The 104337-nt window shown below is 35.7% G+C and overlaps 2 protein-coding genes, 1 long non-coding RNA gene and 1 pseudogene across 27 annotated transcripts; 2 read left to right on the top strand and 2 right to left on the bottom strand.

Moving 5' to 3' along the window:
• The first annotated feature begins 11986 nt into the window (after positions 1 to 11986).
• LOC18442443 (NAD(P)-linked oxidoreductase superfamily protein) lies at positions 11987 to 17661 on the top strand. 11 transcript variants are annotated; one of them, XR_016046965.1, is made up of 8 exons: positions 11987 to 12468; positions 13216 to 13444; positions 14155 to 14200; positions 14411 to 14454; positions 16155 to 16215; positions 16546 to 16577; positions 16662 to 16790; positions 17379 to 17661. XR_016046965.1 is itself a non-coding variant. In XM_088855017.1 (6 exons), the coding sequence occupies exons 1-6, from the start codon at positions 12299 to 12301 to the stop codon at positions 17511 to 17513; spliced, it is 753 nt and encodes a 250-aa protein (XP_088711143.1). In that variant the 5' UTR covers positions 11987 to 12298; the 3' UTR covers positions 17514 to 17661. The 11 variants fall into 11 exon arrangements, 3 of the variants coding, with proteins under 3 accessions (XP_088711143.1, XP_088711142.1, XP_006852721.1); XR_016046963.1 differs by having other exon boundaries at positions 14336 to 14454; XR_016046967.1 differs by lacking the exon at positions 16155 to 16215.
• An 18397-nt stretch (positions 17662 to 36058) lies between these two features.
• LOC148779229 (uncharacterized) lies at positions 36059 to 38459 on the bottom strand. Its single transcript, XR_016046959.1, has 2 exons — positions 37621 to 38459; positions 36059 to 36440 (listed from the first exon to the last, which is right to left on the bottom strand). It is a non-coding gene; the product is annotated as an uncharacterized LOC148779229 (long non-coding RNA).
• Positions 38460 to 43302: 4843 nt separating this feature from the next.
• On the bottom strand, positions 43303 to 77973 carry LOC18442442 (Ankyrin repeat family protein with DHHC zinc finger domain-containing protein). 15 transcript variants are annotated; one of them, XR_016046953.1, is made up of 13 exons: positions 77474 to 77973; positions 76517 to 76657; positions 74753 to 74865; positions 69211 to 69290; positions 68805 to 68968; positions 53532 to 53670; positions 53333 to 53432; positions 46538 to 46598; positions 45701 to 45810; positions 45478 to 45576; positions 45161 to 45239; positions 44899 to 45047; positions 43303 to 44084 (listed from the first exon to the last, which is right to left on the bottom strand). XR_016046953.1 is itself a non-coding variant. In XM_088855011.1 (13 exons), exons 4-13 carry the CDS (start codon positions 69242 to 69244, stop codon positions 43899 to 43901), a joined length of 1092 nt encoding a protein of 363 aa, XP_088711137.1. In that variant the 5' UTR covers positions 69245 to 69302; positions 74753 to 74865; positions 76517 to 76657; positions 77474 to 77973; the 3' UTR covers positions 43303 to 43898. The 15 variants fall into 15 exon arrangements, 7 of the variants coding, with proteins under 7 accessions (XP_088711137.1, XP_088711139.1, XP_088711136.1 ...); XR_016046951.1 differs by having other exon boundaries at positions 45161 to 45244; positions 45478 to 45579; positions 45733 to 45810; XR_016046952.1 differs by having other exon boundaries at positions 45161 to 45244; positions 45733 to 45810.
• A 17429-nt stretch (positions 77974 to 95402) lies between these two features.
• Positions 95403 to 97435, top strand: LOC18442441 (7-deoxyloganetin glucosyltransferase pseudogene; annotated as a pseudogene).
• Positions 97436 to 104337: the final 6902 nt, after the last annotated feature.

The raw sequence follows: 104337 nt of genomic DNA, 5'->3' as shown, positions 1-104337 counted from the left end.
TAGTTTAGGGTTCAAACCTAAGTCTATCAAGTCAATACCTAGGTCTTTCTAAGCCTAGTCTAGGTCCATGCCCGAGCTAGGTCCAAACCTTCCTATTTTAATACAAGTCTAGGAGTCATAACTCAGGGTCAAAGCAAAGCAAGGTCCAACCTTATGGCTGCAGCCCATTCTGAATCCCTGGAACCTAGTTAGTTTGAGAGGCACCGTCACAGTGCTCCCTCACAATTCTATAGCACTCGTGTTAGTGAGCCAAGTCTCAACGCATATGGAACTATACTTAGTAGTCAAAGCCACCCTCAGGACATTCATTAGAAAGGCACGAGCTAACAAGCTAGTAGGGTCCGTAACACTCTCAACAGTCAAGGAGTTAGGCCATGAGCAATTCTCCAAGAAATAGGGGTTACCCTTATATCCAGTCGACATATCAAAGGTAAGGCCCCGGTTCAGATCTCTGAGTTAGTCAATCCCACTCGCGTTAACCGCGATGTTCAATTAGCCGCCAAGCATTCCAGTCTTAGTAATCAACTAGTTAGGGGGCAAGTGCGTTCACATACAACTAGGGAAAGTCTACCCAAAGAATCCCAGCCTCAATAATTAGAATTTTGACTTAACTCAGTATCAAGACAATCCTATGTTGCATGCATTCTTTCAAGACCTGCTGAATCGAGGGTACACCATCCAGCGTTGTCAATCCAAGCAGGTTAGGTCAGAAGCTCAAGCTATAAACCATGCCTAACTTGTTGGCTCAAACCATGATAATCGTAGAGGTGCTAGCCTGCTAATCCAATCGACTCATGGCCATGGGTCTAACTCTAGTCATCACTCTAGTTCTGGATTACCTCGAGGAGAGACTCCATCTGACAATAGTTATGGCCTCTCTTCACTCTTTTAGTCTAGTGCTAGAGCAATAGAATATCATAACCCTAGGGTTAGATCATCCAGTCAAGGTCAAGGACAGGCGGACTTCACTACGCAAGGTCAGAGGTCTAGTCATCATAGCAGTTCGAGTCGTCCATCCCAATCAAGTGATTATTCTAACCTGCAGGCCTTCTTGCACAGGTAAGTAGTGCAAACTCCGAGTAATGGATCTGCTCTGGCCCAATTCAACTCGGGTGAGTCTATAGGCAGACAACACATTCCCCACGCTCAATCCTTGGGGCAACTCGCTACATCGGTCCAACAGCCAGTTTATACAAGCCATATACCACAAATCCAGGTTCAACAGACCATGCAGCCAAGCCAGGTCACTGGTATAACAATGGCTCAATTCACCCACATGAAACGCCTCCAAGACTCTTTAGAGGCAATATGAATATGAGATTTCTCAACTCTTAAGGCTTATGTATAAGAAACTCTATGACACCTATAAGATCTGCCAGTAGGGTTTGTGATGCCACAATTCATAAATAAATTTTATGGGAAAGAAGATCCTGAGGCACACATCAATGCCTACTTATTAAGGTCATGTTCTTGCATGGCTTATCAGAAGAGCCTCTAATGTGGCACCGGAGATTCATGAAGGATAACCCTCAAGCAACTCCTGACGAAATTTTCAGTAAATTTTCTTCCCACTATTGTGGGGCAGGGCCACGACCCATTTCCCTTGGTCAGTTAACATCCACCAAACAAAAGTTGGGCGAGTCTCCCATTGAATTTATTACAAGATTGCCCTCTCAAGAAAGAGAAGCGAACATGATCAAGAAAAGCACTTCTACAAACCATTCACAATAAATGACTAAAAGTTACTCTACCACATGGAGAATGTTGATTTCCACACCAAGGGAATTCACTCCCATTAATGAGCTTATGACCGATGTCATTAAGAATTTGCTTAAGGCAAGGCTCATAAAATTACATGCAGTAGCTGTGATTCCTCCCTTCCATGGGGGTGATACATCTCGATGTTGTAATTGGCATCAAAATTATGCTCATAACACTGAATAATGTCAGGCTTTCAAGCATAGAGTTCAGGACCTCATTGATAATGACATGATAAGTATCAGAAAGAAAGACACTGATGGTAAAGAAGAACCAGAAACTTTAGATATCTCCATAAACAATTCTAATGTCAACCTAATAAACTCAGAAGCATCATGAACTGCACCCAAGACAGAAAAACATCCACAATGGCCTTGAAGCATAAGAAGAAATCAACTAGAAAGTCTGGTAGATGAAAAAAAAATCAAGCATAAGCTCACAACGACTAAGGATCCTCAAGATCAAAGTAATGAAGATAATCATATCTTCAAGCCCATGACCCATGAAAAGACAAAAAAAGAGTCATCACATGTGAAATTCCACTCCAAGATACAGTCCCCCATCATCGAGAATCAAACTGGGGTAGATGATCCCTTCAATCCGTACTTTCAAATTAACACGATGAATGATTCACACATATATGACAATAAATCAAACTCACAAGAGCAAGATGAACTCGAGCATAAGCTTAACCAAGACTCTAAAGCTATGGATTCTCAAACTCATGGTGACAAGAAGAACCTTAATTTTGGGACAATAACTCAAGAAGAGGCAGATGAGGAAATTCTTCAAGGAGACTTATTGCCTCAAATATCAAAAGAATTTGGCCTTCTGGAAATTCTAAGAGGCCCACCTAGGCCGTCTTCACAAGACTTCCTCGAGGATCCACCCATCTGGGGACGAGGAATTAAAAGCTGATGACCAAATAGGGTCACCTCCTCAAGAGGAGATACTTCCCGAGCTTAACTGTGGCAAGAGCACAACTCCGATAACCCGGGCACCCCTACCCCCATATCAAGAAAGATCATCTCATCAAGAATAAGTTCCTAACAGAATAGAAAGCCCTGTAAGAGAAACCCCACCACACTACTCAATAGGGGCAGTCTCCTCTCATGAAGAGAGCACAACATGGGTAGTTAATGAGATTAAGCCCTTGTTTGAAGACTCCCAACGTGTCATAAGGTCATCCAATGTTAATTTAGTCACTATTCTTTTGCGAGAGTCTCACCCAAGCTCGAGTACTAAGGAGGAGCCTACTATGGAGTTAACCTCTGAATAGCAACACAAAATCTTCAATGAAAAAGATAATAAAAAAGGAGTTGGGTGATCACTCACCCTTTGCAAAAAACCAAATGGGGTATTCACGCTTCAAACTTCAAAATGCATTAACACCTAATGAGTAATACAAATTATCCCATTAACGAGGAGGAACTAATGAGCTTGTTCATCCACATAAAAGATTGAGGGATCAGGAAACTAAGAGTCATTCTTAGTCTCAAAATCAAGGTCTAAGCGGGGCAATTCAATTGATAAATCCAAAGGGAACTCGACGACCATTGTCAAATAAATATTAGATGTCAACCTGGGGCAAGGGAAATCAGAGGATGATTGATATTAAAACCTCATTGCCACCAAGATAAGGGAAAGGTGATCAAATTTTTACATAGTCTTAAAGCGAAATGCCAAAAAAGGAAGAAGAAAAAAACACCATTGACTCTTCTTCTTTCTCCTCATCCTCTTCCTTTATCATCGTTTTCTTCTTCAAAAAAAAAAAATTTCGATGAGTTGAAAATTCGAAAGGAACCCCATGCGTTGGAAAAAATGCAACCGAGTTGAACAACCGAAAGGGACCCCAAGGCAATAAAAAAAGAAGAAGAAGAAGAAATTTGTGGGGCTTAAATTCTGAAAGGAACCCCAAGCGTTGAAAAAAAAGCTACCGGACTGAACACCCGAAAGGGACCCTGGGAGCGATGAAAAAGAATAAGTTATCTCCTTTTCTTCTATTCTCTAAAGTCCTTTTTCTCTAAACATATTCTCTTCCTTCTTCTTGAGTTAGAATGTTGTCAAAAAACAATCAATGAGTGTTGGCCTGATGGAATATTGTTAAGGACCTCGATCATCTAGACTTCGAAAGGTACATGGTGGAGGAATAAAATCGGGAATCCAAATAGATTTTAAAACGCAGGGGCAGTATCTTGTATATGTTTTGCTCAAAAACTTCAGAGAACTCTCATTTGAAGTGAAACATAAGAGTTGAGGTTGGAAGATTAAGGAATACTTGATAATTCCTCGTCCCAAAGATCCTAGCAAGGATCCAACATGCTCATATAGGGTCCACCAAAGGGGTCACAAGTGGTTAAACTGTAAGACTCACATTTACAAATAAAAAAGAAGAAAGAATAAAAATACAAATTTCATTTCAAAACTTTTATTTTAAAAAACACTCAATGGTTGTATGAGTATAACGGATAGCTGCATAACGTTAAACTGCTTAGAGAGCTCTATGGTTGCAGGAGCTAAAACTGCGAACTAAAAATTTGTTTTTCAAAATATCTTTCTCATTTCAAAATTTTCATTATATGTCATGTGTTTTAAAAAAACTTTAATTTCCTTGTTAAAATCGTGACTTGTCCAAAGCTTCGGGTTCTATTTCAAAATTCCCCCCTTGTTTTCAAAATTTTTAAAAAGACTTTTAAAAACGATCAAGCTTTGACGCTCGTATATGATGATTACCACATTGCCGCCTCATCTCTCTCTTCAGAATTGACCGGGCAAACACTTCCCTAAAACACGTAAAACCTATAGAAGGTCTTAGGAAACCCTAAGGAAATCAAAGAAAATGTCAGGTTTAAGTATTTGAAATTGTGAAAACCCCTGAAGTTAAGTGGCATTGCTAGAAAATGAAACTCGAGTTTCATGCTTGTGTAACTCACCGATATCTCATGTCGAAAACCCTAGGATGAAAATGCCCTAGGTGGGTCTGTGAGCGGGGAGCTCAATGGCTTGGAGCTATAATTGGTGTACCCTCTGACCACAAAATGTCATAATGAAATTTAAAATGTATGCATTATCTTTGTCACTCACTTGCCCCTGGAAAGACAGAGAGTGCCAAAGAGTATCTACTTCTATGCCACTCATCTGTTTCTCGAAGGATAGGGGGTGCCAAAGAGGGGCAATTGTAAACTGTAGACACCTCATTTTTTAAAACTGACAAATTTTATGATTTTCCTAATCTTACCACACTATTTCAGTAGACCCCTCAACCATAGACCACTATAATCCATGGTCCTATCCTACAATCCATACCTAGCAAATCTTGTAGCTTCTAGTATTTATCCATTATACACCTAGCAAATCCCATAGTTTATAGTAGTTATCCAAAAACTTAGTTAATCTTGTAGTGTTTAGTAGGTTTCCATTTTATACCTAGCAAATCTTATAGGTTTTTTTAGTAGTTATCCATTCTACACAATCCTTTGGAATTTATGAAAAAACACTCTATCATACATCTTTTTAGAAAATCTTTTGCGTGGGACGTATAGGCTAGAAATAAAAGAAGGTGGGACGTGGGAGGCTATAGAGAGAAAAAGAGAGGGAGAGACAGAGAGAGAAAGATACAGAGAGCCCTGTTTACGATACAAATCAGAGAGATCTTGATAGGAAGATCCCTCAGATCCATACCACGTATTGATTTTAAAAAAGTGACAGAGTGTGGAGAAAATCAAATTCTGATTCTAGGCCAGATCTACTCAGAAATGAGTTCATTCGCTCTCAGATCAGCGGCAGAGCCAGCGTAGATCCGAAAACACAAAATATTAAATGAACTATGAAATAAAACCTATATCTAACAAAATAACTGCAAAATAAAGGAAAAAAGAATGAGAAAAATACCTTGCTAGGCCAGTTGGCCCGGCAAATCCGAGGCTTCGAGGCCTCGCCTTATTAGGACCGGCTGAGTTTATGTCGTTCGTCATCTGTTGTCTCTTTTCAGGTTTTGATCACACCTTGGCTTAGTTGGATTTGTTGATCTAAGGGTGACCTAAAGTTAGGGTTTTCCTAGGTCTAGGGTTTGCTAATCAGCTTTTTCTCTCTCTGGGCTCTCTCTATCTTATTCTCTCTCCGTCTCTTTTTTCTTCTCTCTCTAGCCTCTCACATTCAACCTTCTTTTATTTCTAGCCTACACGTCCCACACAAAAAAGATTTTCTAAAAAGAGGTACCGTAGATTTTTTTTTTTTTCATAAACTCCAAAATGTCATGTAGAATGAATAACTATTAAAACCTACAAGATTTGTTAGGTGTAAAATCGATAACTACTAAACATTACAAGATTGGCTAGGTGTAGAATGGATAACTACTAAAAACTATGAGATTTGTTAGGTGTAGAATGGATAACTACTAAAAACTACAAGATTTGCTAGATGTGGATCTTAGGGTGGGACCATGGATTATGGTGGTTTATGGTTTAGGGGCCTACTGAAATAGTGTGGTCCTATGGATTTTATAAAGTTAGGAAAATCATGGAATTTGCCAGTTCTAAAAAATGGGATGTCTATAAACCCAGAGATAGAAACAGCCGGTTAGCAAACCCTAGCTTTAAGCTACCCTTAGATCAAGAAATCCAACCAAGCCAAGGCTTGGTCATAACCTGAAGAGAGACAAAAGATGATGCAAGACATAAACTCAGCTGGTCTTGATACAAGCGAGACCTCGAAGCCTAGGGTTTGTCGGGCCAATTGGCCTGGTCAGGTATTTTTCTTATTCTTTTTTTCTTTATTTTTTGATTAATTTTTTAGATCTAGGATTTTATATTTATTTTATTCTTTCATGCTTTTGGATTGATGCTGGCTTTGCCACTGATCTGAGAGCTGATCTACTCATTTTTTAATAGATCTGGCCTCAAATTAGAATTTCATTTTCTCTACTCTCTATCACTCTTTTAAAAAAATCAGTTTGTGGTCTTCAGATCAGAGGATCTTCCTATGAAGATCTCTCCTATTTGCATTTGACACTTGCAAGTGAAATACATATAAAAGACTAAAAAAAAATTTAATCGGTATTGACTTGCCCGGTCGCCTAGCCTACCTTTCAAGCTCGAACTCGAGTTTGTTGAACTTAAATATTTTAGAAGTCTTATCAAAAGTTGATGATGCAGTCCCAACATTCTTCTTGGTACTTTGTCTTCAATAAACCAATTTGTACATTCTTCTCGGTACGTTGTTTTCAATAAACCAATTTGTCAAATACTTTATATGCAACTTGAAGTAGAACACTAGGATCTTAAGCATAATCTTAATTTATCCTTCAAACTCATTGGGTTGGATTTCAAATATTGCATCACACATATCTTTTTCTTCATAATTGATTTTCAAATTTTTTTGTACATTTGGGTTATTAACATCGTCTTTTGTGTTGAGATCTACCTGTTCATATTTTTGTTCCTACTGCTACAATCTACTAAAAAGATATTGTAAACTTTATTATATTATTTTGCCAATATGTTTTATCAGATCTTCTTTGAGTCTTTCAAAATTTTCATCTAATCACTCAAATATTTGATCTACGCACTCCATAACTATATCAATATAGATCTTAAGGCTTTGATACTAAATAATGCAAGAAAAAAATAATAAACTAAAAAAAAAAAGGTTTGAGAGATTATACCTTGTCTGCAAGGGAGTCCTCCCCAAAAACTTTTCACTTAATCATTAATGACTCTTAACAAAGAATGGACATCTTCCCTTAAAATATAAACTAATAATAATAATAATAAATAATAATAATAAAGTAAAAATACAAAACTAAACTTTATTTCTCCTTTTTCTCTTAAAAACAAATATAACATATCCCAACTAACCCAACTATGCGAATCCTAACCATATCCATCTTTTTTTTAAAAAATAAACTTCTAATTCTGCTCCATAAATCTCTACAACTAAAAATGAGAAGAATAATCCTAAAAGACCTAAAAATTCAAATAACATATTTTCTAAGTCCTAGAAAAATATAAAAATTAAAATTTAACTTTTTATTTGCATCACAAAGGCTATTCTGATGCTCTAAATTTAGTTGTCTTTATGCATATGTACAGATAAAATAATATTCAATCTTCTGTTTTCTATATATGAATAACATATTTTCCTTGATAAATTAAATGCACATTGATTATAATTAGTAAGTGGCAAATATTATTGGGAAATTATCAAATATATCCCCTATAGTTGTCTATATTTCAAACTTATCTTTATTTTTCGTTTAATACATCTAAATCCGTTTCTAACTGTCTTTTTTTTTTGTAAAATACATTTTTACCCCGTAATATCTCTATTAAAACTGGCGGTTGCAGTTAGGAGTAATTATAATTTTTTTAAAAAAATTATGCACTACATATATCTAGAAAAAACATCTTAGTATTGAAAGATGCATTCCAATGTTATGATAGTCTAAATATCGATAATATAGAAAGAGATATAGCTATCGTTATTATTTCAACTTAAATTTGGTTACCCTAATCCCGCGTCTTCATTTAGTAGATCTCACAATTGAATGTGACATATCCCACCATTCACTGTGTTTTAATACATGTATACTATAATAAATAAATAAATATCAAAACCTTTTATTAAAAAAGTTAAATAAAAAAGTTAGAAAAGTTGTTTCTTATAAGTAATGCTTTTATAACGTTATTTTTCAAAAAGACTGTTTATCTGAAAAACTAATTTTAAAATGTATAATTTTAATCTATAGCTTAACTAAATTTATTAATTTGATAATTAGTATTTACGAAATGTTCTATCTTTTTCATATCTATACAACTTGAGGCTGAGCTGATTAATTGGAGGATTTTCAAGGTCAAAACAACCTTTTCACGTGGGTCCTTCAAGTGCGGCTTCTATGTTGATGCTTTGTATAAATTTTTTCCAAGATGTATATTTTCATAATTACAGATGTTTGCATAAGATTGCAACTTAAAACGATCAAAGTAAGGTGCACCTCCAAAGTTTGTCATAAGATGCAATTTTAGTGTTGAAAAGTTTTTAGGATGTCATGAGAATTTATTTTTACCTTTAATTATAACAATTTACGCTCAAAAAATGGTTTAAATCAAGCATATATATAAATGCATGAAAATTTTGAAAATGGACTGTCCAAATAATGCATTTCAAGATGTATTAATTTTTTTTAGACTCGAAATCTCAAAATTTTTTTTATACCCATATATCTCGATATTTAGATGATCAATTAGATGCTTTTCCAATAACAAGACAAATTTGCAAGGAGTTTTAAGGTGCCCCTCAATTTTATGGTGTCAACCTTCTATAACCTTTTGGACATGGTTTCTATGCGGCCAGGCCACATATTGTAGAAATGTTGGGTTGGCAATATATATATTTTACATATAATTTGATCTTAATTTTTTGAGAATATATAATATTTAACAGGGAGATCATAAATACGAAAAAAAAATAAAATTTGAAAACTAAAAATAATAATTATATAAAAAAACATTTGGACCATGTTTTTAGATGGATCTCCTATTTGCATCAATCTTTAACATGGATGATTTATAAATCTGGACCACATATTGTAGAAATGTGGTCCACCCCGCATGAAACAATTTTCATGAACTTTTTCCTTACGAGTTGCTATTTGTGTGCTTTTTTTTTAGTGCCAAACCATACACCACACAGATGCAGAGTCTTTATTGGGAACCATGTTAAACTAATCGTCAATGTCCATCACATAAACAAATGGTGATGCTCCAATGACCAATGGGGCAAGACATGGCAGATACACCACTGGTGTTTAGTTTGCCGTCCAATATTTGGCATTTAGACATTTTGGATAAAGAAAAGGTTTCTATACCTTCTCTATGGCATGGAAGATATATAATGTGGCACTTAGATATTTTTGATAAGAGAAAGGGTTCCCCTATTTATTGTATAGAAGATATATATTAAGCTATTGACCATTTGATATAGATCCGACGTCTCATAATATTTTATTTTTATTATTTTCTACAAATTATATAAATATGAAATTTATTATGTATTATTATCTCAATAGGGGTATATAAAAAAAATATTACATTTTTTTGGATAAAATATAATGACCAAAATACCTTTTAAACTTTCAAAAGTATTTTGGTTGTTTTATTTTATTAAAGTAATGATACTATGAGACTCTTCCACACCCATGTGAGTAGGACCCCAAAGGATCATCATTAAATTTTGACAAATATTTTTAGAAAAGTTATTAATAAACTCATTCATCCAAATACTACATTCATGTGATAAATTTTCTAAAGATATATATCAAAATTTAATGGTGATCCTTTGGGGTCCTGCTCACATGGGTGTGAGAAGGTCTCATAGTGTCATTGTTCATTCTAAACATTATATATGAACAGGACCTCAAAGAATCACCATTATATTGTAACACGGATCACTAGAAAAATTATCACATGGGTGTGGGACTTGAGTGAATGGATTCATTGATAACCTTTTTAAAACTCAGAATCAAAATTTAATTGTGATCCATCGAGGTTTTGCTTGAGCAATGGTTTAAAAAGAGGATCGGTGACCTAGATTGGGCACCTCAAAAATTGATCCGGATCGAGAATCGGTTGGATTAATGCTTCAAAAAAAATCTGAAAAAATTACTAAAATTCATTATAAATGTTGTTTTTTAGGAAGCCAATAAGAAATGAGGGTACTACATTATTAACTTTCATTTTTTTCATCAATTTGTGAATATTGAGATGCTCTTTCATTGTATAAACTTAAGTATTAAATTTGCATCACATAAAAGAAAAATTATAGAAATATCATGGATAAAATATATAATTATACATGAACTATAATAAAGAGTAGACTAAATAAATGAAAAAATGGCCATTAAAATCTCATTTTGGCGAAAAACCCTAATCCGCTAAAAAAACCCAAATTATTACAGCCAAACTAACTATAATTCAAAATTATTACAACTTAACTAATTATAATATTATATATTGAAATTATAATTATTACTTTACATTTTATAATTATTTTATTAGACAAATAATAACAAATTAAAAATATTTTATAATATTATCTAATTTAAAATATATTATTGACAATTATAAAAAAAATAGTACATTATATGATTTATAATGTAAAAATTAATAAATAAAATAAAAGATTTAGTTATCAATGTAAAAATTAATAAAATGCATACAGATTTTGGAAATAACACTTCAATTTTTAAAAAGTTTAATTTTTTAGGTTTCTATAATAAATTTAGTGAAAAAGATTGTTAGTAGAAAGATGGAGATTTCAAATAGAATAAATTTTTTATTTTTTTATGCCTTTCATATTATTTATAAAAATAATTATACCACTACATACAACAAAAATTAACTACTATATAAAAAATTAACTTTTTTTTTCATTTTTTTATGCCTTTTATATTATTTACAAAAATGTTTATACCACTATATACAACAAAAACTACTATACAACAAAAACTACTATACAACATATATACAACGTTCAAGGGGATTCGACTTTGGGACATCAAAGCCAAAATCAAAAGCCATAACCATCACACCTTCTCGCCGAATATGATTATTAATTGTTGATTAATAGAATATATTTACATTCTTTTTTTATTTTATGATGTTTGAGAATTATCCCACATCGAATGATGGGTGTTCAACTTTGCTATATAAATACCTATGTAATGTAAAATAATATATATGCACGGTAACATTGGGGCAACTTCACACGTGGTGGCGAGTCCAACCTGACTCGGCCTATCCGATTCTCTCTAAACATGGGCGGTTCCCATTTTATCAATGAACAGGCTTGTTTTGTGGCGATTCTGAATCCGGCTCAACTCGGCATTTTTTTAAACACTGTGCTCGAGTGTGGGACGCTGTGCTCGAGTGTGGGAGGGGGTCTTATAATATCATTGTTCAGTTTTTATATATTGTTTTGTTCAGTTTTTAGATATTGTTTTTTAATTGTGAGTTTAAGAGAGAAGTGAAGGACCAAAAATTGGCGTAAAAATTATTTTATTAAATTGTTTTTTTTAAAAGTAGCGTATAGACGTGGCATTGTAATTGAGCCATCTCAACCGTCCATTCTGAATGGACGGATGGATAGGGAGAAGTACAGTTGGATAATCCAGCACCCTCTCTCTGTTGCCCCAATCTCTCTCCACTATCTCCTAAACAGTTTGTGGCTTCTCTCTCTGACAATCCAGCGCCAGTCTCTCTCTCTATTTTTTTTTTTTTTTGTCTTCTTGGCGGTTACCATGGCTGCTGAATTGTTTGAGTTCCTGAGCTTCTTCTGAAATTAGGGTTTTCTGAAACTAGGGTTTTCTGAAACTAGGGTTTTCTGGCTCCGGAGGAAGAGAACACGAGCACTTGCAGAATACAGCTCTTCCTCACCAGTCTCTCTCTAGATGTACGCGTCCGTGGAGATACTCAAGTGGGAGCGCTGAAAGTCCAGAGAGAGAGGGGGGCGACTGCTTCAAAGTTCAAATCCTTCTTGAGTATCAATGGCGGTTCTTGAGTTGAGAGAGCTAGGCCACACAGGGCTCAAGGTCAGCTGCGTGGGCTTCGGTGCTTCTCCTCTTGGCAACGTCTTTGGCCATGTCGCAGAATCAGACGCTATTGCTTCCGTTTACGAAGCTTTTCATCTCGGCATCAACTTCTTTGACACCTCCCCGTAACATCTCTCTCTGCGTGTTTCTTTCCCTCATTCATTCAAAACCCAATTGTGATTTTTAATAAGTCCATAACCAGGGTCTAGTTTTACTTTTTCTCTCTCTGCACCGAAATTCAACTGATTTCACGTCTCTCTGCGTGTCTCTTTGCCTCTTTCATTCAAAACCCAATTGTGATTTTTAATTAAGCTCATATGTTTAGTTTTACTTTTTCTCTCTCTGCACCGAAATTCAACTGATTTTGTTTTATCAATTATTTCTGATGTCCCTCTTCAAATGCCATGTACAGACCCTGATTCTTCTTTTTCTCTCTCTAACACCAAAACCCGACTGAAAGTTTTGATTAATTTTCTCAAATATCTAACTCTAATTCCATATCCAATCTCTTCTTCTTCTCCTTCTTCTTTATCTCTCTACGCCAAAACACATCTGACATTTTTTTTTGTTTATATCGTTTCTATTAATATCTTCCCTCTCCATAACTCATGAGCAGTCCCTGCTTCTTTTTTCACTCCGTACACCAAAATTCAGCTATAATACGTGATCAGTTCTCTCTGTCATCCCTCTCCAAATCCCCCTATCTGATCTCTGCTACTTCGTGTCCTCTCTCTATTCCAAACCCAACTGAGATTTTCTTTATTAATTCACGATAACACCCTTCTCCCAATCCCATACCCAATCTTGATTGTTAACTCTATGAGAAAACCTAATTAATATTTTTTGTTTTTCAATTCATTGTTTGTTCATAGGTTTTATGGTGCTACCCTATCAGAGAGTGTTCTTGGTAAGGCATTGCAGTCTCTGAATGTGCCAAGGGATCAATTCATAGTCTCCACTAAATGTGGACGTTATCTGGAAGGTTTTGATTTCAGTGCAGAGAGAGTGACAAGAAGTATCGATGAGAGTCTTGCCCGGCTAAAGCTTGACTATGTAGATATTCTTCATTGCCATGATATTGAATTTGGATCACTTGACCAGGTAACTAACTTCGTCCTCCTTCGTACATCTTTGTGTTCTTCAATGCATTCTACTTTTGCGATAGGTAGTCTATGAGTTGTGAGAACTTTTCTTTTCATGTTCCTTCTTCTTTCTTATGAATATATTGCTTCCACTGTTCAAGTGAACTGCTTTTTGGTATTGTTTAGATTTTGAGCCCAATTCCTTTGAATTATTTACTTTTCCTCTTCCTTCTTTCTTTATTTCTTTTTGTTTTGATGAAATTATCTTTACCCTGATCAAGTGCGCTTCCTTTTTCTCTTGGTTTCTTCTTAAAATTTTGAACCCACTTCATTTCCACTTTCCATAATCAGGTTAACTCATGCATGAGAAATGTTTAAAAAGTTTTTTTTAATCAATTTTTAAATGTTTAAAAAGTTTTGCCCTTTTCAGCAAATAGCAACAATCATAAATGATCGTTTAAATGTTTACTTTTTCAAATTGTTTGGAGCAATATGTGGTATAAAATTTCATTCGTTTTGTTGTTTCTGGTTAGCCAAATCAATGCTTTCTGACTTTTGTGAAATTATAGAATTGCGAGTTGCTTCTTTTAATAGTTTAGTTTTGCTTGTTGAATGCAATAGCTTTGCTTTCTTCACCACACTATAGTTGGCTGTTTATGTTGAACTGATTATTGTCATTATTAAGGATACACTCGTGATTAAGAAATGGGGGTTGGGGGGTCCCTGCAGGTAGTCAATGAGACAATTCCCGCACTTCAAAAGCTTAAAGAAGCTGGTAAGGTCCGATTCATTGGTATCACTGGCCTCCCTTTGTCGATATTTACTTATGTGCTCGATCGAGTAGCTCCTGGTTCAGTAGATGTGATACTATCATATTGTCATTATTGCATTAATGACTCGTCCCTAGAAGACCTCATTCCTTACTTGAAGAGTAAAGGTGTTGGTATAATTAATGCTTCTCCATTTGCGATGGGGCTTCTTACAGAGGGGGGACCACCTGAATGGCATCCTGCATCTCTCGAACTTAAGGTAGCATGCGCCTCATAACCATGGTGTTTTAATTTCTACATGTCTCTTATTTTCCTTAACCAAACATGTGGCTATAGTACTTTGAGTGCTTCGTTAGTGCTTAAAATTTTAGTTAGTCATTCTTTTCATTCATTCCTCACATCGATAAATGTCTTTGTTCTTACAAGTGTCCAAACTCATGGAACTTTAGTCGATTGTTCTCATGGACTATATATACAGGCTATTGTGTAGAACATATCCCCATGAAATTGCATGTCTTCATTGGTAATGGTTCAATCAGATTTAAGTGCGTATCTGAATTTGATAGTGCTCAAAAGCCTTGAAAGAGTCTAATTTACCAATAGTTTTTAAAGTCTTAAAGGAGAAGTCATGGCTGTATGTGATGATCCCTTATGTGGCTGCTGCATTCTCACGCAGATGGCTTGTCATTTAAGTCCCCTCTAACACAGATGGCTCATACTTTTTCTTGGATGTTTGTGTAAGATGCTTTTTGTTGATGAGTTTTATTTTCAAATTGTAAGTCGTAGCTGGATACGTGCCTACTACTTAAGGTGTTAAATTCAGATTGAGGATCAGTAGGTATGGAAGACGGTATTCCGGGAATTCCTAAGACTGTGTTCTAATTTAAAGCTTATATCAAATTCATGAATGAACGAAAGCATATGGCATTGCCAAGTGCCAGCTATGTGGTGCTTAGTTAGTGGAAAATCAGCATTTTTTTCTCTAAAAATCAATTGATGATCATGGAGATTGACATGACTGGTAACTAAACAGAAGAGATTGACTTCAGTGAAAAGACTCAAAACTTTCTATTTCTACCAATAAAATTGGAAACTAATTTGTATGGATGTTTAAGACATACATATTTTTTCTAAATTATATATATAGATGTTTTAGCTCAAAGGAAATTAACATGGAAAACAATGAACAATTGAAGTGAATAAATAAGACCATGCCTAAGCAAGCAAGTGGGTGACTACAGTGTTGAAATTGAATCTGCTAATGGTGGAGCACATGCCATTGATCTATCTGGTTCTTTCATTGTACTGAAGTGATGTGATGTGATTCTTGTTCAATTAGAAAGCACAAGCACGAGTTGTTTTTTCATAATTTCGATGAGATTCTTGTTCAACTGGAAGGCATGAGTACGAGTTGTTTTCATAATTTTGATGATAAAAATATATATATCATGAGATCATTTCTAGATATACCATTAGGGTAAATGCCCGCCATTGTGAATTACATGATTACATAGATAGAAGAGAAAGGATGATGTCACACAAATTGATACTTTGAATTCTTGGCATAGTGAACTAGTTTTAAACTGTAGAATAAGCCATCATTTCTCTGACCCTGTAATATTGATTGATTTTCTTAACCTTACGCTGCAACTATTAGAAGTGGAAGGTGCAAAGCTGTTTTCCATGTGGAGCAAGTTCTTCTCATGTCAAGTTCATGTCGAACTGTATTGAAGTTGCCCATACAAGACGCGCTTAGTTAATAAATGCAAACTTAAAAGACATATTTGGTCTATGAATCATGCACTTGAGCTCTATTTATTGAGGAGCTGGGAAAGAAGCTCTAAAATGATGCAATATGGCTATACTTAACCACTGTGTATCAAAGTAGTAGGCAGCGTATCTATACGATTTACATCTTTCTTCAATCGCAAAATGTACTAACCCATAATTATATATCAGGAAAAGCATTGGTTGACTCTTGCTACATAGTGAGCTGGCTTAATATAAGATACATTACGGGGTATGATTTCGATTTCAAGATTTTTTTTTTCTCAGTGATATTTATGATATCTAAATGAAAATGCAAGAAAAGGTTTCTTGAAGTTCACTTCTCAAGAAAACAAAAAGGTTGCTTTACGTTCATTTCGATAAGTTCATGGGTTTCATCTTTCATATGTGTGTGTGTGGGCGTGCGTGTGCGTGTGTGTGTGGATAGGCATGGAGCATTGGTTACTCATCCTTGAAAACATTATATGAGTTTCACAATATAAATTTTTAAATGAGGATAGTTATCAAATTTTTTTTTTTTTAAATGAGGATTATCAATGACCAACTTCACTCAACTGTGCAGTTTTAGAGCTTATATCATCTGAGGGCTACAACGTAATTGCCTCTTTCCTTAATTTCCAGTTTCTTTATTCTTCACTATTCTTTTCCTTATCAGTTTATTTCTTCTTTCTTTTACAGTCTGTATGCAAGGCTGCAGCGGTTCATTGCAAAGAGAAAGGAAAGAACATTTCAAAGTTAGCCCTGCAGTACAGCTTGAGGAACAAAGAAATATCATGTGTGCTTGTTGGCATGAACTCTGTAGGACAGGTTGCTACTCTCTCCACTAAGTAATAATTGAAAATGCATGGGAATCTAGCTTTTTGTTCTATTAGAAGATGAAAAAAGAAAATCCGTTTTATTTTCTGATTCAGCATGTTTTCTGTCTAAATATTTAGATAAGTACAATGTCTTTGATACAAACACTAGCATGTTTTCTGCAACATAAGGTTTCTAAGGTCATCCTTATCCGGTGAGGTTTCGATATTTCTATGTTTTGTTTCTTACCGTGCTGCGAGTGACATCTTGTATTTTCTAATATGGAAAGGAATTGTTCTTTTCTTGGAAAGCTTGACGATTAAGGCCTTTTATCAGAGTTTCTTGTGCACTTTTGGGGTGTATGGGAATGTTCTTTGATGAAAGAAGCTCAAATCATTTTTTTAGCCATTGAGCCCAACATTGGGCCTTTCTAAATTAGCAAGTCTGCATGCATGCAAAATCACATTGGTTCCTTTATCAGTGTCAATCTACATTTTAATCTCTGAGTTTGCTTTGGTGTAGAAATATCTCATCAGTAATTATTTCCTTGTCTCTAACTCAGCTTATCAAGTACATATTGAAGTCTTGGCAATTTTGTAGGTTAAAGAGAATGTGTCTTCTGCCTTGGAAATTTCAAGTGCGGAGAAATCGGTGGATGACCTGTTGCAGGAGGTGGATGCCATATTGGGTCCAGTGAAGAACCGGTCCTGGCCTAGTGGCATTCCACAAAATTAGCAGCCTCACTGTATGAACACACATATCCCTTTTAGGGCATAAGGGATCTTAAGATGCTCATATTTCAAAAAGTTCATGTTTTGAAATGTTTTCGTTTCATGCCTCCATTTTTTCATTACTGGTTCAATTTATGCATCTATTTTTAGTCCTTGGTACTTTATTTCCCCAGTGCTAATTTATTCCACACATACACACACATCAACCTAATTGCAATAATTGGAGATTGTCCCTATTGTACATCACATATTGCATTGGATATGGGGTTTGAACCTATGCATCTCAGGTGAGCCCCTCCACAACTGGATTTCACCTTGCGTTGGATTTTTTTTTTGTATTGCATGCATATATTGTTTGGGGCCATGAATTTTTATTTGATAATTGCAGTATTTCTCTGCCAAAGGTATTTTGTCATTATAATTAACTTTTAGGATCTTAGTTTTGGGAAAAGTTATATTGTGGTTTCTGCAATTAGGTAGGCAATTCATGCTTCATAGCCCACAATGATTCCAGCAGCGATTGTTCAAGAAAAGCTCACCTGCTATAGAAAAATGTATGTACACACACACACACACACACACATATATATATATATATATATATATATATATATATATATATATATATATATATATATATATATATATATGGAAAATGATCCTATGAGCCAGTGTGCTCACAAGAAAAATGTGCCCAACGGCTTAGATTGAATCTGGGCTGATCTGACGATCACGGATGTCCAGTAATGTTTGAATTTTAAGTTTTTTTCTACAAATCCAAATCACTTGAAATTTTAGATGTGTGTTCTTCTCATCAAGTCGTACCTAATAAACATAGAAAAAAATATTCCGCAAAACCGAATTGACCAAAATACCTACAAAACTTTATGGGGGCATTTTGGTTAATTTTTTCATATAAAATAGTTTTTTTATATTTTTCGAAGATTTACTTATTTTTGAAGAACACAGTTAAAATTTCAAGTGATTTGGATTTGTAGAAAAAAAAATAAAATTCAATCACTATCGAGTATACGTGATCGTCAGATCGGTCCAGATTCAATTTGGGCCGTTGGAGTCATTTTTACTTGTGAGCCCACTGGCTCACAGGATCATTTCTCTCTCTCTCTCTCTCTCTATATATATATAAATTCAACCTCGGCATCTACTAATCACTGTGATAGTAGACCCTCAAAGAAGATTTCTTCTCTTGTAAATCGTGTATTACTATATTGTTCACCGAAGCACATGGAGCATTAATCTTAAGCTCAGGTATTTGGAATTGGTTTAAGTATATTTCTAAGCAGATACATAGTGCATCAATATTTGATCTATGTAGTCCTTATTGTGGTCCAAGAAACATTGATCATTTGATGCCAATTGGACCTTGGGGTTGGAGACAAGTATTCGAGGATTTGCCACAATATACTTCACTACATTGCTATATAGTTGTGATTCTTATGAGCTGTTTTTCGTAGCTTCACCAAACCGATATAGGCTTCAAAAATTCATCTCTCTTTGATTTGAGTAAAATTAAGTGGTGTATTAATGGCCTTGAGCTTCCCTTTAGTGTGAGTAAGCCCTTGAGTTTAGAGCCATCCCTTGCATGATATGAGTATGCTTGTGTGATATTGATTATAAGTATGCTTTAGCATGTATTAGTATGCATGAGAATGAGAGAGAGAATCACTTATAAGGCCTCAAAATGCCAAGTGGGCGAATGTTGGATTTATGGCTTTTCAAGGCCTTAAAGTTAAGATTCTCTCGCTCTGTGGGAGTGAGAGAGGATGATTTTGGATGCTTTGTGCATTGGGGCCCAGAATCATATATCTCGAGTACAAGAGGCAACGAGTGATTTCGATGAGAGAGAGATCTCTTGCAGAGCTGTGGGGGTCACCTTCGAGTCATAGCTATGGTTATGAGTGTGCCTCATGGCTGGTGTGTTTGGCTAGGGCTAGAAAAACCAAAAAGAGGGAATAGAACCCGAGTACCCTTTGAGTAACAACTATGTATAGGATAGTCATGATTCACGGGAGATGAGTCCATACCTTTACATGAGACTATATTGTAGAATGTGTCGTCAAAGTTGCACGAGAAGCCATTCTTTTAATGTATGAGTTTACTAAGAAGAGCTAGTGCACATGTGTTTTGAGAAGATTTTTGTATGTGAGCACTTTTATATCCCACAAAGGTGTACATGTAATCCACTGAGAACCGGGTGACGAAAGCTTGATTGGAATTACTTTGACGAGGTTGAATTATGCCCTCTTGTGGAGCATAGGTTTATTAGGTCATTCCGAGATAAGTGGACTGTTGTTTCAAACTAACGCAGTAGAGTACTCCGATACTTAGATTTAAGCCTAAAGATCTCATTTACTATTTGTCTCATTTTGTTTTGATGAGAAAATGTGTATTTATGGTGGATAATCATTTGGAAAGTTTTTGAGAATTTTTTAGAATTTTTCAAAAATTGTTTTGGAGCAAAAAAAAATGTTATTTTCAAAATTGCTTGGGGTTAATTCTACCACGGGGCAGTTAGTGGGGGTGTCCACGTGGCACCCAAGTAGTGGCTGTGGCATCCTAGGGGGCCACCTTGTTGCTGGCGTCATCATCACGTCAAATACAAGGGGCCATGTCTTCTTGTGGAATTATGTGTTTTGTTCAGTTTTTAATAAAAGTTTATTTTATGGCCTAAGTCATATTATTTTGTCATGTGGAAATTTGGCACACATTAGTATTGGATAACATGTACCTAGGGTTGAGGCTAAGTATAATATTTTGGATGAAAACCTAATCCATGAGAGAAAATGAAAAATGTGGCTTTTTGTAAGACATTGTCCCATTGGCTAAACTCATATGAAGTTATGGAATGACACATTATGATTGATCAATATATGGGATATTATCTTAGTTGCATGCCCTTACCTTTATGATGTTTTATTATTTTCATCAAGTTTTATGGTCAATTATAGAATGCTTAAAGGGCATATGTGGAAACTTTATATGGGACGAGGACAATTTGGGAAAATAGTTTAATCTAGGTTTTAATGGAGTGATAATGATGTACAAATCACATCCATTGATCGTGATGGCTAAACATGGATATGTGGCGAGGATCAAGCCTTCTCATGTGGCATAGATGAAAAGTATCTAGGGCTAGGATTGACTTACTCATGATGTCATACCACTTCAAATCTATAAATATCCATGCTCACCTTCCATTCAAAACACACGAGCATTATGAGAAAGAGAGAGAGAAGAGGCAGAGACATTGCCATGCCCCTTGAGTGCTTATTTTGGTTCTTAAGCCCTCTTGCTCCTTGTGTTGGTGAAGCTCCCTTGATCATGATGATCATTTACACATAGCTCCAAGGTGTCTAGCTCTTGTCTTCTAAGGTAATCACCTCATCCATTCCTTGTGTTGGTGAAGCTCCCTTGATCATGATGATCATTTACACATAGCTCCCAGGTGTCTAACTCTTGTCTTCTAAGGTAATCACCTCATCCATTTCCTTTCTTTTCTAAGCTTTATCCTTCTTATTCCGCTGCTGTAATTCATCATTTGCAACAACATTTTGATTCTTTGCTCTTGAGCTTAGGTGATCCCTCATAGTCCTTTTATGCTATGCAGATATACTTTTGAAGTGATATAGACGGTAGGATGCTATTGTATACAATACTTGACTTGTGAATTGTGAATGTAGTTTAAAAGTTTATAACCAATACATGCACATGCAAGTGCAAATACACTTTCACAACTGTTAGACACAAAATCCAACTAACTTTTGAATCTAATATAACTTGAAAAACTCAAATTACAACTCAATAGAGTCCTCAGCACAATATCTAATAGTTGGAACATAAAGCTCAAACAATGTCACTTTATGCAAGCATACTTACATAGACTGCACATGTAACTTTGCTATCATCAAATACACATTATTGACAACACAAATTCAAAGCTCAATGACTCACAACTGTTATGAACTCAAAACCGTAGTAAATAGGGTTTCAAAAGGAAAAAAAGAAGTTAACAATTGAACCCTTAATGCTTGGATCACAAATCAGATCTTTTAAAGACTTATTGTTGTCTTGTAGATGAAAGCACAAATGACATAAACTCAAGGGCACACTCACTCACACCAATAGAAAACTTGAAATCATTAATTCTCAACTTTGTATTGTTCAAAATGAGAGAGAGAGAGATGTAATTTTGAAGCCCAAAACGGTTTGATGAAGCCTAGAAAATCATCTCATAAGAAACAAAAAGGTAGATATTGTCTAGTGATAGAAGGTGCTGATTACACAATATATACTACAAAGTATACATGCATGGTATGAGGAGTATAATGGGTCACGAGAGCTTAATGAAATAGGATTAGAATGTTGCGGTAAATGATGAATTACAACAAGAAAATAAAAAGGATAAAGCTTGGAAAATGAAAGAGAGTTGATGGGGTGATTACCTTGAAGGGGTAGAACTAGACACCATAAGATTTGACATGTACCATCATCATTACAAGGAGCTTCACTAGAAAAAGGGAAAGAGGCTCAAGGACGACAATTCTCTCTTTACAATAGCTTATAAATGTGTAGAGAATGGGGTGAGCGAGGCTATTTATAGCCTTGAGGTGGTGAGACATTTTTAAGTGAGCCAATACTAGCCCTTGATACTTTTCATCTATCGCGCATTAAAGCCACACCTAAATTCCCTCGTATATATTCATTTTGAATTCTATCTTGTTTTGCCACTTGTCTTTCTCAACATCCTCATCTTAGCTACGCGCAACATATGAATATGTTGTTTCTTAATCGCTCAACATTCTGTCCCATAAAGCATGATTGACTTTACAATCATCCTATAGAGCTCTTTCAATCTCAATGGTATGCGGTGATTACCATAAACCATAGAGACTGAATGGAAAGTTCTATAGGACAACTGTAAGATCAATCATGCTTTATGAGACAAAATGTTTGAGTGGTTAAGAAACAACATATTCATGGGATGAGCGTAGCTGAGATGAAGATGTTGAGATAAATAAGTGGCAAGACAAGATAAAATTTGAAATGAATATATACGAGTGAATTTAGGTGTGACTTAAATAAGCAACAAGATAAGGGAAAGTAGAGCTAGGTGGGTTGGCCATGTACAACGTATACCTAATACAATACTGGTTAGGAGGTGCGAATTTGTTCAAGTGGAAGGCTCTAAAAGAGCAAGGGGAAGGCTTAAAAGAATATGGAAAGAAATAGTGAGAAAATATATGGTGACTTTTGGTCTTACTGAACGTATGACCTTTGACAGAGAAGAATGGAAGAATATGATCCATTCTTCTCTATCAAGAGTCATACCTTCAGTAAGAGCAAAAGTCACCATATATTTTCTCACTACTTTCTGAACTCAAATCATTGGGATAAAGTTTGGATGATGACAATGATGTTTTTCCTTAATCTACCAAGATAGAGACCGGTTATTCATGTTTTATGGAAAAACTAATCAACACAGATTTGATAACTTTGTGTATGGAAAAGTGAATGGCAACACCATTTTCTTAATCTCATGTGGAGACTTGTTAGGCATGGGCTCTAGAGACCGGTTATTCATGTTTTATGGAAAAACTAATCAACACAGATTTGATAACTTCGTGTATGGAAAAGTGAATGGCAACACCATTTTCTTAATCTCATGTGGAGACTTGTTAGGCATGGGCTCTGGATCATTCAACGACGATGATGCATTTTCCTCGAAATTATCACTACATGAGCAATAAGCATAATATCTTTAGATTTAGGGTTTGGAGCTAGAGAAAGAAGAGAGAGGATGCTATGTGATACACTTTTCAATGTCCTTCAAAATTGCAGTAATAATTTTTTTTTGATAAACCTATTGCATGTAAATAGATACTTGTTGGAAAGAATCAAGGCGCATTAGTACTCGATTGCCATTGATAGTCTAAAAGAAATAAAAAAGTCTCCAAGCACTATCAACCACAAACCAAAAAGAATTACGATATAGGGAAAATTTGGTATAAAATTTTAATTCTTTATATTATTTCATGGTAGACCATCTTTCCTTTTTTCTTTCAAATAGTATAAAGAAATTTCATCTCTTATCTCATATGTTATTGATTTTTGATCATAAAAATTAGCCCTAACAAATCTTTTATATCATTTTATCCCAAAAACGTTTTTAACATTTTTTTTTCTTTTTTACCTATTAAAAAAGTTTTTGGGTTGAAATGGTATAAAAAAATTTATTGGGTTAATTTTTATTATCAAAAGTCAATAAAAGAGGGAGATAAGAGATGAGGGGTATGGTAAAATCTTTAAAAGTTTTCTTATGCCGCTTGAAAAAAAAAACGGAAGGTGGGTCTACTATAAAAAAATATGAGGAATTAGGGTTCTATACAAAATTTTCCCTATAATATAATCATTCGCTTGAAAGCACAATTAATAACCAAAGGTCCTGATCTTTTTAAGTTCGCTAAATATTGTCCAACATTTGCGTTTATACAGAATTATTAGATGTTTTTGAAAAAAATAAGCATGAAAATGAAAAAGACGAGTACAAGGGGACTTGGATTGCTGGATGCGTATAAGGAGAGGTGTCGAGGTCAAGGAGTCGAGGAAAGACAGATTATGCACAGAGGAAAAACAAAATGTCTCAGCTGCCCCAAGTTAACAGGATTGGATTGTTGTAATAGCAGGGTTCTTAATTTATTGGTACACGTTCTTGCGATGCTTGTGAGCAAGTCCCTTGTGGTGCAGGGACGTAGATGTTGCTTAAAGTTTAATACAAGGTTCTTGTCCATGTGCTTCATCAGTATGTTCTCTTCACTGTCATATTCACTTTCATCCTTTAAGCTGCAGCATAGGCTTTCTATCCGGACTTGCATTAGCTTCTCAGCTTTACCTCCATGTCCCATTAATGTTTTGTTGAATAGGCGCTGATGTTATCACAGATTGAGGAGATCTTTTTGGGTTTTGCTCTTATCAGGAAGAAGTGAAATCAGAAGTAAAGAGAACATAGTTGTCTCACAACTATTCAAATCTTATCTGTTCAATGGAACGATCTGCACATTCAACATCATTCAATTGTTGTCGATTTTCAAAATGTGGAGGAATAACATTTTAAGTCCGTAATTAACAAAGGAGAGAGATTAGAAAATTGATTTTTTTTTCTTACATCAACATCCTGTAAGATTTCTGAAGTTCATTTCCAACAAGGAAAGAAACAAAGGTAGAATTTATAAACTTAATAATATAAGAAAAAGTATCCAATGAGACCATTTACCTTTGGTACAAGGTGGTCACAATTAATCGTAACCATTGGATGTGAAATTGGATGGATGTATTTATTCTATTGACCAAGCTCAAGCTCAAACTCTAAATTTTATTTTTCGAATATTTTTTTTTCGAACTTTGTAACATACCTAAGCTATTAGATTTCATATCGGATGGTTATGAGTACTTTTAACCTACTTGTATTAAAGGTAAATGGTCCTATTGTATACAATCCCATAATATAAGCCAATGTCTTTTTTAAGAAAATGTTCAGAAAAAGAACTCGACTCGATCATTCAGCTGGAACACATAATGCCATAAAGCTAGCAAATGGAAAGCCAAGATTAGTGTTGTTGATAATGCTAACAGCTATCGAGGCATATGGTCAAGACCAGTAGTTTAAAAAACGGATCGGTGCCTCGAATCGGGCATTTTAAAAACCCATTTGGATCGGTGAATCGGTGTTTCAGATCGGGAATCAACCGAATCAATCGGATTCAATAATAAAAAAAGTAAAAAATATTAAAAATTATTATAAATGTTGTTTTTTAGGAATCCAATAAAAAATAAGGGCACTACATTTTTAATTTTCATTTTTTTCATCAATATGCGAATATTGAGATATTCTTTTCCTATATGAAGATTTTCATCAACAATTAGGAAAATTAATAAAGAAATTATACGAAGATTGCAATCATATTTTAATAAAATTAAGAAAATAAATAAAGAAATTCATATTTACAATGTGAGATAATTGATAAAGCAACTTGAAATAAATTCTAAAGTAGTATGAGCTATTGTTATTTTTCTCTCTTCAAATATCCCATAAACTAGTAATTTTTTTTAATGTTCAATAAACCAATATTAGTATTATTTTTAGCTTGTTTTTAATATCCTATGAGATAATACAACAATTTCATATAATTAAGTTAAATTTTGTAAATTATTATATGTAATTTTATTTTTGTAATTATATATAATTAAAGATTAATTATATGTACTTTATGTTTATATATTATAAAAATAAATAAATATAATTAATTTTAAAAAGGATTAAATCGTAAAAATAAATAAATAAAATTAATCTTAAAAAGAATTACAGACCATTTCATTTTATAGATGTCATTGTATAAGATCTATTTATAGAGTCCATCCATCCATACTTAATAGTATTCATCAGTGGGAATCGCCCGATTCTAGAGAAGAACCGGCGATTCTTTACAGTCCGGTTGATGCCATTCGTCCGGTTTGACGTCATGACTCGCCCCATTATGTGTACGTGCATAACGTCATGAGTCACAAGGGGCATTTTTGTAAATTTTCGAGTTACAATGGGTATCCATTGTAAAAAATACGTGCTTCATCACAAACCCACACTGCTATGTGCGTTTCGCGCGCGACTAGCTTTGGTAGCAGAAGACTATTTATCCTTATCAAATTTGTTCTGTGGGTTTAATGTGGGACACTTGCGTCAAAATAATAGTTCAGAAAGAAATATGATATAATCATTGAGTGACTTCTTTGTATCACAACTTAACATTTGACGTGGTGGTTAGAGTGTTGTTTTGTGTGCTGGACTTCGCGGGATCAATTTCAATTCTTGCCTAGGTGCCATTATTTGTTCACAAACATTAATTTTTTCCTTTTTATAAAATAATTTTTCTTTACAAAAAAAATAAAAGTTTCTTATAAAAAAATATATTTTTTGTTTAAAAAAACTACAAATTTCTTGTCAAAAAAAAAAAGGTAATACAACAAAAAAAAAAATTCTTGTCAAAACATAAAAGCTTATTGTAAAACAAATATAAGGCTCTTGTAAAAAAAAAAAAGAAGGTAATATAACAAAATTTCCTTTTTTTTGTCAAAAATAAAAGTTAATTGTAAAAAAATATAAGGTTCTTGTAAAAAAAAGAAAAAAAAGGTTCTTGTTAAAAAAAAAAGAAGAAGTAATACGACAAGCATATCTTGTAAAAAAATAAATAAAAAGTTATTGTTATAAGAAATAGAAGGTTTTTGTAAAAAAAAAAAGATCAAAAGTAATGCAACAAGTATTTATTGTAAAAAAATAAGAGGTTGGATTTGTTATTATTTGTATAATAAAATAATTATAAAATGTAAACCAACAAGTTCAATTTCAGTATATAATGTTCTCCACCAATTCGAGATTTTGGTAGCCATTTTTTATCGATTAAAGCCATTCTTTATTATAGTTCATCTATGATTATATGTTTTATCTATGATAATTCTATGATTTTTCTTTTGTGTGATGTAAATTTAATAGTCAAAATAAGTTCATACAGAGAAAAAATATCTCAATATTTACATATTGATGAAAAAATAAAAATTAATAATGTAGTATCTCAATTTCTTATTGGATTCCTAAAAAATAATATTTATAATAAATTTTAATAATTTTTTTAGATTTTTTTAAAGCTTAATCTAACCGATTCGGCTGATTTTCGATCCAAATCGCTGATTCATCGATCCAAATGAGTTTTTTGGATACTCGATCTGAACCACCGATCCATTTTTTAAACCACTGGTATTAATCTATATGCTTATTCAATACCATCCTTTTTTAGGGTGGGCTATGAAAATTATCCCACATGTAAAAGATGTGGGATGAAAAAGGCACATAAAATGTGGTGCAACATCACCATTGCCAATGAGATGTTCGGGGATGAGGCCAACATGTGAGGGCTTCTTCCATGCAAGCAAAAAGTGGTGGGAATATCTGAGGGTTTTTTAATAAAAAATTGGTGGATGCGCCGTGACTTCATTTGATGTCAGATTTGATGTTTGGGAATGAGGCCAACAAGGTCGTGGGAATATCTAAGAGTTTTTTTAATAAAAAATTGGTGGATGTGCCGTAACATCATTTGAGATTTTATTGGATTGCTGATTTTTCATACATTGACCAAGACAAAACATATTTTAGCATGTAACATTTAATCTCCCAAGCAATTGATTATCACAATCCACCAATGATTTTTTATTGGATCGTCGATTTTTCAAACACTGGTCAAGACAAAACACATTTAACATGCAACATTTAATCTCCTAAGCAATTAAGTATCACTATCTATCAATGATTTTTTATTGGCTCGTCGATTTTTCAAACACTGGTCAAAACACATTTAACATGTAACTTTTAACCTCCCAAGCAATTGATTATCACAATCCACCAATTATAATCACCGGTTTTTCAAACACTAGTCAAGATTAAACATATTTAGCATGTAACATTTAATCTCCCAAGCAATTGAGTATCACAATCCACCAATGATAACCTCGAAGGTGGACCATCTAATAACATAAACTTGGCATGAAATTAAATAAAATAAAATATGCTCAATTGAACCTCTGTGACTCGAAGAACCAAGAATCAATTGAACCTCTGTGACTAGAAGAACCAATAATCAATTTAAGTAATTGATTATCACAATCCACCAATGATAACCTCCAAGGTGGACCACCTAATAACATAAAGTTGGCATGAAATTAAATAGAATAAAATATGCTCAATTGAACCTCAGTGACCCGAAGAACCAAGAATCAATTGAACCTGTGACTCGAAGAACGAAGAACCAAGAATCAATTTAAGTAATTGATTATCACAATCCACCAATGATAACTTCGAAGATGGACCATCTAATAACATAAAGTTGGCATGAGATTAAATAAAATAAAGTATGCTCAATTGAACCTCTGTGACTCGTTGAACCACGAATCAATTGAACTTCTGTGACTCGAAGAACCAAGAATCAATTTAAGTAATTCTCCAATTATATATGTACCACAATATCTGAACTAAAATAACATCCAAAAAATTACAAAAACCAAATCAAGAATGAACATAAAAAATATCAGCAGATAATAGAAAAAATATCATCGTATCAACTCTTGCGTTACTTTAGCCTGAAAAATGGAGCTCCAATTTAACAGAACAAAAATAGAACAATGTTACAGATGTTCATCAAAAGAAAAAAGGATATAGATGTCCATTAAAAAGCAATGTTTTTTAAAATGAATCGGTAACTCGAATAGGTCGCATCCATACCCTGTCGGATCGGGGGAATCTGTGGATCAGATCGGAAGAATTGATGGAATCGATAATTTATGTCTCAAATTTTTTAAATAATAATTCAAGAAAAAACTGTTAATCCTTTCTTTTTTTTTTCTCTCTAGACTCGGTGAAGAATTGGCTAAGAATCGTCGGAAACGGTAATTCCGTGAAAAAATTAGCGAGTCTACTGTTATCAATCGATCGAGTCCTGGTTTTTTACCAGATCCAAGACAGTCATGACGATTCCGGATCCGAATCACTCAATTTTGGATCAGGTCACCAATTTTTAAATCACTTATTAAAAGAAAAGAGAGAGAAAACAAGTGCATGCAATGCAATGAAAAATTATTGGTAAAAAATAAGGGAAAATAACTACTTATCCCATGATGTAAAATATAACCAAAATATCCAGAGAGAGAGAAAGAGAGAGAGAGATGGAGAGATGAAGAATCACTTAAACCTTAGTTCAATGACTTAAAGATTAAAATCCCTCCAATCAATATAACAAAATCAATTCAGGCCCTCATCATCATCTATCATCATAGCCTTTCAAAAAAAGAAATACTGTAAGAGCCTGTTTGGTACACGGATTTTAAAGCATAGATTCTTAATATATTGGATATTGTCAAAATCCATCGTTTGAATTGTTTAATACCTGAGATACTTAAAATCAGAAAATCAAAATCAAGAAAATAAGACCTATTTTGCATGATTTCATTTCCACACCAAAACTTATCTTCTCTTTTTGCATTTTCTCTTTTTGCATTTTCAAGGTCTATGTATTTCACTAACCGGGTAGCTGCATCTCTGCACCTTTGCTTATCTTCCTCACTAACATCTTCCAATTGTCTAATACTCAGTATGTTTTCTGCCGTTTTTGCAGATTCTTTTTGGAGAGCACAGGCAAGTATCATAAAAAGTTTGGGGCACATCCTAGTCTGTAGGTCTGCCATGGATGAGGGGTCAAATATTCTTCCATATTTCCACATCTTTCTTGCATGTCCGGCTTGTGGATCCTTCATATACTTGATAACCTTAATCAAGGCTTGAATTTGTCTGTCATATCGATCTGTCCGAATGGCTGTCAGCAATATCTCAGTTAACAATTGAGTGACCTACAAAGCCTGCAGAAGATAGGCAGTATATGCATTCGAGTATGTGACAGATGGAGATCATACAGAAACTTTTTCAAGTTTTCTGCCGCGTTATCTCCATTGCTACAATACAGAATTCGATATAGTGTTGCTTTGAAGAGATCACTAAGAGAAAATTGCCTCTGTATGGTTGTCATTACATCATCGTTTGGGGTTATTCCGGATACTGTGCACCTTTTGGTGTAGAAGTTAGAATATCCATCTTTAATATGGTTCCATGCCTTTCCATAATTCTCAGGAGACCTTGTGAACAGACGCAAAACTGAGGCTGCAATAAATGCGTAAGCCTTGGCATTCTCAGTTAGTGAAGCAGACTAGGAAACCTCTGGTGTTACTCCTGTTCATGTGATGGTTTCATCATCAAGATCTGAATACTCTTGATCCAAAAGAGTCTCTATTGGACAATCATCAGGGAACACATATGGTGTACTTTCCATTCCTGGTTCTCTCAGCTGATATGCTAATACAAATATTGCTCCAATGCTTTCTTGGGAGACTTCTGATCCTAATCGATGTAAAAATGACTTCGCGAGTTGACAGTATCCTCTTCATTGAGACGTCCTAATAAGGGTTTGAAAACTCGGCGAGTCGAACCGGATTTGCCCGGTTCAACTCGAGAATAGGCAGACCTCATGCCGGTTCCACTACAATACAGGGCGTTTCCCAATAGTGAATCACCGAGTCATTGTTGAGACTCGTCCAAGAATACGGGCTGTACAGTGTTCTTCATGATTTTCATGGTTTTTTGTCATTTTCTTATCATTTTTCATCTTTTTCAGCTCTATAATCGAATCTTGCAAGCTTTATTTTAAATTTTTCAGTCAATAAAAGGTAGTAAGAATCACCGATTTTGATCAAAAAAATTTGGATATGTGAAGAAACCAAAAAAAGTTCTAGGGTTTCACCATTTCTTTGATTTCAAGCAAAAGAGGGCATCATTTTTTGTAAAATCTAAGGGTAATTAATCGTAAGAGTGTTGTTCAGACGTTTTTGTTCATAATTTGTGAGTGTTTTGGACGAATACATATCTAATTTGAATTTGAATTTGAAGCCATGGGTGCACGAAAAACAAGTAGGAACTGCGTTTTTTTTTTTTTTTTCCGCCATTCTATTAAATTCACTCGATATTTTACAAATAATATGTTAAATTTATAGGTTTTTGATTCGTTATAGTGTTGTTTATCATCACATGTATTCAATTTGACTTTATTTATTCAATTTGAGTTTGATTTTTGAGAAAAAAAGACTGATGTCTGTGAAGAAAAAATGGACTGCGTTTTTTTTATTTTTTTCCGCCATTCTATCAATTTTACTCAATATTTTATAAATAATGTGTTAAATTTATAGGATTTTGATTCGTTATAACGTTGTTTATCATCACATATATTTAATTTGATCTGATTTATTCAATTTGAGCTTGATTTTTGAGATTGAATGACTGATGTTTGTGAAGAACTGTGTTTTTTTTTTCTTCTCAATTCAATCGATTTTATTTAATATTTTGATAATAATGTGTTAATATTATAGGGCTTCGATTTCTTATAGTGTTGTTTATCAAAACATGTATTCAATTTGATGTAATTTATTCGATTTGAGGCGGATTTTTGAGTTGGAATGACTGATGTTAGGTGGGTCTGTGAAGAACTGTGTTTTTTTCTTTTTTTTTAATTCATGACCAATTTTTTTGAAAAATCTTGATTTTTCGAAAAATTGTGACTAATTTTTTATTATCATGAAGAATTAAACAATATTTTTAAATTTTATTGTTAAATTTTTAGTTCAAAAAATTGCATGTTAGATTATTTATGCAAAAAAATACATGTTCTTATATTTTTAATGCAAAACTGTATTTTTTAATTTGTCGTTAATGCAAAAAAATACATTAACAAACACATGCTGTTAAATTGTATTATATTTTTAATATAGTTTTGCATTAAAAATGTATTTTTAATATTTTAAATTTTTAATGCAAAAAATACATGTTGTTAAACTGTATTATCATGAGAAATTAAAGTGAATATCCTTGTAAAAAATCGTAGCATTTATGATAATTATATTATCTTGTATTTTTCAATTTTATTATTAAAATTTTAATGCAAAAAATATATGTTCTTGATAATTGACTTGTAGCCATGTTTGGAACTTGTATTTTTTAGTATCTTGCATATTTGTAATTGAGATGTACGACTATTTGTGATCATTTCAATTGAGTTGGGAATATGCCCACTATATCATTGTAAATTTTATTTGTGGCATTGTGAACGACTATATCATTATAAATGTGTTTTGAGTCAAATATAAGTGTAGTGGCATTATGGAAGACTATATTATTGTAATTTTTTTCTTGATTCTAAGTGTGGCTTATACAGACTTTTTTTATCTATAATGTTGCATAAATATTTTTTTTTCTCAGTAGGAACTAATTCATGTTTGTCGAAATGAAGATTTGTGACAAGTCCATATGTATTGGCATTGTGAATTACTATACCATTGTAAATATTTTTTTTTATTGATACTATATCAATGTACATTTTTTGTTCTATATGTAATGCCTGATATAGGCTATTTTTATCTATAATATTGCATAAATAAATTATTTTTCCCAGTAGGAACTAAAATATTTTTGTCAAAAGAAATATTTTGCATTAACAACAAATATAACTTCATGAACTACCCCTACATATTATCACTACACATGATGATTATTTTTCATGTTGAACTATCAGGTTAATTTTTAACCTTTTACATATTAAAACAGTTGAACCATGACAAGATCTGCGGAAGACCCTGTATGGGAACATGGGGTCAGACTTGATCCCAACAAAAAAACAAAATTATTTGTATTTACTGCCAAAGAGTGATAAGTAGTGAGGTACATAGGTTCAAGCAACACTCGGCAGGGGTTAAAGGAGATGTTTCTGCGTGCAATAGTATCCCTAATAATGTAAAAAAGCAGATGACGACATTTCTCAAGGCTACCAAAGGTAAAAAAATTGTAAAGCAGAGGATGGATGATGAGATAGCTAGTATATATACGCCATCAAGTGGGAATGATCCAGAAGAATAATATAATAATGACTTGGAGATGGCCACAAGAATGAGTTTACAAGAAACATACCAGAGGGAACGCGAGTTTAGAATGCCTGGTGGTTATGACATGGGCATGTATGATGGGCCTAGCTCAGACATGCATGACGGTCCAGCTCGAGTATGTATGGTGGGCCCATCTCAAATATGTATGGAGGGGTTCGTGGCAATATGTATCAAGAGGAATCCGATGTTGAAGAAATTATTTCTAGTTTATCGAGGAGTGCCAATATTGCAGGTCATGGTCGTATAGACCCATTTCTCTCAAAACCTAAGTTAGAACATATGACTTTCAAATGCATGGTGAACGGTACGAAAAACATGTTGGGCAAATATGTTGGTAAATAGTTATACGATAAAGGGATCCCCTTTGATGCAACCAATAGCCGATATTTTCCACTTATGGTCAACGCAATCCAGAGAGCCGGGCCAGGGGTAAAACCCCCAACGACATATGAGCTCAGTGGGCCAATATTGGATGAAGAGGTGGAGGAAGTTAGAAAGTGGATTGAAGAATATAAACAGAGTTGGCCAAGAACAGTTATTATTCTCATGAGTGATGATTGGTTGAATAAAGTTAGCAAAAAAGAGTTTTTAAACTTCTTGGCCTATTCTCCAAAAGGTACAATTTTTTTGTCTAGCAAAGACGTATCAAGGACGAAGAAGGATGCAAACTTCTACGTACGACAATATGATCAGATAGTGGAGGAGGTGGGAGATAAGCATGTAATCTAGTTTATTACGGACAATGCGCATACATGTGTTTCTACGGGCAGCAAGTTAATGGATAAAAGAAAGCATCTAGTATGAATCCCGTGTGCTACACACAGCATTGATCTTATGTTAGAGGAGATCGGTGTGATCAAAATTGTGAAGGAGACTCTGCAGGAAGCGAGGTTGGTGTCAAGATTTATATATAACCATTCTAAAATTTTATTTTTGTTCAGAGAACAGTCTAAGAAAAAAGGGATATTCAGGCCTGCCATAACCCACTTTGGGACAGATTACGTGGCTGTGGACTCCATTTGGGAATCTGAAGGTGTAATAAAGATATTGTTTACCAGTGAAGAGTGGTTAAATGACCGCCTCTCGAAGTCCAGTTTCGGGCTAAAAGTGGACGACATAGTCTCAAATAGGAGGTTATGGTCTCGATGTTCCAGTATCGTAGAGGTTACTGCCCTTTGGTCATGGTGTTAAGAATGGTGGATGTTGACAAGAAAGCTACCATGGGCATCTTTTATGAAAGTATCGAGAGGACCAAATCAGCTATTGGGGAGAAGTGTAGCTTTGCTAGTAAAATAATCGAGATTATAGAAAGGTGGAACACAAAATTTGGGAGTCTAACTCATTATGCAGGTAAATATATATTTATACCATTAGAATATTTCATTCTAAATTATTTTCTATAAAATATTAAATTACATTTCTCTATCTATATATTTTCTAGACTACTTCAATCCAAAATTTTTCTATTTGATATCTGAACATCCCCACAAGATTATGGTAGGGGTCAGATGCATTATTGCCAGGTTGGAAAGAAGCCATCAAAACCAGATAGCAACAATACAATAGGTATTATTTCATATTTGGGTAAGAACTTGATTGAGTTGTTATATTTATGAGGAATAATGCACTAAAACAAAATATTTTGTTTTAGCTTGCTATGTATAAGGACGCTATTGGATCCTTCAGAACTAGACTTGCCAAGAATTCTCGAATTAAGATGGATCCAGGTTATCCCCTAACTAATATTTTGTTTATTCATATATTTAATCTTATTAATTGTTCTTGCCTTTACAATGCTTTTTACATTTTAATCCAGCTGAATAGTGGGAGATATATGGTAGTGATGCACCTCACATAAAGAAGATAGCAATCAAGGTGCTCTCGCAGACATGTTTTGCTACTGGTTGCGAGTGAAACTTGAGTACGTTCCAATGGTTGCACACTACTAGAAGGAATTGACTCGCTTTGGAGAAGCTTCATAAACTAGTCTACGTTCATTACAACTTAAACCTCCGAGAGCGACAAATAAGAGGGAAGCTTGAAGACTATAGGCTGATAGACTTGGACATAATATTTTGTCACAGATACAGTAGAACAATAGGTAGTAGAAGAAGATGAGTCAGTGTAGCATAAGAGAGCGTTCCTTGAGGTTATCGGTGAGAAAGATCTTGAAGAAGGTGATGAGCAGCATGAAAGAGGAAGCATCTCGCCAACATATCCACAATTCGTCGGAGATGCCAGTGATATTACACCTAATGAGGGAGAGTGGGAAGGGGGTCTAAGGGAAAATGAGAGAGATGATGATTCTACGGCCACCCAATCCCAGCCAAATTATTCACATATTGAGTCTCAACAACAAGAAGGTAGGGATGAGCATGATAGTGTAGGTAAGCATGAAGGATGAACAAGCTTCAGAGATTTTGGATTAAGACCACAACAAAACACTAACACTCAAGGATTTGAGTATAGTTAGGTGCCTACTAATTTGGATGATTCGTTTTAGAACGAGTCAATGAATTGTCACACGAATTCAATCAATGGCACCAACGTGACCAAGATGAAGAACGACATCGTCTATCATTTTATCTTTAGATCGTATGTTACAAATTGTATGCTTTATTGTAGTCCATGTAAGATGATATACTTAATCCATGATAATTCTATGTTTATCCTTTTGTGTGATTTAAATAAATGTTAAATAGTAGTTCATGCAGGGAAAAAACATACCAATCTTCGCATATTCACGCAAAGAAATGAAAATTCTTAATGGAGTACCCTCATTTCTTATTGAATTACTAAAAAACAACATTTATAATGAATTTTAATAATTTTTTCGGATTTTTTTATAGTTTAATCTGATCGATTCAGTCGATTCCTGATTCGGATCGTCGATTCACAGATTCGGATGGGTTTTTGATATGCCCGATCTGGGTCACTGATCTGCTTTTTAAACCATTGGTCCTAACCACTCATCGTCCATAAAATCTTTAGTTGGTCCATCTTGGTTTACATTTGGTAGATTGGAAACATCTTCTTGTATAGGCGGAAGTTGAAGTTCCTCTCATAAAAAAGTATGTCTTTTTGATACATCATCTTTGCTTGTGACAGGGGAAGTGTATTCTCTGGGAATAATTCCGACATATTGTTCCGTTGGTTGTGAAGCTGCAGGGGTCTGTGCCATCGCACGATTCCGAAGAGTTTGTTGAACACGTTTGATTCTTTCTTGAAGTTCTGAAGCGTTCATATTGCTAGTTAAGATTGCTCTTCTCAACCTCTACAGTATGCTCACTACCCTTTTAGAGACTTGGGCTTGCTGCGGTAAGAGCCTGTTTGATAACTGGAAGCAAGTTCATGAATTGTAAATTGAAAGTTTTTCGTGAACCGTAAATTAAAAGTTATTTAAGAAATTCTGGGTTTCTGTGTTTGATACTCATTGGTAAGTTAAGTTCTTGGTTTCTATATTTGATAAATGATAACCTTTGATACTCATTGGTAAGTTAAAAAGTTTTTGGTTTCTATATTTGATAAATGATAACCTCTTGGAACGTTAAATAATAGACAAGATGTAAAATGTAAAAATTGAGACTAGATATTGTTTATTTTTTATTAATTTTTTTAAATTTTATATTTTAGGATAAAATATCAATTGAAATTAAAGCACATTGGATTGAGAGAAGCACGTTGGATTGAGAGAGAGAAAAACTCTTCCATGAATAATTCTTTACCGCAAATGTGAAACTGAAATTGAATCGACTTTTTTCAAAATTAAATAAAAATGCAATGAACAAGACCATGCCAAGAGAAGCATGCAAACCACGCTTTGGATTGAGAGAGAGAGAGTGAATAACTCTTCCATGAATAACTCTTTACCGAAAATGTGAAACTGAAATTGAATTTATTTTTTTTCAAAATTAAATAAAAATGCAATGAACAAGACCATGTCAAGAGAAGCATGCAAACCACGCTCTACAAGAAGTATAAGTTTGTAAGAAAACAGAGATAATCCATTTTCCATATAAGTCACAGCCTAGCGAATTCTTCCATGAATCAATAACTGTTTACCTCAATATAAGACTGAATCAATAGCTGCTCCCATGAACCAAATATAATACCGAACCAAATAGATTTTTGGCAAACCAATAAACAAAAACAAAAGAATGTGACAAACAAAAAGAAAAGAATGAGACATGCTATTTCAATATATAAGCATGCAAACCGTGCTGTAAGAGCTTAATCTACAAATTTAAGAGTGGCAAATCCAAAGGGTTGATGTTTCGTTTTGAGAAAATCTTTTAAGAAAATGAGAAAACAATGTTAAACAAGCAAATTCTCAAAATTTAACCATGCACTGCCAAATAATGGAAAAAATTATCATGGGGCAAAAGGATATCCAATTCAGTTCTCAAACAAAGATTGCAGGAGCAATCCAATTTAGGGTAAAAGTAGACCAAGTGAGAAGAAAGAAAAAAGAAAAGAAAAGAGAAGAAGAAAAAGAACAAGAAAAAGAAAGGATTCACCTTGGAGACAGTTGATGGGTGAAGAGAGAGAAACGGCATGTTGGTGGTGGGGCTGCCAATTCTGTGGCATCGGAGAAGAGAGAGAAGAAGATGCATCCCCTGGAACAATACTCTTCTTTTCTTCTTCTTCACCAACACCACCACATTCCATTAAACCCAACTAAATTACCCCCAAAAAATGAGACATACAATGCCCTAAATCAATCAGCCTTTATTTTAAATCAATTCAGAAGAATTACAGAACCGATCCCTTGAATTGAAAACGGTGAATGCATAATCCGCGTTTTTGAGCATCCACATTTTCTATAGGAAAGGGTAAAAGCCCTTAGAGAGAGAGGGGGGCGGGGCGTTACACAGGGAAAAGGGGCACATTTTCTATAGGAAAGGGTAAAAGCCCTTAGAGAGAGAGAGGGGGGCGTTACACAGGGAAAAGGAGGGGCACATTTTCTATAGGAAAGGGTAAAAGCCCTTAGAGAGAGAGGGGGGCGTTACACAGAGAAAAGGGGCAGATGAGATCGAGGTTCAGACCTCGTTCGCCGCAGCTGCTGAAATAAACTGGTGACAAATAAACGAGATGAGCAAACCCTAGGGAGCAGAGAAGGGTCTGGCTGAGCGGCGTGGTGCGGCTCAGCGGCCGGCGAAGAACAGAAGAAGAGGCACAATTTTTATCGGGGGGTGAAGTTTTATAAAATCTTCCCATTTAAAGTTCCGACGGTTTGGTCGCAACTTTTTTAACCCACAAAGAGGGGAAGATGATTAGTAAACTGAAGTTCCCTACTTGAACCCTCTGTTTTTTGTTTTTAAACCCGCAAAGAGGGGAAGATGATCTCAACATCCCTACTTAATCCCTCTCCTCCTTTTTTTTTATTTTTATTTTATTTCTACTTATTATTATTATTTTTTTATCTGACACAGAACATGAACATATTAGGTAAGTTCCACGTTTCTGAAGGCCTTTCTTTTATCAAACACGCAAAAGTACCTTAGGGTTGTTAATTTTTTTTTCTATTAAAAAAAACTATTACAAATTTTAAGTTTTAGGGAGAAAAAGCATATTAAAATTTTAGTGAGAGGAAATATCTTAAAATTTTAAAAAGAGAGTATCAATTTTTTTAGAGAGATGAATATCTAAATTTTAGAGTGAAAAACTCTCACAGATGTTAACTTTTAAAGAGAGAAAGTATGTTAAAATTTTTAGAAAGAGAGAGTACCAAAAATTTTTAGAGAAAGAAACTATTTCAACAAAATTTTAGAGAGAGAAACTATATCAAATTTTAAGTTTTAGAAAGAAACCTATCATATTTTAGAGAGAGAAAGTATATGCAAAATTTTAAAGAGAGTAACTATTTCAAAATTTTTAAAGAGAGAAACAATCTTATATTTTAATTTTTAGATAGAGAAACTATATCAAATTTTAGAAAGAGTACCTAAAAAATTTTAGAATAGAAACTATCGCAAAAAATTTTAGAGTGAGAAACTATATCAACTATTAAGTTTTAGAGAGAAAAAATCTTGTTAAAATTGTAGAGAGAGAAAATATTATTAAAATTGTAGAGAGAGAAAGTATTTTTAAACTTTTAGAGAAAAACTATTATAAATTTTAGAAAGATAAACTGCCAAAATTTTTTTAGAGAGAGAAATATCTCATTTTTTAGAGAGAGAAAAATCTCGAATTTTGAATTTTAAAAAGAGAAAATATATTAAAATTTTAGAGAGAGAAACTACTTAAAGATTTTTAGAGAGAGAAACTATCTCAAAATTTTTAGAGAAAGAAACTATCACAAAATTTATGTTTTAGAGAGAAAAAGTATATTAAAATTTTCGAGAGATAAACTATATGAAATTTTAAAGGGAAAAGTTCATATAGAGCCGAGGCTCTAAACAATCAAATTTGAGCCTACCTCAAAAATTTCATTGGAAGAGGTTGTTTTGATGCCCAGATATCTTCAAATCGATCATCTTGACATCAAGATGCATGGACATGAGAAAAAAATAGATTTTTAAGTTCTGAAAATAGTATATTTTGTAACGTATTTTTGGGTCGTCAATCTTTAAGATTTTAAAGTTTTTATAGATCTGTCGATCTATACTATTTTTAAAGTTTTAAATTTTATAAATAAATATAAAAATATATTTTAAGGCTATTACAAAGATTTCTAATGTTGAAACCACATTCCTCGACATTATTTGAAGGTAGGCTCTAATTTGATTGTTTAGAGCCTAGGCTTTATACAAACTGCACCCAACTTTAAATAGAGAAAGCCTATGAAATTTTTAGAGAGAGAAACTATCGTAAAATTTAAGTTTTAGAGAGAGAAAGTATCTCAAATTTTAAACTTTGGATAGAGAAAGTATATCAAAGTTTAGAGAGACACTATATCAAATTTTAAAGAGAGAAACTATTTCAAAATTTTAGAGAGAGAAACTATCTCAATCTTGAAGTTTTAGAGCGAGAAAGCATCTTAAAATTCAAGAGAGTAACTATATCAAATTCTAGAGAGCGAGCACATAAAAATTTTTAGAGAGAGAAACTATCGCAAAATTTTTAGAGAAAAATTATCTCAAATTTTAGCTTTTAGAAAGAGAAAATATCTTAAAATTTGAGAGAGAAATTATATCTTATTTTAGAGAGCGAAACTACTTAAAAATGTTTAGAGAGAGAAACTATCTCAAAATCATTAAAGAGGGGAACTATCTCAAGTTTTAAATTTGAGAGAGAGAGAGTATCTTAAAATTTTATAAAGAGAAACTATATTAAAATTCAGAGAGAGTTAAAGCACCTAAAATTTTTAGAGAGAGAAATTATCTCCAAATTTTTAGATAGACATTTTTAAATTTTAAATTTTGGATAGAAAGTATATTAAATTGTAGAGAGACAAACCATATCAAATTTTAGAGAGACAAACTATATCAAATTTTAGAGAGAGAAACTATCTCAAAATTTTTATAGATACACTCCCAAATTTTGAGTTTTAGAGAAGGAAAGTATATAAAAATTTAGAGAGAGAAATTGTATCAAGTTTTGTTACCAAACAATGGCATATAAGTGATTGCAAGGAATCCATCAATTTTGTATAGTGTATCCAAACAAGAGATTTGAAGAATCCATGACAAAAATCCTTAATATTGAAAATCCGTAGATTTTTTTGGATTTCAAATATTTAAGATTCCTAATTCCTCCTATCCAAACAGGCCAAGGGCCTGGTTTCTATAAAGTTGCAACCTTAAACAATCCAATTAAAGCGCACCTTCAAATTATATCATAACATGTAATTTTGGTGAAAAAACTTATTAGGGTTATATCAAAATCTATTTATATATATAATTATAAAATTTTGAACTCCAAAAATAGTTAAAATCAAGTAGATCTACAAACATATGAAAATCTTGAAAATGGATGGTCTAGATAATGTATTGCAAGATGCGCTATTCTTCCATATTTATACATCTTAATGTCGAGATGACCAATTAGAAGTTTTTTCAAAATTAAAACTAACATTTTCTGATAAATTTTTGATGTGCATCTGTACTTTGCAACGTTATATAAATCATTCCCCTTTCCCAAAATATAAAGCCTATTATAACTTCGTTGTATCTTTTATTTACGAAATGACATCCTTGACACTACTCAAAAAATGCCATTTTTATTTACTCTACCCTTTACCATGGTCAGCGTTTAAAAACCCGACTTGGATAGCTAAATCAGGTACTTCCCCACTTGAGCAACATACAAGGAAAAGCAACAATATATAGAAAAATATAATCACAGACTGGGAATTAAGGATTGGATTTCATCTGTTAGGAAGCACAAATATATAGAATATTTTAGGGAGAAAAATAATAGAAAAAGAGGGCAAAAAAATAAACAATGAATCTTAGATATTTTTGGTTTTGATTTAGAAAGATTTGTTGGGACTTTTGCTGATCAATGCGATGGAAATATTAGAGGGAAATTTTAATGACTTCAGTGAAACAATGAAAGAGAAATCAAGCCATGAAGGTTAGAGCTTTTATTTGAATATTGTCCTTGAACAAGCTTTTGGCAACAGATGTTTTAAGGAAGAGAGGTAAAATCCTGTCTAATGTATGTTAACAAAGATGAAGAACAGCTAATCATCTATTCTTGCAGTGAGATTATGTAATATAAATATGGCGATGTGTTGTTGATTTGTTAGGCATGCAAACTACTGTTCCGGTGCGGGCTGGGGATGTGTTCTCTTAGTGGAAAATAGCTTGGTCATGATGAAAAAGTTTGGCTAATACAGAAAACATACGAGGGTAGGTTTTGTTGGATTTGTGGAAGGAGAGAAATAGAAGATGTTTTGAAAGTGCAAATAAAGAGAAAGATGATCTATGTGAGAAAATACGAGTTACATTTGCGGAGTGCTATCAATAAGTAAAGAGTGGCACGAAGTGATCTAAGATATATAATATTAATGAGTTAATCAAGGAAAGATCTATGGGCAAGAGAAATTTTTGGTGTAAGGGAGACTCCTTTAGAAGGGTGGATAAAATTAAATTTTGATGTAAATACTCATAGTAATCTAGAGCAGGTTGGGATTGGAGGGGTTATTAGAGACCATAATGGGGCTATTCTTACGGAATATTAAGGACCGGTATGGATTGCAATGGCAAATGAGTCGGAATTAAGGTCTGCTTTTCAAGGAGTTAGCATGGCTAAAGAGTTTAATATGAAAAAGATTGTGGAAGGTGGCTCTTTGAAGATGCGTTTCATGTACGAAGTGTTTGGGAGTGGGAGGGAGTCTCCTAAAAATAATGGAAGAGCGCGCTTCCATCATTTTTTTTATGGAAGGCAATCTTCCAAAGACGTCCCTATTTTGACGTTTAAAAAGTGGCACATGGAAGTTTGGCTTTCCCCTCTACAATGTAAATTTTAAATATGGAAGGAGTTTTTGGGATGTTCAACTCCCAACTTCCAAAAACTTCCCAAAATCAAACATGCCCTGAATGTTACAAGTCATTACGTTTGCTTTTGAAGGAGTTGAAGAATGCATAGAGAGAAAAATTCCATCGCTAATGTTAGCGCTAGTATGCCAAACAATTTTTAAGAGAATAAATGTATCGAAGTTGCAGAATCTATAATTAGGAAGTGATTGTTTTTGTATGATTGTCCTAATGACTATTTCTTTAACAACTGTGATATGTAATTTCTTTGAATAAAAAAATTTGTTAGCTTCCATGGGAAAAGCTAAAAAGAGATCAAATATTCTTGAATTCGTATTCAAAAAAATCCTGAAATTTGGATTCTTTATCTCTTCTATTTCTGTTATTCGTCTCACAAATTATTATAGGGTTATGCTAGAGAACTCCAATGCTAACATATTGAATTAAAATTTGAGTTGTACTGGAAAAAATGGAGAGGGAGAGATTGCAAGAAAAGCGGATAGGATTTTGCGACTTATTGCAAGAAAATAGATGCGCATTTTTGTGGCTAAAAATGACGTTTTAATGAATTTTTTTCACCCAAATGCAACTCTTGATCAAAATAATGATTTTTGGGGCCAAGGGTTTAGTTAGTGTCAAAATCCATAAAAATTAGGTTTAGAAATGGATTATTATTTGAAAAAATAACAAAAAAATGCTAAGAAAACCTTCTGTTTTTTCATGCCAAAAAGAGTACATTGCAAGAACCAGCCAGCACCTCCAGGTCAAAGTCTCAGGTGATTCCAAGAACTCCCACCATTTCTTGAATTCTGGTCATTACATGATAATTGCGGACCCTGCCAATATGGTTGGTCATAATGATTTAAAACCCATTTCTTAATACAAACCACCAAGCAGATGTAAAAAACACAAATCTTATTGTCTTAAATGCGACAGTGACATTGCCTCAACCCTGTCCCTAGAGGGTTCACCACGAGAAGGTAAGAGAACTGCCTTGGCTTGTTGCATTATACACAGAAAAAGCTCAGAGAACTTCATAGCTTGCCGAACAAGAGAGAGAGAGAGAGGGAGAGAGAGAGCCTTATGCATCGATTCCGTTTCAATTTCCTCTAACAGGAAGCTTCCATAAGTGAGAGCATCAACCCCACGATATATACTATGAAGTATCATAGCAGTAGAAAGTCAATTCCTCCCAAATCATCTTTCTTTCCAGCAACCTCTATGGCTTCTTGGCCTGACGATGCAGCTTTCCAAAATCATGAATCCCTAGGTGAGAATTATCGAGCTTCAAGTGCCTTTATTGATGCTTCATTCTTTATCTAAATGCACCGTGGTGAAATCCAAATACATCAGTAGCCCCGATAAAGCAAGTACTATCTTGTAGCCTCTTGCAAGGATGGCCAGGTAACTTCATCATCATTATATCCATGGATAAGGAAGTCAGTGCAATTCTTCCAACATCCATGATTGTACGGGTTTCTGAAGCGACCATCTGGTCCTCTAAGATACGCATAACGACTAGCATTTGCCAATTCATTTGTTGTGATATTGCGTGCGATCTACATGCATGAAACCATAGTTAAGTGGAGATCAAGGAAAGAGCATTTGCAAATAATGCCAATATTTGAAGGCAAGAGAATCCAGGTTGCTCCCGAGATGAGAATAAAGATCAAGATCAATTGAATGACAAAGGAATGAAGAAATGGTTGTCATACATGGGACAAGAAATACATCTATTGCTTAGAGAGTGACACAATAACATGCAAATAGTTTGACAGTTCCCAATTTCAAAAAAAGTAAAAAAGAGCTAATAATTTATCATGCATCTTGAAGCTACGAAACAATAAAAAGTGCTGGAGCATGAAGAAAGAAGTCACAAATATACCAGTCAGGATAGAAGCATGCTACTTAAGCTATATCTAAGAAACACCATACATGTGATATTCAATATTAACCCAAAAATGTCAGAAACTGTATTACAAGATCAAGACTTGAAAATCCAGACGTGGCATGGTTTTGGAAATCCTTTTAGCCTTTGGAGAGACACCAAGATACGCATCCAAGATAAGGAGCATTGGAGAGACCATGCGACTGCAGCAAACTGGGTATTTCCTCATTTTGTGTTAAAAGCCTAAATAATTTGTCATTTAAAAGACACACCAGCTCAAACCCTTCAATTGATATAGGCATCATTTTGTAGCAAGAGTAAGATATGCCATGAAGGGAGAAATAGTATTCATGATAGAAGAATTTCGTTACATATTCAGTACCAACATCCAAGAAGTACAATTAAAACTCATCTCTAGGGTTTTTCTACTCTCATGCTCACTAATGTGACAAATACTACCACCACCATAGTGGGTGTTACAGTACCTGTGAAGCCTGTGCTATGGTCATAGTTGTAGCACCCAACAACACAAGAATGTCCATGGCCAGAAATGCTGCAGCACCTGGATGTCGAGCCACAATGCTATGGGCTTGTGCACCACCAGACGAAGGCAATGGTAAATTACTCCATAGCCCTATTACATTGCACAATGAATTCATCTATCAGCCCGTAAATATATAAAACTGATACCAGATGTGATTTATAGTTCCCTGGATTGTCAACTGTAAGGTAGTTTGGTGGACATACTCTGGAGTGTAATAACAGCTGCAATAGATGATGTTAAAGTTCCCAGACAAACAAACACAAAGAAATCCCACCTATTTCTCTGCACTTAAGTCAACAGCATGTGAATATCAGATGTTAGAGAAAGACACAGCCACAGGTCAAGATAAATATACTATAATCCATTACTAGAAGATATGGTAAGTTCACATCATATGATTTCTATCATAATTATGAGAAAGCACAATCATATTTCATAATTATGAGAAGACACAATCATGTATGTACACATTTTACAAAAGATCGAATTTCAAGGCGATTCTTAAGACCCAAATGCTCACCTTCCCAACACAATTAGATATCCACGGGCAATGATGGTCAAATTGTTCAACACACCGGTTGCAAGTCGAGCAATGTTTGGAGCGGACGGGCCTTATTATCTGCTAAAAGAACTACAGACTAAATCCTACCAAGAATCTTGCTATAATCGTACTCAAAGCAATATAATTCTGTTGACATAAAGAGAGAGGGTGGGTACAAGCTTAGATTTTAATAGAGCATCACCAAAATGGTTATATCAAGCAAGCGTATATTACTTTGCAGGTTGGGCAAAGTTGAGACCAGTTTCCTTCCCAGATCGTGGAGTTGTGAAAATTCAGGTCTAACAAGGGTGCCTGTTACAAAAAAAATCCTAGATTGTGTAACTACATAAGAAAATAACAAACACTACTGCAGGAATTTCCAAGCAAAAAACACAAGAAATAAATAGGTTAATGTTCAAATACTAGGGGCTGTCACTTGATGTGATGGTAAAAGGCTCGGGTAGCCAGCGCAAGAGCGCGAGTTCGAGTCCTGAGAGCGGCCACTTTGTGCATATACCAAAGGTTGGGACCGTTTCTAGCTTACCCCTCCCGGGACCCTGCTTAGGTGGGACCAGCACCAGGTTACGGCCCTAATGTTCAAATACTAATGGACTAGTAACAGGGAGAAAGAGAATCCAACAAATGGTCAGAGTCAAGGAAAAAACATGACAACTTCCCAAGTTCCAATCAAATGAAATAGAAACCTTATCGCAGCATACCAATAGAAATGTCGTATCAGAAGAATGGGAACACCATGGGAACTGAGAAAGAGTCAATAGTTGAAATGATTGATACTTTGCATGTTTCAATCATGTTGAAATAAAGTTAAATAGTTAAAAAAGTCTCAATTACCAAGGAAGAAAGACCTCTATACTGTGAAAAATATTTAGGAATTTGATATGGCTCAACAAAAAAGCTGGTTGGTTGGTAGAGACATTAAAACACATATCATTATTCAATTAAAAAAAGGAACTCCACAGAAAATAAAAAATGATTAAAAAACTTCATACAAAGCATTAAAATTACAATAATCACTTACATCTTCATGCTTGCCATTTGTAGAATGTGCTGAACTCATTCTTGTGTAACCTGGATCCTTCCTGCAAAAGAATATCAAGAGCAGTACGGAGCCATCTTTATAAATAGTTGGATACATAGAACCATAGAGGTAAGAATAGGAGGTGATCTTCAAGTACGCAAAGCAAGAAGCTGCGGTTGTAGCAAAAAATTCCTTTATCTTCGACAAAAAAATTACCAAAATTTAATAATTATAGGGAAAAACAAAATGAATACAAACAGATGGTAAAGCTCAGAACCAGTAGACTCAAGATGAAATTTCTTTAAACTCACTGCAAAGAAACAACTGTTCACATTGCTGGATTATACCTTTGCAGATGAAAACAAGTATCGACCATCCCAGAAAATTACCCAGGTTAAACGTAAATGCGGTTAAGCATAACCTGAATTTTTTTCTTCTCTTTTGATAAATCTCAAACAAGAGGACTTGTGTAGAAGAAACTAAAGAAACATATTGGACGTTTTTTTTTTTCTTTCGGGGTTAGGTATGCGGTGGTGGCTACACCTTGGACGCTGCAGCCCATAAACACTCTAATCAATGAGTGGCCACTGTGTGCTTCATAACACAGAAAATAACAATTCACTCTAAAATTGTTTTTAATATTTACCATTTAGAGGAAGAAGGATAAAAATATGCACAATTTCCATACATAGTCAATGAAGAATTCTGAAAGATATGGAAGACACTACTTAAGAGTACCATAGCTAATATCAACATAGGGGAAAGTGTACATAGGATTGATTACGTGCGATCCCAACTGAATATTAGTGTTCCCTTGATAACTTAAACTAGTAAAATCAATCAATCGAGATCCCCCTAGAACTTCAATGCACTCAGTGAACGATATGAGCAGCTAAACTCAAATTGCAATTAAAAAATAGAACTCCTTTGTTTAAAGATCACCAAGGGAATAGGTGAAATTTGTTTCAGTTCTATGAATGCAATACACTAAGCCTGTTGCATACATTTCTTGGTTCAATTCAAAGGACAAACTACAGCCACTAATTACCCTTTTTTTAGGGGTCAGCGGCATGCAATTGGTAAGGAGAGAAAGTCCTAAATGGAAAATTACCTTGATTGTCAAACCTTATCTCTCTGTCTACATTTTTCTTTTTTTGGGGTAGTGCAATGGTAGGAATTGAACTTAAGATGTAGCATTGCTTGACAAATCTCTCTTTATCAACATCTTTTCAATAAATATCACATCATGCTCCAAATGCTCACATGTCTCTCTTTATCTCACTCTACCCATCCCAATCTCTTTAATACTCCCAAGTTATATGTTTTTGTCTTTCTCCAATATCTCTCTCTCTCTATGTCGCTATCAATGGAACTAAACCTTTTTCTTTTATAAAATCGATCCATCTCTAATATATAATAGAAATGATAAAAACTTATAAGAATATAAAAATGCTAAGATAATAGTATGGCTGAACTTAAGGCATGTAATTATCTATGCAATAAACTGGAAACAAGGGAAGGTGACAAAGATGTTTTCAAATTAACAAAAATGAAAGAGAGGAAGTGTAGGGACTTAGACCGTATTAAATGCATTAAGAATGAGGATCAAAGAGTCTTGGTGAAGGATGGCGAGGTCAATGGAAGGTGGAGAGTTTATTTTCAAAAATTGTTAAATGACACATATTGGGAACACATCGGTAGGATGAACCATAGTTGTTGGAGATGGAAGAGGGATCGATTCGAGATTTGCCGAACCGCCCTATAGTGGAAGCTCCTAGGGGTTAGGATCGGTGTCTGTACAATGAACAAGACAAGGAACGAGATCCTTAGGTTTATGGGAGCGAGATCCCCATGTCAATGGGTTCAACGTTTTGACTTGTAGGAATCTAAGCTTCACTATACATAAAAATGAGTTTGTCAAGTAGAGCTAGTACGAGTTCCCTTGGTTAAAGAATCAAAGTTTAAGTATGTCATATAATGGGGTTCCTTTTGTTCTAATATCGAGATTCTTAACTATGTTTGGCATATGTTTTAAGTCCGAAGTATCACTCTTGGGAATGGTTAACTATGACAACTCCTGGTAGGGAGAAGAGGCTAAAGCCGCACCACAATAAACAAGTTTCAGTGTCTTATCTTGCTGCGCTTGAGAGGTTGTACCCAGACGAGAGTGAGAGGGTGATGCATTTGTAAGTAATAATGGAGTCTTTTTACTCCCGGAATCCATTTCCGACAAAGGAACAATATCAGCTGTTTTGTGGTGGGCTCTATATAGTGGTGGGGTTCTTGAATTATATTTACTAGTTGTTAAGGTGTTGTCTCAGAGTGTCAACTTGTCATGTGCTGAGAGGTGCTTGAGTATGTATAGTTATATTCATAGTGTTAAGCGGAACAAGTTAAATTCTCAACACTCCGAGTCATTTGTTTATGTTCACTATAATGACAGATTGTTAAGTAGATTGCGATCAAACTATGTATAGAAGTACAAAGAATGGGATTTTCATCCACCTCCAGAATGATGTTGGGGCATTAGAAGCATTAGGAGACCGCCTTGATGTTGATGATGAGGCTCATCAGAGTGCTCCATTACCAAGGCCTGTCCCTCCCACTACATCTTCAGGCCATGGCACAAGTTTGGCATGCACCATTCTCTTGGAGTCCCCAACAACCCAGAATCCTACCACTCAAAGGTCATCTTCTTTGAATGTAGTCTCCTTTGCTTTCATTGTTTCTCAAATGCTAGCTCTTTGAAGGGGCAAGAGGACAAGATGAACTATTCTCTCTCTCACACACACAGATGTAAAAGAAGCTTTTTAAAGCTTGAAATGAAAGCATATATTCTCATCTCACAACTAAGAAGATTCATCATTGTGATTTAAGAATAAAAAACAATAGGACATCATAAATATAAGATTTTAAATAAAATATATAATCTCACAACTAAGAGGGATGGTTTACACAACAGGACTTAATAAAACAATGGGTCACTCTAGACTATGCATAGTTCAAATTAAAAATCTAAAATAATGGAACTTTGTGCTATGTGAAAAAGGGACTGGATTTTACCATCATGGAACTTATGATTCCTAAATAATTTCGTTAATGAAAGTAGATCCTACAAACATGGAACCCAAGATTTTAATGTACAAAACCTTGGACCATGGTTGATGGGAGCAGGGATCTATTTCGAAATGGAACTAGATTTCATTGATGGATGGAACATGGTCCCCTTTTTATGGGAGCGATATCCCAAAATCGAGAAACCGGGGTCCCTACAAGATCCCTTGCAGGAACCATGGGATCGAGGTTTCGGAGTGGGATCATCACCCTACCCACAAGGTTCCCTTAACTATGAGATGAACCTTTGGCATAAATGTGGGCGGAGGTGATAGATACATTCGCATGATTAGGACATTTGAAGTGAAAGAAGCTTTGAGGATGAAGATATGAAAGGCTTTAGGATCAGATGGTGTCCCGATATAGGTCTGGAAGTGCATGGGGACGTTGGCATATGCTAGCTACCAAGTTGTTCAACAAGGTGTTGAGAACAAAGAAAATGCCAGACAAATGGAAGAAAAACATTGCATTATCTATTACAAGAATAAAGGAGACATACAGAATTGTGTGAACTATCGAAGAATCAACTATGAAGTTGTGGGAGAGAGTGATTGATCAAACGACTAAGGCATAAAACAAGTGTCTCAGAAAATAAATTTGGTTTTATACCAGGAAGGTCAACAATTGAGGCATCAACAAAAGTTAGAACTTTGAAGGGAAGCTCTAGAATTTAAGCGTCATAAAATTAGTCCGACCAAGGGTCTACATAATGCAAGTTTAATAATAATTGCAGTAGAGACGAGGAAGTAGTTAATATTGGCAGTCAAGAAATATCAAAATGAGCGCATTTTCGATATCTTGGGTCAATAATCCAAGGAAATGAAGAAATTGATGAAGATGTCGCACATATAATTAGAGCTGAGTGGGTAAAGTAGAGATGTGCACCAGAAGTTTTATGTGATCGCCGCATGCCAATGAAGCTAAAAGGGAAATTCTATAGGATAGCTATGAGACCAACTTTGCTTTATGGGACAGAATGTTGGGCAGCCAAGAAACAACATGCCTATGGGATGAGTGTAGCTGAGATAAGGATGTGGAGATGGATGAGCGGCAAGACAAGGGATAGACTTCGAAATAAATACATTCAGGTAAACTTAGGTGTGACCTCAATAGGCAATAAGATGAGAGAAAGTATACTTAGGAGGGATGGCCATGTCCGGTGCAGACCCAATACTAGGAAGTGCAATAGTTCAAGTGGAAGACTATGGTTGGAAGTAGTGAGAAAAGATATGGGGACTTAGCCTCACTCAGGGTATAGCCCTTGATAGAACAAATGACAGACCAACATTCGTGTAGCCGACCCAAAATAGTTAAGAAAAGGATTTCATGATGATGATGATGAGGTCAACAATTGAGGCCATTTTCTTATTTAAGCAACTAATTGAGAAGTTTAGGAAGAAGGGAAAAGACTTCCACATGGTCTTTATTGATTTAGAGAGAGCTTATAGGGTACCTAAGATTAAATTTGGTGGGTGATGGAAAAGAAAGGAGTCTTCAGATGCTATATTGATATGGCGAGAGATGTATATGAGGGAGAGTAACTAGTGTACAAACAACTAGTGGAGAGACAAGTACGTTTTCAGTGACAATAGGCCTATATAAAGGGTCAACATTGAGCCCATATTTCTTTATTTTAGTTATGGATGAGTTAACTGGGCATCTACAAGATGAGGTACCGTTGTGTATTGATCGTGGATGACAGTTTTAATTGATGAGATTAGAAGCGGCATCAATGCAAAGTTAGATGCTCTAGAATATAAAGGTTTTAAAATTAGTCGGACTAAGACAAAATATATGGAATGCAAGTTTCGTAATAATAAAAGTAGAAACAAGGAAGTAGTACGATTAATAGTGAATAATTGCCTAAAAGAGAGTATTTTCGATATCTTGGGTCAATAATCCAAGAAAATGGAGAGATTGAGGAAGATGTCGCACATAGAATAAGAGCTGGGTGGACGAAGTGGAGATGTGCAATAGGAGTATTATGTGATTGCTGCATACCAATGAAGTTGAAGGCGAAGTTATATAGTACAACTGTGAGACCAGCTTTGCTTTATGGGACAGAATGTTAGGCGATCAAGAAACAACATATACCCATTGGAAAAGTGTAGCAGAGATGAGAATGTTGAGATGGATGAGTGACAAGACAACAAAGGATAGAATTCAAAAATAATATATTCGAGGGAACTAAGGGGTGGCCCCAATAAGTGACAAGATGAAGGAAAATAGACATAGGTGAGCTGGCCATGTGTAGCACAGACCCAATACAGCACTGATTAGGAGGTACGATTTGGTTCAAGTGGAAGATTCTAAAAAGGCAAGGGGACGGCCCAAAACGACATGGATGGAAGTAGTGAGAAAAAATATGGGGACTTATAGTCTTACTGCCCTTGTTAGAACAGAATGGAATAACATGATTCATGTAGCCGACCCCAAATAATTGAGATATGGTTTAGATGATGATGATGATGATCCATTATTGGTATAAATCTCTCTTTCTCACCAGTCACATGGAATTGCTGGACTACTCTGTAAGTGTGAAAGCAACATGTGTGCCTTAGCACGTGTTTCGTTAAAGATAACTCTTACCACCAAATTTGTGAGTTACTGTACATATGTTATTAATTTATTTCTTTGGATATCCTTAAATTTAGATGTATCTTTCACGATTGTGATCAGGTCTCAATCTCCCTTTCATAAAATTAATCTTTCTTTGCAATGTTAGAGAAGGTGCTAGGTGGCACCCACACCCCAAATGCGCACACACACATTGAGGTACATTTATGCATAGGGATGCATAATCTATACACATATATGTATCCCATACATAAATACATACATGTGCACTCAAAACGTACATATACGCATATATGTGTACAATCCTATGCATATATATGTATTGCAAACATACTTATATATGTGTATGTGTGAGCAAGTGTGCTTAAGTGCATGTGTGCCCAAAATACATATATACACATGATTGAATTGAACTTTAAAATTTTGCAAAGGAAACTTCCAAAGTTGGAAAATACCTATCCCAAAAAAAAAGGATTCGAGAAGATCTATTAAAGTTCTTCAATTTTTTTTATCTAAAAAATCATCGATATTGATTCTTTTCGTTCTCTTCTCTCAAAAAATCGGGTTACAAAGCATTAGGGAGATTAAAAAACACCACCTTCCCCACCCCCAAATGTTTTTTAACCTCCTAAAAGGAGGGGATGACTTTTTTTTTATCATGGCCCATGGGAAATTTGCACCCTCAGGCCATGGCAAACAAAGCAGGGACCCTGGCTCAGGCACAAGGTGCCGCCTTGGGGGGCATCTTGTCCTAGGCTAGGTGCCTTGGCTTCCATCCCACCTATGATCCACCACGAGGTGCTGCCTAGTCACCTGAGACAGCTGGTTTCTGTGTTTCAGAAGATTCATGATTTTGCGCAAAGGCTAGCATAAAAAAGTAATGCGAACACTAGGAAAAGAAAAAGATAACTACAGTTCCGGGCTTCTCATTAGTATATAATAGAAAATATAAAAAAAACCACCACAAAGACATCTAACTTGAAATAAATAACATCAAACATTCAAGTTGCTGTCAACAAATAGATAGATAACAAGGTATTTAGGACAAACGTGCTGCATCTATAGAACATTAAAAGTGAACCAATTGCAATAGAAAGGACTTACGTGCTGCATCTATAGAACATTAAAAGTGCACCAATTGCAATAGAAACAGCAGTCCACCCCCATAATCCAACAGAAGCAGTTACCTTTGTAAAAGTAGGTGCTGGGAAAAGATGATATAGGAGTTAGAAATATTGAATTTGTAACCATTACAGATATATTAGATGACAAACAAGATATTTCCACAAACAGATCTACCTACATGCAAGGACTGAAGTGATGAATAGGATCGTAAGGAAGATTATTACAAACAGAAGGATGGGAGCATAACCAATCCCCGCTATCTTCCCAAGGCAGAATTTGTTTTCCCAACTATTGTTGTGCATCTTCTGTACATTTGACTGAGAAAACCATATGCAATGCACTGAGGTTAGTAAAAACTGCACTTAGATGGCATCATATCATTGCATCCAATCTTATTGTTTCTTACATACCAAGTACAGCTGAAACAGTCCAGATCCTTACAGTAAATAACAGATAGCATGCTAATATTTATAATACAATGTTGCCACAATTTGCAGCATAATGAAGAAAACCTTTGCAATAACTCAGCAATAATTTTCTAAAGGGCAGTTTCTCAAATAAGGATGTGACATGGATTAGTTAAACAGAAATACAGAAAACATGACAAACAACATTTTAATTATTAATGAAAGTAGAGCTGATCACTTTGGAAATCAGTGTTCAATAACTTGGCTCCGGCCATGGATTCGGCCACTGTCCGAGCCAAGTTACTCAGCCAAGTATTGCACATCATAAAAAAAAGTAAAAACCAAGAACAAAAACAAAATGAAAGCAAACAAATTGAAAAAATGGGGAAATAGGTCGGGGGTCAAAGATAGCACCTGGGAAGAGAGATAGGGGGAGGGGGAGGGGGAGGGCGAAGGGGAGGAGGAGGGTGATTGAAAAAGATGGGGGAGGAAATCTGTCCCACCATGCTTTTATAGGGAGAAAGAAAGAGGAAAAAGGGGGGCCGATTTTCACATCCTTTTGTGTGTGTGTGTGAGAGAGAGAGAGCGAGAGAGAGAGAAAGAGAGAGAGTGTGTGTGAGAGAGAGAAGTGTGTGTGCGTGTGCGTGTGCGTGTGCGTGTATGTGTGTGTGTGTGCATGTGTGTGTGTGTGTGTGTGTGTGTGAGAGAGAGAGAGAGAGAGAGAGAGAGAGAGAGAGAGACTTGCACAGTTTTGAGGGATCCTCCCATTTTTGGAGAAGATTTGATGAAGGGAAGTGCAATGTGGGATGGTTGGTTGATTCAAGAGATGAAGGTGTTCACATTTGCTCATAGGTCGCAGCTGAATTCTCCATTTTTGTCTTCAGGGAAGAAAAGGGAGGAAAACATTTTGGTAATTTGATACGAGGGTTTAGGGGACTTCACATAGAGCTATGGGGCCGATGATTATGATTTTAGGTGGACCTCAATGTTTAGAGAGGGGATAGAGAGTGAAGGGAGAAGAGGATCTGCCCCCCTTTCAAAGAAAGAGAGATGAAAAAAGAGAAGTGAATCTGTCCACCTTTTAGAGAGAGAGAGATGAAAAAGGGGAGTGATCTACACCCCCCTCTATATATATTGGGGGATTGGGGTGGGGTGGGGTGGGGTGGGGTGGGGGGGGGGGGGGTTTGCATGAAACCAAGTGGATACATGGAAACTTGTCTAGGCCACTGCTTGAGGCAGAGTAACTTGGCTGAGACCGAGTGGACTTGGATGAATTATTGAACACTATCTGAAATGCCTTGGCTGAGACAGAGTGGACTTGGATGAATTATTGAACACTATCTGAAATGCATGTCATTGCACAATCTTAAAAACATAAAGATTAAAAGGTCCTTGGTACTGGAGGAATAATTGGTGCAGGTTAAAACACTGATTTCAAAATTGAGGCGGTGGCTTGGAATCAACCAAGGATTGGGCCTTCCAATTGGTACTCGAGGATCAATTGGTGCAGGTTTTTTTTTTTTTTTTTTGGAAGCATCAATTGGTGCAGGTTAAGAAAGTGGTTGCAAAATTGTGGAGAAGGCAAAGTTAACACATTAAAAAAAAAAAAAATATTTGTAGAGAAGGTTCGGAATCAACCAAGGATTTCTTAAATAGTGGTTATGAAAGCTCATACGGGTTGGGCGTTTTAACCCTACCCCAAATTGGCCAAGGGCTTCCAACACTATATGGAAGCTACTTAAGCAAGCAGTATTAAAAGAATTGCTTGTTTGATAAACCCACTGAATTACGTATAGAATTACCAGGCCCTTAGCTTCCTGCTTGTATCTATTTTCTAGTGTCGCTTCTTCCCTTTGCCATTCCCTTTCTCAACTACGACATTGAGGCTGTGTAAACAATGTTCGAAAATTTGGCAGCTCAATTGCCTAGGCGAAAAAAATTTCAAAACGCCCTAGGCGCAGTTTGGGCAGGTGCATTAGGCGTTTTTGCTTCTGGGCGCCCGCCTAGGAAGTTTGGGCGACGCCTAGACGCTATTGTCTGGGCACACGCCTAGGCGGCACCCCGCGACAACTTGCGGGCGACGGAAAAAACCCTCGGATGAGGGAAAATTTTTCCCCCCTAAAAAGGGAGGAAAAGGGTGCTAAACGCCCAATAGAAAATCCGTGGCCTTTAGGATGAGAAAAACCCCTCAAGAACTACTATTTTGTGATTTATCGAAAGATGGATAAACTTTCTTTATTTTTTCAATTTCTTCCCAAAACGAAGGCAATAGTTCTTGGGTGGAATTGAAGCTTCTAATAGTTGATTTTAAGAACTTTTGACGACCCAATAAATGAGGTTTGCACCGACTTTGATTTGATTTTGATATTTTTAAAGTACTATCATATTTGAAAGATGGTTTTAATTTTATTATGCTACAACATATTATGTTATGAATCATGAGTTTTTTCTTTTACTTTTTTATTTTATTTTACGGTATATTTACATGTTTGTAGTTAAAAGATTGATTTTTTTCTCACTTGGACGATGAAATTGAGCATATATCGTATTCTTTTACGAGTAATTGATTCGTTTTTTGTACAATGGGTCTTATTTTGATATTTTGTTTTTTTTTTGTTTTTAGTCTATTTGATAAATAATTGATTATGTGATATCTTAATGGGTAAGTCTTATGTGAAAGTGAAACTAAAGTCTTAAAATGTCATATATATTCAGTTATTCATTTAAAAACTCCCTTGTTTTTTATGTTTGGGGTAGGGGTGGTTTTTTATTTTGGTGAAGGCACCCTGTCCTTGGGCGCCCACCTAGGCAACCACGGACCCAAATCGCCTACACGCCCGAATCCATTTTTTGAACAATGTGTGTAAGAAAAGCATCAATAGGTTTCATATGAGGCCTCTTAAACCCAAAAACCTGTTGGGTATAAGGCCTTTCAAGGACTGAATACCAATAGTCTCTCTTATTCAGTGGGAGTGATTGAGAGATAGAATCTGGGTGCTTTACGAAACGGAGCCCAGATTCTTATACCCCGAGTACTTGAGGTTATGAGAGCTTTACGTTTAAGAAAGTAATTTCTCAAGGAAGTATGAGGGTCACCTCCTAGTCAGGATCTTATTCATATTAGCCTCATGATTGTTGTGATTAGTTAGGGTTTTGAGTATCCAATCGAGTACAATAGAATCCGAGTATTTTTATGAGTAATGACCTTATGTGGGAGGTCATGACTTATGGAACATACGTCCGTATCCTGACACCGGACAATTCCATGACATGTGCACTAACGTTCGCATGAGAAACCACTCTTCTAAATCCATTATCCAATTTTGGAAGAGCCAGTGCACATGAGCTTTGAGAGGACCCCTGTACTTGTGTTGGAATATGTCCCACAGAGGTGCACCTGTAATCCTTTGAGAGCCAAATGATGGGAAGCTCTGGCTCAATGACTTTGATGTGACCAATTATGTATCCTTGCCATAGACTGTGGAGCATAAGTCCATTGGGTTAGCTTAAGACACCGGCAGAACATCATTTGGGACTAGCCCAATGGAGTACTCAGATACTTAGAATCCATGCTATGAGATCTCACTTACCCTTTGTCCAATTAATTATGATGAAAAATGATGAATAAATGTTCATAAATATTTATTATTAATTTTGGAGAATTTTTTGAAATTTTTTTGATAGACAAAACTGTATTTTTAATATTTGTTTAGACTTAATTCCATTTGAGGACTGCCACGTAGCACACCCGAGTGGCCATAGGGTGGTCACTTGGCACCCCTGGCCCCACCATAAGATCAATGCCAAGCTAGGCACTAATCCCAAGGTGGGGGACGTAGATGGCATATATTATTTTGTTATATTGTTATATATTATTATTTGACTTGTTATATTATGTTATAACTTAAGGTACATTTTTGTCATATGTTTATTTGATTCATACAAGTGCTTTTGTTGGCATGTTTGAGGTTCATTTTAATTTAATTTAAATATTGAATCCAAAGTAAATTGATATTTGAATTTGAATTTCAAAAAATATCTTCACACTTGTGAAGGAAACATTAAGCTCATTGTGGTTGGTTTGAATTATTAGATATATAAGGTAATTGGCTTTCATAAAGGTGTCCTTTTCTACGTGTGAGTTTTACCATTTACTTTATTGCCCATGGCCCTTGATTGATCTTTACACTATTTGATTATTTAAAACTAATAGATTTTGTATAAGGGCAAGTTGGATTCACTTGGAATAAAAGTATGAACCTAAGGACAAAAGGGTAAAGTGGCCTTACTTAGGGTTTAATGTGAATGATACGGGTGCTAAATCCCATCCCTTCATCCTAGTGGTTAGATGGGGATGGGTGGCTAGGGTATATTGGCCTCTCATGTGCCTTTGGATAGGTACATCAAGGGTGTTGATGATATCCAATCTCACACTATGTATATATACTTCTTTAAGTCCCAAACCCTACCCACTTAGAAAATTGGATCTTGCTTGAATTGAGTAGAGAGAGAAAGAGAGAGAGCAAACCTTGAGACCTCCACATGCCACCCATTTGCCTTTGACGATCTTTGAAGCTTAATGGTGATCCTTCACTCCATAAGATTAAGCTTATCTCATACCATGATTAAGGTATTATCTTTCTAAGTTGTTTTATGTCAAAGATCATTTTATTATTGATCAAAGGTTCCTGGAAATTTCAGTTACAGTTATGGTTTAGCTTCCTTTTTTTTTTGAGATAAAAGTTAACAATTTTTATTTTTTTATTCTCTTTTTGTTCTATAGGACTTGAGCTTGGGAGATCAACATCGTGAATTTCATCGCCGGACGTGCTGGCCAGTTATGTTTTAGCTTCCTTAGACCTCCATTTTGATATTATCTTCATGTCATTCTTACATAGTGTGATCCCTCGCTTATGTGTTTTATGCATTGATAAACCTTTGATCATGCATAGTTTCCTTTGATCTACCTTGTATGAATTCTCTTGAGTATTTCTAAGTCTTGTTATTCAAATTCCGAAGATATTTAGATCCTTGGTCTTTTAGAGTGGGAACTTTTGCATGAAAAGTAGTTGTGGTGGACCGGTAAACCATCACAAGTAGTTTTGCTCTATCTTGCTCCATATTGATCCGATTTGCTCCATTCTTCTTGCAAACCTTTTTAAATCGATTTTGTGGACTCTAAGAAGTGATTTTAAAAGTATAAAAGCTTCCCAATTGGATTAAACACCCTTGAGTTTATAAACCACTCTTGTACTATTCATTGAGACAAAATTACCACCCTAAAAGGCTCAAATTTATTGCCCGGGAACAAAGGGTTCGAACCATGGCTTTCCACATGTTTGTATGTATGTTTATTTATTGTATTTACAGTTATTAAATGATTCATGGTTGAAAAAATTGTGTATGTTAAGTGAAAAATAGAATTGTACTTTAATCTTGTGGTATGAGCTTTAATGCTATGTTTTATTGTTTATGTGAATTGAAATCTCATTGAATTATTATAATCAAGTGTATGATGTATCTGAGACATTGTGATATATGATGATGATGAAGAATGAAGATGGATTTATCATGTAATTTTCATATAATGAAGAATTTTAAATGCAAGTCATGTAATATGTCATCTAGATGTATATTATGAGTATTTGAACATTGTATTGAGTTTAATTGTATCTTTGAGTATGGGATTTGTAAGGGACCTACTAGGGTTGAATTTTTATTATTCAAATGTATATAAAACCAAGCTTGTAGGATGGATTATGGTTTTGTATTGAGATATTCATGTATTTAAACCTTTGAGTTTTAATACAATGAATTTTTTTTTAAAGATTGTGTACCCCTAAAGGCACTTCGGGTCATTTTGACCCAAGGAATTTTATAAAAGAATATTAGGTGTATTCCCCCAACTAAAAAAAGAAATCAAATTTAAGCACCAAATTGATTGTTTTTTATATTTCTGTGAATGGAAAAAAGAATCTGAGGCTTGAGGAAGCATCCAAAAGCATAGCCTTCATGGTTGGAGTTTTCTTTTAGGGTGCTAGTGAAGGTATTTGAAGACTTCTGCAGTGATTTCTAGCTCGAAATATATCAAAAACACCAAAGAACAAATTATGAAGAAAGAAAGATCTCCTCTCTCTTCTTTTGTATTTCAATTTTCATCTTGTCTTGAGTATTCCATCCTAATGTATTGGACATTTGGGCTATTGGCTTTATACTTCTCTTTTGTATTTCATCTTGAAAAGGGGTTGTCACTTGGTGTGATGGTAAAAGGCTCGTGTAGCCAGTGAGCATGGGTTTGAGGCCTGAGAGCGGCCACTTTGTGCATAAAAAGTCAAAGGTTAGGACCGTCTCAAGCTCACCCCTCCCGAGACCCTGCATAGCCAGAACCAGCACCGGTTCACAGCCCTAGGGCCCCTTTTGTTTTTCATCTTGTCTAGTTGTGATCATGCTCATGTGTGGGTAACTGGGTGTGGAATATGCCATGGTTTGGATTGGATAGTTGGAGGTTAATACACCTTGGACTTGTTTATGTTTTTTACTTTTTTCACTAAATTTTCAATGATTTGAAGCCTTAAACGCGTTTCAATATTCATGCATATATTTGCGCAGAAAAAGTTAGAAAAAATATGTGCAAAAATACAAAAAATTTACAATAATATATGCATATATGTTGTTCAAAAGAACACATATATGCAAATTTTCACCTTAGGGGGCCTGAGGTTCTAGGTGCTCGCTTAGTGCCTGCGCACTAGGCGCCAGGCCTGCCGCCTAGCGTTTCATTAAATATTGTCAAAGCTTGGGAACGTTTTTGCATGGGTAACATCGCCACTACTAGTAGACCCCGCCCAATGCCTAGGTGCCTAAAGGGCCCTCAGCATCCCTGTAATGGGGCGGCACCTAGGCGGGAGCATAAATGCATGGGGCCTCTAGATGGCCAACCTAGGTCCCGCCTAGGGCTTTGGCCTCCCAGCGGCCTAGCCAAATTTTTGAACATGAGCACCAGTGATCCCTACTAGTTTGTTGAGCCAAGTGGGTCAAGAGTATGTCTTTCATGTTACTTGTAATACAGGGAACTGAATTAGTGCACTGAAGAAGCAAATGAAGTCGAGAAAGCATTTGGTATGGATCCCCTGTGCAACCCACTGCACTGCCCTTATATTAAAGACATTGGCGAAAGACAACATAGACAAGGGGAAGGCAATCACGAAGTTTATATACAACCGCTACCAAAATCCTTCTATTGATGAGGCAACATACTGAAGAAAGGGACCTGATTGGGCCTGGCATCACACGCTTTTCAACCTCTTCTTGTCTAATCAGGGCTCAATAAGATGGTTACCTCAGATGAATGGGTGAATTCCCTATCTCAAAGAGCAGACTGCAAGGTAAATTGAAGGCATAATTGGTAGCAGGAGATTCTAGGATAGGAAGGAACACATAGTGACAACCATAGCTTCTTCAGTGGCAGTTTTGAAGATTACAAATTTAATACTTACTCCACTATGGGGTTTATGTACAAAGGCATTAATTGAACAAAGCACACCATCAGAGCCTTGTGTTCACTCTTTAACACAGAGGTGGGGATAGTCGATCACAGATGGAACGGCTTGTTGGTCGGATGAAATCACTTAGCAAGTAAATACTTTAAGCATTTAATGTATTAAACACTTAAATGTATTGACAAGGTCCTATGATTGGCGATTGTACACATAATTAACCATAAGCTATTATTTTAATGCACGTGTTGTCTAGGTTTCTTCTTCAATGTGCCGGCACAAATACTTCACCCCAAGGTCATGGAGGTGGTGAATATTGCATAGAGAAATTTGACAGAACTACAACTGGAAAAAGATAGATTAGAGCTCCAAAGGAGGTAAGAAATATTTTTTAGTTAAGATATTTCCTTAACTTATTGCATTTGTAAGTAATGTAAGTCACATTCCCAAAAAGGTTTAAGACTTTAAACCAGCAAACCATGTCATTTTCCTCATCTTAGATCCTTTGTATTTCTTTGTATGCACATTTATAATGGTATCAGAGCCTTGTACCATGTTAAATTGAGATTACATCAAGTAAAGTTTGTTATATTGGCTGGGTTAATCTAGAGCTCATATTGTGATTAGTATGCTTTGCGTCTGACTAGCTGGCCTAGGATCTCTCGCATCAGAAAACGAAGTATGAACTAAATGTTGATTTCTAGCGTTGATGTTATTCCACTATCAATACTTTCTTAGGGTTAACATAACAGGAACTCTGTTGAAGGCAAGAAGGCCGTGAAAGGAATTCACACCTTAGGGTTAACATAACAGGAACTCTGTTGAAGGCAAGAAGGCCGTGGAAGGAGTTCATACCTTGTTAACAAAAAAGAAAGTTGGCCTTACCTTTATTTCAAAATTTACAGTCAATATAATAAATTATTTTGAAACCAGATTTAAAATGGCAGAGGAGACTGTTTCAGAAATTTCTTTAGATAGTACCCCTTCTACTAGTACAAATTTCCGTCCTATGTTTTCAAAACAAGACCACCTTTTTGAAATAACCTATACCCCAGAAAAGTTTTCTAAAACCAATTCTCAGTTAATTAATCCTTATCATGTTTATGATAAATCTAGCTTAAATTGGACCAAAAGAATCAAAAAGCTGTATGGAAAAAAGAACCTTGAAGCTATTAAAGAATATGTTCAAGCCTCTTCTTTTGACCAACATCAAATACCTGCTACCCAAGCTGAACAATACATTACCATTGCCTTACCCAGTAACCTATTTCCCCAATAGCTTAAAGATGGTTATACTCATATTCATTTTGGAGCCATAAAGTTAGCCTTGACATTTCATGAAAGAAAGGTATGGAAGCTGTTTCCCGAATTGCTTTGTTAGATTCCAAGTTTTTAGAATACTAGCATGCATGTATTGGAACTGTGCAAACAACATTGAATGCAGGAACTATTTTCGTTACCATTTTCCCAAATTTTAATATCCCAATTAAAGACCCTCACTTGAGTTCAGCCTTTAAAGTCCAGTTACAAATCACAGGAACCAAACAGATTGAAACAGCCATTGTAGCTACGCTCCATTATCAAATGGTGTATAGATTACAGAACCATACTTTTGATATAGTTACCCCTTTACCCCCTAAACAAGAAAATACAGCCTTGTTTATCAAAGTTGATAATAATTCCCAACCTGTCTATCATTATATTCCTAGACAAATCTCTCGAGAAAAGTCGCTTGAATTGATTCCATCTACATGGATGACAAATTATGAAACTTTTCAAAATCAAAGTCAACTAGTAATGCAATCTGATTCCAGAATAACAAGAATGCCTGATGGAACCGTACAGATAAGTTTTCAAACCTCAAGAGTCATTGAGAACCAGATTAGAGAAATATTTCCTACTCAATTCCAAGGATTGCTTGAAAAAGTCCCAATAGTTGCTTTTGACAAAACAGGAAAACCAATTTATGAACAAAAAACTGCTGATAGACATAATTGGTTTGACTCCTGTAATTGCTCTTCTTGTCTTGAAGATGATTTAGATGATTTTCCAAAGAAAAAAAATAAGAAAAAATCATCACAACAAAAACTTCAACAGAGATATATAGATGGTGATCCTTCTGTTGGATTACTTGGAGAAAGTTCAGGAAAATGGGATTATTATGTGACTTATGGTTGTTCAAAATCCAAACACACTGTTTCAGAAATCGTCCCTACAGGATGGGATGATAAAAAAGACCCAGAAAGAAATTACATCCCAGAATACTTAGCCTTTGATCCTCAAAGTTCAAGTTATGCCTCAAATTTTCCTCCATTACATGATTATGAAAATCTTCAAGAAAATTGAAAACATGTATGGAAGATTAAGAATCCCAATACTAGAGATGTTACTGGAGTACAAAAGTCCATTTCTCTAGCCGAAGCCAGCTTGAATTGGCAAGCTGAAAATGCTAAATCTCAAAATTTAGCGTTACTTCGGATAGAAGAAAGACAAAATGTTATGTCTTCTCAGTTACAGGGATTATCTGGCATAATTGTTCAATTAAAAGAGAAAATTCAATTGTTGCATGAAGAATTGATGCAAATTTGTATACTGTGAAAGATATTCATGAACAGTCTTATTTGTTGAGCCAGAAAGGAAAAGAAAAAGCTTTTTTGGAAAAACAGTTGCAAAGCCTTGAAAGAGATCTTTGGATGAAATCCCAATACCCTCAGCAGCAATACCAGTCCCAATTCCAACCCTTGTTAGCAAATCCATATACCCAAACTTACCCTACTTTAAGAAGTCCTGATCCCTTTCCACCCACAAGAACCCTTTACCCGCCTACTGGTTTAATTCCTCCCAGACATTTTGGTTTTAGGGCATTAAGTTCTTTTGAAGAAGAAAGACGTTTTCCTAAAAAAATGTTCTTTCCTCAATTAAGAAAAAAACCAAATGTATCAATACCCAGTTCATCCCAAAATCCAGTTCCCAAACCCCCAACTACTTCCCCACCAATAACAGTTCAACCTCCTACTGATCCCCAATTACCAAAATATGAAACCCAAATGTTTGAAAAATCTGATACTGAATCAGATGTTGTAGCCTCTTCTGTTCCTACCCAAATACATATCCCCTCTAAACCCTTGAATAATATGAGTTCATGTCTCAAAAATTGGACAAAACAGCCTGAAGTTAATCTTCAATCTGAAACTCAATCTTCAGATGCTATGTCTGATTCATCTGAAACATTTATTGAAGATATTTCTTCTTCTTCCATAGATTCAGAACCTCTAATATGATGATGAACCCCCCAGAACCTCCTCATGAACCTGACCCAGTTATGGAAGAAGATCTCAGACCTCCTGACCATCAAGAAGCCCAAACTATCCCTACCTATGGTGATTCATCTAAAGGCTTTACAATTGATGACATTCCACCATCACGATGGAATGACAGATTCAGAGAGATTCAAGGATGGATGCATTTAGAAATGCTTAATCCAACAAATACAATAGCCAGTACAATTTTTAAAGTTATTGTTAGGCTAAGAGGACGCCTTTTTTATTGGTATATAAGTCTTGGAGAATACAGGCAAACACAGTTAAAGAATAGTTAGTCCATTGTTGAATTTCTTAATTATTTAGTCTCTGAATTCTTAGGCCCGGTGAAACATGAACAAATTGCGGCAAGAGAAGAATTTTTTCAGCTCAAATGTTGTTCTTTCAAGAGACAAGATCTTGCAAAACATTATTCAGAGATGAATAAAAGATATCATAAGATAGGAGGAATTGATGATATAAATTTAAAACAATTTTATCTTGAATCCATACCCTCCTACTCTTGGCAAAGAAGCCACAAAAACAATGGAAAACCAAGGACTTACTATTCAAAATACCAGTTTTGGTGAATTATATCAATTTGTCCTCCATGCTTTGGAAAGACTGTGCAATCAAGTCGAATTTGTGAAACAAATGGAAAAAAATAAGTATTTATTGGGAAAATCTTGTGATAAACCATATCTCAAGATTAAATGTGATTCAGAAAAACAGTGTGCGTGTCCAACTACTTCGAAAGGCAAAAAAAGGTTTGAACAAAAAAGAAGAAAAAAGAAATTCAAAAGGTTCAAATATCTTAGAAGGTCAAGATTTCGAGGTTCCAGGCACAAGAAAGGAGATAGATGTTATGTCTGTGGAAAGAAAGGGCATTTTCCAAAAGACGGCCCTAATCAGAAAAAGAAAAAAAAGATAATGCACTTATTGTCACAGGTTTTAGATAAAGAAATTGATGATGATTTAGAATCTGTGTTTTCTCTTGATGATGATCAGTGTCCAGATACATTGTTATCTATTGCATATTCTGAAGACAATAAGGTAAATGAGATAAGCAACACACAGGTCTCAGAGATATTGTCCCCACAGGAAGATATCGCAGACATAAACAGTTTACCCTTCCAGCCTACCCCAATTGCCCTGGTCCAAATATTACAAGAATACTATTCCAAACCTTTGACCATACCAGCATTTTTTGATACAGGAGCATCAGCTAGCATCTTAAAACCTGATTTACTACCAAAACAGTTTTGGGAAACATGTAACCAAACTTTTCGAGCTGCTAATGGAGAGAAAGTTATCATAAACCAGATTAGCAAACCCATCTTGATAAAACTTTTTCTAAAACTAGTCATCCAACATAAACTCTTAAGATCCTATTTACCCAATAAAGACCTTTTACTTGGATTTGACGTCTTGCATCAAGTAAAACTCCAGTGGACTTCCAAAGGATTACATTATAAGAACCTAACCTTACCCTGGATAGCCTGTATAGATCAATCCCACTCTCTGGAAACCATTCGACAAAAAATTGTGTCAGACTGCTGTGCCAATTCCCACTCAGAGTTTCTCAAAAAATGTACCAACCCACTTTGGAGAAACCAGAATTTTTATGTTAAATTACCTTCTAAGAAAAATGAGGATATAAATCCCACAAAGGCTTCGCACAGAGGTTCAAATCCAGATCTTTTGGAACAAGCTAAGCTAGGAATACAAGATTTGATAAAGGAACAGTTAATTGAGCCAACCAATTCTCCTTGGGCTTGTGAAGCTTTTTATGTAAATAAAAGAGCAGAACAAATTCAAGGAAAACTTAGGTTAGAAATCAATTACCAGCACCTGAATACTTTCCTTGCAGATGATAAATTCCCTTTGCCAAATCAAATTGCACTATTTTCTCAAATCTCTCACACAAACATATTTTCCAAATTTGGTTTAAAATCAGATGTACAAGGGAAATTTGCAACTAACCTTGCTAGGAAATCTCGCAATCAGCTAGATTCTAGTTAACTCTCAAGTCCTTTGATTATGAATTATTTCTTATTTTTTTAATTTTAGTGCCACTGGGGACCTTTCTTATGAGTTCTTTCACCTTCTTATGAGTTTTAATGCCATGGGAATTAAATGATACTAAAGCATCCTACGTACAAAGTAAAGTGACCAAGGTGTTGAGTAAAATCCATTATTCCATTCTGCTTTATGGTGTGAGCCAAACTGGAGTACATTCTAATTGATGGCATACCCCAAGGAGGAATAAGTTGACTACTACCAAGCTTCAAAAGCTGGTCTAAATCAAATATAATTTGAAACTTCAAAAGTGGCAGTTGAGAAGAGAAGTTGTGGAATATAACCCAATCAACTTGGATCGTATATTTATGAAGGGTCAAACCAAGGAGTGGTTGATAGAAGTGAGGAGCCACTCCGTAATAAGAGAGCATTAGAAAAAGAGATGGGCCCCATGAGCAATGAGGAAGAAGAACAAGGTGAGAAACATCAGGTAGATGGAGGAGGTGAACAAGTAGAGGGAGGACTGCAATTTGAGGAGCTGGTGGGAGATCTAGTATCCTGACAATTTTTTACAACCTATGGCCATATCATAAATTTTGTAATCAAATTTGTACATAAAGCCCACAAACATTTCTGGGCCTTCATAATTTACAAAAAATTCCCAAGTTCACACCATTGACACAGAGTTGTTTAACAAAAGAAAAAAAGGAAAAAGAAAACCAATAGTAGCATGTAACAAGCTTTAAAAAACGTTGGGTGGCCCCTAGGCGCCAAGGGGGTGGCACCCAACACCTAAGCGGCTGCCCAGAACCTCAGGTGCACAAAGGTGTGAGATATACACATATACGCATATATGTGCTGTCCAAACGCACATATATAGCTATATATGTGTTACAATGTATATTTATGCATTGATATGTATTCTAACTTTTTTATACAAATATATGTTGAAACATGTTCAAATCACCGAAAATTTTGCTTCCTTAAATAGCTAAAATAGCGAAAAGAAAAACACAAGCACATAGTGTACTAGTGATCATACACCACCTATAGTCCGTACTTCATACAATCATACTCATAAACTCGAGGTCTCCAATAAGACCAAATGACCAATATAAAATGAAGTTCTACAAAACATGCAACACAAATGACAAAAAAGAGGTGATATTTAATTATTCAATGTTTTGGATATTTTTTATAAGCACCGCTTCGATCCTAATGAAGCCATTCTTCAATGTTTACGTCATCTAACATGCTCAAAATCACCCCAAAATCTTCTAAGAACCTCATTTGAACCCTAAAATTGATTGGAATAAGATATGGTAAGGTTTCAGATGAATCTATTAACAAAAATTTCTCATTTAAAAAAAACCGCAAAATCGATCAATTTTGAGTGTTTCTAGGAAATAGGAAGAGTTTATTTTTATAATTAGTTTTTTAACTTTCTGGGTTATAATACCCATAGTTATGGGGTGCGGGTGCATTCCCAAGAGCTGGAGCTAGATCGGGTCCACAGAACCGTAGATTGCTGGAAGTTCCTTGTGATTAGGATCATCATCCATAAGATCCTATATCAAGGGAGCACGATCCTTGTCACATGGGAGCGCAATTCCATGACAACAGGATCACAAAAGTAAATTTTAAGGGATTGTGAGTCATGCATGGGTTCGCAGTACCATTGGGTACAAAACTAAATCAGTACGTATGACTTATTGCCAAATAGAGAAAAACATATCATAAACTCAAGAACCGCGGTTCAAATCAGCTTGGAACAAGGATCACAATATAGGGATCCACGTTCCATCCAAGATCCTAAGCTGGAATCATGGTATTGAGGTTCCGGAGTGGGTTGGTGACCTTTCCTACAAGGTTCCAGCAACTATATGAGAACAACCCTTTTCAAGGCTCAGAATGACCCAAAATGGCCCCCAAGAAAAAAGCATCTTTCTGCCATTTTTAAGTAAGTTCTTGAGAGCCCGCCCATGACTTGGAGCTGGGCGTCTGCCTGGGCATGCCCCACAAACTTCCGCCCACGCCTAGGCCATGTGGCCTATGACTTCTTGGGTGCCAGGCGGCCAACCTAGGTGCTGGGTGGGCTGTTTTTTGAAACAGTGGCACATACCAAATGTTTCAAACATATTCATCATGATAGACTCTACACACATTTGTGCTAGTTAGGAACTTAGAAAACAAAATAACAATTTATAAGTATCAACTTTAAATTACGTACAAGGGAAACAGCAACATGCCGATGACCTTTATCAGAAGCCAGTTGTGTGGGGGTCAACCCAGCTTTGTCTTTCAACAGAAGTTCATGCTTTGTGCCTGCATGTGCGAGAACTGTACATGCCTCTACATGGCCTCTTATTGCAGCCCAGTGCAAAGGTGTACACCCTGAAATATAGAAACCATAAATGATTAAATTCCAATATATGGTGTCTTGTCATAAAGGGACCAACCAATTTATTAGAACTTAATTAGGAACCTCCAGATGCTATCTGTGGTACCTTTCCAAGTATCTGTTCAGCAGTGTCAAGCCAGATATTTCAAAATGAAACTATAACTGCACAACTAATTACAGCACGGTAATAGAAAGTTTTGTAGGGGTGAATAGTGAAAATGCCTGATGGCTTCACCTTCCTTATCTTGTCTTCCTTGGGAAGCATCCATAAACAGAAGTAACCTGATGGTATCTGCAAAGCCCTTATATGCAGCCCTGATTAAAAATCTGTAGAAGTTCAGCGACGGTAATGGAACCTAAGTGAATATACATCAATATATCATTTACAATGGCAGACTTTCCCAATGCAAATGTCAAAAATCTCATCAAGCCAATCATATAGCAAGGGGACGTATATGATTGGTTGAACAACAAAAGCAGCACAATTCATCATCTCATTCAAAGCAAGGATAAATGGAGTTCCAATGGAATATGTGGTGATTAGAACAGCAAAATGTTGTCCAGCTACAATGCGTATACAGTTCCTTTCACTTTGTTCATAAATTAAAAAACATATACCGCAGATTGAAGGATGAAACTGAAGAAATGACAATACGTCCCACATTGAGCATGTTTTATGTGAGAAACCACTAACCAATCAAGTAAAATGTGAAAAATTATGTACAATGTTGCTAATAGAAACATTTTTGCACCACAGTTTTGATAGAATATTTGAAGTATGTCTTTTCTGCTTGGATTCAGGGTTCCTAGGAATCTATCTTAGCCAGGAAATAAATAGGGTCCATATAACTTAAATCACCAATTGTGGGCCTTCTGGAATTGGGTTATGGATTGTTATAACCTATATATTGCAGCAAAGTTTAAGATGTATAAAGGCTGGGCACAAGGTTTCAGAAAACGCTAGGCAGCCCCTAGGCAGCCGGCCCAGCGCCCTGTTGTACAAATTCTTTAAAAATATATATATGTGTTGTCCAAACGCACATATATACATATATGTCTCAATTTTGTAATTTATTGTATCTGAAAATATTGTAACATACTTTTTATATACAAACATATGACATATCGCGCGTTGAGAATAGACTTGTTCAAAATTTCAAAACTCAAACCATACAAAATTTATAAAAGTTTAGAAGTCTAATAGGCTATGTATTAGTAATAGTCTCCAACTCTCCCTATTCCATAATAACATGGACTCCAACTCTCCAAGTCTTCAACATAAAATAATTTCAATGAGAACAGAAAAGTTTAGGAAGCTACTTCAAACCACAAAAAATACTTTTGATTCTAGGAAATAGGTATAACTAAGAGATTAATGGCTTATGGAAGTGCTCTTTTAACTTTGGGGTTGAAAATAACCCCAATAACCTATTTAACCTTTTTTGGGAGTCAAAATTACCCCTTTTGCACTTTTGGGCATCTTTCGAAATCGAATAAAGGCCCACGTGCCTCGGTGCCCGCCTAGGTACAACCGCCTAAATGGGGCACCAGGTCTAGGTGTGCGGTTAGAGGTGTCTTGGGCGCCTAGGCGCCAGGGGACGGATTTTTAGAACATTGGCAGGGCATTTTCTTCATGAAGGTTTCCTAGATTTCAGAAAGCGAAGGATTTTAAGTGAAATCAGGAGTATTGTAGGTGCTTCCTCTAGAGGGAACTTCAATATGGGAAGGAAAATCAGAAGGGGCACAAAACAAAAGTTCAGAAACGGAACAGTTGGCTTGGGGACCTTTCCAAAATCACATTAAGAAAAGCATAATTAATACCCAATTAAGTTTCTGAAAGACTTCAATCTTCATTTATTCCTAAACTTCACAAAGCACTACAACATTTTCCCCTTGACCTCTACCTTTAAAAGCCTCCAACCCAACAGAATGCAAATCGTCCACAAGCTACTTCAAAATAACTTTTTAAGATGATCTGTGAAGATCCAACATCGTTATTTCATGATGATAGTTACTGTTCTTGAGAATTCGTCAATCTGCCAGGCTTTCAAATGAAGGATGCAATGAGATGTTTTCAAGAGGTTTCAAGGAAGAATGCAAATTGAGGAAAGCAAAGAATACCAATGTTGCAGTGATATACAGTATAAAGTGGTGCCAGGGCAGCTAAGAAAAGAATGGAAAATACTTATTAGGGACTTCCTATATGGGTGTTCCCAGAGAGCTAAGTGACCCAATTCCAAATAACACTAAAGTAGGCTCTCAAGGTGGAAAGGAAAAGTGAAGTATTTTGGGTGGGGAGAATCACCATACTCAAGGCCTATCTTATCTGATGCATAGTAAGTCTTTCTATAAATGCATGCTTGGGAGTTCAGGACATTTGGGAACTGCAGCAGCACGGCATTGGAGTGGCAAGCATCATGATGAAGGAATCCACCCACTAAACTAAAAAGAGGCCTATATAGCAAAGAATCTGATTTGGGTATTAGGTAATCAAAAAGGGTTAGGCATTGATAGTAAAATGGTTCAGGAGGTCAGTGAAAGCCTGAAGGGCATGCAAATTTGCTAAGTACGTGGAAAATGTAATTGACATCGACAAGTAGCCAACTTGAACATGGAGAGATATTGGGTATAGAGAGGGAGATTAGATTGATACACTATGGTAGTACGAATTGCAAAGATGTGTCATTCTAGAAGGACAAAGGGGTTGTAAAAATTGGAACTCGAGTAATCAACCTCCTAGCTTGGTTGTTAAGGCATGTGAGTCTCATCAAAAGTCCAAAGATTGAATCCTAGCTCACCTTTACAATAAAAGGCAGCAACACTCCATTGAAAGCAATGTCCCCTAGAGTTGCAAATGTGGCTAAGGATAAGAATAGAAAGGTCAAAGATTAATTTGAGGAAGGGTGAATGGGTAGGTAATATTTGGGCCATGGTTTTAAGAAGAGCCCCAAGAAATGCTCTCAGCTGGGCCCAACCGATCTTGGAATCCAATTTTCAGAAGGGTTCTTACTGACCTAGAAATTGAAAATTTTGCCACCTTAGCGACAAAACTCTAAGCTTGTTTCTTACGCCACTCCAGTCATGATCGTTTTATTTGGTCTCCGTCACCAACAGAGACCCTCTCAGTTTCCTCATTCTTTCGTAGTTTATCTCTTCCTCCAACCTTCCCTTTAGCTCCTGCTATTGTGGCTGCTCAGGCCTGGGCATCCTTTGCACCCCCCCCCCCCCCCCCGCCCCAAAAAAAAAATCAAGATCTTCTCCCAGAGAGTACTCACAGATTGCAAAGAAGAGGAATCTGATTCCTAACCGATGTGTCATGTGGTTTGAAGCATACGAGACTAACGACCACCTCCTACTGCACTGCCCTTTTGCTTTCAATATCTGGGGGGCAATTCTCAAACTATTCAAGGTGCAGTGGGTGTTACCAGAAGCGGTGACAACGATTCTTTCTTCCATTCAACCGTATTCTTGGCACAAGGCAAAAATCATTCTTTGGAAATCAACGGTCGCTGCTGCCATATGGGCTCTTTGGATCAAGTGCAACAATAGAATTTTCTGGGGGGGGGGGGTGGATTTTTACTGTGGCACAAAGTTTTTAACAAGCTCAAGTCCATGGTTATCTTTTAGGCGACCAACCACCAATGTTTCAAAGGAGTCTCCGCTTCGGCTTTCAGCCAAGATTGTGGTACTATTCTTCAATTCCATTGCTCGCGTCTACCGAGGGCCTCACGATGGAAACCTTCAGCCCTGAGCCAGTTTAAGCTTAATTTCGACGGCTGTTCCCTTGGTAATCCCGGCCCGTCAGGTAAAGGAGCCATCCTCAGAGACCATCTCGGTACTACTGTGGCAACTGTCTCCAAACATATCGGCCATAACAACTCCATGGAGGCTGAAGTATTAGCACTCTTGGAAGGCCTTACACTCATCCAACCCCTCCAACTGTATTCACTTGTAGTGGAGGGAGACTCCAAGAATACCATCTCTTGGGCTCAGAGTCTTTCTTCCTCCCCTCTTCCTTGGTCCTTGACACACTTGTTTGACAAGATTGACAACCTTTGCAGGAAAATGTCCGTCGTGTGGATGCATACGTGGAGGGAAGAAAACCAGGAAGCTGATTTCCTAGCAAAAGAAGCAGCAGAGATGGCTAGCAACCAGAAGATTTTTGGTTTTTTGGGATTTTTGGATTCATTTTGTGGATCAACCTGTTTTCCTAGGTTGTTGTGCCTCATTGTAACCTCCTAAAAGAAGATTTTGATTCTGCTTTTCTGATTTGTCTCTCCCTTGAGCATCCTCTCTTGTGGATCGCCAAGGTCTCTTGTACTATTCTTTCTTATATATTAAAGGTTAAACATTATAAAAAAAAAAAAGAAGAGCTCCTGAAAGAGGAAAAATTCACAGCTGGAATTCTGGATATTATTCAAGGGGAGATGATACGAATGAAGTGAGACAAGATTGCGCGATGGTCGAATACTTCCAAGTGTTCTATATTTGATAGCTTCATGTGTTATCTGTGCAATAAATATATGTGGTGTTATGTGGAAACGCGAGGTGAGGACTGTTCTTTTTTAACCATCAGATTGCAACGGTAGAAAAGTCAACATCGATAGTCTTCAACAGAAGGGATGTCTTTGACAAATACATGTTTTCTGTGTAGGGAAGCCAGGGGCATAGATTGATTACGTTAGTTGTGAGTTAGAGGCAGAGTATGACAAAGTATTGTTAAATTGGTTCCCACGTATTTGTTGTGCCAGATGCAGGAATGGAGCAGTACAAGATGGTACCAAAACAGAACCATCCGTTTGGGGAATGCTAACAAAACAGAACCACCCATTTGGGGAACATTTAGTCTAGCAAGTACATGGAGAGTAAGGAAGGAGAGGAAGGAAAACAGTTTCAATAGCTGTCAAATTTAAAGCAAAGAGATGTGGTAAATGGGACAGACCATAAGAATGTAATGGAATATGTCAAGAAAGGAAACAATGTATGTTGATACTTGGAAATAATTTGATTTTCAGCCTGCAATTAGAACTCAATTGAGTGAAAACCAAAAGGTAGGTCCTTAAAGCTTAATTTCGATGGATGCTCCATAGGGAATCTACCTCATACATGGTTGTTCAATTGATTTAAATGAGAATAGATAGGTTCTAAGATGCTTTAAGAGCCAAAGGAAAATTGAAGTTCCCAATAGGGCCAAAAAACAAGTATTGTAGATGCCTTGATGAGGTTGTTAGGCAACACATGGATGGGGGACATTATTGTGATGTATCTTCTGTTCATGATATTCTTAATTTTATCCAGTCTTCTGTGAGGGAGAAGGATATAATGCAACTATTGGGGAAAGAGAACTTCATGTTACATAGTTTCCTAAGGGTTATTTACAGCCATTAGAGTATTCATGCACTTTTTGTGTTTACCTTCATTTGTAGAGTCACTAACTAAAATAGGAAAAACAAAATATATTTTTGGACAAGTCATCATCACCATCGAAGCTTTATCCCAATGATTTGGGGTCGGCTACATGAATCTTGTTCCTCTATTCTTCTTTATCAAGGGCCACACCCTCAGTAAGACCAAAAGTCACCACATCTTTTTTTCACTACTTCTATCTATATCCTTTTGGGCCTTCCACTTGAACCAAATTGCACAGCAATAAAAAAAAATAAAAGTTACACTGGACTTCAAAACTAATATATGCTGCAAGATGATACAGGACATGCTTGTCACATCAAAACAATTGTAGCTTTGCTTGATTCAAAACATTATATCCATAGACGTACCAATGCAGTGGGCTCCTCCCATCATTATCAGGTTTGTCAAATTCTGCATTGTATTTTGTGACGATGTGATGCAAGAAAGCTGTTTGTCCATATTGAGCAGCAACGTGAACAGCCTGAGGCAAAGGGATGAAGGCATCAGACAACTTTCTTGAGAAGTTCACCAGGTTAACATACATGTGCTAAAAATACAATCACCAAATCCTATGCCAACATGAAGCAATATAAGTTGCAGAAAGAGAAGCATGCTTCATATTCTCTGAAAAAGAAAATGTCAAAACAAAATGTCATATAACATAACCACCCGTCTAAGCATCAAATTATCATCACCAAAATTGCTAGAATAAAGGAAAGTCCAAAATGAAAGGAAAGGTTCCTATCCCAACTATTGCATCGAGCAAGTTGCAGATCAAGAAGGTAAAACTAAGGTCCTAAAACTAGATCAACCTAACATGGAACAGAAAATTTGAAGCCCAAAGTTGGGAGGCTTGCTATACAGTAACAGCAGACGCATTAAACAAAATTATTGAACTAAAAATGTTTTTTCCTACCCAATCATGCTTGAAAGTGCCTATAGTTAGTCAAACGATCTAATAATCCAATGATCAGTTACCAAGTAACTTGGATTGGCATCTTATATACCAAGAGTTCCTATGATACTTTTACCAGTATTGCCAGGCCAGGAATATATGGGTGGAGAGAAGTTTTTATGAAGCAAGTAATTGAGGTCAGTTCTCAAATTCTAGGCAAAATATAGGATGTTGTAGAATGTTTCTGTGCATAACAAAATCTGCAAGTTTCCATCAAAAACAATAAAAGATGAACAAGCAGAAAAAGTTATGCAAACACCGAAAAAGTGTTGCCTGATCCATGGACGGTTGAGACACAAATACAGGAAAGATACAAGTAGAATAGTATAGTAGCATACAGAGATGAATATATTTGTTAGCATTTAAGTTATTTTAAAAATACAATAAAGAACATTGTAAGCCTCAATGTCAGTGTTATATGTGGGATCTACAGCAAAATTAGCTCAAAAGAACTGAGGGTTATGGCATACTTTTTCACCTGACAAACTAATGTTTTGTTTCAAGTAAGAGAAAATAACTGGCTCCAAAAGATTCTGCCCCAGAAAATGTGAAAAGCCAATTGTAGAAAAACAAAATAAGAAAGAGAAAAAAATTGGGAGAAAATTCACACAGCATAAGTGATTGCAGACAAAGAATGCTTCAATTAGGCACATTGGCTGAACTAGCTAGTTTGCCTGAACGCCAAACCAAATTGGAATTGACTTGTTTTAGTGGAATTATGTGTAAGCAAAGCATACACACAATTTAAAACATATTTAAAGCATAAATGAGCTTACACATTTTAAACTATATAGAGTATTCAGAACCTATTAAGGACACCTTCTCGTGTGTCATATACATCCCACCCTTTTTCTTCTTGTTAAATCTTAATGATCTATATCCCTTTTCTATGGACAGTTAAGATAATCTATATAAGGACAAACACCAAATCTTCAATCACCCTCCTGAAATTGAGTAGTCATTCATTTAGACATAAAGGCCAAAGGCAATACTCTACCTTTCTTAAACTATCAAACTACAACAGTATTCAACTTCCCACGTGCTTAAAAGGTTTTTTACAGTAACAACAGTCAAAGCCATAAAAGTAAATAAAGAAAACAAAAGGAATCAAACCCATTCCAAAATTCCATCCAAAGGTTTCAACAATCAATTTCAGCTTAGTCAACTCATTACTCACACGATATCCATTGGCATCAGCAGCCTCAACGCGTGCCCCATGTTGCAAGAGTATATCAGCTACTTCGGTAAAACCTCGAACTGCAGCCCAGTGCAGTGCTGTTTGTTGAGTATTATCAAATGCATTAACATCAGCTCCATGCTTCAAGAACATAATAAGACAAATGAGATATCAAAATGAATCCAACATAATACAATCCATAAAAACATGGTTAATGAGAAAGCAAGAGTAAACATAATTGTATAATCGTAATGGTCGAGATAAGCAGGGGAATATGAATATTATGTTTGATAATAGAAAATTTATGACGTTGCTTGGAAGCATGCAAAGATCAACAAATTTTACGCAATGAAGTAACAAAAATTCATAATGTATCTGAAATGAAGAAATGGATTTGTGATAGAGAAACAAGGTACGCCAAAAGGTATTTCAATTTCTCCAAAACTGGAATGTTCAAATGTCATTCCAAGAAACCAGTAACACTTGAACAAGGCTGTATGTTTCCGTTTTTTTTGTTTTTTTGTTTTTTTAAGCAAAACATGAATTTACTGCATTTTCCCCAAAAATTAAAGAATATAACTTCGAAAATCAAGCACTCAAGAAACCGTTCTCTCTCCCTATCACTCAAAGAGATATAATCCCCAAAAAATTCTTCAGAAATTATCAAAAAAACTAAGTAATTAGACATCTCTCCCTCTCTCTCTCTCTCTCTCTCTCTCTCTCTCTCTCTCTCTCTCTCTCTCTCTCTCTCTCAAAGAAGAAAAAGCAAAGAAAAATTTAAAAATCAAGCACTCAAGAAACATTTTCTCTCCCTATCACTCATACAGATATAATCCCCAAACAATTTTTCAGAAATTATAAAAAAAATTCAATTAATTAGACATCTCTCTCTCTCTCGCTCTCTCTCTAAAAGAAGAAAAAGCAAGGCAAAACGCAGTTGATCACCAATGGCCATACCTCAATGATGTATTGTGCAATCTCTCTATATCCATTGAAAGAAGCCCATTGAAGGGGATAGTAGCCATCACCACCAGGTTTTGAAACACTGCGACCTTCTTTCTCAACAAAATGTCGAAGCTTTAAGAGGTGACCATATGCTGAAGCAGAATACACGTCTGCAATGGCTAAATCCATTCCATTGACGCCGTTACTATTCATCGAAGTGCTTGAATTCTGAGTTTCTGAGACAACTTCAATCTCCGAGGAAGCCATGCCCTCTCAGCTATTTCAAAGACTGTAAAATTGGAGAGTTAAGGGAAGTTCAAGGGAATTTCACGGAAGTTGATTGTTCCAGGGTTTCTTCATAACCAGGGTATTAAATTTCTAGGGCTTGGAAGAGAGAGAGGGCTTAGGCAATCACAGGCAATATAAAAGGAAAGAGAATTGCAGAGAGGACTTCTTTCGTCTTCTTCTTCACGAGCATTTTCATGTAGCAGGGCATTTTCGTTATTTTCCTTATTCAAAGTCCAAACCCATTAGGAAAAAAGATAGAGAAATTTACGTACGGACCGTTCTTTTTATTATTATTATTATTATTATTATATTATTATTTTTTATTATACAGATATAACGGTATGGCTCGCAAATATGCGATATTACCGAAAGGACATATCTATAATTTTTTTATTTTTTTTGTTTAAATTTGCTTTAGTACGATGTTTCAAACATTGGATCGGATTGTTTTGGCATATTTAAAAAATAGAACAAAATACAGTCCAATGGTCCAACCAACCATTGGACCGCATTGTTCAATAAAAAAATAAAATATTACATGAAAGGATGTATCTACAATTTTTTAAAATTTTTTCTCAAGTTTGCTCCCATATGTTTAAAATATCCAATTGCTTTGGTCTACCTTAAAAAATTGAATAGAAAACAGTCTAATGATTGGAACATCGAACCACATTGTTTAGTAAAAAAAATGGAATAAAAAGCAATTCGATGATTAGAATATCAGACCGCATTGTTTAGTAAAAAAATTAAACAAAAGCTAGGGAATTAAGAAGGTAGTCTCTCTGCCATTGCTAGAAAAACTGAGCGATCTAACCACTAACCGCCCCGTTAGATGGGAACCAGCTAGTGGCCAGAGTTTGGGGCGATTTTGGTGATCGATCGGTATTTCAGAAAAAAAAATGTATATAAAATCCCAAAAAATAAAGAATTTGGTTTGTAATGCATTTTTAATATTCTTTACATTATGGTAAAGATTAACAATCGTTTTAGCCATTAATACTCACATTAATTCAATTATTGATTTGTTAAAATCTATTTTTTTATTAATTTTCATTAATCATTTTTTATTTGTCTTTTATATTTTAGTAGATTTTTTTGTTTTTTTTTAATTTTTTCAATATTTTTTTTACTGCACAATACTTGTCTAGTTAGAATGGTTGAATCGACCGATTTATTGAACAAAGACAAATGTTTATTTTTAAATTTTATATCAATCTAGTACCTCTAGAATTGTTAGTTGAAAGTTAAAACAATGCCTTATAGTACCCCTTGAATTGATTGTTGAAAGTTAAAACCAATGGTTTAAAAACCGTATCGGCGACCCGGATCGGGCTTTTCAAAAACCGATCCGGATCGGCGAATCGGCGATCCGGATCGGTGAATCGACGATCCGGATCAGAATCGGGTGAATCGGTCAGAATAAAGCTTCAAAAAAATCCGAAAAAATTATTAAAATTCATTATAAATATTGGTTTTTAGGAATTCAATAAAAAATGAGGGTACTCCATTAAGAATTTTCATGTTTTTGAATGAATATGCGAATATTGATATGTTCTTTCCCTACATGAACTGCCATTCAGCATTTAATTTACAGTATTTCGTGCTCATCCCTACACTGTTGCTGTTGGGACTCGATATGTGAATTATATGGCTGGGATAGTGTGGCCTCAAAATCATCATCTCTCTCGTTTTCTCTTTGAATAATATGGATTAAAAAAAAAAAAAAACAAATTTTCAAAAAAATCGATCATGGATTAAAAAAAAAATCACAAATTTTCAAAAAATTCTATCATGGATTACAAAAAAAAATTCGATCATGGATTAAACAAAAAAAATCACAAATTTTCAAAAAATTCAATCATGGATTACATAAAATTCGATCATGGATTACATAAAATTCGATCATGGATTACATAAAATTCGATCATGGATTACAAAAAAAAACAAACAAAAAAAACAAAAAATTCAATCGTGCATTACAAAAAAAGAAAAAAATAGTTCGATCATGGATTACAAAAAATTCAATCATCGATTACAAAAAACTCTATCATGGGTTACAAAAAAAGCAAAAAACAAAAAATTCAATCATGGATTTAAAAAAAACAAACAAACATTTCGATCATGGATTACAAAAAAAAAACAAACATTTCGATCATATATTACAAAACATTCGATCATGGATTACAAAAAATTCTATCATGGGTTACAAAAAAAAAAAAAAAAACAAAAAAATCAATCATGGATTACAAGAAAAGAAAACAAACATTTCGATCATGGATTACAAAAAATTCTATTATGGGTTACAAAAAACCAAAAAATTCGATCATGGATTACAAAAAAATCTATCATGGATTACCAAAAAAAAAAAAAAAATCCGTACGGAATCGCCGATTCACTGTTCGGACTCGCCGATTCTGTACAGTGAATCGGCGATTCACTGTACAGAATCGTCCGGTTCTCTCTAGAACCGGACGATTTCCGATTTTTGGGCGATCCGGTTCCTTTTTCACTATTCCCGAGTCGAACCGGGCGAGTCCGGTTCGACTCGGCGTTTTTTAAAACGCTGGTTAAAACAATGCCTCAAGCCTCTGTTTTGGTTTTGAAATCCTCGACGTGGTCGAAAAGACCAAATGATGCAAATACAGTCTGTAGACATAAAACTTTTTTATTCCAGGTTTGTAGTGTTGACTCTAGACCTATATTAAGTGGCCTCAGTCAAATAATCAAACTAGCCCCCCATGTTCTACATTCTATGTTTCATTTTTTTAATAAAATATCTTATGGGTTTGGAGTTAGGAAGAAGTAGGGGCATTTTGGTGATCATGCCTCACTTGTATTATGAGTAAAATCATTAAAATGCCCTTGCTTATTTAGAAGTCTAAACCTGAATCAAACTAGCCCCCCATGTTCTACATTCTATGTTTCATTTTTTTAATAAAATATCTTATGGGTTTGGAGTTAGGAAGAAGTAGGGGCATTTTGGTGATCATGCCTCACTTGTATTATGAGTAAAATCATTAAAATGCCCTTGCTTATTTAGAAGTCTAAACCTGAACATGAGCATTTTTAACAAAGTATTTTTTAAATGTTAGGTCATGACGCAAAATCACCCCCACAATAGAAATTGTTCTCTTTATCAAAAGTATTTTAGTCAACATGAAATCTACTGTAGTAGGGGCTTTTATAAGCCATTTTGTAGAGAAAGGGGTTCTTGGGGATTCTTGAGAGCAAGAATCCTCCTGAGACTATGAAAAATGATAATTGAGAAGAATCGGATAAGATGCCACTATTCATATGTATTTAGTGGATGGAATACTATTTATTATAGTTGGAGAAAAGATAGTAGTAAGTTTATGGACAAAGTTTGAAGTCACAAATCAAAATTTTCTTGAAGAGAAAATTATATTATTTCAGGATGAGATATTATAACAGTGTCAAGACACTTAAAACAAGTTCAATAACATAATTTGTTAACTCAAGAGTAATGGGGTGAAGACAAGCTAAACATGGACTCCTTTGATCACCAAAACTCAAATCCTAGGTGAACCTTTTTTTATAACCTAGTTTGAGAGATAACAACTCTCCATAGCCTAAACCCTTAGCCTTTTTTTACAATGTGGGAGAGAGAGAGCCAAAGAGATGGAGAGAGTGGGACGTGCCCCTTAGGCGTTCTTGAGGGAGAGAGAGTTTCCAAGATGAGAGAGAAAGAGAGATTTTTTAAAGTGGGGTGTGACCCCTAGTTGGGTAAGAGAGAGAGAGAGATGGAAAGTTTAAGGTGTACAAATTTTGGGAATGGTACTTTTCTTTTTATAGTGCTTAAATGGTTTTAGGGTTTCTTTAGGGTTTTCCATGGCTTGCCTCTTCATGTGAGATTGAATATGCACTATTGATCTTGGGTGACTTGTGGGGTGAGACAGATGAGCAGTCAATTTCATAGATAGTTTATCAATGTCATATGAAAGGTGCTAGAACCATTATCCCCTACTTCCTAAACCATTTTCCCATCAATTAATTCAAATAAAAAATTAATATATGATAATATTATTTTTTCTTATTTTATGCTTAAACCTTCTCATAAAAACCAAAATTTATTTCAAAATTTCCGCAAGGCTTCAGCTTTCTAAAATATTACTTCTTTTCCCTCAAGCTTTGAACACCACAAAATAGAAAGCCACTTGGGTGGGGCGTGCCACCTTTTTGGTACATAATGGGCCCACCTAATTTGCTATGGTGGGCACATAAGTCCTATTTGGCCTCCCATGAAATATTTAAAATAATATTATTTTTCAAAATTCATAAAATTATATTTGAATATTTAAATTAATATAAAATCAATATATCTGTTTTTATAAATCCAAATTTGACAAATAAAATATCTAGAAATTTAAAAAAATTCAAATAACAATTCTAAAAATCATATATTATTAAAATAAACAAAATTAAATACTTTGATGGGAAAATGATCCATATGGTCTAGGAATAAATGTGTACTGGGGCACTCCACCTTCAACTGTGGACTATGGACCACACATGCCTTTTCAAACCTATCCAACATTGCCCATGACCCACAATCCATGCAGGGGATCATTAGTGAGTCACCAAAATTCTAGCCAATGTGCAAGGAGTCGCAGTCACAGTCTATGGATTTCAGGTTCCCCATGAAACCACTGTCACCTTGACCTGATGCAATTCGTTGCTCAATGGTGCGCATGGGTTATCTCTCACACATGCACACGCTTTACCCTAAAAAGTGGTTTGCTTTCTCAAAAACCACTATCAATGTATATGTCGTGTGATGATACGCTGAAGCTTTGGCCCCATCTCTGAAGGCCTCCATACACAAGAGTCACATAGTTCATTGTCTCACTCTTTTGGGCATACTCCGATCTCATCAAGGGATGACCTATCTCATTTATTAGATTGTTGTTCTATACCAAAGTAATATGGGTTTTTTCCAACCAGTAAGCATAGTCTGGTATCAACAAACATTGTTTGCTTAGTATGGTCCACACGAGACCACACTCCTATTGAGTTCATGTTCTACTATAAAATTCATTTACAATCACTCATAATGCTTTTAATGGCCACACACACCCAATAAAACCCTCGCCTACAAAATAAAAAGTAGAACATAGATAAGAATAAATAAAGGAGTGCACTAGATCTACCAAGAAAAGATTGTACATATGATCGACAAGGAGTGCTTTTCCTTTTTATTCGACACAAAAAGTCGGACCAACATGTCACTTGAATATTGTCCTCATGTTGAGGAGAGTCTGGAATCCCTCTGAGGGCCTCAATATGCCCATCTTCAATGTCCTCCAGTATGCACCCAATTTGTTACTAGAACAAATCCTAGATCACACATGAGCCTCCGCCAGATCACAATGCATAACATGATCCATAGGACCACCATAGGATAACCCAATGTGACAAAAAAATTAAATAGCCGTGCTCTCAAGATTGCTGCCCATTTTCAAACCTCATCAAGCTACTAAAAACCTGGTCAAAACCGATGGAGTTAGGCCTTTCAAGGCATTGACTCCGCCCTTTCACGATTGTTCATGATCATTGGAGTGAACTAAAACGTTGCACTTATCGGATTTTGGCGAGTTGGGCTATAGAAAGGCGAAATACCTTGAGTAATGAGACAAGACTAGAGATCCTTATTCACAACTGAGAGGCTTGAGGGTCTCCTCTAGTCAAGTCCGGTATTAGAACACATCATGAGTGTGTGAGTCACGGCATGAGAATCTGATTTGATAGAGCAAATGTGTGAGATTAAGCCCTATATAAGTAGACTAGACTTTGAGAGTGGTCGACCCTGAATTTTCGTGATCACGCGCGAGAAACCCTTTTTCTTAAAACCATGGTGCCCTTCTTCTGGTTTTTAGAGAGAGGAAGAGAAAATGATGTGTGTGTGTCGTGCCCCCCTTTTGGGCTCATGCATGCGTGTATGTGAGGATGACTCCAATGCCCATTAGGATAAGGGTCGGAAGGTGTGGTGTATATTAAGAAAGGAGCACGAGGTAAGGCTTACCACGCTTGATGGGGATTAAGATGCACCCAGGCACTTAGCCCTCTTAGATTAGTTAGAAAGTCCCCCAGCCTCTGAGGCTCGAAATCCCTTACCACCAATGTACAACGTTTACACCCAGCTAATAAAATGGCTCGAAATCTCATCCCTTTTGCTCGCCTTTCTTGATAGGGATTTAAAGGGTGGGGGATTGATGGTTTTAAGAGGCGGAGGTAGAAGAAGGGGAAGATAAAGTATAGAAAGAGAAGAAGAAATAGAAGAGAGAGAAGATCACCCAAAAATTGGGCAGCCTTCTGGCATCATCTCCCCAAGAAGGTATTTATCGGGAGATAGGAAATGTATTAGGCTTGAAGCCTCGATACCCGGGGGATTCACAAGAAACTATATTAGAAGGATAAATCCAACCAGGATGAAACTCGGAAGAGCCTCCTAAAGAACAATAGAAAAATAAGTAGATAAGAGAATGAGAATGAAGATAAATAAGATGAGATGAAAGAGAAGAAAAGTAAAGAAGAAGAAAAAGGGAAGATAACATCTCCCACCTTAGATTGACCTTCCTTCGAATGCCCCTTGGTTAGAGGACTTACAACTGAGAAGCATTTTAGGAGAGAGAGGGGATGAGATGAAAGAGAGGAAGTGTAAAGAGAGAAAGGGAAGAGAATCTCTTTCACCTCAGACTTGTATGCCCTTTGGTTAGAGGACTTACAACTGAGAAGCATTTCAGAAGAGAGCGAGAGAGGACAAGATGAAGGAGAGGAGAGAAAGAGCGTAGAAGAAGTGGAAGATAAGAGAGAAAGGAAAGTGGGGCATACGAGAGTGAGAGAGGAAGAGAGAAGAGAGAGGGAGTGACAAGAGAACGAGAAGGGGGAAGAGAAGAGAGAAGGGGGACGAAGAGAGAAGGGAGAAGAGAAGGAAGGAAAGGCAGAGAAGAGAAGATGTGAGAGTGAGAAGAAAATAGGGGAAAAGAGAAGAGAGGAGAGAGAAGAGGAAAAAAAGAGAGGAGAGAAGAGAGGGGCAGTGGCTAGGCTGCTAGCCTATGGGGAGAGAAAGAGAATGAGAGAAAGAGGGAGAGAAGAGAGAAAAGAAAGGGGAGAAGAGAGTGGGGCAGCGGCTAGGCTGCTAGCTCGATGGGGGGTAGGAGAGAGAGAGGGGGAGAGAAGAGAGAAAAGAGAGGAAAGAAAGTGGGGCAGCGGCTTGGCCACTGGCTCAATGGAAAAAGAGAGAGAGAGGAAGAAAGGGAAGAAGAAGAAGAGGGGAAGAGAAGAAGAAGTAGAAGAAGATAAGAGAAGAAGAAGAAGAATATTAATAAGAAGAAAATAAGAGAGAGAAGAGAAAAGTGGATTGGGGACCTAGCTGGGTGAGGTGGTACTCGAACCCTCCGTCTAGGAGTGCTCCTCGAGTCCTTAAAGATGCTCGAGAGAAGTCTAGGACTTTTGGACAAGAGGCTAGGGTGTATGGCTAGACTAGGCTAGATTTAATGGGCTAAGGAGCATGGTTGGTTTGAGTTGGGTGGACTAGAGTAGTCAAAGGTCTATGGTTTGGTGTAGACTGCGGTTTAGAGAAAGGTAAGCGGTAGAGAGCATGATGGATGGATTAAGTACAGTGTATGGACTAGGCTAAAGTATGGTATAGGGAGAATGGAGTATAGGTGGTATGGGCTATGGGTAGTATGGATTAAGGGTGGTATGGACTATGGATAGTGTGGACTATGGATTAGGGTTGGATGGTATGAGTAGTGTGGTCCAAGGCTTGGGTAGCATGGTGCAAGGGTAGTCTCTCAATTGTAAAATATTTCTTTCTTCTCTCTCTTCTCTTAGCTAATACAAAGCACTCTCTTAATAAAATTTCACCTTAGGTTACAAATGAGTGATAAAAACTTATATATGATCTCCCTCAAATATGGGTGAATGATTAAAAAACCAAAAAATTGATCATAATTATATTTTTCTTGAATTGAAAGTGAATTTCGTTTTTGGGGCAAAATGACCATTTTGCCCCTCCTAATTTTCTTCGAAATGACAAAATCATCCCCAAAAAGGGGCCTCTTGTATTGCTTGAAGTTTGGGGCTATTGCGGGTACTATCCAGCGAGCTTTTAGATGATCAATCGTCGAAAAAATGATTGTCATGTCGAGGGGATTGTTTTGATGTTCATTATTGAGTTTGAGTTTGAGTTGGAGTTTTGAGGTTGATCTCAAAATCCGTCCAAACCCATAAACTTGTAACTTTAAATCTTCGATCTTAACACATTTCTTCTTATTTTTAGTTATTTTCTCTATCACAAATCGAAGGGAAAGCTTTTGCTGTTATTTTTCAATAAAACTCCATCGATTTGGATACCAAATGATCACTTTCCAAATTGGGGAGTTGGACGAAAAATGGGATTTCGACCACCGAAAAATATTCCTTCTTTGGAGCCTTAATAGAGTACTATTCCGGTCTCCATTTTGAGCACATGAGTACTCAAAACGAAGGTCTCTGAGCTGCGGTCGCAACGGACCTGGCCTTGAGGTTGTGGGATTTGGGAATATCAATAAGTGAGCATTAGAGTAAGGAGATGTATGGCTGGAATTTCCTGCGTTTTCATAGTCTCTAGGATTTCTCCCTGTCCGTGAGGTCCCATAGTGCATGACACCCACCGAATCATAAAACTTGTGAGGTGAACAACCATTTTTAGAAAAATCAGGCTATTTAACTGCTAACCGCCTGGTTAGATCGGAACCGATAAGTGGTCGATTCCGGTTTTGGGCGGTTTTAGCGATCGACTGGTATTTTTAAAAAACAAATTAAAAAAAATGTATATAAATATCAAAAATAAATAATGTGATTTGCAATGTATTTTTAATATTATTTATATTATGGTAAAGATTAAAAAAAAAATTGTCATTAATGCTCACTTTAATTCAAAAATCAATTCATTAAAATCTATTTTTTCCATTAATTTTCAACTTCATTTGAACGTGTTTTGTTTTAATAATTCTTTATATGCATTTCATATTTTAGTAGATTTTTTTTTTTTTTTTTTTCAATAGTTTTTTACTGTTCAGGACTTGCTCGGCTAGAACGGTTGAATCCGCTGGTTTACCAGTTAGGCCAGTTAAACTGCTTCCTAGCCCATGTCTGATTAATCGTTCCGGTTTGATTTTGCAAACATTGTAAACAACATACCTGAATTTGGGATCTATCCACTTTAAGTCGACGGAGATTCAAGCTTCCAAAGTTTTGCGTTTTTGCAAAAACACAGTTACTATAAAATAGTAACTGGTTCAAATGGATAAAATAAATGGTAAAAATCTTATTATTTTTGGGAAGTATGACGTAGGAAGGTCAGATGGAGTTGAAATTCGACGTGGTGACTGTTCTCGGCCTCCCGAATCTATTGGCAGTGGTCCCATGATCATTGGAATTCTTTAAAGTATGGTTCCATATATGGTGTACTATAACACGCTAGAAACTTGCTACTTTTAGTAGGTATGACTTAGGAAGGTTGGATTGGGCTGAAACTTGGTACAACGATTGTTCTCAATCTCCTGAATCCATTGGCAGTGGTCCCATAGTCGTTGGAGGTCTCTAAGGTAGAGTACCAGCTATAGAGCACCATAGCATGACAGGAACTTGGGCAGAAAGTCGATTGTGTGCCTGTTTCTTCCATTTGCATCCGAATTGACCGAAACTCCGAAGGGGCACTTGGATCATCATGGGAGACTCATGTGCTCAATTTGAAGGTGAAATAGAATTGCTATCAATGCTCTAAAAAATAAAGCTTATTTGATTAGGGCTTCCATAGTCCTTAGGCATTTTTGGTACTTGAGGGTCTAGGTCATCACCGGCTTCTCTATTATTCACGCCGGGGATATAAGCATGTAAAAAATACTCTACAATAGAGAGGACATAAGCCTAAATCCCTGACAATTTAGTTTATTCATAACATGTGCATAGGACAGTTGCAAAATGGACGCCGCTCTAATAATACTGATCCACTTAATCAGAGCTATGCACAAGCACTAGAAATAGGACCCTTGCATCCACAAGAATGCAAGTCCTTGATGGTGCACCTATAATCCACTAAACATCTAGAAATCAATGCTATCTATTGGACTCTCTTTGATAAACCAAGTATATGCCCCTTGCTTGAGACAATGGGACATGCAATTGTTCGGTTAACTTGAGAAATTGGTAAAAGGTCTCGAAGCTAGCCTAGTGTACTACCATACAACCATATCTCCCAAAGAATCCAACTCCTATTTGGATTTTTTATTGGATGCCAAACTGATTTAATTTGTTAGATAATGATTAAAAATGATTTAACGTGATTTTTGAAAATTTTTAGGAAAATATTATTTTCAGTAAAAATTTATTTAGAAATTTGTTTGCACTTAATTTCACTTAAAGACATCCCACACATTAGGAGTATGGCATACAAAAGGCCAATGTGTATCTCCATGCTACATGTAGGCCCCATAGGTCAACTCTTTTCACTGATAGCAAGAAGTAAAGGCTTGACTGGACGAAACAAAGAAATAACCCCTCACGTGCGAAATTATAGAAGATCTCCTTTATCAGCGGGCATGGGGAACCAATTTGTCACTCAAGTAGCCCGCTATTAACTTCACTTGATAGTGTAGTGTTCGCCTTGGGTAGGAGATCTTTTAAAGTTTCTATCAATGAAAAAATTGGACTCTACTAATAGAGTTGAGAATGGATCGGATCGAGTCCGGATCCACTGGGATCCGAATTCACATCCGAAAAGTATACATGGGATTCAGATCTAGATCTGGACCCTATAGGATCCAGAATATTCAAATTTAGATTCGATCCGAAAAGTATATATGGGATTTGGATCCAGATCCAGACCCTATCAGCGAAGTGCTACAGTGTTTCGCCCGCGTGATATATATATATATATATATATGGAAAAAGTTTATATAGAGCCAAGGCTCTAAACAATCAAATTAGAACCCACCTCAACAATTTCATTAGAAGAGGTTGTTTTGATGCCTAATTATCCTCAAATTGATCACGTCGCCATCAAGATGTATGTACATGATAAGAAAATGGATTTCAAGTTTTCAAAATGGTGTATTTTATAATATACTTTTGGACTGTCAATTTTTTAAGATTTTCAAGTTTCATAGATCTGCTGCTCTACACTATTTTTAAGCTTTAAACATTCTAAATAAAGATGAAAATCTATTTTAAGGCTATCACAAAGATTTCCAATATTGAAACCACATTTATCGATACTATTGAAGGTATGCCCTAATTTGATTGTTTAGAGCTTAGGCTCTATACAAACCGCACTATATATATATAAAGGAAAAGTATATAATAAGACCATTTACTTTTGGTACAAGGTGGTCACAATTAATCTTGACCATTAGATGTGAGATTGGATGGGTACATTTATTCATTGACCATGCACAAACTTCAAAAGAAATTTTGTGACACAACTAAGCTATCATATTTCACATTAGATGGTTATAAATAATTGTGATCTCCTTGTATCAAGGTGTATATATATATAACCTTAAAAACGCCTATATGCGAAATGCTACAATGTTTCGCCACTGCCACGGACTTGCCATGTCTGTGGCGGTTCCGCGTGATTTTTTTACACTCACTGCCCTAGTTTGCAGGTTAGAGAGAGTCTGTGGGAGGGTGAGTGGTAGAGTAGGAAAGAGTAAGACAAACTTTGTGGGAATCCTAAAAAAAATAGACGAATGCTCGTAGGATAGTATTATTTTGTGGGAAATTTAACGCAAAAATTTTCAAATATTCAATGACCAAAATATAATTTCGGATTTTAAAGAACCCAAAACTATAAATTCAAATTTTCAAAATCCAAAAATTTAATATTTTTTGTTATTAAAATACCGAAAATCTAATTAATTCGGTTATTCAAAATGCAATAATTTGAACTATTAGGTTATTGAAAAACTGAAAACGGCAGTTTCATTTTTTTTTTTAAATTGTTACGAAGGGGAAAAAATAGGTATACATGTAATAACATGAACTTCACGGTATTTGCATAATAATGCTAAAATAACATATATATACATAATTTCCTAAAAAAAAAGAGGCATAAAGCCCCCAACTACAAAAAAACAACAAAAAAAGAGAGTGAGAAACAAATAACTCAAAGAAAATATCTCAACATGGGTATCTTGACGTCCAACGAGTTTGTGTGCGTGAGAGAGAGATGACATTGCTTACCCATACTCAACAAAGCCAAATGATGTTAATGCTGATGGAATTGTTGGAAACCGAGGCTATCTCGATTACCCCTCATTGCGGTGAACCCTTCCCCCCCCCCTGCCCCCACAACAAATCTAAAACCTTGAAATGAAGTTGCCAATCACCAACAAATTGATTCCAAGAAATCCAACACTCAATAATCGAATATATAATGCAGTAAATTTGGTAAAAATGTAATGAAATCAAGATAAAGTAAAATAGGAACTCCAATGGTATAACCATACACCACAAACCATAATCAAAGCACCATAAACTCGCAATATACGTGGTTTACTCAAAATCGGGTTACATCCACAGGTAACCGGCAAAGAAATGATTCACTATCAATGAAAGAATTATAACTTTGTGGGTTTTGTAGACATTATCTCGTACAATGATAAAGAAATCTCAAATTGATATTTCCTACCACAATAACATCATCAATCGACCATCGACCAATACCTTTGCGGTGACAAAATATCGATGAAATCCTGCCCAATAGAAGGCCACTATGAAGTTAGGGTTTGCCAAAACCCCCAACTCCGTTCTTCCTCAAATCTCCTCATTTTTCTCTTCACAAAGAGCTCCCTCACAAAAACTTGTATTTTTCTCCCTATACAACAACTCTATGAGCATTCATAAAAGTCATATTTTTTGCGATCAAAATATCCCTTGGTATTGAAAGAAATGCCATAGGTCAATGGGAGGTGACTTTTGCATCATCTTCTCAACAAAAACCTCAGGAGCACGGCTTTAAAAAATGGATTGGAGACCCAAATTGCCCATTCAAAAATTTGGTCGCATTCGACAGATCGGCAGCATGCCAAAGTGAACCGACTAATAAGAAATTTTATTTAAAAAAAAAAAGAGAACAAAAACTTCAAAAATTTAAAAATAAAAGGTAGGAAGTGACCAAAGTGAACCGACTAATAAGAAATTTTATTTAAAAAAAAAAAGAGAACAAAAACTTCAAAAATTTAAAAATAAAAGGTAGGAAGTGACGAATTCTATCAGATAATTCGTCAGTTCCCAATATTCTCTAGAAACCAAATCAGCCCCTCTAATTCCCAATCCGAATCACCATTGTTTTAAGGATAGGGTTTCTATAAGGCTGTAGCCCTATTTATTGAAGCTGGGCGGCAACCATCCGCACTGTCTATGTATTTGGACAGTATAGATCTTCCACATTCCCTGATTTGGGAAACAAGGGCTTCTAGTTGCCTCACATTCGTTATAGTAAAAAACATTCATTTCTTTTAATGAAGTAGGGTTGCAACATCTTCTAGGTTAATTTATTTGAACGGTGACGACTATTCTTGCATTGTGCAATCGGAAAACCGGAGCTCTAAGTTTCTTGGTTATCTCTCTCTCGCGCTCCTTCCTTGGCAAAGCTATGCTTTTCACTCCGGTGATCATTGAAAACCAATTTTATCTCTCTACCCAAAGTATCTTCGTTTTCCCACCCTCCAAAAGAAACGCATTGGCCATTCATTCTCTTTCTAACAAAAACCCACGCCGCTCATAATTGAAAACTAACTACTTCCTCTCTCTCCATCCACGACAGCGCCCATACGTTTTTTCTCTTGATGATTAAAAACCAGTTAACAGGTTTCCGCGTAGCGGATCTGCTCCATTAGGGGATCTGCTTTATTTGTCAGTATAGACCAGTTAACACTTTCCTTTTCTCTTGATCATTAACAAAAATAGATTTCATTAATAGCTTCTTTTTTGGGCAAATTATAAAAGACCTCGAGACCACACTTTTTATACAATTTACCTTCAACTTAATTTTTTTTTTTCACTTTTTTCTCCAAAACAAATACCCCAAGAAAAAAAAATTATTTTTAAACGGAAATACTATTTTTGTACCCAAAAATCATTTTGGCCAGACCTTAACTTTTGGACCCTGAGCCCACCATTGCATTGTTAGACCGCCATTTACAGAAATTTAAGTACCGGATCACCATTTACAAAAACTTAAGTGCCGGACCACCCTAAGACAACTATCCGACTGAAAATAAGTACTGCCAAACTGCTCTTTACATAGTGTCGGAGCCTTTAATCTAGTAACACAGCCAGACCGCCCATTGCAGACTGCCAAATTGCCAAACAATCTAGTAACACAGCCAGACCGTCCTTTACAGACTGCCAAACCACCCTTTACATAGTGCTAGAGCTCTGGAATCGAGTAACAGACATATGAATCTAGTAAGAGCCAGACCGCCCTTTGCCGCTGTCGGACCATAAGCATCTACTGTGAGACCACTCTTTGCAGCTGCACCACAAACATCTACTGCCGAAGTGCCCGTTGTAACTGCCAGACTACCCTTTGTAACTACCAGACTACCCTTTACAAGAGTGATCCAGACTGTATTTACATAGTTCTCCAGGCCTATTTTGGTGGGATAGAGGAGAGAGGCATGGGTAAGGTAAAAATAAGGGAGGGTAATTTAGGTATTTTTTTATTTGGTTGGGGTATTTACATAGAAAGTGTATTTTCGAGAAAAAAAGTTAAGTTGGGTATAAGTTACATAAAAAGTGTAATCGTAGGATTTTTTGTTTTTTTTTTTGTAATTTTCCCTCTTTTTTTATGTAGCAAAGTTGGCTGGTTTTAATCTCACTGCCCAAAGTCTGTCTTCATTTTGGCCTCTCTCTGCTAACAAGGTAACTTGTCTGATAGCACAAAATATGCCCCTTCCAAAATTTTGCCACTCTTTTCAGTTGTTGTTCAGATTTAGATCCAAAAGCATGGATTAAATATCATGTACTTTATTGTTTTGCTCTGGCCCTTCAATAAATTATAGAGACGTTGCTAAAAAAGCTAAAATTTGGGATCGTATGCATATATAGCCTAGGTGAAAAAAAGTCAAAAAGATTTGAGAGAGGGGCAAGCCCAATTATGGCAGAAATAACAATAATAATAATAAACTGCTGAAAAAGTTAAAAAGATTTGAGATCATATGCATATGTAGAAGAGAGAGAGGAAAGAGAGGGGTTGAAATAGTGAAGAGATTTGGTGAGAGAAAGAGGCAGAAAATTTATGAAGTTTTAAAGGGACATGGTTTCTATGTGGCCATCCTGCATATTGTAGAAAGGCTGGCTTGGTAATAAATATATTTTGATCATATTTTTTAGAGAATATATAATCTTTAAATTAAGATCATGAATATGAAAAAAGAAAAAATAAATGAAAACTAAAAATCATAATTATTATTAAGAAAATATTTGGACCATTAGTTGCACTTGTTTTTAGATGGACCACTTATTTTTAGATGCTCAGGGCTCCTCACCATTCATCTATTTTTACCCTAATCTCCTCTTTCTTCTCTTCACAAGGGACTCCCTCACCAAAACTCATGTTTCTCTTTCTACACAACGACTATGGGCCTCCATAAAAGTCATATTTGTTGCGAGAAAAACAACCCTGGGCATTGAGTAAAATGGCATAGGTCAGTGGGAGGTGACTTTTGCATTACCTTCCCGAGCAAGGTTTTAAAAAATGGATTGGCAACCCAAATTCCCCATTTCGAAAATTGGTCTCATTCGGCGGCTCGGTGGCACGGCCGAGTGAACTGCCGAATAAGAAATCTAAAGAAAGCAAAAAAGAATAGGGAACAAAAACTTCAAAAAAATAAAAAATAAAAAATAGGGCTTATTCTCTAATAGAAGTGGCCAGTTCTGTCAGATAATTCATCAATTCACTATTTTTTTAAAACCTTAGACTTAAGAGTGTGGAACTCAATGGTACACTTTTTTTTAAAAAAAAAAGAATCACATGACCTTTATTATACAATCAAATTAGAACTTACCTCAAAAAATTTAGTAGAAGAGGTTGTTTTGATGCTCAAATATCCTCAAATTGACCATCTCAACATCAAGATGCATAAACATGAGAAAGAAATAGATTTCAAGTTTTTGGAATAGTATATTTTGTAATATATTGTGGATCGTCAGTTTTCAAGATTTTCAAGTTTTCATTGGTCTGTCGATCTACATTAGTTTTGAAGCTTTAAACTTTATAAATAAAGATAAAAATATATTTTAAGACTATCACAAAGATTTCCAATATTGAAACCACAATTCTTGATACTATTTGAAAGTAGGTTCTAATTTGATTGTTTAGAGCCTAGGCTCTATACAATATTTGCATTGTTTACTTTTTATTGAGTGAACAGGATTGCTCACTTTCAAGTATTCATAAATCCATTAGGGCTCATTTGGCTCCATGTATTAACAAAGCTAGATTTTGAATCAAGACCTTGTTATGTTAAAATTTGGTTACCTTAAAACCTAGTTACTCAAGCAAGACTTGTTTAGATGGCTTTGAATAGAACCAAATCTCATGTTGGGATCATCTTTTTTGTATAACATGATTTTTGCTATTGTAGATAAAGAATACATTAAACTTGGAGTTTTGAGATAGTTTCTCTCTCTAAATTTTTTGAGATAGTTTCTCTCTCTATAAAAAATAAAATTTGATATAGTTTCTCTGTCCAAAAAATTTGAGATAGTTTATCTCTCTAAAAATTTGAAATTTTAGATAGTTGACAATTTCTCTTTCCAAAAAGTTTGAGGTAGTTTCTATCTCTAAAAACTTTGAGGTAGTTTCTCTCTTTAAAATTTAATATAGTTTCTCTCACTAAAATTTAATACACTTTCTCTCTCTAAAACTTAAAATTTGAAATAGTTTTCCTCTCTAATTTTTTTTAAATAATTTCTCTCTCTAAAATTTGATATAGCTTCACTCTCTAAAATTTTAAGATACTTTCTCTACCTAAAACTTAAAATTCGATATAGTTTCTCTCTCTAAAAAGTTTCAAGTAGTTTCTCGATCTAAAATTGGATATAGTTCCTCTCTCTAAAATTTTAAGATACTTTCTCTCTCAAGAAAATTTCAGGTAATTTATCTTTCAAAAATTTGATATAGTTTCTTTCTATAAAGTTTAAAGATACTTTCCTCTCTCTAAAACATGAAATTTGATATAGTTCATCTCTTTTAAATTTTTGAGATAATTTCTTTATCTAAAATTTCTGAGATAGTTTCTCTCTCTAAAAAATTGCCAAATATGTTTTTATGCAAGATATCCAAGGTATATAAAACATGATTTTGGATACCCGAAGTTGCCAAATACGTTTTTATGCAAGATACCCAGAGTATGTAAAACATGAATTTGGGTACCCTAGGATCCATTAGACCTGGAACATTTTGGGAGCTTCATATTTAATATTCAGTAGGTAAAAATAGATTTCAAGCCCTAAGCCTTATGCTGGCCACGTTTATTTATTTAATGGGCAACTCATGAATCATGTGCTCCTCCACACTTATAAATCCCCCTCACTAGGCAAAGGGTGTGAGCCATGTATTAAGCAGTAGATGAGAGATATGGGTGACCAACTTGAGGTGAAGCCTCATGCAGTGTGCATTCCTTACCCTGCACAAGGGCACATCAGCCCCATGAAGCAACTGGCTAACGTTCTCCACTCCAAAGGTTTCCACGTAACTTATGTGAACACAGAATACAACCACAAGAGGCTCCTTAAATCGAGAGGTCCTGACTTGTCGTACAGCATACCGGACTTCCGTTTCGAGTCCATCCCAGATGGCATGCCTGAGACAAACCTGGATGCTACACAGGATATCCCCGCTTTCCCGTAATACTTGTACTTGCTTCTTGGCTCCCTTTCGGGAGTCAGTGTTGAGGCTCAATGGCTCAGGGGAAGTGCCTAAAGTGACAGTGCATTGTCATCGATGGAGTCGTGAACTTTGCACAAGCAGTTGCAGACGAGCTATTTGTCCCCAAAGTTATATTTTGGACTGCGAGCGCCTCCGAGCTATGGGCTTACCTTCGCTACACTGAGGTCATTGAGAGAGGTTATGTTCCTCTCAAAGGTAATTGTTGTTTTATCTGTATTAATGATTCTTCTTTTTGTTAAGTATCAGCCTTTCCTAACAGGCTAAAGGAATGTGATTTAAATCAAGTAGCTAGTTACTGTTTTTTTGAAAATGAAGTAATATTCATGTAATTCAGTGTGAGAAAGGACAAAAAGGGAGCTATCATGGAGTTGGAGTTGGTTGGGAACTTTGGCATTTTATATTGGTCTTATAAATCCCGTGAGAGATTTATTTGGTTGTAGGACTAAACACCCAAGGGGAATACACACCAAAAAAATGCAGATGGAAAGTATTATCATCATGTGGAAAGTGTAATTTCTTGCAATTAATAAAAATTCAATTCGGAAAAAGCATGTCGAAATGTTATTTCCTGGAGTTTGTATTAAACAGTTTGAAAAGTATGTTTATATCTCGCCGTTAGGGAACTATAGGTCTTGGAGATGCAACCAGTCTTACAAAAACTCGGCCAGTGGCTCCCTTTCAGGCTTCCTAAATTGAAATGCATTTTTTTCTTTTGAATTTTAAGAAACTAAGACAGATTTTTGGCACTTCATTTCACCGAGGAGAACTGCCTAAGCAATGGATACCTAAACACACCTCTAGACTGGATCCCAGGAATGCCTGGAGCTCGGATCAAAGACATGCCAAGCTTCATTAGAACGATCGATCCCAATGACATCATGCTCAACTTCCTCAAAGATGGAGCCCTGGAATCCCTCAAGGGCTCGGCCCACATCATAATACATTTGATGCATTCGAGCAGACCCCCCTCAACCTCATTCGCCCCATTCCCCCACCCATCTACACCATTGGTCCCTTACCCACCCTTTGTCGCACACTGGTCAACCCCAAACTCTTGTACATCGGCTCTAGCCTTTGGAAAGAAGACACAAGATGCCTAGATTGGCATGGAAATCAAGAAACTGCCTCAGTCGTGTACATAAACTACGGCAGTATCACCACTATGGCACCAAGCCAACTGGTGGAATTCGCATGGGGATTGGCTAATGGCGGGGTACCCTTTGTTTGGATCGTCCGGCCTGACTTAGTTCAGGGGATCTGCTGTGTTACCTAAAGAGTTCATGGAGGCCACTAAAGAGAGGGGGTTTCTTGCCAGTTGGTGCAATCAAGAGAAGGCATTGCTGGACCCTGCAGTCGGCGTGTTCCTGACACATTGTGGTTGGAACTCGATAATGGAGACTGCATGCGGTGGGGTGCCAGTGATTTGTTGGCCATTTTTCGCTGAACAACAAACTAATTGCTGGTTTGCCTGCAATGAGTGGGGCTTGGGCATGGAGATTGAGAATGATGTGAAAAGAAAAGAAGTTGAGGCACTTGTTAGGGAAATGATGCATGGAGAGAAGGGGAACGCCACAAGGCTAGGAGATGGAGAGAGCTTTCTGAGAAGCCAGTTGAGGTGGGTGGGTATTCTTCAGTTAATCTGGACAGAGTGATAAAAGAGGTGATGTTAAAACCGTGCAAACAGGGAGCTGCCGATTAATGCCATATTAAAACCGTGCAAACAGTTGGGAACCTAGCCAAGCAAGGAGCTTTCATGCCTTTGTTGACGGTTTTTGAAGTTAACATCAAAGTAGTTAGCACCAATGTTTTAAAAAACGGATCTGTGGGGCGGATCGTCGACCCCCAGTCCACATTTGGATCAGCAATTAGAATCGTTCTTGAATCCTCTGGATCGATAATAAAAAAAAATACTAAAAACTAAAAATATAAATTAAAATTAGAATAGAGGTTTATGTGGTGGGGATTAAGGGGGTACCAATTACAACATTACTTAAGCTTTAAAAAACAAAGAAAAAAGATGAAAATGGGGATTTTAGGAGAGAACCAGGTCGGGACCCATACCAACCCAAAACTGGTTCAGTTCTGACCAATTTTACATCCAGATCGGCAAATCACCGGGCTTTAAAATACTAGCAAGGACTACAAGAATTCCCCAATTGTTCCTTTTATTCTTTTATTGAAGTGTAGTTTAGTTTGATTTAAAGTCAATTCAAAATGTCGTTGTTGTAGGGTATTTTGAACACACTTGCATCCCCACTATGAATAAGGGAGGAGTTAGTTACAACTTAGACCTGCAGGTACTGAAAATACATAGGGACTATGGAAGCCTTTGACCAAATAAGCCTAAATTTGAGAGCATTTGAAAATATGTCATCTCGGCCTCAAAACGTATGGAGAGTAGCATTTGATGTCACAAATACCCACCAAGTTTCGTCTCGATTTGATAAAGATAAAGCAGATCAGGATGAAATTTCATTTGCAATACTGCTCTCTAACATACCCAAAATACCTCATAACAAGAGTTATATTCCCAAAACCTTTGGTGAGTACCCTACCACCAAAGATAAACTCAAGAGGCCCAAAAACCACATAACACCAAGTTTTGGCTCATTTGGATCTCCCAGAGGCTGACTTTCCTAGACCACACTATTCTAGAAAATCTATGAACCATAAAACACCATAGTCCATGGACTCCATCCTGTGATCCACTATCTCGACAAGCACACCCATTTTGGGAAATAATCAAGAAAAATAGAAAAACATCGCATTTTATCGTGAAAATTGAAAAATGACCATTAAAAAACAAATATGGAAATTTCATATTTGGGTTAAGTTTGGTCAGAGAGACACAGGGTGTGTCACCCAGATCTGTTGGGCGACAAAAGGTGGGTCGCCCAGCCCAGCTAACATGAATCAGCCCATTTTGTTATGTCAACCTAATTCCAGAGAAGTTCAATGAATTTGGTCCAATTTTGGTTGGACGAAACACCTTGTGTTGTCCATGGCCGATTCTGATTTGGGCAACACACCTTGTGTCACCCCGCCTTCTAACCACCAAAATGTGTTTTCGAGCTCTCAAGTCTGCTAATTTTCCAAAATTATGTGTGTCATATGTTTTTTGGTCTATGAAAATACATTTTCATGGCCTTTTAGAGGTTGGTGAGAAAAACCTTAGAGATATTGTGTGAAACCCTAAACCTAGAATCTTAAGACCTTCCATCCCATATTTTGTGAAACTCATCTTCAACCTCCAACCCTTAGGTCAGATCTACAATCCTATTTCAACCAAGCCATGGCCTGGTCAATTCTCAAGAGTAAAAGGAGGGCGTACGGTATAAACTCAATCGCGGTCCTGATACGGGCGAAGTTTCAAAGCCTCGAGTGTCCTAAGACAACTGACCCAGTCAAATTAGTCTCTTTCTTCATATTTTGAGTCATTTTAGTTATTTTATTAGATCTAGGAAAGTTTCATTACTTTTCTTTCAATATTTTGTGCGGAGTTGAATGCCAGCTCTGCCACTGTTCTAAGAGAAGATCGATTCATATTTGAATAGATCACCCCTAGGTCGGAATTCAATTGATCCCACTTTTTTACCAATTTTTAATAATAAGTTAGTAGTTTCAGATCCGAGGGATCTTCATTTGAAGATCTCCCTTAACAATTCTAGAGAGAAGTCAACAAAAGTTCGAGCTAATGCAAAAAATAGTTTGTGTGGCCTCTTTGTGCTCCAATAGCCACAACTCGATATATGGTGGGTGGATCAAGCTCAAACATAATGCATTTCGATCGTGATCAATTAGCTTCAATTTCATGTAAGAAACATCACGATCGGGGTTTGGGAAGGTGTTCATCCAAGGCTTGAAAGTGGGCATGAATATTGAAAAACTAGAAAAGCAGTTTTTCAGCAACTTGCGGAAATCCGAAATGATCAACTAGAGGTCATTTCGACATTTTTTTTTATGCAAAATGATCATGCCGACGACCCCTTCAAAATATCAACATAAGAAACATAATAAACTCGGTATTTTTGGAGAGATCAATCAAAGAAGAAAAGCAAAGTATTAGACACCCCATTTTTAGAATTGGTTAATCTTTTATGAATTTTTGAACCCTAGGGATGACAACAGCCTAGTAAACCCTACTAACCTTTTTAGACATAAAACCCAAACCTTAGACTTATCCAAGCCCTATCCTAAATAGTCTCAAACTCAATAAACATAGGAAACCAATCCAAACATCGATGCGGCACCCTAAGATCTAGAATCAACGTCTAAAATTTATATCTACTTAGACTCCTTTAAATCAAAAAAATTGGGTTAAATATGACTCTAAATTGAAGAAGTCATTGAATATGGTTATAGATTTCAAATAAAAATAAAGATATGTTTTTTCATTGAATATGGTCACAGATTTCAATAGCTATTGTGGAAAATAACCACGTAAATTCAGAATTTTTTGGTATTAAATTTTATTTTATTTCTGATTTGGATTGGTTGGAGCAGTATTACGAATATTGACTCAACAAAGGTACTCGGGACCTGGCCGAGGTGATTTACTCGGACAATTTTGAGTCACTTGCCCGAGTCCAAATCAATTTAAAAAAAAAAAAAATTAAAAAAATAAATAGTTATATATATTATTAGTACTTCCTTTGTCAGCAACGTGAGAGTGCTGTGTAAAAGGATCTTTTCATAAGACGTTTCAGGATATTTTGTCTTTTGGTTTGAGCAAAGTTGAATGCTGAAATGATGTTAAAAAAAAAAAAATACAATTCTCGTGGAAAAAAAGTGTGCCCAACAGGGTTTTTGTTTTGTTTTTTATTTTTTAAAATTAAAAAAAAAAAGCAAAAAAAGAAAGAAAAAGAAGAAGAAGAGAGGTGTCGGGATTAATTCTTGCGGGAAAAAAAAGTGTGCCCGAACCCATGACTGACGTAAACTTTAGTTCTTAGAGCTAACCAGTAAGTCATCCTAACTAATATAAATTTCAGTAATATCTTAGTTGAACATGGTGTACAACACTGTATTTTTTATTTGTGATTTTTGGAAGTAATTTTTTATTTGTGATTTTAGTAAGTGATTACGGACAAAAACTGATAATGCTCGATGGATGGGTTTCGCGCGCTCTCTCTCTCCTATTGGTATCCATGCAAGTGCAACTCAATCCTCAATGTCTTAGTGAGAGAGAATGTAGAGTTGGTCAGGGATTTTACAGGCAAAAGATGGTGAAATCTAAAATTTGTGCTGTTTGGTATATTAATGAAGGGCTTTTGTGCAACAATTAGAGTTTTTGAGGGGTTCAAGCTCCTGCAATTGATGAAAAACCAAGGAGTTTAGCCCAACGCTGTGTATAATGCTCTAATTCATTCTATTTAAAAATGGGAAGGTGGGTAGAGCCAAGATGTTAAAAAACGTAAGTTCTCTCTTTCTCTAATTCAATCACCGCCCCTCTTTCTCTCTATGGAATCTTCCCCACAAAAAGGTGGTGTAAAAGAAAAACAATGAAAGGCGGTGTGTAAAACTGTCACAGAAAAGCTCTTTATAAGACCGTGGACCATGTTGTTATTTTAAGCAATATGATAGGGTGGTACTACAATCTATAAAAATGAATATAAAGCCCGTAAAGCACAAGCGCGTATCATAAAAGGAGAGAAAAAATGAGTAAAATGTGAATGTGGTCTTTCAGATCATACTATATCAGTGTAACTTGTAATATCTTTTACTTCAACTACAACAGTGAAATTTTTTTGTGTGTGAATAGTGCTTCCTTTTCACTCCTATTGTCTTTCTTTGCTATTTTCTGATCAAATTATTATATCCATGCTTACGTAACTTTCCAACATTTGGTATCAAAGCCAGATTTGTGATTCCTAAAAGACCCTTTTTCATGAAATGAGATAAAAAAATAATTCAGAAAATTTTGAGAAGCTTGCCTGTAAAGTTTGACCATATTGTAGCTTCCATAAAAGAGTCAAACGATGTATCTAAATTTTCATTACAATAATTAATTGGGTCTCTTGAAGCACATGAGCAAAGAATCAACAAATTTTCAAACTAGAATATAGAACAAGCTTTTCAGTAAAAAATGACAATGTCAGAAAAGAAAAATGTTGAAAAAAATAAAAAAAGGGGGACATTTCAAAATTATCAAAGAGGTCGTGGAAGACAAAAATTTTCCAGAGGCCAAGTAAGAGGAATAAATAATTTTAACTGCTACAGAAATCCAGACGGAAAAGGTAAATCTGAATTTTACTGTATTATTTGCAAAAAATCAGGGCATGAATCCAAGGATTGCCGATATAAATGTCAAAAATGTAGAAACCCCAATTATTCTCAAAGGGATTGTTGGTTTCAACAAAAAAATGAAATACAGAAAAATGAAGTACATTTTTTTGAGAAAAATAATAATATAGGCCATATGTTCTATTCATGCATGAATGCTCAACAAAATTCACATGATATTTGGTATCTAGATAGTGGTAGTAGCAATCATACGACATGAAATCGAAGCAATTTTGTTGAGATTGATAAAAAAAGTCACTTCTCAAGTCAAGCTCGGTGATGAGAAGCTCCAAAATGTTGAAGGAAAAGGAGTAATTACAGTAAAACAAAAAGGAGGTAATCCTAAATTAATTTCTGATGTACTTTATGTTCCTTGCTTGAGTCAAAATCTTTTAAGTGTTAGTCAATTGATGAAAAAAAGATATTCGGTCAATTTCAATAGAGATGAATGTGTGATTTTTTATAAGAAAAATAAACAGACTATAGCCAAGGTGAAAATGACCCAAAGTAAGGTTTTTCCTATGGTGATACCGTCATGTGAAATTTTTACAGTGAGTTCTGAAGATATTGATAAATCTTACTTGTGGCATATAAGATTTTGGCATTCAAATTTTCAAATTTTGAAATTGATTAATCAAAAAGGTATGGTAATTGGACTACCATCAATAAATGAAGAAAGAAAAATATGTGAAGGGTGTATCTATGGATAATTACATAGAATATCATTTTCAGAGTCATCTTGTAAAGTAAAAGCTCCATTGGAACTGGTCCATGCAGACATATGTGAATCGGCTCAAACAAAAATTTTTAATAAGAGAAGATATTTTCTTTTAATTGTTGATGATTACAACAGAATGATGTGGGTATATTTCTTGGCTAAAAAATCAGAAGCACTTTTAATTTTTACATAGTTTAAAGCTGATGCAGAAAAGCAAATTCCATTGAAAGCCTTGAGAACAGATCGAGGAGAAAAATTTACATTAAAAGAATTTTGGAATTTTTGTAAAAGAAATGGAATCAGAACAGAATTGACTGTAACATATACTCCACTACAAAATGGAGTAGTAGAGAGAAGAAATAGAACAATAGTCGAAATGGCTCGGAGTATGTTGAAAAGTGTTGAAAAGTAAGAATCTTCTTAATAAATTTTGGGCTAAAGTTGTTTATACTGCTATTTATATTCTGAACAGGTCTCCAACAAAATCTCTCCAAATAAAACACCTTTTGAGGCATGGTATAAGGGAAAACCACCGTTCAGAGTTTTTGGATGTAATGCTTATGGCAAAGTACCTCTCAAGACAAAGAAAAATTCAATGAAAAAGGTGAAAAATATATCTTTGTTGGATACAGTGAAGTTTCAAAAAGGTTATCATCTTTACAATCCAAAAACAAATAAATTGGTAATTTTCATAGATGTTATCTTTGATGAGAAAAGTGAATCGAACTAGAATATAACTATAGCCAAGAAACAAGAATTTTAGAAAATGATGATTCAAATAAAAGTACAGATCCATGCCCTTCAAGTCCAAGTCAAGAAAGTCCAAGACAAGGAAGTCCAAGTTCAAGTTCTTCATATTCAAAAACGCCTCCCAGAAAAGTAAGGTCTTTCAGATATTTATGAATCATGTGATGTTGCTTTCCTTTCTAGTGAACCACAAAATTTTGAAGAAGCAGCTAAAGAAAAATTTTGGTTAAATGCCATGAATGAAGAATTTTTTGTTGTAAAGAAAAATAATACATGGGAATTAGTAGATTAGCCAAAAGGTAAAAAAATAATTGGTTTGAAATGGATTTACAAAACCAAATATAATGAAGATGGGTCCATTCAAAAGCATAAAGCTCGATTGGTGGCAAAAGGCTATTCACAACAACTTGGAATAAATTTTAATGAAACTTTTACCCATGTTGCCAGAATGGAAACCATTCGAATTGCTTTGCCATGGCAACCCAATTAAAAATTCCAGTTTTTCAGTTAGATGTAAAATCTGCTTTCTTGAATGGAGAACTTGAAGAAGAAGTTTATGTTGAACGACCATTGGATTTTATTGAAAAAGGAAATGAAGAAAAAAATTATAAACTGAAAAAGGTGTTGCATGGATTAAAACAAGCTCCAAGAGCCTGGAATGGCAAAATTGATAAATATTTTCAGAAAAATGGATTTGAAAAGACCCCAAGTGAACCTTCACTTTATATGAAAAATGGAAGTGGAAATTCCTTCCTAGTGGATGATTTGATTTATACTGGTACAAACAAAAAAATGATGGAAGAATTTACGCCTATGAGATGTCGGATTTGGGAATTATGAAATATTTTCTTGGAATCCAAGTAAAACAGTCAGATGAAG

Source organism: Amborella trichopoda, chromosome 13 (assembly GCF_054954075.1).
Source record: "Amborella trichopoda isolate Santa Cruz 75 chromosome 13, AtrichopodaSantaCruz75HAP2 v2.0, whole genome shotgun sequence".
NCBI classification, from domain to species: Eukaryota; Viridiplantae; Streptophyta; class Magnoliopsida; order Amborellales; family Amborellaceae; genus Amborella; species Amborella trichopoda.
Note: the sequence above shows the minus strand (reverse complement) of the source record. Positions and strands in the feature narration are given on the sequence as shown.

What these genes read in the sequence shown, in the direction of transcription:
- LOC18442443 (XM_006852659.4), top strand. Translation starts at nt 12,299, where the DNA reads ATGGCGGTTCTTGAGTTGAGAGAGCTAGGCCACACAGGGCTCAAGGTC. An exon ending in AATTTGGATCACTTGACCAG is followed by an intron (nt 13,445 to 14,154) that starts GTAACTAACTTC and finishes GGGTCCCTGCAG; the next exon opens with GTAGTCAATGAGACAATTCC. An exon ending in GCATGAACTCTGTAGGACAG is followed by an intron (nt 16,791 to 17,378) that starts GTTGCTACTCTC and finishes GCAATTTTGTAG; the next exon opens with GTTAAAGAGAATGTGTCTTC.
- LOC18442442 (XM_088855010.1), bottom strand. Translation starts at nt 77,728, where the DNA reads ATGGCTTCCTCGGAGATTGAAGTTGTCTCAGAAACTCAGAATTCAAGC. An exon ending in TATCTAATTGTGTTGGGAAG is followed by an intron (nt 45,240 to 45,477) that starts GTGAGCATTTGG and finishes ACTTAAGTGCAG; the next exon opens with AGAAATAGGTGGGATTTCTT. An exon ending in AGCTGTTATTACACTCCAGA is followed by an intron (nt 45,048 to 45,160) that starts GTATGTCCACCA and finishes GCAATGTAATAG; the next exon opens with GGCTATGGAGTAATTTACCA.